The sequence below is a fragment of the Sabethes cyaneus genome, chromosome 3 (assembly GCF_943734655.1).
Source record: "Sabethes cyaneus chromosome 3, idSabCyanKW18_F2, whole genome shotgun sequence".
NCBI lineage: Eukaryota > Metazoa > Arthropoda > Insecta > Diptera > Culicidae > Sabethes > Sabethes cyaneus.
The window spans coordinates 165,655,347-165,793,230 of record NC_071355.1 but is presented as its reverse complement, the minus strand read 5'-3'; the positions used below and the strand labels follow the sequence as shown (position 1 = coordinate 165,793,230).

The following is a 137,884-nucleotide window of genomic DNA, read 5'->3' as shown; positions in this document are numbered from 1 at the left end:
AGAGCGGCTCTTTTCAGTGATTTGAGACAGTAACTTGGCTTACGGAAGACATACGTGCGCTTGCCGTATTTGAACTAAAGGTGTTACGAGCTGTTTTTGGCGGAGTACAAACGGATAGCAGAGAATGGCGTAGGCGTATTAATCACGAGTTGCAGGCACTACTTGGAGAGATTCTCACCTAACGCAAGTTGAGAGACTACGGTGGGTGGGCCACATCGCAAGGACGCCGAACGACTGTGCAGTGAAATCCATTCTCTTCAAGAACCCCACCGGCACCTGGAATAGAGGGGCCAAACGTGCTACCTATATGGCTCGATCAGGTTGAAGCCGACTTGCGTGTGTCGATACGTTCAACGAATTGGCGATGCGTAGTCAACCCGCCTCTCTGCTGATAGAAGTAAGTATAAAATTAAAATAAAATTTCTTCTACTTATCAGTCAGTCAAAACAGTCCGGAGAGCAGTGAATAAATTTTTCTCAGTATTTTTGCAAAGTACGGTATGCACTATACGCTTAGAATACGAATATGCTCTATTCTTCCGTTGTGCATTCCATTGTGAAGGAGCCCATCGTCTTCGTTAACAGCATAGGCTCGTGCTGTTTCAAGCAGTCGTCTCTATTCTACTCGATCTTGGGCCACTCATCGCCAATTTCCCAGTCGTTTCAGAAGTCGTAAACTATTTTCGACCTGCTTAAGCTGTCTGTCACGTGGCGCCCCTCTGTCCTTTACGACGAATACGGTCCACCGCAGCCTACCGATTTTTGCCAGATGTATGGGGAATCCCTCCAAGCAATGTCTGTAGCTCGTGATTCATACACTTCCGCTATTCTCCGCTTTTATACTCCGCCAAATTTCATCCGGAGCACCTTCCGCTCGAACATGGCAAGGTGTGTATGTCCTCTGTGAGCAGCGCCATGACTTCAAGTCCATAAAGAACTACCGGCCGAATTTTGTACAATGTCAGCACAGCTTCGTACGGCGGAGTATGCTTCTTGATTGTAGCGTTTTGCAAAGGGCAGAATAGGTCCGATTTCCTACCTGAATGTGCCACTCGATCCCCTTACTAGGGTTGTTGTCCGCGGTCACCAATGATCCCGAATATACGAACTCATCCATCCGCTTCTATTTCGTCACCGGTTACTATCCGTGGGAGGTACGCGTTTGTTTTTTTTTTGATTCTTCCTTTTATGTATTTGGTATTTTAGTCCAATTGGGAGGATTAATCCTCCTAGATTGCGTTTTCATTATGATGCAGATGGCCTCCGGCATCGCAGAGTTCCTGGCTAAAGTCGTAGTTACGTGTAAAGCCTAGGAGTTGGCTATCCTTGGTGAAAATCGTGCCTCTCGTTTCGATGCCTCCTCGTCGGATCACCCCCTCATGAGCGATTTTGAACAGGATGCAGAATAGGCCGTTACCTTGTCTCAATCCTTACCGTGTCTCGAAGGGACAAGAGTGTCCCCGAGATGCGCATGAAACACATCACTATTCTATCTGGTTATTCACGACAGTTTGTTCGAAAAACCGTGACCGTGCATTATCTGTATCGTTGCCGCTAGTCTGTAATTCGAACGGATGTTTTTTTTATTCGAGTTGTTTCGAACGAGTTGTTTTGCTGGCGAAATGCAGAAAATCAATCCGTCCGAATTACAGAATAGAGGCGCGTATGACGCAATCAATAAAGATGTGATGCATGGCAGTGTTGCGAAGCTCAAACTCGTGTGGCCTAATTTTCTCACACACGCGTACTCATTCTTTCTAACGAACAGGCCGGCCTCGGCATGAGCATCCCCTTCGGACTCTCGCTCTTATTTATTCATGTACTGCGACGAGTTTTTGCGAGTATTTAGCTAACAGCTACGGTTGTCGCCTTCGTTCATCATTGCAGCCCAAGCTGCTGATACCGATTACTCGCGAGGGATCGCACTCCCGCCCGTGAGTAGCATCGAGGGCGAAAATAAAGAAGAAAATAAAAAGTAATGCAAAATCTGTATCTGATTGCAGGCGAGCTATTTGACTCGCGAGTAAGCTATGCATGAAAACGATAAGAGTGTACGTTCGCGAGTGAGTAGCTGGCAGAATGTCTGTACACTGCAACGGTGGCTGTTTGTTTTACGCCTGCGTGAGCGGCGTATACGATGAACGCTATGCTTCTCATACTCTCTCGCGTTTGAGTAGGTGTGGTTGACTTCTCGCTCGATTTCCAACATTGCCACGTGCTCCTGGCAGTTTTGCAAAATCTGTTGACTGAAAAATATTTGGACCGTATGCGTATTGCGTGAGGCCCTATGAAGTCCGCCTCCCAGTCAGCATTTTCATATGTATAATTAGATTGCAAATAAGAGTTACGTACCGATATGTATCCAACAAAATCGTATTCGACGCGCAAAAGCCGCTTATCCGCATTTCGGAGGCGATATACGCACTGAGGAATAATCTTGAGCGATACACTTATATAGGTATTTCAATACGATAAGATCCGATAAAGTGCGACAAGCTTCATATAGCTATACGACTTTGTGCTGAAAATCGTATGTTTGCCAGCTACTAGCATTATAAACGATAGAATATCAACTGGTGCGTACTTTATTAGGTTTTATTTACGAATCCGAGTTTGTTAAGAGATATTTAGGGGAAGGGCGGTAAAGACGGACACCTTAAGGTAAAGACTCAATATCTACTCAAATATTACTGTATTGATCTCAATTTTCGTATAAACTGAACCTTTAAGTCTCTGTCTAATAAAGTTACAACGTGTGCTGGAAAATTTCTTCCAAAATTTATGCATTTTTTAATATTATAAACATCATGTATAAATCAGAGTTTCTGCGCATGGGCGGGAAAGACGGACACTTGATATGGGAAAGACGGACACTCGCAAAAAGGTGTCACCCGTCATTGAATTATCAGTATTAAGAAAAATTAACATATTTCATAATGTTCAGAAAAATTAACATATTTCATAATGTATTTAGGAAAGAATTGGTTTGGGAAACCCCCTTCCCGATCCCCCCTTTGAGCGAGAAAATAGAATAGTTTCCTTCAATATTTTAATTGGTGACGAATTAATCATTTCTAAAAGTTGGCTCATTCCAACTGTTATATGACTTGTGGTTACTTTTACATATATAATATGGAAGTATTTGCAATGTTAAATCGTTGTTGGGCATTGTTGTGAACCCATTTTGTTCAAAATCTGTGTGTCCGTCTTTCCCTACCGTTGGGTGTCCATCTTTCCCGACTTGGATACCATTTTTTCAAACTTCAATAACTTTTTACTGAATATTCAAAAATTCACTAGGTTTCCAATGGATATTCAGTGAAACACCAAACTAACGCAATGTCGTCGGTTTAGCATGAATATGTTGTTTTTTAACGATTTACCAGCTATTTTCTTCACGCACAAAATTACATCGGTTAGCGTATATACGAATTTTTTCTTTGTTTTGCTTATAAATTTGTCAGCTACGCTGCTAAAAATCGGCAATTTAGTTCAAAAGTGTTAATTCAATCTATAGAAACATTTCCCATCATTGATTTGCTTCAAAAAATTATTGTTTATGAAATATGACAAGTGTCCGTCTTTACCGCCCTTCCCCTACGATAATTTTCGTACATTGATATACGAGTTGGTGCTGGCTGGGCTGGTAGTTCTGGTTCTGGTAGTCACACAAGGTTTCGTGTGCTATCGGTGGCAGCCGAGGCCGACATAACAGGATCTGGGAGAGTAGTAGAAGGCTTTTATCAACGTGATGTCGCGATAGTTGCAGCAATCGAGCTGATCACCCTTTTTGTAGATATTCACCCCTATTCTGTATTTCGAACGAGTTTATGTTTCGTTCGAAACCGACATTTCGTTCGAAAAAACAGCGGCTCGAACGAAAGATCTTCATATTAAAAAACAACTCGAACGAAATATTTCAACTCGTTCGAAATACAGAATATGGGTGATTGTAGATTGACCATGTTTACATAGCGTTGTGAAAGAGTCCATTTAGTTTGAATTGCCCCAAAATGCAGTCCAAAAAGTATCTGGACAGTTAACTATTGTTGTTGCAGTTGAAAACTGTAATAATTGACGTGCGACATTCGGTTTTATTCTTGTTCTGTGTGTCGCAACTCGCAACTACGTCACACAAGATGGTGGTCCCGATCTTCGTCCAAGCTCGACAGTTTTCTATACAGATGGTTCAAAAATGGACAATCAAGTGGGAGCAGGTGTAACTGGCCCAGAAATTGACCTATCGATTCCTATGGACAGATGACCAATTGTATTCCAAGCTGAAATACAAGCAATTCTAGAATGTACGACTATGTGCTTGCGCACGAACTATAGACATTCAAATATATGCATCATGTCCGATAGCCAAGCAGCTCTAAACGCACTAAAGTCGGCGACATGCACATCAAAACTTGTCCGGGAATGTATTCAATCGCTCCAAAAATTGTCTTGTCGTAACCAAGTCAACCTGTACTAAGTCCCAGGTCACTGTGGGATAGATGGAAACGAAAGCGCTGTCTGCTTCTGCTTTAAAAATGGAGCTGAAAGCATGGGAATGTTCGAAAGTGGAATCAAATTGGAATAACACTTTCAATGCTAGGCTGTCGTAACGGTTTATCTCTCCAAACGTTTCAATGACTCGCAAAATCCTGGAGCTTTCGAAGAAAGTTCTAAGCATTTATACTGGTCTTATAACAGGACATTGTCCGAGTCGTTATCGTCTGAAGCTAATGGGAAAACTTCAAGATGATATATGCCGTTTCTGTGGCATAGAAAAAGAAGACTACCAGATATCAATACCCACCGTTTCAATTATCGATATCGACACTACTTCTTTTTTCGCGGTACAATATGAGTTTACATGCCTACCTGGGAATATTCTATCTAGAAGCGACCGGTTAAAAGTTACGCAGTCTGCGGATTCCGTGGTGCTATTCTTTTAAAGCTTTTGAGGAATCGTATACATCAATTCAAAATGAAATGTATTAAAAATGAAAAACCTATAACGGCTGTCACTGTGACGATATTCAGAAATACCTACTTGCCGATCAACCCGCAGATCAACAATGAATCACCCTAAAACATGTAGGCCATTATAATCATTCATTGCAAATCACCATTGTATTGTGTGGTAGATGATAGATTCTTTTGGCGTTTATATCTGGGTTGATTTCGGAAATCATACATTACTTCTACATTTCAGGTAAGTAAAAAAATTAAAATGAATAGCGGATATTAGTTACTTTCCCACTCTATTTCATAAAAGGCGCAAATCTACCTTGAACTAATGTTTACAAGCTTCGCTTAGATTAGATTAGTAATAACAATAGCTGACATAGTATTGCTTTTCAAAAAGCAAACATTTCTTTGTTTTCGATTTTTTAATTTATACCATACGTAACGGTCGGTTCTAAAAAAGACACGAACTATTCAATATTGGTTCATAGTTTACATCCGAATCTAACATGATACATGTGATGTATACCCAGGTCAATTAAACCTACCAATATATGAAAACTCTATTTCTAAATTTAAACATAAACTGTTTTCGAAAATTAATTTATTGTAATAAGGTAGCGGTAATACAGTCTTTAGCCTATATTTTTAGCAGTAATGTGTTTTTTACAGAACTTGACAATGAGTGCCTCAGAGTCCGAGCAAGAATCATCCGAAGCTGAATCTCCAGTCATTAAAACGAGGCCGGTTCCACGGCAGCAGTCTAGCGAGTCTGGAGAGGAAAGTGACGAAGATGCAGATCATGAGGACACTGCAGAAGAGGATGAAAACGACGAATCAGATGAGCAAGAGGAAATAGAAGAAAAGCAAAAGGACATGCAAGCAAAATCTGTTTCTTCAAAGACAAAAGGTGGTCCTGTAAATCCACCTAAGGCCTTTAAACCCGCAGCTACAGTAGTCGCTATGCAGCACCCAAAATACGATAAAATGGTAGAAGAAGCAGTTAAAGAGCTTGTTGAGAACCAGCGGACAGGGACGTCGATTTACAAGGTTATGAAATTCATCGAGAATAAATATTCTGTTCCTGAAGCTAAGGCAAAGTTATTTTGCAAAAAAGCAATTCAAAAAGGTCTAAAAAATGAAACGTACGTCAAAACTAGCGGTATTGGTTTGACTGGATCGATTGGTTTTTCAGCCTCTTTTAAGAAAAAAATAAAAAGTGAGCAGGCGAAATTGTTGAAACCTAAAAAACCTACAACATCGCAAGTAAAAGCAAAAGCTAAACCTCAGCCAAAAAGTGAAAAAGAAACCGTTACTAAGAAAAAAGCTCCCAGTCGGAAGGCAGAACCCAAGACAAAGGAGTCCGCTAAGCTCAAGAAAGACACTAAGAAGAACGCTGCAACGAAGGCAGGTTCCAAGAATGACAAGTCCAAAGCTAAGATCTCCAAAACGGGAAAGGTTAGACTCTCTATAAACTCAATGATTGTTCCGCAACCCAAACTGAAAGGCACAGTGAAATCTAAATCAGCCGGTGCTGGGCAGGGTAAAAAGAAAACTGAAACGGTTAAGTCCGCTGCTGGTCCATCGAAGAACAAGATAACAGCACCTAAAGCAAAGGTTCAACCAAGTAGAACGAAAGCAGCGAATAAAAAAGCCTAGTGATGTTAATAGCTTAGGTTGATTAGTTTAGTTTTGCCTGTTGATTCTTAGTTTTAATATAATTTTTTTCCTGTTTGACTCACAAATAAAGTGTTGTTTTTAATGTATTGATCCGATATTTTTGCGCTAAATGAAACAGAGCAACATTGAATTTAGGAACTTCACACAAGCGTAAAACTGGGTAAATACTCCATCATTTTCATCCAAAGTATTTTAACTTATTTCAAATAGGATGAAACATTCACTAACCTCTTTGTTTCAGTACTCACTAATTTTGAATACGAGCAGTGGAAGTGTATTAGAGATGGTCGGGTTTCATATTTTCCCAGCCCGAACCCGACCCGGGCCCGAAAATTTTTTTGCTTGCAAACCCGGACTCGACCCGAACCCGAATTTTTATTTTCTGTCAAACCCGAGCCCGACCCGAACCCGAAATTTTATTTTCGGTCAAACCCGAACCCGACCCGAACCCGGATTTATTTTTTTCGCTAAGCCCGAACCCGACCCGAACCCGATTTTTTTTTCGGCCAAACCAAAACCCGATCCGAACCCGAATTTTTATGTTATGTTAAATTGGATCCCGCCCTGAACTTGAATTTCATATTTATTTTCAAAAAACTCACACCTCGATTTAAATCTCGGCAGTTTTCTTTTCGTATTCTCTATAACGTTCGAGCTCTAAAAGCTCTAAAATTCATTTGAAATTAGGTTTTTTTCACCCTTCTATTTCTTTTGAAACCGAATTGAAAATTCTAAAAAACTAGAATCGTTTCTTTTACTTTCTATGAAACCTGTGAAAAACGAAAAGAAAAACTTACATGAAAAATTATTTTGAAATGCTTGGATCTTGCTTCATTATGTAATACCGGTATCTAATAGCCGAAAGCTAGTTGTCTAAACCACTAGCACCCTGGTTTAAAGGTAGCCAACATAAAAGGGGTTGATTTTAACACAAAACATACCGACTTCACTCTACGAATATTTTTCGCGAGAAGACCGGAAATCCCGCGATTATCAATAGATTAGCATTAATATTTTTCTCGATAAAAAAGAAATAGTAGAGCACCAAACTTTGCATTATGTTTTAAATATATTTTCTAATAAAAGTAGCTAAACAGAATTGTGTTATAACGCCGTGAAAATGAACCAAAAAAGCAATGGGTCAAATGATCCCTTCACGGCAGAGCTGCCATAAATACAGATATTTGTGCATGCATAAATTCAGGACCCTACCGTTTTCTCCGGAGTATTTTATTTTCTCGATCTAATCTTTTAAATAACATGAATAGTTTATGAATTACTTTAAAATTCAGGACCATTAGTAGAGCTAGAAATCACAGCAACTGAAATAATTGATGGGTCCCAAATTTATGCATGCACAAATATCTGTATTTGTGGTAGCTCTGCTGCACGGTATGTTGTGTGTTAAAGACAGCTAAACTTACAACTATTCCAAGGCACGAAACTTTTTGGAAATCGGAATAGAATTTATGATAGCAGACAATTCTAGTCTTCTGTCAGTCCACCCAACTTGTTTGGGCGCAGTTATGACATGATCCAACTAACGAATTCTGGAATATATAACTTTTGGCCTAAATTCGATCTAAATCTGAAAACACTAAACCGTCTAAAAAGTAACCAGTTCAGTGTAGCTGATATCTGAGTCATACTAAATATCATTAAAGTACTGCTTATTTTATTATGTTAAAATAATACTTTTACGAGAACTGAATGTGGAGATGGTTCGGCTTCTTATTACCCAAACCCGAAATCCGGACTTAATTTTTTCGCTAAGCCCGAACCCGACCCGAACCCGAATATTTTTTTTTGGCCAAGCCCGGACCCGACCCGAACCCGACACCTGGTAAAAGTATCAAGCCCGAACCCGACCCGAACCCGTCGGGTTCGGGTTTTTTCCGGGTTTCGGGTCTGAAAACCCGAGACCCGACCATCTCTAAAGTGTATGAACACAAATGATACATCTGTCCATCACCTCTGGACTTCACGCTTATTACTATCGCGCTCATACGTATATTTCAATTCACGGGTTTTTAAATTAGGAATATGTATATAAAACATATGCTGGAAACATATATACAGTGAACTCTCGGAAAAGTTAACTCTCTGAAAAGTTAATTGTTCAGAAAAGTTAAGCGAATATCACCTCTCATGCAACGCTCTAAAAATTTAATTTTTGCCTTAACTTTTCTGAGAGTTTGAATTTATTGGTTGTCCAAGCGTTCGTCCACACACACGTGTGTTTACCTTCTATCTTTATTTCTCATTTTTCGGTAGCCTTTCCACAGTTTCATACAGAGTAGTATCATAACTGGGATTAAATTAAACTCTTATACCGGACAGTTCCAACAATAGTTCAATACGGGCACATACTTACTTCAGGATTATTAATAACATACTGGAAAAGCGCAAACTCAGATTGAATTTTAAATGCAAAAGAAGGAACTAGAAATAAGCGCCAACATTATCAAAACGTAGTCAGACTACGAAAAAACAAAAGTAAACTAGTGAACCGACTATTTTAAACTTACCGAAAGGAACTAATTATTATTTCAAAAAGATCTTACTACATATTTTTTTTAATTAGAACTTCTAAATACATAAAAATGTGTATCCTATATCCTGGAATGCATCTTACGCCTTTGTAATTATCATTTTCAATGATTTTTAGGACTACTCAGAAAAGTTAATATTTCGGAAAAGTTAATCGACCCATTCCCCAATCGCTTAACTTTTCCGAGAGTCCACTGTACCTACATATAAGTACCTTATGCTAGATGATTTCTTAGTAGGTCGGAGGAAAACATTATCGATCGTTGACTTACATGTGGTACGTTTATTAGATTATCCATAATTTTATCATGAATCATTTCTGCTCGTAGCAGATTTGAAAGAAATAAAACAAAATCTTCTACAATACTTGCCACTTCAGTTGATAACGATTAGATCATCATCGTCATCGTTGGAAACTCGACGCTTTTTGTTGGCTGGACCTTCACTGTCATCAATCTTCCGCTTTTCAGAACCAGTTCCACTGGGACCCGCTACATTCAACTCGTCCAGCTGATCTGCTTTGTTCTCCGTTTCTTCTTCTATAATGCACATGTCGTCGTCATCGTCTTCGGTGCCGTTTACCGCCGGTGTAGTTTTCGAGTTACCATTCTGGCCAGAAGTCGAAGGTTTCGGTTCGTCGCTTTCATTTTCCTTCGGTTTCAGTGAATCCGGATCAGCAACTATATCAAAGCTGGCTTCCTCACGAGCAGGATCTTTGTGAATGACGGTAACGGTTAGTTCGTAATTCTGTACGAAGTCATCGACCTTTAGAATGCAACCGTCAACAATTTGTAATTCTTCAAGTTTCTTTTCGTTATTGCAATCTGTTTCACCTTCTTCCGACGAGATTACTATTGTTCCTTTTCCATCGATAATTACGTCTGGATTGATCATATTAAGTGCTTTGATGAGAATGTCGTCCCGAAGCTCTTTTACTGTGACGTTTTTGGTGTCAACCTTCAAGGTAACCTCTGGTTTTGCTGCACAAACGTAACATTTAGGATTGGGAGGATTGAGGTCCCTGTCTGGGACAAACAACTGGTTGCGAGCATTCGGTCGCAGTCGCATATAAACCGATTTACATTTATCAAATTGTTCCTGTAAAATACGAAAAGCGTGCATTACTACTACGCCAGCGGTAATAGCATTGGTGGTGGCAATTGCTGGAATAATATTTCCGGCCATCGATTTGATTTCAAAGCGGCTCTTGCGAGGTATATTGAATATTTGCGCACGAATATTGGCGCAAGCGGCAACGAAATCCATTGCGTGTTTATCATCCTTGTCCCATACTAGGTGATCTCCATCGGCTAGTTTTGAAAATTCTTGCTTCAGCGCAGCAATACTCTCGCCGAATACTTTAGCGGATTCAACTAAGCTGAGAACTTTTTGATCTCGCAAAACAGCATCGGTTGGAGCACTGATGCCACCGTCTTCTTCCAGAGCGTCCCATTTCGCTGGGTTTGGAGGTGTGCGACTTTTCCATAGGTTAGACATACTCAATAAATAATTTATATCATCGAAAAATAGCTTGTTGAAAATTTTTTCCGGATCATATCCAGTTTGTTGAGCCCAGGCGCGTGTGTTAACACGATTCACGTTTCCTTTTTCGTTTGCCTCCTCCGCTAATGCAGTTTCACCAGCTTCAGCACCTGCCTCCGGATCCGCTGTATCTGGAGAAACATCTTCATCCTCGTTGCTTTCGCCAAATAGTTGACTGTAGTAGAAATAAGAAATATATTTAGCTAATAGAAAAAATGCTCGAGTGCGACTATTTCAACTTACTTGAACAAATGCTTTGCCCAAACAATACAATGTATTGGCTCCGATGGTGTATTTCGTATAGTACAACCTGGAAAACTTTTTTGTGCTGCTTTCGGGGTACATTCGTAGCATTGTGTCAAGCCCCGCTTGATTAGCTCCACTTGCCCGTTGTAACCGGCGGTTCCTGATTCAATCAGTGGCACGTCGGCTGTTAGGCAGAGCCTATTAACGTGATTACGGGCAGCTCGGTTATCTAGAGCATTTAGTACTAACTTAAATTGTTGGAAGAAACTTACACCGTAATTAGTCCTACAATAAAGTGAAAATTCATCTTATTGCGCTTACGTAAATTGCAATAGTAACTTACGTAGTAATACTGTCATGGTAAGCCTTAATCTTGACATTCGGGTTGAAACTTAGCGCACTTTCACGCGCAACTTGTGCCTTGGATTTCCCAACGTGTTCTTTGTGAAACAGAAATTGACGGTTCAAGTTGCTTACATCGATTGTATCCAAATCAATCTAAAAGAAAACAAAGACCAATATTAGAGACCAAAACTGGCAGCAGGGCTTCCCAATTTTAAGGTTATGTCTAAGGACGCCGAAGCAAATAAACTTACGATTTCAATATCCTGAAATCCAGACAAGACCAAATTCTTCAGAATCTCACACCCAATGCCGCCAGCCCCAACAACCAGAATCTTGGAGTCGGCAATTTTCTTCTGTAAAATTGGTTCGAACACTCCTTCCAATTGAGCCGCCATGTTCCTGCAAGTCGGCTAGCACTACCAAATAACTGTTAACAAATATATGATTTAACAGGGATACTTGTTATAAAAGCTCCTACCTTTGTAGTTAAGCACAATAATTAAGCAACAAACTCTTCTTTTCCGACAAGTTCAATTCAACTGCGTGAAATTTTCACCTTAATTTGAAGAATTACTCAGCACGTACGAACAACGCTGCGTTGCAAAATAGGGCATCAGCAGCATCACACAACACAACAAAATTTCATTTATTCGTGGTGATGACGGTGTAGGTCAATCCATGTACACTATTATTTAGGTACGGCAAACGCGGCATGTTTGTGTTCGTAATATGCTGAAAAGTATAGCTGTGTTAGTGTCATCGTTGTACGGCACAATGTTTATGCTTTTTTATTCCCGTAGAAGAATAGGGCGAGATTGACGTCACCCTTGCTGTTTACATTATTTGCGCTGCTAACACAAACAAACGGTACGTTGTTCCACACCTCTACTACTTTACATCGTATAGGTCAATGAGGTGGTGGCAAGGTATGTATGATGGTCTCAGCGCAAGGGCATGGTGTGTTGCTATCTCTTTCTCGTGTAGGAGTGAAGAGAGCAACTTTAAAATGGTCCTCGGTAAAGGGGAATTCCCAGCAAATTTTTTGGTTCCTGTCAAAATTAACATTTTGGTACCTATGCGTGGGACATCGAAAATGTATGAATTTGACAGCCACTTCACCCCGTAGGCTGAGACTGTTTGCATCGATGTGAAGTAGTAGAGGTGTGGAACAACGCACCGTTTGTTTGTGCTAGCAGCGCAAATAATGTAAACAGCAAGGGTGACGTCAATCTCACCCTATTGAGCTTGCTGACGTTTATCGTACGCACACATGGACGCGTGATTTGTTGTTGCTGTTGTTAGATTTTACATTGATTTTACACGTTTGTTTTTGTTTTCCCCCAGTTATACCCCGGTAAAAAAACATACGTTTGAATTGAGATTGCTGACGTTTGCCGCACGCACACATCGACGCGCGATTTGTTGTTGCTATTGTTAGATTTTGCATTGATTTTACACGTTTGTTTTTGTTTTCCCCCAGTTATACCCCGGTAAAAAACATACGTTTGATTGATAAACGATAAGTTTTTGTAGCCTTTTGCACTGGGCTTAGCAAGCTCTAAGTTTTTCTAAAGCCCTGTATAGAGTTCCGAGCGAAGTGAAAATCCCATACAAAACGTTCAACTATTTCACTAGCGCAAAAACTGCATTTCGCTTCACTCGGAACTGTAAACAAATGTGATCCACCGAAATTAAAGATTGTGGATGACATCTTTTTCACTTGGGTACTTTTCTTTCGCGCGCGTCTACGTTCGTGAACAAAGCTGCAGCTAGCGAAAACTTGACGTTTCAAGCCAATGAGTGTGTACAGGTGTGGAAAAGGAAAATATTTATTAATATTGGCAAAAAAAACTTCATGACTCCAAAAACATACCACAACGAGCAATGTGGATTTTTTGTAGAATTAGACGTCACGCCAAACCGTTATTACTGATTTTTAGGTTTTAAAAACGTATTGATAATGTTTTGCGCTACACTTATTTACTGCAGCACCATTGCCCCACTTGTAAATACCGCATTGGCTTTAAATTTGTTTTCACTTCGCTCGAACTGTAAACCCTTCAATTCACTTCGCATGAACTGTAAACCGAAAGCTCATGAAATTATGAAGAGATCCACATGTCGTGTCCGTCGGTTATTTCCAACCGAGCCCTCCGGAATACGGAACAACGTCCGTCAAAGTCTACGTTCGTCCAAAAACTGACTTGTTTAGAGCATGCTATATCATGCCACAGTATGCGTAAGTCTCATATTGAACGATTCATTTCTCTCCTTGTCTCTCATCGTTCGCATGACGGTATTCTTCCTATGCAAGGGGTTTCAGTTACACTCAAGTAAATAATTCAGTTTCATTAGATTTGTTTTACGCTGATTCATCTAACTCGGCTCGTTCCCTACACCACAGTCTTTATTTTCCGCGAGCGAAAAGACACGCTTTTTCACTTGCTTCGATTTTCACTTCGCTTGGAACTGTATAGGGTGTTTGCTGAGTGCATATGTATTGGAGATCTGTTGGGCAGGCAAAAGTGACAGCTCCATATAAAACACTCGGGATGGGAAGAGCAAAATTTTTTAAATGATTTATTTTCTCCATTTAAAACAGAAATTACAAATTGCTTCATACATATGGCAAGGTAATATATCTGTTTTCTAAATAAAAAAAATATTCTACAAATAAGCTAAGACGCGGTAGCAATGATCAAAAATGTAACTATGACCTATGTTAGCGGGATAAAACTAAACAAATATCAATAACCAGCAGTTGCTTCCGGCTAAGAATTATTATGCTAAACCAATTTATGCTAAAACCAATTTTATATTCCGTTACTTTCAACTTGGCCTATGCTGCTTCAAAAAACAGTATATTTGGGACACCGATTTAACCCTCTCTGTCCCAGGGGTGTTTTGGTGGTTTACAGTTTTTGATCATGTAAAAAAAGCTATTAATTAACAATTCGTCAAACGCAACTATACACCTTGTAAAATAATGTTTTTACTACGTTACAAAATCAAAATATCCATATTTGAATGCCTCAAAAATTTTATCGGTCGATTTTAGTATCGGAAGTCATGGAGCACCTGTGCTACCATGGAACAGAGAGGGTTAACGCGAATGCACCTAAACCCTAGTTACCAAAAGTCAGCATATATTTCGGGGAACATTTGTCGGTTACTTTGACTGTTAGTTGCTTTAAAATGATGAATAATTTTAGAAAAAATGATAATTTTATCCAGCACGTTTTTGCTGCATCGAATAGGAAAATTTGCAATGTGTGCTCAACAGATGTCTTGCATGTGTGTGTAGCAAAAGCCCTATACTATGCTTAAGCAACAACAAATCGCGCGTCGATGTGTGCGTACGATAAACGTCAGCAAGCTCAATACGTTTGTTTTTGTTTTCCCCTAACAGGTAGAGTGACTATATACAGAGTGGCGACAATGTCAAAATTGGAATGATAATTATCTGTCAGTGTCATTCCAATCGAGCAGACGACCTATGCAGGACGCGTATGCAGGAAAGAGAAAGAAAAACCTTGGAAAAGCCGCATTGCATACATTTGGGATGACTTGTCGCCACTCTGTATATAGTCACTCTACTAACAGGGTATAACTGGGGGAAAACAAAAACAAACGTGTAAAATCAATGTAAAATTCAACAACAGCAACAGCAAATCGCGGGTCGATGTGTGCGTACGATAAACGTCAGCAAGCTCAATACCCGATAAAAAATCCCCCCTACTTTTCCCCCGATTTAGTAGGTTCGCGTCGGCTGTATCGCCCGATTTTGGACCCGACGAATCGGCCGATTGTTGCAACGACGCTTATGGGAGTTTAACAGGGCGATCTACCGATTCGTCGGTATGTTTAATCGATCGACAAAAACCGACTAAATTGGCTGTTTAGTCGGGTGACGAAATAAAGGTGTCTGATGGAACCAAACGAAATAGGTTGATTAATCGGGAGATAAAATTTGTCAATATACCGACGAAATAGGTGGATTAATTGGTGTATGTAGTTAACTTGCCTACCAAAGCCGATCAAATCGGTGGAGGAATCAGATGACGAAATACGTAAATCATACGAAATAGGTGGATTAATCGATGGAGAAAATTTTGTAACCTACGGAACCATACGAAATAGGTCGATTATTCGGGACATAAAATTTATCAATACAGACAAAATAGGTGGATCAATTTGAACATTATATTGAAGTCTATAGAACCAAACCTAATTCTAATAAAAATGCTCCTAATAATGCCCTGAAAGTGGCCTTCTTCAACAACTCCTGCCTCAGGAACAGAGATGCCCACTGTGCGGTATCGCTCGACCAGTTTAAAAGCGACTTTCGATTTCTGAGAATTGGCGACCAGCGGCCCAAGACCGAGTTGAACGAAGAAGACTGCTTGAAATAGCACGAGCGACGTCGGCGCGATGACAACCTATAACGATCAGAAGGTAATTAATTGGAATCGAAAAAAGCTGTTCATTGAAGAAATTTCTCTCTTCTGCGGAACATACACGAACACTTATATTGACTCCTATAGTTTAATTTCACTAACCTGCTCATCCTTCATGAAGCCAATCGATCAATTTCCTCCGCAGAACCAATCCGTTCCCATCGTGACAAAGGAGATGAACTTGTCGCAGGACCTTTTCGATTCCATGCCTCATTGACGGCGACGCAGATCCGGACGGAAGATATAAGGAAGATATAAACCGAGTCAAGAGCAGCTTGTTACTGGACCTAACCTCTATCTCCGTTGTGTGGCTCCACAATCCGATAGGAAAAAATAGTCGCACGATAATTTTCAGTGCGAAATTCCAACTAAAATAGCGATAATAAGTTACAAATTCAATGCAGCTGTCTTTTTATGTAAAGGATACTTACCTAGCTATTCAAATAAAGAACAAGTGAATTAGAAGTAAACTGGCCTTGTTCAAAAATCAATCAGACGTAGCTGTCAAAACATCATTCTGTACAGAGTAAACCGATCATCATCTGATTTAATTGTTACCCGACGGTAACAGATTAAATATACCAATGCGTCGGGTGACGGAGACAACCACCCATCGCGATCCGACGAAGTCGGTTGATTAATAGGTTGATTTCTTCGGCATCCTATTTCGTCGATAGATGCGTAAAACAGCATCTGTTAAAATTTTCTATTGGGTAGTGACGAAACGAACGTAACCGCAAATTACTTCAAAGGGGGCAAAAGGGGCAAAAGCGGCAAAGGCAAAAGTGATGTCATGTTAATGAGGTTTAAAAAGGCATGCAAGAAGAAGACATTTGGTGGTATTTGTAGCGAAAAATTGGAAAAATCAGAAAACGACGTCAAACTATAGAAACAAACCGCGTCGGACAATTTCGGTTGTTTTATTCGCATTTTGATAATGAAGTAATCCACACGATAAAATTTTGACATAAGCTTGGGCCTTCGCTGAAGCTGTTTGCAGTAAAGGAATAATATCAACAAAATTTTAATATCCAATTCTAAACTCCCGGGTCCTCTCCTCCAGTCTTTGCTCCCCTCTCATACCAACACTCTACATACGAGCCCCAACTATGTAATACCCACGCCGGCAGTAGATGTTGGCTACTGTCCAACACATTGAATAGGAAACATTGTCGATACCATCAACGGCCGATAGCAACCGAAATTCGTGAACCTAGGTGAAAGTGAATTGGACACACCTTCAGAAAATGAGCGAGGTCTGCAGAGAAGCACTCGACTGGAATCTCCAAGGACAGCGTAGAAGAGTCAGACCTAGACGCCTATAGCTACGCAGCTTAGCCGACGACATCAGGGCTGTAGGCGAGAACCTGTCCTGGCGATAGATAAAAGCAATGGCGGGTAACCGTCAGCCGTGGAGATCTCTGATTTCATACCTTTGTTCTACCGGCGGACATGGACACATAAGTAAGTAAAAGTGTTACACTCAACACTAGAAGAATAACTCGAGTGCTGGCGTGTGGTTCGTCTGTTTGAACTTGGAGAATTAAGAATCAATAATTTTATTGCGTATGTAATCTAATAGTTATTCAACATGTAGTGATCACTTTTTAAATAACTGCTTTAACCAAGCTTTCCTCCGCCTCGTGGCAGTTCCGATGTTTCCGTAAAAGTGCCTTTCTGGTAAAAGCTTTATCGCAATCAACACATTTGAATGGTTTCTGTCCCGTGTGCTGTATCATGTGTCTTTTTCGGTCGGTGGGATACATAAACGTTCTATCACAAAGTTCACAGGAATAAGGACGTTCTTGGGTGTGCGTTCGCAAATGTAAGCGTAAGTTGGCCTTCGCTTTGAATTTGCTCGAGCAAAATGAGCAAGCAAAAGGAGTATCTTCGCTGTGCAGTAGCGAGAAATGATGTTTAAGATAACTTTTCCTACTGAATCCTCTCCCACACAGATTACATACATGTTTGGTATGCTCAGGTACGACGGAATGTAGCTTAAGATGTGCTAAGAGGTTAGAACGTGAACCAAAACTTTTTGGACAATAAGTACACGTGAATGGTTTTACCTTTGAATGACTACGCTCATGATTGGTCAAGTTAACCGTATTACTGAAACGCTTTCCACATATAGCACATTGGTATTGCTTTATGTTGTAGATACCCTTTCTGTGTAACTTGAGACCTTTTTCAGAAATATAACGTTTATAGCAAATTAAACATTCAAAAGGACGTTCTTCATTGTATGTTCTCTGAGCTTCGTGGAATTCCTTAGAATGAATTACTAGCTCATCATTATTTTCAAACACTGCCTCACATCCGCAACACCTGACAGCTGTTAAATTATAGTTATCTTTTTTTGGATCGGGAGACTTTACCAAATGCTCCTTTTTGGTTGAATCCTGATCGCCATAGTTGACACGTTTTTTTGGCGCTGGCTCTGGCACATCTCCATAAACGATTTCAAAGCTGATTATCTGAGGTTCATCATGTGGCATTTCAACAACATCGATTGTACTGAAATAAACAGCAATATTCGTTAGATTTACAATTGTAATAGAGAGCATCAGTGGTAACTATAAATACCTAATTATAACACAATTCAATATATATGGAAATACACTTTGGTAAGACGAACCTGAATGTAATTACTTACTTCTCCTTCAGGTATTCTTTCAGTTTCTGATCGGACTCAATACATTGATGCTTAAGTTTTATTGCAGACCTTAGGTTCCAGCCGCATGTTTGACAAATATATTGCGGGAGTGCATCATCTTTCAACACCTGAAGAAAGTGTGCTGTAAACTTCTGTAAAGCATATAAATTTTTTCGAAGTTGTTTACCTCGAGTCCACATAATTCCTGAATCATATCAGCTAAATTATTACCATCTGCAAATATAGATTCTGCATTTCCCGTCACAATGTCTTCAAGGCAAATCCTGCAATTTTGCATTATCAGAACAAGTAAATTTAAATAGACAGAATAGTTTAAATTCACGAGATTATATGTATATTGTGCATCTGATTTGAGTCGCGATTTGTTTAAAAGAAAAACCGTTTGTTTGTTTTGGTCAAGGTTTTGCTATAATAATCTTGCACGCATCTTTATGTTGATCCTGAATTGAATATAATTTACTTAGTTTAAAAGGCTTTTGCTCAATGAGGTGATGGATTTACTACTATGTAAATACCCTATTACAAAGGTATACGGCAAACGCAGCAAGTAGAAGAATTGGGCGAGGTTGACCTCACTCTTGCTGTTTACATTACTTGCGCCGTTAACACAAACAAACGGTACGTTGCTCCACACCTACACTCTTAAATAATTCTACCTGTAAATTGGTCGGATTTAGTTAAAGTTAGGTTGAAACTACTCAAAATGCCCTTAAAGTGTACAAACTCAGATTTTGAGTAGTTTTTCAACCAAAAAATTGGTAGTAGGAACTTAAAATTGCGTTATTTGTCATAGAGAATAATTCAATTATCGGTAGCAAGTAGCCAAAATTGGTTGAAATTTTTACCCAAAGTTTGAGTTTGTACACTTTAAGGGCATTTTGAGTAGTTTCAACCTGGCTTTAACTAAATCCGACCTATTTACAGGTAGAATCATTTAAGAGTGTATACTATTTCACATCGGATTTACTAAGGTGATTTACTTAGGTTCGCTCTAGTTCCAATCGAACGGCTGTAAAAACGTTTGTGTTTTTCACTCAGGTTGAATTTAGTTTCGCTCTGGGTAGAACTTTTTAGACGACGGGTTCGCTCTGGGTATTCTTACAGCTTCAACCCCGCCATGAGCAATACACTGACAACCTGAAAACGTTTGTCTATTCTCCCATCAGGTTAAAAAACAAAAACGCTACAACAATTCTCGCGTAACTTTTCAAAAGGACCTAAGTAACAATGAGAGATTCTCTTCGTGCCTCTTCTCTTTCACCTCCCACGGTAATGCAAATGTACTTTAAAACACCAGCTTTGCATGAATCGGTTGCTAGCGTTATTATCTAGCTAAACGTGAGGAATTTTTTTGTTGGAATGCATTCATGTCATTGTAATAATCAGAAGAGAGGGACGCCAAAGAGAGTCTCTCAATGTTACTTAGGTTCTTTTGAAAAGTTACGCGAGAATTGATTGAGTTATTGCCCGTTTCTTTGGTAACAAAATGCGCTGCTCACTTTTTTGACAGCTTGAAATCGTCGCAGAAAGAATCTGCTTGTCTGTATGTAAGTTATAAGTATATATTATGTTTGTTTAGCACGTAAGCTATTGATTTACATGACAAAATAAACGATATTTACCCCCGCGACGATTCTGGCGACGGTTATAATTCATCGCGTACGAAAAGGTGGGAAATTGATAATACACAAAAATAATGTTGTATACACGCTTAAAAAATTTCTCTCGAATGAGTAAAATTATCTTAGAAATGAGTAAAATCCGACTCACTTTAACAAAAAGTGGAACAGCCCAAAAATTTGGCAATTTCTCAATTCTGAGTAGTTTGGGCCGACCTCATAACGGAGTTCTAATAACTCTAATTAATCATAATTTGTGTAAGAACTACTCAGTTTTTGGTGAAATGGCATTCATTTTTGAGTAAATATTGTTCATTTTTGAGTAAATATTGCTCATTAATGATACCCCACAGGAAAGCAACATCAAAATCAGCAGTGTTGTCACCCAAGTAACCGCTTAGCTCTGCATTAAACTTGAAAGCTGCTCTATATTTACAAGTTACATGTTACAAGTTATATTTGATAGTATAATTCAGCATTATCAATGCATAGCACAGCAGCTTTAAAATGGCATTCTCAATGCCGAATTAAAATTTACTTGAAGTACTATGAATCTTACGCAAAATCCTGCACCGCCGATAGAGTAAACATCAACACGAATCTATATATGGCATATGCATACGGATAATATGCAAGGAATATTTCTATACATGTATGCCATCACCACCCATCACATAAGAAGAAAATAAAAGGTAGGTAATTCTCGCAAAGTGCAACTTATGGAAGAAATGTGAAAAATAAATTCTTTCCCTCCATTCCACCTTGATAAACAAATCAAACATCCGAGTTAAGAATTTTGGTAATTTAAGTAGAGCTATTGGCAGCTGACTCGCAACTACCGTTTACAGATCAACTGGTAAAGGCGTTGCCCTACTCCTCCAAGCCACAGATTGGCTGGCGGTTCAATTTTAACCGAAAAAGAAAAATAACAAAAAAGCAATCTTGAAACGTCAACAAAGTACAAGGATAACAGAGAGGGAAGATAAAAAGGATGTACACACTCTAGGGGCGTCTCACTAGATATATATTAAATATATTCACTGCAAATGCTGCAATCACTGCAAATATCGCTTTGCATCCACGGTTGCCGCCAATAAAAAAAATTTTGCAGCAAAAAAATCTCGCTTGCATTTTTGCAATAAATGCAAATGATGTAAAAAGCTAATGCAAAATTGCGAAGTGAGACACCCCTTGGGTGGAAAAATCAATCCTCACTCGGTTTGTTTACGCTTGCGACATTCGCCCTTTTGTTAATTCTATCTTCAACAAATGTCGACCAACATTTGAAAGGGGCGGATAAGCCAACTGTCAAACAGACCGAGCGAGAGTTATTTTTTGCTGGAGCAGCATAGGAAAATGAACTCTCACTCGTTCTGTTTGACAGTTGGCTTATCCGCCCCTTTCATATGTTGGTCGACAAATCTAGATAGAATTAACAAAAGGGCGAATGTCGCAAATGTAAACAAAACGAGTGAGAGTTACTTTTTGCTGGACCAGCATTAGGAAAATCAACCCTCACTCGGTTTGTTTACGCTTGCGACATTCGCCCTTTTGTTAATTCTATCTTCAAATGCTCTCTTCGCTATAATTTTATAATTGGGTAAGTTTTATTCTGTTCAGAGTAAAAATAAAAGAGCGTGTAAAGGCTTTTAAACTCTTCCAATAAGTCAAACAAAACCGTCAAAACGGTCAAAACCACAAAACACTTTGAAACGTAAACAAACGGCGTTTAGTGAATAATATTGGGGTTGTTAGAATAGTTTTGTGATTTTTATTCTCATTTATTTTACAATGAGTACTAAACGTAAAAATATGGAAGACGAAATGTCCAGGTAAATGTGTTGCTGATGTTAATTTTCCCAGATAATCATTGTTCTTTTGTAGATTCGAGGCGGAGATTTCAAAAACAGCCGCCGCACTGCCGATCAGCGGCATTTCGTCAAATCCTTTTATTCCCTCCCAAGTGCGTACGGTAATTGGATCGCAAACCTACAGTCAAGTGCAACAAAAATTAGCAACCGCACCGACTCGAATTCCGCCGCCACCAATACCTCCGTTTTTGCCGACTTACACTACGCCGACCCCGCAGCATCACGCTCCGGAAAAGTCATATTCTACAGAACCAACTCCGGCTGTCGTTAGCAGTGCACCAAAGCTATATAATGCTCGACCGACAGTTGGAACGCTACCTAAAGTGGAAGTTTCCTCCGGTAGTGGAGGAGGAGGCTCTGTTATTGGCCCAAGCATTTCATCAGCACCGGTCCAATCGGTAAATTTAGTGTTTTCTGTTACAAAATTTTGAAACCATGTATGATGTTTTTTCTTTTTCAGTATGACATAGCAAACATACAGTTTGAAGTGACTACCAAAATTAAAAAACAAAAAACAGAAAAATCTGGTCCAAATCCCATAGCTGAAGAAGCTATCAAAGCTGCTAGGGCATCGTCAGCGTTGCAATCATTCGGTAATGCTGATCGGAGAGGAAAGAAAGATCGGAAGGTATAATTCATAGGATGTGAATATTTTTTTAAAATTAAATTTTATTGTATTTACCATTCACCAGACGGTTCGCGTCGCCGGTGGTCAAACGTGGGAGGATGCGTCGCTTGCCGATTGGCCGGATGACGATTTTAGAATTTTCTGCGGAGACCTGGGAAACGATGTGAACGACGAACTATTGACACGAACTTTCAACAAGTTTCCCTCATTTCAACGTGCCAAGGTAATCCGAGATAAGCGGACGAGCAAAAGTAAGGGCTATGGGTTCGTCAGCTTCAAGGATCCGCAGGACTTTATTCGGGCGATGAAAGAGATGGATGGTGAGTGTTTTTTTATATAGGTATATACTATTTGCGTGTACAATCTTACTCGAGAGCGCTTTGTCGTCCAGCCACTTGCACATGTGTTATCGTAACGAAAATTTCCATAATGCAAGAAATAATGTTTTTTCTCTTTTGGCCGTTGCTCTCCCCTTGCCAACTTTCACCTTTTGTGTCTCAGCCATTTGACATCAATTTCCGGAGATCGCTATAAAGTCAAACAGGCCTTTTTTCTTTATTTTGATCTCCTCCCTTAGCGGTGATCCCCATCGCCATTATGAGACAACCTTTTTATCTCGAGGCCACCTATACAATTGCTTTCCGTCTAAATGTAAGAGAAATGCAGCTCCTTATATTTAATTAACAAATCGCGGAATCCACTACAAGTCCCACAAGGAAGCAATATAAGACCGGTACTCTTTTTTATTAAAAACAAGATATCGAGAACCTATAACAGAATGAAACGCTCAGATCATTTGTAATGACATGGTGCTATTTTATTCGAATAAATTTTAGCTCACTCATGTACGGCAGTGAGCATGATTTGTGATTCTATGAGATACTCAAATTTAGCATCAGCTAAATACAAGTCTTTCACTCGCTTAGAAAACAACGGATGGCAATTCACCTACTTGTATATAACAAATATTCACATAGGAAGGTGACATTTCAAATATTTTGATACTCTAAATAAGGATAATTAAGTGTAAGGCGTTTCGAAGGATACAAAGGAACCATCCCGTCTGCACTATATTTTACTCACATTTATTAGAGAATAATAGAAACATTTTCACGCAGAGCATCAAGCAGCGTTCACAGTACGTATTACAACAAGAGAGACAACCACTAATGCATGGGGAGGAAACGTAATTACATAATATTACAGCTCGGTTGGTGGGTTACATATCTTGTATTAACCCATGGGACCCCATCCGTAGGACACGAATAGTTGGGGTACATTGTAGTGTCTTCGAGGTGAGCTCGGTTTTGAGGGCAGATAGACGCCACCGTCGGAATATTCATCGTCCTTGGTGACACTACCCCGGCCGTACTCGCTGTGTTGGGCATTAGCCACTGGTTCCGCATATCGTGTCCCGTACGGCAGTATCCGTGGTTGCTCCATTGAGGACGGTTCTTCCGTACCCGGTCGCAGCTTGCTTTCTTCGATATCCTGTTGTAGGCGATTCCTCTGCTGAAGCTGTTGCTGGTTTTGAGCGTACGCTTTTTGCGCTTTCGCGTAATGGTTAAGATAAAACATGGTGAAGGGCATCCCGGAAGCTCCCCAACCACGGGACATGAAAACATCTTTTTTTACTACCGGTAGCACGGTGTTGACCTTGAGCTGCTGTGACGGCGTTGGCTGCCCTTGTGACCAATTGATCAGCATGGCGAGGCAGAAATAAAAACAAGTCGAAAGCCGGTTCTGGAATGATAATGAACAAGAAAGAACGTTATGATGTTGCTACTGTTGGTTCGACGCATTGGTGGGGGGTATTGACGCAAATGTGCAATGGAATGAGGTTGGAAAGTGTTTTTGTTTGAAGGAATGTTATAAAACGGGCACTCATATTATCGCGACATTTGTCGAGGTCTGTCGAGTTCAGTTCAAGAGACAAACGAGAAAAAATAAAAAAAAAATTCGGGGTCAGTCCCGGTGTTTTGCATAGCAGTCACGCCACTCACGCCGAGGACCCGGGTTCAAATCCCAACCCCACAGAATTTCACGAATTCACGAATGACCTAAAAGTGTTAAAGTGACTATAATCTAAAAACAAAAACCCGATTTAATCCACTTAGTGGTGGAAGGAACCTTTGTTATACCATCTTATATGTCATTTGATATGGGCATTTCCAGTTTGTAGAACATTTGAAAGCAATGAAAAAATCGTGTGCAAAATTTTTGAGCAGAATTGATTTTAGAGTGGTTTCTTTAACGCTCAATTGAACAACCAAAAATTCAACGCAATCTGATCAACCTGGTATAGCCAGGTATACCTACTTAGTAATTCCATGATCAAAAATGATCCAATTTTCTTCAAAACTTTATATACTTGTTCTTTTTCTGAAAATTTTAAACCCGTGTTTTTTCATTTGGCGCTTAGGGTGCCGCCTCCTGACTTACTTACTTACTTACTTAGGTGGCTTGCCGTCCTAAGACAAAGCCTGTTGAACAAAATTTCTCCATGTAACTCGGTTGAGGCTACCGCTCTCCAATTCCTCGGACACCGAGTACTCTCCGCCAGATCTCGCTCCACCTGGTCTAACCATCTTGCTCGCTGCGCTCCTGGTCGTCTTGTTCCTACCGGATTTGAGGCGAACACCATCTTTGCAGGGCAGTTGTCCGGCATTCTTGCAACATGCCCTGCCCATCGCATCCGTCCAGCTTTAGCCACCTTCTGGATACTGGGTTCGCCATAGAGCTGTGCGAGTTCATGGTTCATCCTCCGCCTCCATACTCCGTTCTCCTGTACGCCGCCGAAGATCGTTCTTAGCACTCGTCGTTCGAAAACTCCGAGCACTCGCAGGTCCTCCTCGAGCATTGTCCATGTTTCATGCCCGTAGAGAACAACCGGTCTAATAAGCGTCTTGTACAGGGTGCACTTTGTACGGGGACTTAGTCTGCTCGACCGCAATTGCTTGTGGAGCCCATAGTAAGCACGACTTCCGCTGATAATACGCCTCCGAATCTCACGGCTGGTATCATTGTCCGCCGTTACCAGTGAGCCAAGGTAGACAAATTCATCGACTACCTCAAACTCATCGCCGTCGATCAATATACTACTGCCCAAGCGGTGTCGTTCGGCCTCGGTTCCGCTGGCTAGCATGTACTTTGTTTTAGACGTATTTACCTTTAACCCAATCTTTTCTGCTTCGCGCTTTAGTCTGGTATACTGTTCAGCCACCGCCACAGATGTTCTGCCGATAATATCCATGTCATCGGCAAAGCAGACGAATTGACTAGATTTGTTGAATATCGTGCCCCGCGTGTTGATATCCGCTCGGTTCATAACACCTTGCAGCGCTATGTTGAACAGCAGGCATGAAAGACTTAAACTCCTCCCTCCTCCGCCTCCTGACTTAGGGTGGTTCTAAAAATCTTCATTTGAAACATGAAACCTGTTTTTAAAAATTCATAAGTTTTTAATCACTCGACCGATTTTAACAATTTTCATGATAAATGGAATATATATTAATGAGCTTCTATATAAAAATTTGCATTCTAGGTTTATTGAGCTTTAATGAAAAGTATTGGATTGAAACTCAAATTTTTGCATTATTGCAAAAAAAATTGAATTTTGGTATTTTCTTGAGCCTAAAAAGGTCAACTTTTTATGTTTTTTCTAAAAACCTGAGATTTTCTCCATAAAATATCAAAAAATTAGAAACGTTCATGTTTCATGTTTTGGAGAAATAATTTTTTTAAAAATGGTTTCGCTTATGGTTGGAACCACCCTAACTCAATGGAGGGGTACCCTAAGGACCAAACAAAAATGGGAATCTAATATTTTGAGAAAAGGAACAAATATGCTAAATTTGAACAAAATCTGAGCACATTTTGTCATATAGAAATGCGAAGTTGGTACACCTGTACCCGGTTTTTCAAAATCGGGGTGTTAGACTTTGATGGTGCAAAACCCAAATTTTTTTTCTGACATGTTTTTTATATAGAAACAAGATTTATAAGATGGTTGAATTTACTCAATTTCGTCTAATTAACGAAGATCGAGAGCCTTTTCACATTATTTCGAGACTAATATACCGAAATCGAAACTTGAAAAATGAAAGGGGTACAGGTGTACCCGGCTGATCAATTGAGGGTTAAACAAATCATTAAATTTCGCAACCAGTAAGAGATAGATAGTTACTATATGCAGCAAAGTTGTTTATTTTAGTGTGTTCTACACTTTTTGTGAAGACGCTATTTTTTGGACGCGTTCAAAAAACAAAAATGTGTGTAACCCTATTAGGCGGATTCACGGTCACCCTAAAAGTGTAAGAAAATGTGCTATATTTTATTAATTAACCGCTCCAAAGAAAACCCGTTGAAAAATTACACATTTTTACTATATTAAGGCTCGTTCGCGACAAAATTTGGATACCTCTAAACACACAGCTTCGGAAATACATCAATGAGTGAAATATTTTGCAGAGTGCTAGACGTATGTCTGTTCTTTCTGAAAATATAACACTTGTTTATATTACAAGCGCTCAGCGTAAAATGGCGGCGAAAGAAGAGCAGGTGTGAAAAGCAATTGTGTGCGGTCGCAATGAAAATCCGAATATGTATCTCGTTAAGAAAACTTGCCAAAACCCTTGGATTTCCTCCAAGCACTGTTCACAGTGTTTTAAAATCGTTCGATACTCGCTTGACAACAGCTAGGAAGAAGGGAAGTGGAACAAAAACGGATCTGAGGAACCACCACAAGGATGCGAAGGTAAAACAAATATTACGGAGGAGACCAGATCTTTCTGTACGTACCATTGCTCGTAAAATAAAAATGCCGCCAACATTCGTGCACACTTCTAAGCAACGACAAGGCATGAAGTCTTTCAAGGTGAGGACTGGGCCAAACCGTAATGCTAAGCAAAATACGACGGCCAAAACACGTGCTCGTAAGCTTTATCGCGAATATTTTACGAAGTTTCCATGCGTTATAATGGACGATAAAACGCTTGTCCTAGAAGACTTTAAACAGCTTCCTGGTATGTCTTTTTACACTGCCTTGAAACGGAATGGCGTTGCAGAGCATTTTAGGACAAAGAAGAAAGCCAAGTTCCCCAAAAAATATTTAGTATGGCAGGCCATATGCAGCTGTGGTCGAGCAAGCAAAAGTTACATCACTACGGGAACGGTTAACACGGAAGTGTACCGTGAAGAATGCTTGCAGAAACGATTGTTACCGTTCCTACACAGCCATGATATACCCTCGCTGTTTAGGGCTGATTTGGTATCCTGTCACTACGCCAAAGATGTTTTGGAATGGTATGATGCTAATGGAATCCATATTGTACTGAAGGAGGCGAATCCACCTAACTGTCCAGCGTTACGCCCCATCGAGTGGTATTGGGCTTTGGTGAAAAGAGAGCTGTCCCAGCACAAACAACAAGCAACAACTACCGTGGACCCCCGTTCGTTTGACCATTTTCAATCTGAACACTTTTTAATTTGAACCCCGTTGGTTTGCACGACGTGCAAATTAAAAATGGTTCAAATGTCATTCTCAACATGACATCATTTGTTTATGCAGACAATGCACATAAACACGATTTGTTTATACTGACCTAGCGTGTTTAATCGGTTTTACATTTCGTTTTCCTAACGATTAAGATAGAAATCCGATCGGAAAATGCAATATTCGCACTTGCAACTGCCAACTAAAACAAACCACCAAAACAATAACAAAGAGTAGGGCGGCCAGTTCACACAGGTTTCAGCATATTTCGGGTTACCAGTTGTTCAAATTAAAAAGTAACCCCGTTAGTTTGCATGAGGAATCGTTCAAACGAACGGGGTCCACTGTATAGATAAATTTCGAAAATCTTGGACAAACGCAGCTAAATTGGTTGTCAACAAGTCTGCACTGACCCTCATGGCAAGGGTAAACTCCAAAGTTCGCCAATTTTTCATACAGACCAAATAAGTAATGTTAGTTTTTTTGATAATTATTAACGAAACACATATAAATGATATAAAATTGTCTCATGGATTAAACTTCTAGCAAATTTGTTTTATTGCAAAATTGAGGTGTCCAGATTTTGTCGCGAACAAGCCTTAGGAACTCATCAACCACTTCCAGTTCATCACCGTCAATGGTCACTGTCCGTGGGAGGCGAGCGTTGTTATTCTGGAGCCTCTTCCAGAAAAATTACGATTATTTCATTGAATTTTGCAATGCTTAAAAATGATGCCGACCGCATCGAGGGGTTAATAACGAACGCTCAAGAAACATTCGAACGATCGCGCAAGAAACATTCAAACGATTGGTTTGTGAACATTCTTTGCGACTCAGTGAATGCATTCAAAAATGATTCTTTTGCCAAGCGTTCGTAGTACAGTGAACACGCAGCACGAAAGATCCGTCGCGTGAACAAAACCACCAACGAACGCTGTCGCATATTTTCCTTTTGCTTTGCTTGTTCTTCTTCGTTTGTAGGAGTGCGCAATTTTGTACAGAGATGGACAGTGCGACTGAAACCTTACGGTGAGCAGCTTCGTCGATGATTTCAAAATGAATGCTGTTTGATATGATTTTTTTCTTGTTTGGCTATGTCAACACGATAGAAGAGTTTCAGGCGCATTTGATTTGCATATTTGTAGTAGTGTAAATAGAGCACCATATGCTGAAATTAAAAACAAAATGCTGCAAATTGCTAATGAGTGAAAATTGATTTATATTTTCATATCAGAGGGAAATTTTTGTGTTTCTTCGTGACAAAAAGAAGTAGAATTGTTCTGTGATACCGTATTCACAGCTGTTTAATTTCTAAAATAAGTAAACGTGATCATAATTGTACAATTTTGTCATTTGGTAACTAACTGGTAACTTTTTGAGATTTTTGTCACCATAAAACTATAAAGTAACTATTTTTAATTTTATGTAACTTAACTCGTTACAAGCATCCTAAATGTAACTGTTGTACAACCTTTTTTTTATTATTTTTACAATTAGTTACAAGTGCTACTTGGGGTGTTTTTTTTTGCAAACCATCATCAAGAGTGGCTACCCTTAAGCGATAGCTTGTATTTTTTCGGCCTAATTACGTGCTAGTGAAGAAACAGTGGCTTTGATGTCTATTGAATTAAAATTAGCAAATTACTTACATTTTTATGAAAATAGTTATAACACATTAAAGCCTATGAGTGCTATATTCGTTTCAGTATTGTTATATAGTGGTAAACTTTTTATTTGCGAAAGCGCAGCAAAAAAAGGGAATGTATGCCGAATTTAGTAGTGTGCTGGAAAAACCCTCCGGTACCCTAGAACCTATGGATCGAGTGAGTCCAAGTTAAATTGCTCATTTGCAATATTGATTACCCCCATCTTTTTATCCAACCTATTTCTGCGACCGCTTATTTTTATCTGGCGCAGATCGACGCACAAATTTGGCATGCATATCTCCCAATCCACTGATAGAGTTTTTTAATTTATTTATTTATTAGAAGAAGGAAAACCCCTGGGAGTGAAGCCACTTAGCCTTAGATTGAACGGTATTTAGTAGGACGGTTTTCACCATCATTAAGGTGAAATTAGTCGTCATCGATTCTGCAAATTTCAAAAGCAGTTTTTTCGTTGCCCGTTAACTGAGAATAATTCACATGCAAAGCATACATAGCAACATAGATATGCATTTCTGTTGATCAAGTCAACCACCAAATTGTGAGTTTTAGCCAACCTGTGTACTGTTTGCGTGTAGTTATTGCAGCGCTAAATTGTTTGATGTTCCTGGTATTCTGATTAAATGAACAAGCTTCAACACCACGGAACCAATCAGAATGGAAAAACCGATTCGTAGAAAGCTTGAATTTCTCTTTGAAACTCCTCCGTTGCGCTTTTGAATGCAATCAAGCAGGCAGCAAACGTTCAGCCCTAGGGATTGTGTTGCATCAATTTTTTCTCTTGTTTGTAGCAAGGTGGGCACCAGAAGGTATTTACTCCTTCGCCTGTTAGTTCGAGTCACTATACAAATAACGTTGTTGGTGAACCCTCATTAGGATATAGTGATGCTGTTAAATGATTTGGTGAAATAAATTGGAATGTGCATTAAACTGATGTTTTTTGCATATCTTCACTTTCTGGAAGCGGGTGCAACATGGTGTGAGCTATTGATTCGCATCAAAGTTTGTTGGTACAATGATTCTAGTTATTTTATTTCTGTGTGCAAAACCATATTCCTTGTGATAGATTCCAACTTTTAATACAATTTAGGAACCATAATTTAGGATTTTTCAATAAAATAGTGAAAATTATTGATTAATGTCAATACCAACGGCGGTCCAATTTTTTTGAACGATTGAGACACACACTTCACTAGTATTTTTATTCTTACATAATAAAAAAAGTATGTATCTGTTTATTCACTCTACGTAAATTCGCTATATTCATATAACATAAGCCAGTGCTTTCTTAATATTGACGAGCATAATAGAACATACGTTCCATCCTGGCCCTGGGAGCAAAAGGAAACACAGCCCAAAAAGTTGGTGAGACAGTCGATATATTTATGGCACATATTTGCGTTGCTGATGAAAAAACTACTCATGGGAAACCTTTTGTACTTTTAAACATTTAAAATTCAACTGGGTATTCCCAGTTGAAATGCACTTGCTTAAGATGCTGAACTTCCAAACTATTTCATTATCTTTTGGGATCGCTGTTAATCCATTTTTTGACTTGTTATATTATTCGAATGGAATGCAATAAACTTGGTGTTATATTTTGTTCAGACAACCAATTTAAAATGGTCAACCAAGTTGAAATGGTTTGCGATAAAGTTGAGCATTTTCTGTGCGTAAGCTGATTGCTTACTATACCAAGAATGACATACAAGGGTTATGAAACTTAGAAAAAATAACCGTCCGTGGAAACGACACTTTTCTTTTCCTCGTCGACAGCTTTGATTGTAGAAAAACTACTAGTACCTACCATATTAGTGCTCCTACTCATGTTCATGCCTGCATTGTCATGTTTCGTTCTGTTTTCATTGCAGGTCGTTACGTGGGCAGCCGTCCCATAAAGCTGCGTAAGAGTACCTGGAGAAATCGCAGCATTGAAACTGTGCGGAAAAAGGACAAAGAAAAACAGGCTCTGCTCAGTCTCTTCAATCAGAACTAGTCGTAGCTATCATCGGCTGGACAACAGGATTTGCAGAATCATAACAGACACATTGTATCAACTTTTTGGCTCACTAATGCTACTATGCAGCAGCTTGGGCGTTTTACACGTGTGTTTTTATTTTTGTGTGTTTTCTGATGTTCATATGAGTGAGCTATTCGTTTTTGTCCCTGAGCTCTTATTTCGCTTGTTTTGGAACGGATTATTTCAAAAGTTTATTTTAGTCACATATGGATAGAAAAAAAGCCTAATCGTTGAGATTATTGTGTTCTCATAAATCTATATCAAAGATGATGCTTAACTGAAACCCTTTGCTTTTCTAACTTTTCTCTTTAGTCTCAATATTTTATCATTTCTGTCATCTAAGGTAATGTATCTTCATTTATTATCATAATTTTTATTATCTGTTTTATTATTAGTAGACGAAAAAGAACTGTTCTGACTGCAATATAACTGTTGTGAGTGCTAAGCACCAAATCTGCTTTTCATTGGATTTCATTGGAATAGTTTTACAACTTTAAAGGTACTTGACCCCTCAATCGTTTTTGGTATCGAAAAGTTTACTAAAATGTCCGTAACATTTTTTCATCAAATTTGGGAAATTTCCCGAAAATCTTTCTATTTTCATAATTCTTATAGATCGCCCACATTTTTATTGTATAATAGCTTATCAAGTACTTGTTCCTCGAGTATAAGCTGTACAATAGTTGAATAGGCTATTCTTAAACAAAAATCTTTGTGGGGCCACAAGGTTATTTCGGTCTTCCTTGGGGAACCCTGACGCGTTTTTTTAGATATTTTTTTTAAATCTGTGAACGTGGATTTTTCAAACAAAACATCGACTGTGGTCATACCTGTTACCTTGCTACAGTTATGAGCCATGGTATGCGCTATCTGGATCCGGGAGGTCACTACGCATCTATGCATATCCCAGTAAGGATTTGTCGCACGACGCCGAACAGATGTCGTCCGCAACAAGCGAAACTTTTGTATGCGATGTTGCAACGTCGGACGAAAAATTCCTAATATTTTTTGAAACGGTAGTTCTTCAACAATTGATGAAGGGACGGTAGAAGAAAGTAATGAAATTTTAGAGTGGAGTAGAAAGAGCGGAAAGATGTGAGGAAGGGGAGGGGGCTGTAATCGAAAATACAGCTGGAGGCACCCAAATGGAGACTCTAGCTCTTAGACCTATCGCGTCCCAAGTGACGGTCGACCAAGTATCGACGCTGACTACCCACGATTGTCGAACACGGCGATGGCTCGCATTGAGTAGACACTACGTTGCAATATCCACCGGTTGACGACAGATGGCATTTCAGCGGAATAAGCCAGAAGGCTGAATCAACGAATTGCAGGAAGAAAGGGAAGAAGATATGAGTGGGCTGTGGAGGAACCATGGTGGCATTGAAACAACTGAGGCTGTGAACTATTTCGCGAAATTTTTAACTTTTTTGTTAAAATTTGACAGTTCGATGGCTATTTCTCCTCGAGTGGTTAAAATCAGTTCAGAATGCGAACCATTTCATAATTGACAGATTGATAGTTGGAAATTAAATAAAAAAAAACTTATCCTATTTAATTCTACTATGTATATTTTATTCTACTAAGACGCTCCAAAAACTTCAGATTGATAGTTGTTTTACTCAATGAGAGCATATATAAGGTGAGGATGAAGATATGTTTCTATAACAGCGAATTTTTTTATTCAGTCCAGGTTGGAATTGGATGAATTTTTGGTGTTCATTTGCTCCTATTTGATAGATAAAATTTATCTCATTTTATTTCGGGTTGAATAAACAAATTTGTTATATGTTTAACATCCATACATAGGTGAAAAAAATTCAAGGAAAAATCAGTGAAACACATCGAAGCTCTTTTCTCGCCTGTGGCATATCTCATTGGCTCTCAGAAGCGAACCATCGAACTGTCAAAACTAACCATGCTCTCGAGCAGGGTTATTTTCGGAAAACCATCAAACTGTCAAATTTTAACCAAAAAGTTAAAAATTTCTCGAAAAGGTTCACAGCCTGAGAGATGGTAGGTACGACGCGTTGAAGACAGCGTAACAGCTGGTTTGATGCCAAATGCCATAGAGTGACAGATGAGAAGAACCAGGCCAGGAGTTGCATGTTTACTGGGCTACACATCAGGACAGAGAAAGGTATAAAGAAACTAGTGCAGCGCAAAAAACACCGTATAAAAATGCGAGTACGAGATGTATGTGCTCGCCGGCGCAGAGGAGCGATTCGCCAGCAACGGCACACGGAGTTTCTACAAAACAGTGAGGTGCAGGTATTTTCCCATGCCTGTGAGGTGCAATGATAGTGCTGGCAAACTGCTTATTGATAAAACGGCAGTAGCGGCCAGGTGGAAGGAGCACCTGCAGACGTAGTTGATTGGAGAGGTACCCAAGTAACATTTTTGTTGTATAATAGCTTATAGAACTATTGTATAGCTATATCCCGTGGAACAAGTGCTTGAAAACCTATTATACAACAAAAATGTTACCTGGGCAAACATGGAGATCAGCAGGAACAGGGTAAGAGCGATGGCCAAGAAGGCAATTAGTGAGGCTGCTGGAAAGTACCCCAAGAATCATTTATGCGCTGATTAAACATTTTAGCAGCCATTATTATTCAGCCATAGCTGAATATGCATCGAATAAAATTTATGTAAACAATTCTACAATACTTATTCAGCCGAAATTGGAGAACTTATACAACCTGTTTCATTTGAGGCAGAAAAACACTTGTTAAGCAGTTATATCGCCCTTTATATAACCTCTGTGCGTCTTGTTTCCAGCTTTGCGCAAATTGGTTATTTAAAAACGCGCAAAAGCCTCTATTAAGCTATATTACAGCTTCAAAGTAGCTATTAGCAAGCCCGATGCTTAACTTAGTTGTTTAAGAGCTGAAAAAAGGTTTTTATTTCTAAAACTAAACCATAGTTCAGCCACAGATTGCATAAATTCAGCTAAAAAATGTTTGATCAGCTTGAAATTGTCACCTGGGTAGCTGCTTTCAGTCGTAGGCTATATTTTAAATTTCGAATAACTTGAATTCGTAAATAAAAATAAAATAAAAAGAGTCAATTTTCCTTCGTAATACAGAAGCTCCGGTTTGAAATCATCCCTGTATCATCCGTCGCCACTTAATAAGTCACGCCTATTATATTAACCCACTGTCCTTCAAACGTTAAACACTGTGTTGACAAAACACATGTGAAATGACGATTATCAGCGCAGTTCATCTGTAAGCAAGCTGGAGCTTTTGCTTCAAATAGCAAAAAATTACCGCCCACGCCATTTATGAACTATTTTGCATCACTTTTCCCGGATGCAGACTGGACATCTCGCATCTAATCAGCTGCTAGCTTGGCGGTGTAATCAGTTGGTCTCGCTTTTGTTCACGTCAGCCGATCCTGAAACGTATCAAATCACTGATTTCAATTTTTTCCGCGATGGCGCGGTTCACCCATCCTAGCGCTAAGGCAACGAATGAGCGATCTATTTTATTGCAACCGAAGCCGATTGATTGTCAAGCAAGGAAGGCGTGCGGCTAAATATAATGTGCCGGATGCACTATTATGCCACGTGAGAAACACGTGCGAATGTTTAAATTTCAACGTTCAACGCCCATTAAATTCTCTCGCCATCATCGATTGTTGCTGATAATGCATGATTGGTCGCTATTTGCTCAGACCAAACATAACTACCGTGTGGAAAGTTCGACTTGCATCAAAACCGAACGGAATGCTATAAGGGACTCTAGGACGGTAAAAGTTAGTTTACTGAAATTGAATGAACAATACAAATTTGAAGTTGTATCTGTATATCAACTGCCTTATGTCAAAAAACGTCGTCAAAATAAGAACTTTGGAGAAACTTTCCCTATGTATTTTGGGGAAGCCGAGTTTTTACCTTTGTTCCGATTGTACCCTTTAAAACAGGTTCCGCGTTTTATACTGTATTAAATTGATTAACCAGCCAATGGCAGGATATTATATACTAATTTTTATTAGCAAATAAACGAAAGGTTAGGGTTTTAAATACCATGTTGGTTTAAGTTTTTCAGGTTGGTTCAGGTTTTACATTAAAGGAATTCAAAATTTCATTGTAATCTAATGTAAATAATGTAACTTGCAGCGCTTTATTCGTGTGTTTTTTTTTCAATCCCTATTATAAACGCTTCATCAGCACTTACTCAATTGCTAACAAATTATCATTTGGCTCATGCTTCTGTTTGTAAACAACGGGAGCGTTCTCATTGTGGCACTGAAATCTACAATTAAAACTCACGACTGATTAACCCCCACCGAGGGTAGCAAATTATTTCGTCCATTTTGCCATGTAGCGTTCCCGTTATTATGGTAGAGAATTTAACGCTTTCCCCACCGGTTTACTGTCGAAATGGGTTCAATTGGCTTCTGGGCGGTGAATGTTTTCGAAACAATAAAGCTTGTTTTGTAAATACGGTTTTATTTATTCTCGTATCTGTAAACCGTGGAGGCCGAAGTCTATCAGGTATGACGTTTCAAATACAGTGAAGCATCGATACCGGTCGTGATTAGCGTGAAAATGTCGGTGATGTCATGTGGGAGGCGTTGTTGGCGGAATGGAAGGCCTTCCAGCGGAGGTAAATTGATAATAACCGTTTAATAATTTGAATGGTCGTTTTACATCAGCAAATGTTATTTGTTTTCTTTTTCATGTATTGTGATATATTTGATGTGTTTAATGTAAGTTACTATAATTTTAAGTCAATAAGATTTGTTTATTTAAAATTTCATAATAGTATGGTATTTTGTGAAGATGTGACATCAGGATTATCATCAGTCCCATGAAGGGGTTATTACTTCTAATTGTTGATTGGATTATGTTAAGTGAATACATTAGAGTGTGGGTATTTTATATGGTGTACTGCTCTACTCAAAATCGAATCGATATTCATACAGTAAACCTATTGACACGCAGGATAGCCCTTTCAGTGTGGCAAACCGTGTGGGATGGGAAGGGATTCTATAGCAGGAAACCAGAAACTCGAACGCACAGCGGAAACTTATAACGATGTTAGCCGGCGTGCGAAAAGTTGGCAGGAATATAAATTACTGTCCAAATTATCTTGAAAGCCAAACAGGTAATTGATATCCTGCAACCGCCCACTAACGGACAACAGAATTATCGTTGCCGCGGTTATTTTGCGGTAATGGTTCGTAGTGAACCGGTAAGCTACCAGCACCAGCGGGACAAGATTCCGAAGATTCGATCAAAACTTCAGTCACGTGCGTATTCAATATTTCGTCACAACCGATTGGAAAAGTTAGTAATGCTTAAATTGATTATTTTGGGTTGGAAGATGTGACTCGATTTTCATGTGTGCATTTTTTCTAAGATTTGTTGATTTAGCTTTTATCTACAATCTGCTATAGCATCCAGATTATTCATTCATTTGTTTATTTACTGATTGATACTCATTTCGCTACGTTGAACTTGGATATTTCCAGCAATAATGATTCTTAGGAAATTATTCTGCGAGGCAAGTGACATGGGAAATGATTTAATTTAGGTATAATTTAATTTGAAAATAATTTATAATTATTCCCATAAAATATTGCATTTTAAAATAAAGAGTCCTAGAAGAAAAATTAAATAAAATATAAAAAAATTACATAAATAATACAAAAACGACACAATAATCTATACCTATAAAGAAGGATTTCTGTCTGTCTGTCTGTCCGTATGTTCCTTATAGAATCGAAAACTACTGAATCAATCGGCATGAAAATATGCATGTAGAGGTTTTTTGGGGCCAGGAAAGGTTTTAGTGATGGTTAGAAACCCCTCCCCCCACTAAGAGGGGGGGCTCCCATACAAATGAAACACAAATTTCTGCATAACTCGACAACTAATCAAGCAAATAGAACAAAATTTGGCATGTGGGTGTTTTCGGTGACAAGAATTTATTCTATGGTAAATTGAGACCCCTCCCCTCTTTATAAGGGGAATTATAACTCCTCTCCTCTTTAAAAGAGGGGGCTTCTATACAAATTTCCTCATAACTCGAGAACTAATCAAGCAAATGGAACCAAATTTGGCATGTGAAGGTTTTCGAGGGCAAGAATATTTTCTATAGTAAATAAGGACCCCTCCCCACTTTAAGAGGGGGGGGCTCCTGTACCAAAGAAACACAATTTTCCTCATAACTCGAGAAGTAATTAAGCAAATGGAACCAAATTTGGCATATGGGTGTTTTTGAAGACAAAAATTTTTTCTATGATGAATTGGGACCCCTCCCCGTTTTAGGAGGGGGGATCCTATACATTTGAAATACAAATTTCCTCATAACTGAAGAACTAATCAAGCAAATGGAACCAAATTTGGCGCGTGGGTGTTTTTGGAGACAAAATTTTTTTCTATGATGAATTGGGACCCCTACCCACTTTAGGAGGGGGGGCTCCTATACAAATGAAATTCAAATTTCCTCATAACTCGAGAACTAATCAAGCAAATGGAACCAAATTTGACATGTAAGTGGTTTTGGACGCAAGATTTTTTTCTATGGTGAATTGCGACCCCTCTCTTCTTTAGAAAGCGAGTTATGGCTCATCTCCCCTTTAAGAGGGTGGGCTTCCATACAAATGAAATGCAAATTTCCTCTTATCTCGAGAACTAATTAATCAAATGGAACCAAATTTGGCATGTGGGAGTTTTAGAAGGCAGAAATTTTTTCTATGGTGAATTACGACCCCTTCCCCTTTTAAGAGGGGAGCTCCCATACAAATGAAATTCAAATTTCCTTATAACTTGAGAACTAATCAAGCAAATGGAACCAAATTTGGCATGTGGGAGATTTTGGAGTCTTGAATTTATTTTACGATAGTTAGACACCTCTCACCCCTGTGGTAGGGGGATATGGACTCTCATACAAATAAAACAGAAATTTTTGCGAAACTGAAAAACTAATCGAACTCGAGAAATTCGAGACTCTTCCATAAAACATTAGTCAATACAAGGGGTTAATTTGTGGCAATACGAAGTTTGTCGGGTCAGCTAGTCTATACCTATAAAGAAGGATTTCTGTCTGTCTGTCTGTCTGTCTGTCTGTCTGTCTGTCTGTCCGTATGTTCCTTATAGAATCGAAAACTACTGAACCAATCGGCATGAAAATATGCATGTAGAGGTATTTTGGGGCCAGGAAAGGTTTTAGTGATGGTTAGAAACCCCTCCCCCCACTAAGAGGGGGGGCTCCCATACAAATGAAACACAAATTTCTGCATAACTCGACAACTAATCAAGCAAATAGAACAAAATTTGGCATGTGGGCGTTTTCGATGACAAGAATTTATTCTATGGTAAATTGAGACCCCTCCCCTCTTTATAAGGGGAATTATAACTCCTCTTCTCTTTAAAAGGGGGGGCTTCCATACAAATTTCCTCATAACTCGAGAACTAATCAAGCAAATGGAACCAAATTTGGCATGTGAAAGTTTTCGAGGGCAAGAATATTTTCTATGGTGAATTAGGACCCCTCTCAACTTTAAGAGGGGGGGCTCCTATACAAACGAAATACAAATTTCCTCATAACTTGAGAACTAATCAAGCAAATGGAACAAAATTTGGCACGTGGGTGTTTTTGGAGACAAAATTTTTTACTATGATGAATTGGGACCCCTCTCCACTTTAGGAAGGGGGGCTCCTATACAAATGAAATGCAAATTTCCTCTTAACTCGAGAATTAATCAAGCAAATGGAACCAAATTTGGCATGTGAAAGTTTTCTAGGGCATGAATATTTTCTATGGTGAATTAGAACCCATCCCCACTTTAAGAGGGGGGGCTCCTATACAAACGAAATACAAATTTCCTCATAACTCGAGAACTAATCAAGCAAATGGAACCAAATTTGGCACGTGGGTGTTTTTGGAGACAAAAATTTTTTCTATGGTAAATTGAGACCCCTCCCCTCTTTATAAGGGGAATTATAACTCCTCTTCTCTTTAAAAGGGGGGGCTTCCATACAAATTTCCTCATAACTCGAGAACTAATCAAGCAAATGGAACCAAATTTGGCATGTGAAAGTTTTCGAGGGCAAAAATATTTTCTATGGTGAATTAGGACCCCTCCCAACTTTAAGAGGGGGTGCTTCTACACAAATGAAATACAAATTTCCTCATAATTCGAGAACTAATCAAGCAAATGGAATCATATTTGGCATGTGGGTGTTTTTGGAGGCAACCATTTTTTCTATGATGAATTAGGACCCCTTACCTTTTTAAGAGGGGGGCTCTCATACAAACGAAATACAAATTTCTTCATAACTCTAGAACTAATCAAGCAAATGGAACCAAATTTATCATGTGGGTGTTTTTGTAGGCAAGAATATTTTCTATGGTATATTTTCTATGGATTTCCCCACTTTAAGAGGGGGGGGCTCCTATACAAATGAAAAACAAATTTGCTCATAACTCGAGAACTAATCAAGCAAATGGAACCAAATTTGACATGTAAGTGGTTTTGGACGCAAGATTTTTTTCTACGGTGAATTGAGACCCCTCTTTTCTTTAGAAAGCGAGTTATGGCCCATCTCCCCTTTAAGAGGGGAGCTCCCATAAAAATGAAATTCAAATTTCCTTATAACTTGAGAACTAATTAAGCAAATGGAACCAAAATTGGCATGTGGGAGTTTTAGATGGCAGAATTTTTTTCTATGGTGAATTACGACCCCTTCCCCTTTTAAGAGGGGAGCTCCCATACAAATGAAATTCAAATTTCCTTATAACTTGAGAACTAATCAAGCAAATGGAGCCAAATTTGGCATGTGGGAGATTTTGAAGTCTTGAATTTATTTAACGATAGTTAGAAACCTCTCACCCCTGTGGTAGGGGGATATGGACTCTCATACAAATAAAACAGAAATTTTTGCGAAACTCAAAAGCTAATCGAACTCGAGAAATTTGAGACTTTTCCATAAAACATTAGTCAATACAAGACCACAAAAACTATCTATAGGTACACTAGATCATTCAGGACGAGACGATCGCGAGTGTTGCCGGTGACCCGCCGTCGGAACCGCTGGGGGGCTTGCAAAACTCGAGATTGTGGCAAAGATCATCCGAGATTCATGATTTATGTACAACACAGGTTAATTTGTGGCAATACGAAGTTTGTCGGGTCAGCTAGTTACACATAAATAACAAAAATGACACGCAAGTTGTATACAAATGAAGTGATATTGAACCAAAAGTTACATGGCACCAAGCGACAATGACACCAAGCAATACAAAAATGACAAAGAATGATTAAAAAATCATACAAAAATACCACAAATATGTTGAAGAGCGAACACAAAATTACTGCTACACTTTCAACTGATCATAACTTTTTTCTACTGGGTAGAAATAAACAAATTTGGGACAGGTTCTCGCTAAAGTGTATTGTTTACATGCTATGAATTTCATATAGCGTAGTCAACCCGACTTGATTAGACTAACAATTTCGAAAGAATAAACAAACGTTTTCGGATTCTTAGTGTATTGATTATAGCGGGGTTGTAACTGTGAAAAAACACAGAGCGAAACTAAGTTCCACCTGAGTGAAAAAAAAAACAAACGTTTTTTCAGTCGTTCGATAGAACTAGAACGAAGCTAGGATGGACCTAAACAAAAACAAAAACGGTAATAGTTTTGCATTTTGTTTCGGCCATGGAAAATCCGGTGTTATCTCATAATGCTTTGGGAAAAAGCTAAAGATCCGTAATTCAACATTAGCCCGTATGAATACAACAGTTTGCTTTGCTTTTTTCAGGTAAATCTTATGTAGGGAGTAAAGTAAACTGTTTTATTCATACGACTCAATCTTAAGAGTGTTGAAAATGTTTAAGAAGCGATTGACGTTGGACCACAAACCAAAAGCTGGAAGAAAAGTGGGAGCAGCTTCGAGGAAGCCGGAGAGAAAAGTTAAGGCGAATTTTGCCCGAAATCCCAATAATTTTTGTTGAAAGGTTAGACCACTGCGACCATTATTTTGATCTATTGTGGTATTGCGATGTTACAACGTGAGATGTTTATTGTTTATTGTTTATTGTTTATTTTCTATGGAGTAGGGAAAAGCCCTCGGGAGTGATACTCTATGTCATTGTATCTTCTCCCGTGGGCACAAAACCTCTCATCTTTTAACTGTACAACAGATAACATGACATCCTACAGTACAACATTGCTTATATACTATCCTATGCGCTAATTCACAAATAATACACCTAATTTATACACACTGATTAAATACTTATGAGGCAGATATAACAAGACGAAAATTCTTCTTTAACGTAGCACGAGAGACATTGAAATCGAATTCTTCATTACAAACGTTAAACACGCGACATACACTTACTAACGGTTCATTGTGGCCGTAGTTTGTGCGAGAGCCAGGGATGAACAGGAGATTATTACGACGTAAATTTCGAGGCCTCACATTGAAATTGAGACGGTTAAGCAAATCGGGGCAGTCAATATCCGAGCGAATTAGATCGGCAACAAAGGTAGCCTTAGCAACATCGCGACGAACGCTTAGCAGGTCAAGTCCAGCTAGCTGACATCTACTTTCATAAGAAGGTAAGTTATTAGGATCATTCCATGGAAGGAAGCGAAGGGCAAACCGCAAGAATTTGTGTTGAATTGCTTCAATTTTCTGAATGCCATTTTGGTAATATGGTGCCCAGATAATGTTGCCAAGAAGGCCGGTGTTTCACAAAGCTACGTCCAAAAAGTCAAGGCAAAAGCTGGATATAGGGTTCAAAACTTCCCAAACGCCAGCAAACTGTTGCCATAACCAGCGCTAGAACGCGTTGTACGGAGATGTTGTCCAGATACAGCTGCTGTCTGATAAAAACTGTACTCGAAAAAAATACAACAAAGACTTTTTATTGCATGGGGGAAAATTTATGAAATTTAGGGTAAAACTAGTTTACAGCGTAATGTTTACATGTGCAAAACTTCGTCACAATTTGTCAAGTGGTCATCAAAATGGATTCCAAGCTAAAAGTGCTTCGACAAAAAATTATGCGCGCGGTCGTGGAAAACCCAGATCAGTTCCACAGGTGGATCGCGAAACAGTTGGGAATCGACCATTCGACCATATCCCGGGTGTTAAAAACGTTCAAGGAGACTCAGACGACCTTGCGGCAAGCAAGGAAGGTGAGGGGTAACTTCAGGCACAATCCGAACCTTTCGATTCGGGACGCGGCAAGAATTTTTTCGTCTGGTTCGTCCAGCAGACAATGAAGCAGGCCGGACTTCATGTTTTCAAGGTAAGAAAGGTGCCTGACCAAACCGATACACAGAATACGCTGTTCAAATCCCGCGCAAGGAAGCTGTACTGCGAGTGGTTGGTGCAGCCGAAATGCATCGCATTGGACGACGAGACGTACATTAAAACGGATGCCAAGCAGATCCCCGGCCTGGAGTTTTTCGTCGGCAAGTACCGCCTGGATGTCCCGTAGCAGTTCCGGAAAAAGAAGGTCGACAAATCTATCAAAAAGTACTTGATGTGGCAGGCGAATTGTGGGTGCGGCAATATCAGCAAGCCGTACATAATGACCGGCATCACCAACGGTCAAATATATAAAGAAGAATGTCTCCTGCTTGCTGCTGTTCCACCTGTCCCAAAAAGGTGACACTCTGTTTTGGCCGGATCTGACATTGTGCCATTACACGAAACCGGTGACGGAGTGGTACGCAGTGATGCCAGGTTTTGCTAAATAAAAATCCGTAGTTTTACCATCTATGTCTTAATCACAGAGGAAAGCGTTATAATTTATAAAATTTAATCAAATTTTAAATCAAACTTAATTTAAATGGAAGTTTGACCGACATTTGTTCTTTACATAAAGTGTTTCTCAATTTTGTTAAAAAGTGACATGTTTTATCGCATAGGTATTCTTGATTGCATTTGAAACCAATTACCCAGTTAGCACCAACTCGTATATCAATGTACGAAAATTATCGTAAATATCTCCTAACAAATTCGAAATCGTAACTGAAGCTGGATAAAGAGGGACCAAGTTGATTTTCTATCGTATATAATGATAATAACTGACATTTTCAGCACAAAATCGTATAATAGTACGGAACGACTCGCGCTTAATTGGATTTTATCGTATATAAATACTTATATAGTCGTAACGCTCAAAATTATTCGTAATCACGTATATCGCCTCCAAAATAGTACGGATATGCCAATTTTGCGCATCAAATACGATTTATTAGCGTGTATACCTGAACGTAATACTGATTTTTATCTTTTTTATACATATGAAAATGCTAGCTGGGACATACTTTTTTGAATCGAATCAGTTCATGATACTTTTCAAACTTCCTCTATATTATTCAAGAACGCATAATCTTGACTTTCGTCATTTGCCTTTTGCCTTTATTTTCCGAATTCTTTCATTTTTCGTCGTTTGGTTATATTGTATTTTGTCTTTAATTTTTCGTTTCTTTGTTTTGCTAAGTGTATACTCCGTCGCCTTTTCCGCCGTTCCTGTCATCTTCTTGTTGTTGTTTGTTTGATTATAGTCACTTTAGCCCGGGCCATTCGTGATTTCTGTGGGTTGGTCGTTTTTCATTATTGTTAACTTCTGGTATTCTATCATCGTCTTTTCGTCTCTTTTTCGTGATTTGTTTGTCATTTTCTATTGGTTTTTGTGGCGTTTTTGGTTTGACGGCATCGTCATTAGTGTCTGTTTTGGCATAGCCTGTCACTGTTTTGCTGACTTTTAATTGTTTCTTCAATACCTTTAGCCAAAGGCTACATCTATTTATAGTCTTTTCGTCGTTTCGTATTGCTTTTTTGGCATTTTTGTCACAGTTTGCAACGTTTTTTGGCGTCTTTTATGCATTTTTGTCGTCTTTCGATATTTCACCTACTTGTCTTCACTTCTACGTCATATCTTGTGGCAGGCATTTCACTGCCTGTTCGTCGATTATTTCCTGTTGTTTCATTGTTCTTTCATCTTCTTTTCGTCAACTTGCATTATCTGTTCGTCATATAATCGTTGCTTTTTCGGAACCATTTCATCGTCTTTTTGTAATCTTTTTACTGCCTTGTATGTTTTATCGCCTGTTTTTAGATTGACAATTTTTAAATGTCTCTTTCCCATTTTTTGTCGTGTTTTTTGTTACAATTTTTTGTCGTTTTTTATCGTATTTTTGTCATCTTTTTATCATAGTTCCATTGATTTCTATTCACATTTTCGTTAACATTTTGCTGTTTTTCGCCTCTTCGTTGTCTATTTATTCTAGTTATTTTATCTTTTCATCGCTTTCTGAAGGATTAAATATTCAAGAGTTTTTATTTGTCGGCACCGAAAACATAGTCCAATACTTGCTCTTCAATCCTTGAGTTACATCGAAACGAATTCATTCCGCCGACTGTTTTGCTGTACAGGTCTAATCAAACTCCTTAAAGCTGGAACTGCTTTAAGCGTCTGAAGTCCACCATCTTCATTCCCATAAAAACGCTTAACATTTTTCTGGACCTTATCGCTAGTGTTGAATCGTTAAATAGTACAACTAAAAAAATTCGTAAGAATATTGTGCGCAATTTTGGAAATTATTTTGAAATTGTCACTCAGCTTCGGATGGAACTACCACCTATATCAGCAAAACAACCATTCATAGTAAAGGGGCTATTTTGACAAAGGGAATGGGACAAAATTAAACTTAATGATTGGTCACATTTACCAGCTACTATATGAAGGGTAAAACAAGAGAAGCGTAATCTATGAGACCCAAGTTAGACAAAACAATGTGGCATTATTGAAACAAAAATCATTAATAAACGGTACAAAAATGTAACAAAGCTGGCAGCAAAACCATGCAAAATGACAGAAAAGTGATTAAAAAAGACAGGAGAACTATACAAGAATTACACAAAACGAAGTGACAAAAATAATAAGCAAAGTAAGTTGTTTTTTTTTCGATAAACCGCGCAGCCGGCTGTTAGAGTACAAGACAATTGCCGGGCTATTGCTGGGATCATTGACTCTAACATCCTCTCCCAGTGGAGATTCAGGCATATGACGACTGACTGGACCAGCATCGTACCTCAAAACCATCCGGGAGGTTCCACAAAAATAATACAAAAATCCAATAAAATAGCACAAAAGAGATACAAAAACAAAACGAAAGTCAGTAAAAATGACACAAAGTGACATAAAAATTACACAAAAATGATAAAAATACAAAAAGATATCCAAATGGAACAAAAGCAACATGAAAATGACACCACTAAGTTATACACAAAATACAAAAAATGATAAAATAACTAGGTCAACATTACACAAAACTGACAAAATGTGAATGATTTGCGTACGATATAAACATTACTACAACTGGTGTAAAAATAACGTATAAATTTCAAGTACAAAAATTATGCAAAAAAATGCATAAAACCTCAAAAATCACAAAAGTACCACAAATGATAAAATGATAAAAAGATTAAAAAATATTACTAAAACAGAATCAAAAAGGCCCAAAAATAATAGAAAAACGACACAAATGAGTGCAAATAATACAAAAATTTCTTGAAGACAGAAAACCATATCTTTAAATTGACACACATCTGCACTGCTACTTAACGACGATTCACAAACTGTTTTATGGATTTGTTTGGCTCATTTCAATGCAGTTTCTGATTAATTAAAATTAGTACAGTAGTACAATCCTTTAAACTTCGCAAGCCATTTTCAGCTATCGTTTTATTTTCTGATTATTCAATCACTCAATAGATTTCTTCGAAAACACTGCAGTGTTTCCCCATCGAAAAAAATACCCCGAAAAATGATAATCGTTCAATTTTAAATAATAACCCATTCGCTGTTGGACGTTGCAATAATATTGGTCGGCCGAAAAAGCATCAGGATTTATTTTGATATAATTGAACGCGGATTACGATTCTGTTGACGACAGTTTTTCGACATATTTTAATTTTCTAAAACCGGATAGCTTCCAACAGGGGCAGAGTATTTATACAAGCATCTGCTGTATGCAGCCAAATGCCGTTAGGGATAAACGGATAGCAAAACAATGTTAATGTATATTCATTGGTATTTTTTTGCTGTTTTAGATTTAACTAACAGATTCGTTTGATATCAGCCTATGTATAGATGCTCACAAGGCTGTGGGAAAACCAATTCAGTTATTTAGAAATTCAAACTTTTGAGTTCAGAAAAATCTGTCGATTTCAGGCGAGGGTACGTTCGCCGTTTCATTTGCTAGTCAATTGAGTCAGTAACCAGGAAAATCCAACAATTACACTGTCCACTGCAATTCAAATTACCTTATCCATAGTCAAAGATTGTTGTTGCGTATCCGAATCAGGTAGCTGCTCTCGTATTGTATCGCGTTGTATAAATAAAGAGGAATAAATAAATTAACTACTAAACTATTATTCACAGCCTATTTTCGCTTTTTGTTTCATATCGTAGTATAAATAGGAAACTTTCAACTGCAAGCTTTTCTCGAGGCAAAAGCTGAGCTAGCAACTGTTTCCTCTCTGCACTTAGGCACACATTTTCGTTTGCTTGAGTCTTCGTTCAGAATTGCTGCCGCTTTGATCGGGAAAATTTAAATTACACATTAGATAGCACCGGGCCTTGGTGAGGTCCTGCTGGAAATTATGCGACACGGCACAAACTGTACACACTAGAAAACACAGAAACTGCTCGATTGGTATAACCGTTCGGTACGAGATTCGGGAATCGAATGTTGGCCGCCTCCGAATGAGCGCGCCTTTTATCAACAAGTGCGACGGGATGAACTTCGAGCTAGAACGCGGTTGCTGATCGGCTGCTGTTTGCTAAAGTGGCGGAAAAGCTTTTCCACTGCTGGTTGACTGACTGTTGAAATAAGTCAACCTACAGAATCTAGCATCTGGGGGAATTGGTATGTGGGTTTATTTTACTTAGGGAACACGTACACCCTACATCCTCGTACAGCGATGAGTAGGGTAACCAACCTATTTTGGACCCCCTCAGCAGCTGTACATAATTTGGACACTTACAGCAAAATCAAATGGAAGTATCCAAATTATGTACAGCTGCTGAGGGGGTCCAAAATAGGTTGGTTACCCTAAATTATTGGTTTCCATTATTTTCAAAATCAGTTAGTTATTATGGGCACTATTCTGTTATTTTTCCTCAGTTCTTTAAATGCGAAGCCAAAAGCAGGTTCAATTTTGTTCGATTTTACGTCAGTTTTGCTGCAAACAGCAACATATAGGGCTGTGGAATGATACTGTGAAACATGCAATAAATGCTCGTCGCGCCAATGAATCATGTGATGTTTTGAAATCATTATTGTCCTTCGATTTAGAATTCATACGTGAACCGTTTTTTTGTTTGTTATTTTCCAATGGCATTTGATTTAATTTTTTTTTCGTTTCTAACATATTAGTCAGGGTGAATAACTGTTCTTGTGCTACTCTTTCTGAAACGTTTACATAGTAAAAGTGTCGTAGTTTCGTGGGAGCAGTTTTATTTTTTCTTTCAAGAGATAATTTAATTGAATGTCGCAAAGAGTTGCAGTTTTCTGCAATCAGCTTGTTAGAATACAAAATTACTGTTTTTACAATATATAAACGATTGATTTTAATTAGGCTAATTCACCATGTTGATTAAGGCAACACAAACTTAAAATTTCAAGAAACCAGCAGTTTAAAAATATAATGATTTTAGAATGGCTTGTCGGATCGGAATATAACTTTCGGTAAAATTCTAGACAATAGCTAAGTAACTTAAGGGAACATCAACGACTAAAAATTTGGAATAGAGTACTGTTTTGTCATACCAGATTTCGATTCTACAGAGTTTCCGCTTATTTTTAAACTAGTTTTGTAATTATCTGACCACAGGAAGTGAATGAAAATAATCATACACATAAGTATGCAATTTGCTCTCGACTTCAAAAAGTTCAGCAGGAAAGTCGTGCTGTCTAACTGCTTTACCGTTTTTCAGTTCCCTAGCTGCTTTCTTTACCTCTTCCAAAGTGAGTGGAACAACAGCCTGTCTATCGTTCTCAATACTGAGAACATAATTTCGTATTTTTTTAGAAAAAATATTCCTAAAACTATTTTTGTAGTTGATAAAAAAATTCAAACCCTTTAAAAACATTCGTAGCCTTTTTTCTACCAGAAAGGTGGTTGTTACGTATGATTCGTATTTGGTACGAGATAATATTCATAGCACATTTTGCACCAGAACACATTTGATGCACGGCTACGGTCTGGCATCCATAGGATACGGGAAGATTGCATAGAAAAGAAAATATTACGTATGCTTTAAAAAATGGACTTTTTTTGGATGGTAATACAAAAAATTAGATCACTAATTGAGTTTGATGGCTGGTAAACGGCTGAATAATGCGTACCGTCGGTGCCTTGTGCACGTGTAGGCATAAAATAGACCCTACAGTGGTTCATAGCCTCTTATTCAGCAACTCCTATTCCTACCTCGTCGTGGTACCAGCCGGGATACGAGCAACTTTGGTGGAGATCGGGTAACCAACCCCGGTGGAAGCCAAGGTCGTATGCTGACAGGAAAGGAAGGCTCTTTCGAGCTTTGTTGGCCCTCCGGCGAAACAGGGGTTGGTGTAGCAGGTTTTGCAAGCCGTCACCACAAAAAATACTAAAGCATGGAACGAAGAACAAATAAGTTCTTACTGGAACAATCGGAATAGACCCACGCGACGAAAAAGGACTATGGATTAGAAACTCGGAACGTGGAACTGCCGATCTCTTAACTTCCAAGGGAGCACTCGAGTGCTCTCCGACGTATTAAAGAGCTGCAAGTTCGACGTCGTAGCGCTGCAGGAGGTGTGCTGGAAGAGCTCAACGGTTCGTACGTTCAGAGATGGACATACCATCTACCAGAGCTGCGGCAACCCACACGAGCTGGGTACAGCTTTCATAGTGACGGGCGAGAAGCGGAAATGGGTGATTTGGTGGTGGTCAATCAATTTTCGAATGTGCAGGTTGAGAATCAAGGGCCGATTCTTCAATATAAGCATCATCAACGTGCACAGTCCTCATCTCAGAAGTACCGATGACGACGAGGATGAATTCTACGCGCAGTTGGAGAGTGAATACGACCGCTGCCCAGAACATGATATCAAGATCGTCATCGGGAATTTCAATGTTCAGGTCGGCCAGGAGGAGGAATACAAACCAGTGATTGGAAGGTTTAGTGCACACCAGCGGACCAATGAAATTGGCCTAAGACTTATCGACTTTGCCGCCTCCAAGAACATGGTCGTACGTAGCACCTTTCTCCAGCACAGAATCCTTCACAAGTACACCTGGAGGTCACCAAATCGGACAGAAACACAGATCGGCCACGTTTGGATCGACAGTCGGCAATTCTCAGACATTATCGACGTCAGATCCTATCGAAGCGCTAACGTTGATGCGGACCACTACCTAGTGATGGTTTAGATGCGCCCAAGACTCTCCGTTGTGAACAACATTCGGTACCGACGCCAGCCTCGGTTAGATTTCGCGTGGCTGAAGCATCCAGACGTCGCCGCAAACTACGCGCATTCACTCGAAGCTGCGCTGCCGGAAGAGGACGAGCTGGACGAAGCCCCTCTCGAGGACTGTTGGAACACTTTCAAAACAAGCATGAGCAGTGTAGCGGAGAGCTCCATCGGGAATCGGGATTAGCGGAACGATTGGTTTGACGATGAATGTAGGAGAGTAATGGATGAGGAGAACGCTGCGCGGGAGGCCAAGATGCGCAGTGCCACATGTCAGAACATGGAAAGACACAAACAGAAGAGGATACAGCGAAACCAAATCTTTCGGGAGAAAAAGCGCTACCTGGAAGAGTAGGAATATGCAGAGTTGGAGCGGCTGCATCGTTCTCAGGAAACGCGAAAGTTCTACCAGAAACCGAACGGATCCCGCAAAGGCTTTGTGCCGCGATCCGAAATGTGTCGGGATAAGACTGGCAGTATTCTGACGAACGATCGTGACGTGACCGATAGGTGGAAGCAGCACTTCGACGAACACCTGGCGGAGAACCATGGCGGCGGGGTAAGCGATTTCGACGGTGCTACAAACGGGGAAGAAGTGCCAGCCCCAACGATAGGCGAAGTTAAGGAGACCATCATGCAGCTAAAGAACAACAAGTCCGCTGGAAAAGATGGCATCGGAGCGGAGCTTATTAAAATGGGACCAGAAAAGCTGGCCGTTTGTGTACACCGACTAATTGTTAGAATTTGGGATACGGGACACCTACCGGAAGAGCGGAAAGATGGGGTTATATGCCAGCTCTATAAAAAGGGCGACAAGTTGGACTGTGAGAACTATCGAGCGATCACCGTTCTCAACGCCGCCTATAAAGTGCTGTCCTAAAACATTTTCCGCCGACTATAACCAATTGCGAATAGATTTGTAGGAACTTATCAAGCCGGCTTCGTCGAAGGTCGGTCTACAACGGATCAAATATTTACACTGCGGCAAATCCTCCAAAAGAGCCGTGAATACAGAGTTCCCACGCATCATTTATTCGTTGACTTTAAAGCCGCATATGATACCATCGACCGGAAAGAGCTATGGAAAATCATGGATGAGAACAGCTTCCCCAGGAAGCTCATCAAACTGATTAAATCTACGATGGATGGTACACAGTGCTGTATTCGGATTTCGGGTGGATTATCAAGTCCATTCGAATCACACAGGGGGCTTCGTCAAGGTGATGGTCTTTCATGCCTGCTATTCAACATAGCGCTACAAGGTGTTATGAACCGAATCAATTCGTCTGCTTTGCCGATGACATGGATATTATCGGCAGAACATCTGTGGCGGTGGCTGAACAGTACACCAGACTAAAGCCCGAAGCAAAAAAGATTAGGTTAAAGGTAAATACGTCTAAAACAAAGTACATGCTGGCCAGCGGAACCGAGGCCGAACGACACCGCTTGGGCAGTAGTATATTGATCGACGGCGATGAGTTTGAGGTAGCCGATGAATTTGTCTACCTTGGCTCACTGGTAACGGCGGACAATGATACTAGTCGTGAGATTCGGAGGCGTATTATCAGCGGACATCGTGCTTACTATGGGCTTCACATGCAATTGCGGTCGAGTAGACTAAGTCCCCATACAAAGTGCACCCTGTACAAGACGCTTATTAGACCGGTTGTTCTCTACGGGCATGAAACATGGACAATGCTCGAGGAGGACCTGCGAGTGCTTGGAGTTTTCGAACGACGAGTGCTAAGAACGATCTTCGGCGGCGATGGTTAGACCAGGTGGAGCGCGATCTGGCGGAGAGTACTCGGTGTCCGAGGAATTGGAGAGCGGTAGCCCTCAATCGAGTTACATGAAGAAAATTTGTTCAACAGGCTTTGTCTTAGGACGGCCAGTCACCTAAGTAAGTAAGTAAGTAAGTAATTGAGTTTGATAAATTTCCCATGGAAATCAATTATATTAGCTTACTTGCAATAAAATTCTTCAGCTCTATCAGTCGAACTCTAACCGTGATGGCGAAAACAGTGAGGCTACTCTGTTCAGAAGAGTGCGTGATTAAAGAACGGACATCGTGCGATACTTTATGGACGCCGGATACGCCCGTTCCGGCATCTACAACATCTTGGTACTATTGGATAACAATCAGAGCATCCAAAGAAAGCCCGGTTCCGAACGGCCCACGACCCTGAGCGACAAGAAGCTTCAAAGGATGCTGAAAAGGAAGACCAAGGGAAAAGTGGCTACATCGCTGCGTGCGCTTGACTGGGGGTCGCTGCAACCGGCCAAACAGTGAAAAAGTACTTGGAGAACATGGAATTACATGTCAGGAAGCAGCAGTCCCGTCCACTGGTTTCGAAGCAGCAGGAAATAACGCAGCGGCAGCGGCTGAATAAGATGGTCTAGACGATTTGCCAGCGAATCGCAACGTGGCGGTGGTGATGGACGACGGGACCTTTCTCACCCTGGATGGCAATGACTGACAGGGAACTTCGTATTTTACTTCCCCGAGCTCCGAGGTGAAGTTCATTTCACACACCAAGTTCCACAAGAAGGTGCTGCTGTGGCTGGGAATCAGCGAGTAAAGGATGTCGAAGCCGGTCTTCTTTCGCTCCGGACTGGCCGTGAACGGGGAAATTCATAGTACGAAATATTGGTAATTGCATCGCTCATCAAGAAATACTATAACGACGAAAACGCGGTGTTCTGGTCGTATCTGGCGGCGGCCCACTACTCGAAACGATCGTTGGAGGAGATGGAGCGGCTGGAGATCGATGGAGGAGATGGAATATCGAAGTCGGTGAACCCGCCCCGTCCTCCAGCTGCGTTCGGGAATTTTTCGAGAATTTTTGGGTAAACCTGAAGTGTAAGATCTACTCCAACAATTTTGTCACGAAAACTTACACTTTGACACATGTCACATGTCGTGAGTTATTCGTCATAAACGCGTGAGTTTTTCGTCATAAAAGTTCGAAAAACGAGCCTCCAAAAAAATAATCCTTTATATAGACTCATTTCGCTAGTAATTTCTAACACTTTCATGCGGAGGTTTGAATCAAAATCGGTTGAACTTGAGGCGAGTTGATTTGGGAATGTTTTATGTATGAGACGAACAGATGTTTTTCGCGCTAAAAAAGACGTTCTCCTCTAACGATCTCTTTATGTTTGCTCCGTTCGTCGTGTTTCAGTTCATATTTTAAGACTGAGTTTTCCGTTCTTTGGTGGCATTTGATGTCCTTCTGTGCTATTCATTTCTAGAATGCAAAATTATCTTCCGGCTGACTGCCACCATCCGCACAGGAGTAGGTACGTACGCTCGCCTGCACTCTACGAGGATGGTAAATATTTTCGTTCACGTTAAAAGTTTATCCAATTTCAACGAAATGTTTAGATCGCTTCGCGCGTTTCGGTTAGTCGCGTAATGCGTTCCTAAGCTAACATTGAATTTTTAAAGATAACTGCGTTGGTGCCTATTCGTTGAATGATTGTTGATCAGCTTTTGCCGAACACTTTCGCTACAGGGGAGAATTGAATTTACGGCGAGGAGGCGAGGAAATATGTAGGTGGCATCTTACCGTTGCTTCATAAAGCATCATACACCATGGGTAGGATATTTTTGTCAGCTATATTGGCATGATTGACACGTCTTGAGTTTGTTATTTTATATAACAGATATGTCTATTACTGGCAATCCTAAAAGGAAAATGAGATTTGTAACTGCTCTTCATATGTATTTAGTAATCTCTAGTTTATTATACAAATGTCAAAATTATTAACAGGATATTAGGTATATTGCTCTCAAAGGACGACAGTCTTTTACAAAACCCGCCTATCCGTAGTGTCTACACCCTACGCTACACCCTTGCTCGACCGACATCCTTTGTGAATGGCACCCTATTTATATAATTGCTCTACACCCACTTTCTTATGTTACGTTCTTTAACGGATTTGAATGAATTATTCTTTACGAGAGCATGGTACCATACTATGTGTATGAATTCAATGTGACAGTTGATAGGGACTAATTCCCTTTACGCGACCTATATCTCGGCGAATGATACCCCACGCAAGTCTAGGCTTCCTACACCTGGTTTTTTGTACCGTCTATTATTCGAACGTTTGAAGGTAAAATATAGGAGGTGCGTTCCAAAGTAAATAGAACATTTTCTCGAAAACACATTCTAGTGAAGCCAACTGATGCTGATGGCTATCTTAGTTAAGCTATAGTAGACATTTTCGTGTAAACCAGACGGAAAGTGGGTTAATATTTTGCAATAACAATGACAGTGAGCTTTCGGTATCGGAACAAAAATGGATAGCTGACAGTATTAAGTTATATTCAAAACATGGTTGAATATTTATAGAAACGATTCATGATGATATGTCATAGTTGAGAGAAGGATCTCTAAGGCTATATTCCGTTTTCGAAACAAGACCTTTTGCTTATATGCGACAGACTTCGCAGCTAATTATAAGTGCATCTACAGTAAGTAAAATTTTCTGTTGCGATTAGAAAAATTTGGTAGAAGGTGTCAGAAAAGTTATATGACAAATTCGATGTTATACTCGCTGACATTAATCATCATTTCGCGGAATGCTTTTTGAGACTATTGAGGCGAACTGAAAACGATTTCAAAATCATCCTACGAAAAGTGTTTTTAAGATTGTGAGAACCATAGGAATGCTTTCAAAAAAGATTACTTCGAAGGGATAAAACAAATGTCAATCAATCGTTTACCGTTCTCGTTTTATTGATAAATTGTAGATTCTTTTTGATCAGGAAGTAAATGCCAGTGCCACTCCTGTAAATGGCAGTGAAAGTAATGCAAATTCGTTTTGTATTCGCGGTAATCATCATGCCGTTTTGGTTTGCTCAGTTCGTTGGAAGCAACTGGATTGTCACTACACGTGCATCGAATTGGTATTTCAATAATGTTTAGTCAATTGTTCACCGGAAATAAACTTTCCGTTAAAAAGCTAAATACCTACGATTGAAGCAGGAATTACTTTAGTTTACATAAGTCGCAAAAAGAAAGCAATGCCTAATTGCCATAATTCGATTTCAGAGATGGACCTTTTGCTTTTATTTGACAAACTTCGCTTTTCCGCAGACGAACACGACAATTGTGGGTCTAAAATTAAGCGAACTTATTGACTCTACAGTAGCTCCCAGTCGTGGTGCGAACAAGCGATTTTTAGTTTGTTAGACCAGCGTCATATCTGGAGATCAGCTGAAGGGCTATCACAGATATAAAAGTATTTGTCTGATTCTGGGAATAACAATTATCAACGAAATTATGATTTCTTCGATGATGAGAATTTCGTCTACTGCATTTCTGTTATAGTTTATATGTGTGCATTCATACCTACACCTAGGAATTGTTCGGGGTTGAATATCTTCTGGGGGTAGCTTGGAGTATAAAACAGACAATCACATTACAGTGTCAAAAATTGGTAGTATTATACGCGAGGAAAATCACTGTCTGTCTAAGGTAACACACTGTCCTCTTCATATAAAGCAATCGAATATGCCAAACAATTGCGCGAAAACTAGTATTCCCACACATGTTCGGATTTATCATCTATCTTTCAATCCTTTTTTTCCTTTTTGTTTTCACTGCAGGACTGCAGAGGTATACACAGTCTGGTAGCCGTTCCATCAAGCCTCTAGAAGAAATCCCGGAAAATTCGTAGCACTAAAACCGTGCGAAAAAAGGATAAAGCAAAGCGGTCTCTTCTCAGTCAGTCTACTCAATCAGAACTAGATTGAGCTATCGGCAACAAGATTTGCGATATCATAATAGACAGAGTTGTACACTTTTGACATAAGATTATGGCTAACGGAAATGTAGGGTGATATTCCAACAAGTTCAGAAATGAGTGCTTCCGAAAATTACGCTCTGATAACTCAGCGATTTCTTTATCTTTTAAATATTTTTGCACCAATTGATCGTACAACTCCAGTAGAGCAATTCCAAACGAAGTGGTTCTTTAAAACCACTAAAATTTGAAGTACTCTTACTCGTTTACTATAACTCTTTGATTTGGATTAAACCTACCTTTACATACATGTTTGCTAGGAGGAAACTCGCATTTTTCATAGGTATTGGCATCATTTTGATTCAAGATTATTTTTTGAAAAGAGCGTACCTTGTTTTCATGATCCAAAAATCGTATCTCGAACACTACCGATTGCTTCGAAATTATTTCTAAGGTTGAGCTGTAGGAAATTGATTTCTAAACAGGCAAAAATATTTTTTATAACAGTAATCTTTTCAATAGGCGTAGGAAACTGTACAAGAAAGTAATAAGGTGTTTATAGTATCCAACAGAGTGGGACAAGGTGTGAAGGGAAAGGAGTGCAAAGTTAGGGTTAACCGATGAGAGTCGATAAAAGCAACGCTCACTAAGTTCGAAATTTGCAGCTTTTTACCAAGCTGGGGGATCTGGCGATTGAACCTAAATATAACGGGAGCCAATTATAATTGGATTCGAACCCAACTTTGTCTATCCAGTTTTTAACGAGTCAAAATGCCTGACGGCATAATTCGTGTTTGTAGGGGGAGTCGCCTACGGCCGGAAAGCCGCTATGGCCGGACACTAGGGTTACACAAAAACAACGCATTTTAAAAATATTCGGAAAGCATGTAACAGTAGTAAACTGCAAGATTTCATGATGTCTCAATTATGACATCTTTGTTTCAAAAGGTAAACAAATGAGAACTGTCGAACGGTTCAACCAATAAAACAAAGAGAATCGAGTAAATTTCATAAAAGTGCAGTTGAAAATATGTTTTATAAATAAAAGATGTCATATTTCTGAACGTTGGCTTGATAAAGTTGTTTTCTGAAACAGTTTAAATTTGATATAAAAATACAAGATTTTGATGAAAAACTTAATTTTTTAAAACTGTGCCGTGTCCTTTATGGCCGGACACCAACTTGTCCTCTATGACCGGACAGTAAAGTAATCAGCGAAATTTGTTTACTTCGTCTAGAATTGCTATATCTTTGCTTCCTATGTGAAATAAAATAAGTTAACCAATGCAAAAGGTAGAAAAAATTGGAGCAAAATATCAGTTTGATGTCTACCTATCAACCTGCCTTGTAAATGGAGTTGCCGCGTACATTTTCACGTGCATTCTGCATTACCAGCACACTCAACCAAAACATTATGTGAATAGAACTTTTTTCAACTTTTGTACAGCAAACCTGCAAGGATTGGACTCACAAGATTTGTGCCGGAGTTTTAAATTGTTCTAGGATCCTAGGATATTTCTCTTCTATTGATGCTGGTTTTAATAGATCATTTTTTCAAGTTCGAGCATAGAGGACAGCTTTCGAATTGAGCTAATTTTAATCTTGCAGCGCAAATCTTGTTACCTTGTATTTTTTGCTTATAATATTGTTTTTCTCTACATTAAAGCGAAAATAGATGTAATAAACCCGGTATGTTTTGAGTTTTATCTTAAAAACCTTAGGTGTCCGTGCATAGACGACTTCCCCTAGTTGGCGCCACCCTCACATTCTATAATATTTTTGCGACTGGCCTCTTTGACGATAGTTCAGCTGTCATCTCGTCGACGCTGTGACAGTTCAGCAGAAGTGAACAAACTAATATTGCTGATTGGAAGGAAAATTGTACCATCCAAAGTGCTCAATCGCTCATAAAAGTGCTATTTTATAGTTTTTCAACCAAAAAATTGCTAGCAGGATCTCAAAAGTGCGTCACAGAGAATATTTTCTGCTGGACTAGCATAGAGAAAGAAACCCTAACTCGGTTTGTTTACATTTTGCAGATTGGCCCTTTTGAAAAGCTGGTGCCGAATTATCGATAGTAAGTAGCCAAAATTGGTTGAATTTATTAAGGTACACGGGGCAAGCTGAAATGCGGGGTAAGTTAAAACGGAAGCGACAATGTTCAGCGGAAATGATGAATTGCAGCCAAATTTTTAGCCTAAACCTCGTGTTTTTAGTCTTGACCTTGAAATATATTAAGGTAGGAGTCACAACGACAACTTATTAAGCGTAGCTACCAATAACCCCCCCCCCCCGTCACCTTTCCATTCTTTCCCACCCATTTTCAAAAAACTTTTCATTACTTTCCCCTACCGGTTTCCCCTATTGGTTTAAACCTACCCCGTAACATAGTGACAGTTATTAACAGTTTCCCATAACACCCGCCAGTGTCAAAAATGTCGCGACGATCGTTTTTACGTACCGGCCAAAATTGACGCACCTTCGATTTCCAAAGGAAATGTTAATTTTTGTTACGTTAAATGTGAACGCAAAAAGCTGTCTGGGCAACGATTTGAAAAGTGCGTATTGATTATTTCAGCATTTTTTCATGTTTTTGGTAAAATTGTTTGAATTCTTGGTGGGTTGTTTGATTTGTTTACAAGATAAAAAGCGGTATTTATTACAAGATTGTCACTCTTGTGTACGAGTTGTCTGCTCTAAAGTATTTAAATATTGTTTCATTGAAAGTTATCCGCTGCGCAATTCAAAATGAAATGCTCTTTCATGATTGCTGGATCGATTTTGTCTTTAACAGAACAAGTTAAGCAAAATTCAAGAGTAAATCCAAGCAATAGAGTTCGTTGCAGTTGTACAAAAAACACTCTGTTACATGACAGAACCAAATAGAGCATGTTATTATGACAGATGAACCAGTTATGCTGCTATTGTCATTACCACAGAAACGTTTTGATACTTGACATAATGTTGTCAGTTCGTAAAATACTCTATTGAAATAATAAACTAATTCAGATCTTATATGCACAAGGGATTTTTTGCCAAAACAAATGATAATAAACTCTTTCTTCGATATTTACGCCGCTTTCAAACATCTGTCGTGAACCACGAACCAGCAGTTTTAGGTACGTTTGATTAGTATGGGAGCTGTCACATTGTTACCGGGTTGGTTTAAACAAAAAAAAAATTAATATATGTGTGACCGCATTTCAAGGGGAATACTAAAAACACGAGGTTGGTATATAAATATTTTTTTTTTTTGAAAAAATAGATTTTTTTATTGTTAGGATACTCAACCCGTCATTTTTATGGTAGAATCTCTCAAAACCACGAATGTTACGGTGGGCTACAATAAGTTTGATGGTTTGGTTATCTTTTCTGACGATAAATTTTATTGTTTTTATTGTATTTTGTATTGTACTGTTACCATAATTTTTATCTTCGTACTATCGTTATTTTTTTCCGGGACTCCATTAAGACGGTGTTTAAAAATGGCATCCCAGGAGATGATTATTTTTTGAATTTCAAGCGCCGGCACGGTTTGTCTCCGACGAAGCCACAATCGGTTGAAGTTGCCAGGAAATGAGCTGCTGATCCATTTTTGATCTCACACTAGTTTGATTTGCTCCGAAATGTTACCCGCAACATTCCTTCCGAGAGATTCTATAAAATTTCACTAGTTTTTATTGCATCGTTTGTATCAGAGTTAAATAAAATTATGAAAAATAGTCTCTAAACATTTAGTCTAGGTTGCGACACACAGAACAAGAATAATACCGAATGTCGCACCTCGCTTTATACGGTTTTCAACTGCAACAGCAATACCTACTATTCCAAAATGGCCATCTCGGATTCTCCCGACCGTAGCGTTGGCGACTCGGGAAAGTGGTTTTCGGAATAAAAATTGGCCGGATAAAGCGTAGCTCCTGCAGACGACAGGATGAACTCAGGGAATCAGCAACCAGCGAATCTTTCCTAGACGGCGTCACAAACGGAACAGATTTTCAACCACCCCTTTAAACAGCAGTAGACTTTTGCACAGCAATTGATGAAGCAGCAACAAGATTTCAGGCAGCAGCAGCAAAAGTGTTTCACTCAGCCTCAGGCTTTGCAGTCCAGTCTCTTCAGATAAACTCGAAATCGTTCTGGATTCACTGGCGAACAAAATTAAAGAGTTTCGCCATGAACCAGTGGGCAACGTCATGTTTAAATTCGCCTGTACTGTTTCCATCAACGACGTGCTACGTCAATTGCAGTTCTACGTGCTGTAAAAATCTCTTCATCTATTCGGGTTAGATATGATCGATGCTTTTGGATTGTGGTCTGTGCCTATCATTGCCTACTGCAATTGTTTCACCAATTCTTCTATCCCTGTAGATAGCCTCAAGTCGGCGTTTCCAGCCGTCTTCCAAAGCGAAGTTGGGTTGTGCACGAAAAGTAATATCAAGCTAGAGCTCAAGCAGGACACAGAATTTCATGTACAATGCAGTGGACGACGAGTTGGACAGGTTAAATCGATTTTTCGAACAGGGCGGTTTCGATCGTAATCGTCCGACAGGCCAACGGCTACATCCGAATCTATGGGGACTATTCTACCGGTCTCAATGATGCCCTGTAACCACACTTGTATCCGCTTCCGTTGCCGGAAGAGATTTTCGTAAACCTAGGCAACTGCACCGTTTTCAGCCAGCCATCGACCTGTCTGACACTTTCCTTCAATTGGAAATCGACTTGGAAGAATTGGTTTTACAATCTGGCCTGAGAAGTGCACGTTCGTTTAAGCGCAAATAAATTAATTGGGCTACCTGTTCGACGGTCTATCAGCCATAAATTTCCCAATGGTAAATTGAAGGTCGTGCAACATATATCAAGGCTTAGCGATCATATTCGCCGTGACAAAGTTCCACCGAATGCTGTTTGGTCGGCCATCTGAAGACCGACTATGCGCCTCTTTTGCGTATTTTCTGCTCGAAGAAGGACATTCCAGTCTACACGTCTAACCGATTGCTGCGCTGGGCACTAACGCTGCTTCCGTATGATTTTACCGTCGAGAACGTAACTACAGCGAATTTGGGCAACGCAGACGTGCTCTCTCTATGCATCAGCCAGCACGTGAGACCGGACCAAGATTACGTTTCGTCTCGGTTGCCCTCGAATACGATATCATCTTGGTAACCTCTGATACAATTAACAACCTTTCTTTGAGTTTCAGGATCGTACAAAAAACTACTCATTCCGATCCCGTCACCAGGAAAGTGTCTGGCGAGCGTCTGGTTGTTTCTTCGATGTACAATCGGTGTTTCCTGGAGCAGGTTCACCATGGTCACCCTGGAATCTAACGGATGAAAGTGATTGCCAGGTCCTACGTCTACTAGCGTTCCTTGGACAGCGAAATTGTCGACTACGTTAAGTCATGCCAGCATTCTGCTACCGCTGCAAAGTTTCCACCGAAGTGTGCTCCGGTACCGTAGCCATATGCTAGCGCGCCATAAGAAGGCGTTCACATAGATTATGCTGGACCCATCTCCGGAGAATACTATCTCGTCGTCGTAGATTCGTAGTCAAAGTGGTCCTAAAGCTTCGAAACTCGTAGTGCGACAAGCGAAGCAACAATCGCAATCCTGAAGAATGTGTTCGCTCGGTTTGGCAACCCTCCAACGTTGGTCAGTGACAATGGGCCACAGTTTATGCCAAAGAAATTTGAAGCCTTTTATATGCGGAGATTCATCGAACACCTAATCATTGCGCCGTTGCATCCCCAATCTAACGGGCAAGTGGAAAGAAAGATTGCTGGAAGGGGGGCTCCAAGGTTACCCGCAGGTTAGCCGCAAGGTTACCGAATCTGCTTTGACAAGCGAGTGGTCATGGGTTCGAATCTTAGTAGAATCAAGCCATTCGATGTCGTGACTTTAGCATGGGTTTATTCTCAGGCCTCTCCATTTACCCTTCCTTCGTGCTGAATTCTATATTTACCCTCTGAAGCCTCTTGACAGTGCAAATGTCCCTCCAATAGTTAAGTGTACTGGTCAGAGGTACGAATGAGTCCTCGCCAGGGACGGCTATAATATGGGACAGTACTGGCAGCGAGGAATAAGTGAGTAAAGTAGATCAAGCTGTGAAGGAAGGGTAAACCCCAATACACGCAAGCACGCATAAAAAATTCAATAAGCATATCGCTCACTCAATAGCGATTATAGCAAAAAGAAATGCAGTGCAGGTCATACAGCAAACACCCGGGCGATATTACAATAGATCAACTATACTGGTCGCAGTAATGAGTCCACACATGGAAAAAAAAGATTGCTGGACACATCCAGGAAATATCCAGGAGCTAAGAGGTATAATACGCGAAGCATCCAACACCTTTCTGAGCACCTACCGAAGCACTCCTAATCTTTTTGCTTTAGACGGTAAGTCGCCGGCGGAAATCACGCTCGGTCGTCGAATCCGAATGTGTCTGGAATTACTTCGTCCGCCATCTGACTGCTCGAAACACAACCAACCGTTGAGGTTTATCGAACGAACTAGGCTACTAATGTGATGTCCTGGCTCCAGGTGTTTGCAAAACTATTCGTTAACAACAACTGGCACTGGGCACCTGGTGTCGAACTGGAAAATTTGTGCAGTAATGTACATCGTCTGGGTTGACAACTGGAAGCTAGTGCGGTTCCATATCAACTAGCTCAAGGATCGTGCTGCAGTTGATCACCACGCCAAGGCGTGGCCTTTACCACCCATTAGGTAAATTCCATCAATGTCCGTCGCCAGCATCGTTCCTGGTAGGCCCACTTGGAGGCAGTCCACCATTTTTAACGTCCTTGATACCCGCTTCGGGTAGAAAGGCAGAAAGTTACAACCTGTTTTGTAAGTCCAATATTTTTCAAATATCTTTCGAAATTCATTATTTGAAGCAAACAACACAAAGAAAAACACATCCCTGACTGTGCCAAGTTGTAGTATGCTGTGTTTAATTTCATGTACCATGACGCATCGTTTGGGTCGTGAAAAAATCCTGCGGGAATTCGAACTGTCCGAAGGAGAACTCGAGGAACGTGGTAAATTTGATGTTCAAGTAGGATTGCCAATATTTAGTGTTTTGTCTATTCCATGCTTATAATTTGACACCAAATTTGCAGAAGTACAATGGCGCTAGAAATCGACAACTACAGGCCCATGGCGAAGGTAGAGCGAAATTGGTTAATGGTTCTCGATATGAGGGACACTTTCGAAAGGGATTACCGCACGGCAAGGGGCGTCTGTTTATCAGAGACGGCTATCATTATGATGGTGGTTGGCGTAAAGCTCTCAGGCATGGAATGGGACGAATGCATTATCCGGACTGTTCTTGGTACCAGGGAGAGTTTCGTAAAGATTTGCGTCACGGTTGTGGCAATTACTATTATCCGAACGGGGCTCAATACCAAGGGAACTGGTTCAAGGACCAACGGCACGGAGTCGGATGTTACACGTTCAGTGATGGTAATATTATGCTGCGAGGTACCTGGATCGAAGGTGTTGCTCGAGGTCCCGCAGAGGTGGTTATGGAGGATTGTCGTTTCCATGGATACTGGGAAGGAGATTTTCCTAGAGGGCCAGGATATTTCAGTTTCGCGGCAAAGATTATGGTCAAGGGTAAGTTTTATATCGACGAGAGAGAAGGAGGCGAAACAAGAACACTTATATGGAAACCAGAAGCGTTTGAAAATTACGACTACTCAAAGTTACCTTTAGAGCCTATCCCATTTCCAGTGGAACAATCAGACATTTCGGAAACTAGCTCCTCTGACGAGGACGAATGTCTTTCTCTCGAATCTAGCATTGTATTGAGCGAATAATTTATCACCAGTAAAATTATTATCAACTTTAATTAAAATGTGTTTCGTTTGTTTCTGTGAGGTTTATCTACCTATACCTCTAAAAATGGATTTCTGTCTGTCTGTCTGTCGGTATGTTCCTTATAGAATCGAAAACTGCTAAACCGATCGGCGTGAAAATTTGCATGTTGGGGTTTTTGGGGAGAAAGGTTCTTATGATAGTTAGAGACCCCTCCCCCCTAAGAGGGGGGCTCCCAATGAAACACAAATTTCTGCATAACTAGAGAACTAATCAAGAATTGGAACCAAATTGGGCATGTGTGTGTTTTTGGAGGTAAGAATTTTTTCTATGGTGAATTGAGACCCCTCACCTCTTTAGGAAGGGAATTATGACCCCTCTCCCCTTTGGGAGGAAGGGCTTCCTTACAAGTGAAATACAAATTTCCTCTTATCTCGAGAACTAATCAAGCAAATGGAACCAAATTTGGCATGTAGGGGTTTTAGGAGGCAAGAATTTTTTTTTATGAATTATGTCCGCTCTCAGTTTAGGAGAGGGGGGGGGGGGCTCCCATAAACATGAAATACAAATTTCCTCATAACTTAAGAACTAATCAAGCAAATGGAACCAAATTTGGCATGTGGGGTTTTTAGGGGGCAGAAATTTTTTCTATGGTGAATTATGACCCCTCCCCCCTTTAAGAGGAGGGGCTCCCATACAAATGGAATACAAATTTCCTCATAACTGGAGAACTAATCAAGCAAATGGAATCAAATTTAGCATGTGGGGTTTTTAGGGGGCAGAACTTTTTTCTATGGTGAATTCTGATCCCTCCCCCCTTTAAGAGGGGGGGGGGCTCCCATACAAATAAAATATAAATTTCCTCATAACTCGAGAACTAATCAAGCAAATGGAACCAAATTTGGCATGTGGTGATTTTCGGAGGCAATAATTTTTTCTATGATGAATTAGGACCCGTTCCCTCTTTAGGAGGTGGGGCTCCCATACAAATGAAATACAAATTTCCTCATAACTGGAGAACTAATCAAGCAAATGGAATCAAATTTGCATGTGGGGTTTTTAGGGAGCAGAAATTTTTTCTATGGTGAAAAAAGAAAAAAGAAAAGGAAAACAGGAAAGCCGAACCAATAAAAGTATAACTGAAAAACAAAATAAGCAAAACGGGAGATTAAAAAGGAAAATTGTAGAAAGCAATCGAACCTAGACGTGACAGAAAAGGAAAAAAACGGAGTATTTAAATAAGAAAAAACGAATCAGACGAATACGAAAAACTAGAAGGAAAGGAGATAAAAAGTATTAGAAAAAGCCGAGAACTGGAAACGAAAATAAGAAAAAGGAGAGAGAAAAGAAGGAAAAAGGGAAACAATATAAGAAAAATAGTATAAAAACCCAGAGTGAAAATAATAAAAAATGGGACAGGTAATGAAGAAATATAGAACAATAACACCAAAAATGCCGGACAGAAAAAAAGAAAAATGAGAGAAAAAGAGGAAAAACGGAACAAAACAGATAAAGAGCAAAAACCAAGAAAATGATACAGAAAAGAAGAAAAAAGGGAACAAAAAGTCTGAAAACGGGACTGGAAAAGGAACAGAAAGCCCAATTTCTAGTACAATTTGAATCTAAGTCTAATCTCAAGTTCAAATGCTGTTCAGTTCTTATTTTAAGTTCAATTTCGAGCATAATTTCAAGTTCAATTTTATGTCCAATTTGAACTTTAATTTCAAATCCCATTTAATCCATCTCCAAGTAACAATGTAAGTTTTATTGCGCTTTTTATGACCTGTTTTGGTCATGAAAGCCATCATAAGAGTGCAATAAAACCTACATTGTTTATTGGGATTTCTAGTAAGATCTCAAGTCGAATTTCAAATAAAACTTCAAGTCCAATTTCCAATATTCGGTGTATCTCTAATCATATGTGCTAAAACAAACTGATATACTGACATTTTGCGGCAATTTAATAGTCATTTATTGCCACTAAACGCACACAGATGCTTATGCTAGTATTCGGTAGATGTCGTTGCCTTACATTTTCTTTATTATCGAGCAAGAAAATGCCATCGTTGCATGCATTTGTCTGAAACCGAGGTATTTCGATGCTGAACATTAATGTTACGTTATAAAAAGATAATTCCAGTCTAACTGATTTTGAAATTAGTGCTATATCAAACAGACCTACATCAACTGCATGTGCAATTTAAATGGTGGATATTCAACGCTCCTGATACGATTCACTTCCCACGTGTGCATCTGGTTATAGCAGCATACTGCTGGGAGAAGATCCCCTCAAATCTCACCGATCCAGTGGAGAGAAAATCCACACATACTTTAAATCTTACGCCGGGTTTCCGCCGAATACCGCCGGAGAGCAATCCTGGTCGACTACAGAGGGATGCAACACACTCCTAGAGAATCTAGAGCGCGACTCAGTGACATGCGAACTATGTTAGTACAGCTTCGATCTCTAAACAGAGCGGTGTGCGGAAGACGAGCGAGAGATTCACACCGGCAACACGTTCGTGCGCGACACTCCTATAGTGGAGATAGCATAGAGCATAGTCTGCTCGAAGGTGGTGCTGTTTCGCCGATTCGCGTTTTGTGTCGCGATAACGATTACATTGCGGGTGCATCATCTGGAACTGGAACTGGCACCCGGACTGATATCGTAGAAAAAATAAATTTCTCGGTTGTCCAGACGTGTTAATTCATCAGGAAGCGTAGTCTCGAGAGCAGTTGTGTGCAATTATTTTCCCCGGTTGTAGGCAGCATAAAAATACATACTTATGTGCTTGGGTGAATCACGGATGTGGGAAAATAAGTGCTTATCCTTGTAAAATCGTGCTGCAGGTTAATGAGTCTAGGATATATCTAGTGGGTGGCGGGTAGGCGGCCGGCAGAGTCTGTATGTCACATACTATAAAGTGTTGCCGTAGTAGTTGCTGCGATCGGTAAGTGGTGCCTAGTGAGTTCGGATTCGAACAGAATGGATTTATTGCTGGAATTTGTTGGCAATATGGTAAGTTTAATTAAGGATAAATTACGCGAAAACATTCACCTTTTTTATTGGTTGGGGAGCGTGAAATAATTAAATCAAGTCTTTGCTACTAAAAACGTAAGATATTCCACGGTATATGGGGTGTGATAGGTTATTCCGATTTTTACCAGTAGTATAAAACAGATAAACAAATTTAAAAGAATTAACTGAGAAACAAAAAAATAGATGGTGCCGATTTTTAAACAATTATTTAAATTTGATAAGCGAATGCCGACTGAAGAGCGTATAAAAAGGCTCAAGAATTCCTTCAGAATCATTTGTCCTTCGAATTGTTGTTTCAATTAAAACTCTAATGGAACCATCCGGCATCACTTCCTCTTTTACTAGGTTGCACGTGCCGACCTTTCACCAGCGTAGGATATATGCATATGTGCTATACCGACCACGATTCAATAGACCATCAGACCGATGCGGTAGAAAAACAGAAAACAGGTTAATATATTAACGGGGGTTTATGCTTCTTCTGGAAGGTCTTACTTTTAACCGCGCAGCACCGCAGCCCAATTCGCGAGAATGGCCCGGTTCTGACGGTACGAGTGCAAACGAGAAGCTGAAGTGAGCAATTTCTGGAGAGCAAAAGTGAGAGTGTACCGACTTTCAATTTTTGTTGTTTTTCCGTGCACTGCAAAGTTTTATCCTCCGGTACTGGTGAGGATGAAATCGTATTCTGGGTCGGTTGGACCGGCTTTGGTACTAGTAATTATGTAGTGGATAAGTATATCATTATGCTACCATTTTGTATCATATTTCAGTGCCCTGGTTAGCAAAATATATTCTAAGACGCAGAAAATAATTCAATTTTGTCTGTAAAGTAATTTGGAATAACATATTTTGTTACACTAAAGCACATTTTTGATTAGTACGCGTGCACCACCAGCTAGCACCAACTCGTATAACAATGGACGACAATTATCATAAATATCTCTTAACAAATTCGAAATCGTCACTAAAGGTTGAAAAATTGAGCCTAAGTTGATTTTCTATCGTATATAATCTGGAAATTAAATGAAAAAAAAGAAAGATTCGAAAACAGCTACTGAGGATAGTGAGGAAGCCTGCAAGTCGTAGGTGAGGTACGTATCTGTCAAGAATGAAATATACATAGTAGAATTAAATTGAATAAGTTTTCTTTTTATTTAATTTCCAGGTTTCATATTCTACTAACACGCTCCAAAAACTTCAATCGTATATAATGATAATAACTGACATACATACGATTTTCAGCACAGAATTGTATACCATTATGTACGAAGCGGGTCGCACCTAATCGGATATTATCGTATATAAATACTTACGCAGTCGTACCGTATCGTATCGTATAATTATTCCTAATCACGGATATCGCCTTCAAAATAGTACGGATATGCCAATTTCGCGCATCAAATTCGATTTATTTGCACGTATATCTAAACGTAATGCTGATTTTTATCTTTTATATAGGGTATTTTCAGCAGGTTTCTAAATTTAGCCTATTTGCCTTTTATTTCGCCAATAAAAATACTTTACCGACGTACAATTTTAATATGTTCTAACTATTTTCTCAAGATTGTAAGTAATCTACCATTTTTTGTTTAAAGAACGTCAAAACCACCTGTTCTTCCACTAGAACTAGGCCATAGGCCGAAAAAATAGATGCCATCGCTTAATGGGCTGAAAATACCCTCCCGTGCCCTACATAAAAACGCTAGCTGGAAATGTTTTCAAATTCTCGTTGATGGCAGAAGAGAACTTCCCTGAATTCATCGAAATGAAAATTATCTAGTGTAAAAATCGGAAAATCGTCAAAGTAACGGTTTTAAACCTCGACCATTGATCCATAATATGACTTCGTACTCAAAACTAATCAAAACTAGCTGAGTAAGGATAGTATAGATTCGGATAGCAAAGTACACGAGTGTTTATTAACGGAAATTGAGTAGATTAGTATTTTTGAGGAACATTTTAAAATTAGTAACATTTTTTGTTTGCTCTCAATAATCACGTTTTGATTATACTATTTTCTAATCATGTTATTTTAAATATTGATAATGTCATAACCGATTTTGGAAAAAGGTTTCGTTATAAGCGCGGGAATCAATATAAAATAGTACATAATAATCATCTCTTTCGACTTGGTATAAAAATTTAATTTTCACAGTATTCGCGATGCTTTTCTGGAAGATTTTGCTAACCAATTATGGTACTAAGCTACTATTGCTTTTATAAACAGCAAATTCTATTTATGTGCTTTAAAACTGTGCTGTAGCGAGCGAGAATAATACGCTAGAACAGCACCTTGCTCCTACAAACCGTTCGTAAAAAGTATAAATCTACAAACTCATCGAATATTTAAGTCTGAAAAGATCCCAAGGGACTAAAATTGTAACAACAAAAGATGGATTTGGCGCTAATAAGGAGTACACAAATGGAAAATTTGGTATTGCATAGTAAATAACCATGAGCCCCCACTTTTCATTAGAATTGGAAATTGATGGAGGCGCCTTGTTTGTCACGGTTGAAGCGAAAACTTTAAATTCGTACGCTCAAGTTACTTTTTACGCGAAGCATTCCGCGTAAATCAAAACCGTGTAAATTCTTAAATTCACTTAAATTCTTAAAAAACGCGTAAATTTCGAAAAATTCGCGTGAAAATAGTGGTGTGAACAAACTGCGTAAAAAGCAACACTATTGAAGTTTGAAAAATACCAGGTATTCAAGTCGTAAAAGATGGACACAAAGATTTAGAATGCAGTGTGCCTATCACTTCGAGTTAATGTTGTGGATATGTACGTACATATTATGTATGAAAATGTTTTCGGAAGTAGATTGTAGATATGTACGTACATATTATGTATGAAAATGTTTTCGAAAGTCGTATGACACATGTAGGATAGACGCTCCATTAGTCGCGTCTAAGCACAATGTAATTTCTTTTTTCTTTTTTATTCAGGTACATGCTTCGATTAATGCTTGTGGGATATAAATTTATCAAATACAAGGTATTTGTCACAAGGCAAGATTGCATTCATTGTACGAGAAGTTTTATAAAGCAAAAGTTAATTTTTCGATTCAATCATATTGTACCAATAGTTGCACTAATGTTCCCTTAATTAAGTTTGGTGTTACTTTAATTGTGTTATTCCGTATACATTACTAGGTTGCTAGGTGAAAAAAAAAACATTATAGCGCAACTATAGAAATGAGCGCCTATAGTTGGGTGCTCCAACTGCGCCTATAGTTGTGTTAAATTTTAGAAAATCGGCATTTTAGCAAATAATGCTTTTATTTTGAATGGTGTAGACTAACTACCAATACCCCTAAGAACTTGTCTTATATAATGAACGTAATTGTTTTATTTAAAATGCTACGCTGATGAAAATATGCATTAATAATGAATAGTAGCGCAACTATTGGTACTACCACAACTATTGGATCAACTACCCTATTTTGTTTTAGATATATTTACATATAACCCAATCTTTTCTGTTTCGCGCTTTAGTCTGGTCTACTGTTCAGCCACCGCCACAGATGTTCGGCCGATAATGTCCATGTCATCGGCAAAGCAGAGGAATTGAATAGATTTGTTGAAGATCGTACCTCGCGTGTTGATATGTGCTCAGTTCATAACACCTTGTAGCGCTATGTTGAACAGCAGCCATGAGAGACCGTCATCTTGATGAAGCTCCCGGTGTGATTAGAATGAACTTGACAATCCACCCGAAATCCGAACACAGCACTGTTTACCATCCATCGGAGAGTGAATCAGTTTGATGAGCTTCCTGGGGAAGCTGTTCTCGCCAATGATTATCCTAGCCCTTTTCGGTCGATGGTATCATATGCGGCTTTGAAGTCAACGAACAAATGGTGCGCGGGAACTCTGTATTTACGGTTCTTTTGGAGGATCTGCTGCAGTGTAAATATTTGATCCGTTGTAGACCGATGTTCGACGATGCTGGTTTGAAATAGTAAATTCCCACGAATCTGTTCGCAATTGAATTGGTGATAGATGGTCGCATTTTGATAAGCTCCGCTCCGAAGCAATCTTCTTAGCTGATTTATTGTTCTTTAGCTGCATGATGGCCTCCTTATCTTTGCCTATAATTGGGGCAGGCAACCTCTTCTCCGTCTGTTGCACCGTCAAAACCGCTTTCCCTGCCACCATGGTTCTCCGCCTGGGCGCCATTCAAGCGTTCATCGAAGTGCTGCTTCCACCTAGAAGCAAAGAGCACTCATACAAAAATAATATCATCGTATAGAAGTGTGTGTTGCGTACACGGGAATAATAGAATTGGGGGGATAAAATAAAACTAGGTATTAGACTACCTTATATAACGGACAGCAGCAGTTTAGTAAGTAAAACTTTCGGGTACCAACCGAAAGAGCGAAGGTGCGAGCTTCGCCTGCCACAACACAGCCCAATATGTTTTTGGACACTTCCTTTCTTTCCAAAAAAACTCCTTTGTAGGAAAGTTTTGCATCGATAATTAACAAACCTATGATGGAGAGAAATTTTTTGTAATTTTTCTATTTATATATTATTCTGGCAGACATGTGTTATGCCGCATATTATTGAAGCTTGCAGGTTGGGAACGAGATACCTTCTTCTGTATTCCGAAGAACTGGTTTTTAAGATCGAAAGAGGATGGTCCTGTTTATTTACCCAATAAAATCAAAATAGAAAACAACTCGATCGAAATAATTTTGATCAAAATTAAGGTCCATAAGAGGGGTCTCCGTAGTCGCAAGGTAATAGAGTCTACTTTGACAAGCGAATGTATCCATACATCTTGTTGTGCCGCTTCATGAGGTGCTGGCTTCGTGAGCGGGCGGTGCAGAAAGACGCTACCAGGCGGTACGCTGGTGAATGAAAAAATGAAACACTTTTACTACCGGTAACCCTACCAATCCTGAAAGGATTGCGATGGTTTTTATGTCAATCATTTTATATTAGGAGTGTCACTTATATGGTACCTACTTGTTTTAAGGTTGTCTTTCAATTAAAAAATAAAAATTATTGACAACTTTGAAAGCACGTTAGAAAGTCAAATTTTCTCATAAATCTTTTTTCCATTGCTGTGCTTCACATGTCCGCATGACAATTTTCTACGCCATCTATTACCGTGATAACTATTATTTCCATAGCAAAAAAGTTAAAAATATCCGTTTCCTTATATTGCGACATTTGCCCCTATTTAGACTACCCCGATTTACACAATTATCACAGTCGAATCTCGCACACGATTTTGCTCAAAAAAAAAATGAAGTGAAAACGAAGGGGAAGAAGGAAAAAGAAGTCAAACTCATAAATTGATTAAACTAAAAGCCCCTCTAGTGTCAGATTAACAGTGCAAAATGCGGTATGTTGCATTAAATGATTATCACAGTAGTCTAAATAGTCATAAAAGCGGCAATACGCAGTAGAAGCAAAATACCGTGCGTCTTCATTGCATTGTTATCGCATCGCCTTTCCTTAAAAATATCTCAAACAAAAATCAGAGGGGTTGTCCCGAGCAGGAGCGAAGACCAAAATAATATAAAAACAATATCAAACTGTGTTATAATGGTATATTTTGTTATTAAATAGATATGGAGATACATTGATAACACATTTTGTTATTGAGTAGATATTTAAAACAGTGGTTGTAAAATGAGTTTAATAACTGGTTTTGTTATCATAGCTTTTTTTGGCCTTAAAAGAACATTCGACATATTTCATACAATTTTTTTTATTGATTAAAGAGATTTTAGATTATAAATCTTCTATAAAATGATTTTTTAATATCTCATATACTACTACATTTGTTACTTAATACCTTAACAATACTAAAATATGTTATTCTAAACTCTGAATACAGTCATGTTATTGCTTTGTTATTCAAACAACACAAGCAGTTATTCTTTTGGCCTTAAAGGAATAAAATTTTGTTATTATTTTTTGTTATTTTACCAACTATGTCAGCTAAAATAAGACCAAATTTTGATATGAGTTATTCGGTTTCCAATAACACATTTTGATATTATTTTGCTCTTCGCTCCTGCTCGGGGTGACAAGACACGACCGCATATCTATGACGCAGGACTACGTAAAAGTCTCTTTATAGTGATAGTAGCATGTATCCATGCATGTAATCTTTCGACTGTTTATGTATACATACTATATGCAGCATAAATACATGCTACATGCGTTGTATGAAACATTTACCAAAGTAGCAACATTGTATACGTCCAATCCTCAATATATTTCAGAGTTATTTCTAAGTGTATTTGGAAGCAATTTAACAAAATCAAGAACATACACTATTGCTTTCCTGCTACATTACAGTAATTAAAGATTGTTGTTATTACCAATCGTTTCACCACGTTGAAGGAATTTTACCAATTCAATCCCATTTTATCAACAGCACATCTTTTCACTACACTTCCTATGATACGTCAAACATGCGCTTCCACACAGAATTAAATTATAACCGAACACTACAGCTGGAGCGCACTTTTCCAACACAGATATTAAATTCGCGTAGATTTAATCGTCTCGCCGTAAAGAATTTGCAATCTGTTGAGTTGAGACCATGGACTTTATTCGTTTTTTTTGGCACACTTTCTTAACACAGACATCAAATTGGACCAGGTTTAATCGCGTTCGACAGAAATTTGTTGGCACGCGGAGAGCTTTGTCACTCTTTCTGGCATACTTCCCAATCAAGAACATCAAAGTGGTCTAGGTTTAATCGCGGTGTTATGAAATCTTATTGAGATGAGGGAACTTTGTCACTTGTTTTGGCTTACTTCCCAAGCACAGATATCAAATTGGTATAGGTTTAGATCATCGTCAAGAATCTTCCAACCAATCACGAAGCGAGGATTTCCAGTTGGACGATACTTCATTATTTTCAATTTTTCAATAGTACGTACTTTGATATCAATAGATTTCATTATTTCCGATCGATTGGCGTAAAAATATTTAAAATCGATCTAGAAACCGCTAAGCTATAAGCGTTCAAAATTTTTCATGTTTCGTGACGCTCGCGTTTTTCGATTTTTTGGAATGACACCCTATTCCAAACCTTGCCGTAAAACATAGTCCTACGTCAAAAACAAGAATTGTAATGTTTGACCTCATTTCAAAGTCAAGACAAATAACACGTGGTATAAAACACAAGAATTATACTGTACACTGAAGTCGCTTTTTACGCGACTATTTTTACGCGAATTTCGGAACTTACGCGGTTTTTAATGTGAATTTCGGAATTTTTACGCGGTTTTTACGCGATTTTCGGAATTTACGCGGTTTTTTACGTGAATTTCGGAATTTACGCGGTTTTTTACGCGATTTTCGGAACTTACGCGGTTTATACGCGTAAAAAGCGACTTGAGTGTATTTTTATGCGTTATTTTGTGTTGCAATTGAAATTAGAAATTTTTTGTTTGATTTGTGCATATTCGGAATTTTTCTTAGCTCATGGTGTGGAAATTTTCACTTTCCCGGGGACATTTGAACCTTTTATGGGCTATAAATTGTATTTTAACTCTTTTGTTAAGGTCTCTCAAAAATTAAACAAAATTGCTCATTTTGACACCTGAGAAGCTGAAATGTTATAACGTTTAACATCACGAAGGTACAAAATTTTGTTTGAATTTGAATATCAAAATTAGTACGTGGATACTCCGTCGTTCGCATGAGGATTAAAAGCGAATAGATAAATTAACGTCTTCTAAAAGGGTGCAAAAAATTGTTGTGAAATTAAATTAGTTTTTCTATGATACCGGCTAAGGCGACAGGCTGCCACAGATTGCACACAGATATCGACAGGGCCAGTGCGCGGTCAATCGATTTGAAAGTGAGCTGATTGCTGTCGCACTGCAATGTTCTATCCGGTTAAGCCTACTGGCACAAGCAGGTATGCGCTGCTGTAGTTCTAACAAACCGATTAGGTCGGCTTCATAAGACCGCGCTTGGTGAGGAAATCGGGTCCACCTCGCACTGCAACCGCTGCCAGGCCGCTAACGAGCGAGAATTGCTCTTAAAGGATGGCGACATCTCAGAGAAACTGGTCGCCGCTAGTCTGCCTGCGCCGACGTAAAGAAATTAGCGCACTACGGTAGTAGTTGGGCGGCTTTAGCGGCGGAGGTGACGGCAATTACCGGCGACAAGTTCGCAAACTTGTCCTCCGTGGTTGTCGGTGCCGTGAGCATGCGGTCAGATTTGTTCTAATGAAGTTAGTGCTAAAGGTGGCACCTTTCACCTTAAAACATGATACTCCTATGGAAACTCAACTCGATTGACGTTCGAATTTTTTCTCTAGTGACCTGAGTCGATTAAACCCTCATTAAGTATAAGCTTTTTTCTTATAACATAGTAACTGTATTCGAGTGTTTATTGAAACATGCTAATTTGGTTGTGCTTAATTAATGCTAATCATTGCTTGAATCTTTGTGTTTTGTTGATGGAAGTGATAAAAACTAGAAATTTGACGCGTCGTTTACGCGACCCAATTGTCTATCTCGTGCGAAGGTTTCTTGATGTACCCGGAAACTTAGAATGTATTATGCATGACCAAATATCGTTTGACAATCATCTGATTTATAATATAACACAAAAACGAATGCCGGAGCTGCACTTTCAAAAATCATCTTGCTATTGTCAACAATAACTTTCTTTCATCACCCACTAAGTTCAGTTTTGCATAAGTTCGTACCTTATTTAATAAAAGCCATTTATATCCAAAATACTGTTGGTGGCTACATAGGAACATATTTCAATGCAAGACCCAACAGAAGATTAACACTCTGCTACGAGTTTATGCTAGGGTACGGGGCTAGTTTCTGCGGTCTACTTCTATTTTGGGCCCACCCTCTGTTCTCTATATGCTATGCGAAACATTACTTTTGTTTCTTGCCAATACACTCTACTTTGCTTATAACTTGTATATTCGTTTTGTAGTGAGAATTCCTCAGATTCGTAAAACAAAAGAGCAAAAAGTGTCTAATTATTGGAAATTTGCCGAAAATATCATCCCATGCCCTATAGGTGTTTTGAATCCATAAACCACCCAAATAAGTGCTAATCAGTAGAAGTAAATAAAACGGATTCGGCCTATATTTCTTTCACATGCTAATGTGTATGCTAACACTGCTGAGAATCTAAAGAACGTATCACCGATTTGCAATGACTTGCAACGTAGAATCATTGGAACGGAAAACTCCGTACTATGCTCGTCATTTGGCCGGAAAGTTCGAGATTCGATACCCATAACAAGCAGGGCATCGAGACTAGGTCCGGCTGCATCGGAACGAACGTGCACACTTTTGTGTAATATTGCATAAAACAAGTTTGGCCAGTTCAGCTCGGAGCGGATCAAGGCTCTTAGCCATGTGCGAAGTTGTGACTACCGAAGCAGGCCAACGCTCCTCGATGTAAAGTAGGTAGGTATCATAGAATCGATGTTAGAACCAGACGATCTCTGCGTCTGCTTATTGGGCGCTCGGCTGCTGGCCAACAGCCGGAGACTAATGCGGACACACCGGTATGGTTGGTTGCCACTGAATCTGATATTTAGGTTTCGACACACGAGTCTCAGTTTTGCTTTCTGGCAGTTTTGTTAAACCGTTGCCGGTTGGGTAAAGTATGTATCTCCCTATATGCGGTTGCAGCATTTTCGACACTCTATTTATGAGTTTGCTGAAGCAACCAAATCGGTTTCTTGCCTGTGCTTTCGATTTATGCACTTGGTTGCGGAAGGAATCACATGTATGGATTATGACTTGTAGATGAGCTACCCTGGGCTGGTGAAATAGAGGGAGATTCAAGCGAAACATACAAAATATCTGTCTCTACCATATAAAGCAAATCCAACGATGCTGGAACTATGCTTATTTGTTTGGGTACAGGTAAACAGAGCAAGGTGATCTCCGGCTCGAAAACTGCCTTGCCAGCAACTTTTGCATTTCAGAGTGACGGCCAACGGTGGAAAGAATGCTTTTTACTCAAAAAATATATGGGCATAATCGATTTTTAAAGTTATAAGTCGTTCTTTGCAAGTTTTCTAATGCATCCTGTTTACCCTGGATACGTTTCGAGTCGAGCTACAACCGTCGAAATTACGTGGCTTCCAAACAAAAAACAAAACAGAACCGGTCAGCATTGAAGAAACATCTGTTGTAAACAGTTGTAAAATTTCTCAAGTGTAAGTGCGTTTTAGCCGGAAAAAAATATAAAATTCGATACTCTCCATGCTTATCACAGATTTTTGTCAGTCTACTATATGGAAATATAGAAGATTTTTTCCGTCCCACTAAATCTTTGTTTTGAGTTTTTGAGTTAATTTGGGGTGTAATATTAAAACATATGCTAGGAAAAAAGTTCCAGTTTTCACTCTTTGCGACCACTGTGCAAAGCTGTGCTTCTATATGGTATGCGGTTTGAGTTTAACTCGTTTATTTTTATGGTATTAATCCGTTGTTGTATTTTCTAGGTATATGCCGTATTCTGCATTGTAGTTTTTGCTTTATCTTTATTGAGTAAGCGATAAGCTTATGAGCGTGTAGGGCGCTATATCTATCTATCTATCTTCTATTCTATCGAGATATATATATATATATATATATATATATATATATATATATATATATATATATATATATATATATATATATATATATATATAAGTGAGCGTGAGTATGTTTGTATGTATGTATCCACCATAACTCCAGAACGTCTTGATCGATCTCCACCAAACTTGGCACACATATTGTTTGATATAAGGAAATCAGCACTGGGGGGTTGATAACAGGGGAAGGGGGGTTTGGAACAAGGGGGGAGGCCATAACTCCGAAACACCTGGACGATTCTTCATCGAACTTAGCACACATGTTCCTTTACATAAAAGAATCAGAGCTCAGGAGGTTGACAAAAGGGGGGGGGGGGGTTCATAACAGGGGGGAGTCCATCTCCGAAATTCCTGGACAATTCTTCAAACTTGGCACACATGCTCCTTGACATTAGGGAATCAGTACTGGGAAGTTGACAAAAGGGGGAATCCCTAGGGGGAGAGTGTAAAACGTCTTTAATAAAACGAAAAAAGGGGAGAGAGAGATCTAAATAAGTAAAAGGGGCATTTGAACCGATTGCAGTTCTGCAACTGACTTTGAGAAAAGAGGGGGTTCCCTTTGTTTTGTTTCCATTGTAGCGATTTTCATTGAGCAAACCGATGCATAATTAGCTACGTGACTCAAGGGGGAACTGACTGGGAAGGAACCGACATGTAGAGGGACGAGAAACGTGAGAGTAAATGTATGTTCCGGAACTTCTGTAACTGTTCTTCATCAAATGTCGTTTGTCAAACACCTGTTTTGTGGCATAAAACAATCAGCACCTAGGGGTTGACAAAAGAGACAGACGGTCTCTTACAAGGGGAGAGAAAAGTTCAACTCAGGGTTCCGAAAAGCATAGTCCAATACTTGCTCTTCAGTCCTTGAGTTACATCGAAGCGAATTCATTCCGCAGAGTGTTTTGGTGTACAGGTCTAATCGAACTCCTTAAAGCTTGAACTGCTATAGGAGTCTGAAGTCCGTTCTAATTTTTCCTTCATGATCAGCAAGCCATATTCATTCCAATAACTAACGCTCAACAATTTCCTCAATCTCGTTAATCAATCCTGGTGTTAAATCGTTGTAGTAACTCATCCGCTAGCTTTATCAAAATATAGCGCGTGGTTTTAGAAATTATTTTAAAATTGTTATCTTCGATTTTAAGGCCGAATGTTAGAAAAATTTGTTATTAAGTAGATATACCTATAAAAAAGGATTTCTGTCTGTTCCTTTTAGAATCGAAAACTACTGAACCGATCGGCGTGAACATTTGCATGTAGGAGTTTTTGGGGCTACGGAAGGTTCTCTCGATGGCAAAAGACCCCTCCCCCCTAAGAGGGGGGGGGGGCTCCCATAGGATTCTATGCCTATAAAAATGGATTTCTATCTGCTCTGTGTTCCTTATAGAATCGAAAACTATTGAACCGATCGGACTGAAAATTTACATGTAGGGATTTTTGGTGCCAGGCAAGGTTCTTATGATGGTTAGAGATCCCTCCCCCCACTAAGAGGGGGGGCTCCCATACAAATCTATGCATATAAAAATGGATTTCTGTCTGTCTGCCCGAATGTTCCTTATAGAATCGAAAACTACTGAACCGTTCGGCGTGAAAATTTGCATATAAGGGTTTTTGGGGCCAGGGAAGGTTCTTATGATGGTTAGAGAACCCTCTTCCAAATTTCCTTATAACTCGAGAACTAATCAAGTAAATGGAACCAAATTTAGCATGTGGGTGTTTTTGAAGGCAATTTTTTTTTTATAGTGAATTGAGACCTCTCTGCTCTTTAGAAGGGGAATAATGACCCCTCTCCTTTTTAAGAGGGGGGGGGGCTTCCATACTAAGGAAATACAAATTTCCTCATAACTCGAGAAGTAATCAAGCAAATGGAACCAAATTTGGCATGTGGGGGGTTTTGTAGGCAGGAATTTTTTAATGATGGTTTGAGACCCCTCACCCCTGTGGTAGGTGGTCGAGAAATTTTAGAATCTTTCATAAAACATGAATCAATAACAAGACCACCAAAAACTATCAATAGTAACATTAGATGATTCAGGGATCAGGGCGAGGCCGCGAGTGTTGCCTGCGACCTGCCGTCGGAAGCGCCGGCTACTGCGGGGCGGGGCAGCCCCCCGTAAAGATCACCTCTATCTAGGTTTATTTATTTTCCTAGATCTACTGACCTCTATTACTTTCCTTCAGTTGGGTCACCCTTGCGAAATGGTACTTTCTACGAAAAGATTTTCCGTGAAATGGTACATCCCACGTAAGGTTTTTTTCGCGAAATGGTGAAACTCTATATTCCGCGTTATAGTCAACCGAGAATTGGTGTTCCGCAAAATGGTATTCGGCGAAATGGTTTGTAATGATGGCGAATATATAAATGCAATCCGCTTTATTTTATCAGGATAAGCAATGGGGGGAGTTGTTTTCTACTTTATTGTGAGCAAAATTTGTATATTATTTGTATATACTCCCCAGAAACTTGCAAAACTCGAGACAAAGGTCATCCGCGATTCACGATTTATGTACAACACAGTTTAATTTGTGGCAAAACGTAGTTTGTCGGGTCAGCTAGTATTACAGGTATGCCTCCATAGTACGTACCCTCGATATTACGTACCCTCCATAATACGTACAATTTGCCTCGATAGTACGTACATTTTCCAGCAATGATTTTTTTTTATTTTCTATATAAAGCAGAAACTTTTTTATGAATATTTATGAGTCAATACAAGTAAATACGTATTCAATAATTCTAAATATTTGAATAATATCAGTTATTTCTGTTATGTAGAAACCATTATTTTAAAATTAAAAACAGTTTCTAAATAGTAAATTAATTAAATATACGTTCTAAATAACAGTTATTTTTTAGCATTCTGATTTTGCAGATTTTTGCTCAGGGAATTAACCTTTTCTGTGATGCACAATCTTTCCAACTGCGATGGGGGGAACAGTAGGTAATGTTATATTTGTTTGTTTGCAGATACTGGTGTTCGTCAAATACGTGTAATACGATTACTACCCATAAAAGCGTAACTGTCCCATATGGACAAAAGTGAAGTGTGGAAAAATGAGACTGCAAGCAACTGACTAATTTATAAATATATATGTTATATATATGCGTCATTATATAAGAATTATTTTACTTTCTTTGGAGGAAAAATCACGTTGCGCTAGTAATTAAACTATCCATATTAAATTTGTTGTAAAGTTAAACACAAATGAATATTTTTTTCAAAATTTCGAAGATTGGTCAGTTAAGTTTTTATTTACAAGCGCAAGTAGCAAAAATAAAAGCACGTCTGTTCCATAAAGCATAGCCTTGGGCAACATCTTTCTAAGATTTAACCCTTCTTTATCGACAGACTTCGCAGCCGGCTGTTAAAGTACAGGACAGTTACGGGGTTAGTGCAACAATCCTACTGACTCTATCTAGCAGCACCGCCTAGCCGAGATTCGAACATTTTAGCTTATATTGACAACTATGTACCAAACCTTTACCTAGATTTATTCGATTAAAATATGTAAATTTTCAATTTAGAGAGAATTTTGCAAAAAACTAAATGTTTTTGCATTCCTTTTGCTTTCCTTTTTACTATTTTTTAACATTTAATGTATTTTTTCTAAAAGAATTTTAAAATAAATAATTGCACAAAGAACCAATTGAATGGTGCTTGGGAGTAGCATGACATACTCGTTGTGCAATTTCTACTGATTCAATACTTTGAAAATTGACCAATAATGACGCCGGCCACGACCAAAAGGCTGTACTACATGGGAAAAGGAAGGAATATTAGTCCGATACTTGTTGTTGCTAGAGACCGCGGGTACCATTGCATCTCCACAAGTATCACGGGATAGGATTTATGTTAGTAGAGGAAGGTACAGATCAGGGTTCATTTTGGTAGATGATATGATCCAACGAAACAACGCGTCAGCGATTACATTTTATCTCTACTTTTCGCGATCACCATTGCAAATAAATAGTCGTTTAGAAAGCGTGTGCGACGTAGTTGGGCCTGAGTTCGTTTCGACGGTATGAATATTATGCCTTGGACATTTATTTCCGTAAGCAAAACATAAACTAGTCCCGCGCGAATCCACTGTGTGGGCGAATAATATTGCATCCCTCTTGTTAGATGAGGATGAGGTTTCTCGCAAAATTAAGATAACGACATCGAGGTGGTCATCAAAATCACGCGTTCTAATTCGTTTACAAACCGTTACATACAAAAATTTGCAGCTCTGCGATCTCGGCCCTTCACTTGAGTCAAATATTATTGTAAATTACAATGCAAACTACTATTCCAAAGTCCAAGCTACTGGCTCGAATTTAAAACTGGGTAATTGTCACCGCTACGAAAAAATTTTGTTGTCAAAGTTTTGCAATGAACGAGACACGAAAGCAAGCGATGCTGATCCCTCGCAATAAAATATTCCGAACTAGAATACCTCAAACACTATTAACGAAAACTGAGAATAAAAATTTGCTTCAATAATCATTAGAATTAAATTAGGAACATTGACCATTGCGAAACCATTCCAAATTCTTAGCAATTTTAATGAAAACGTAGATAATCACACATTGCTAACTGGTCACAATACCTGACAGCAAAAACCAGGAACAGTGAAACCAATTAACCATTTATTGAAGCAATTGGTTCCTAAGTTGATAAGCATTACCGCTTACCAACCCAAATATGTAGAGATACAGCGCCCTATACGCTCCCAAAATAATTATTTATTTTATAATATACTAGCTAACCCGACAAACTTCGTATTGCCACAAATTAACCTGTGTTGTACATAAATCATGAATCTCGGATGATCTTTGTCACAATCTCGAGTTTTGCAAGCCCCTCAGCGGGCGGCGCTTCCGACGGCGGGTCACCGGCAACACTCGCGACTGTCTCGTCCTGAATGATCTAGTGTTACTATAGATAGTTTTTGTGGTCTTGTATTGACTAATGTTTTATGGAAGAGTCTCGAATTTCTCGAGTTCGATTAGTTTTTGAGTTTCGCAAAAAATTCTGTTTTATTTGTATGAGAGTCCATATCCCCCTACACCAGGGGTGAGAGGTCTCTAACTATCGTAAAATAAATTCAAAACTCCAAAATCTCCCACATGCCAAATTTGGTTCCATTTGCTTGATTAGTTCTCAAGTTATAAGGAAATTTGAATTTCATTTGTATGGGAGCTCCCCTCTTAAAAGGGGAAGGGGCCGTAATTCACCATAGAAAAAATTTCTGCCATCTAAAATTCCCACATGCTAAATTTGGTTCCATTTGATTGATTAGTTCTCGAGATAAGAGGAAATTTGCATTTCATTTGTATGGAAGCCCACCCTCTTAAAGGGGAGATGGGCCATAACTCGCTTTCTAAAGAAGAGAGGGGTCTCAAGTCACCATAGAAAAAAATCTTGCGTCCAAAACCACTTACATGTCAAATTTTGTTCCATTTGCTTGATTAGTTCTAGAGTTACGAGGAAATTTGTATTTCGTTTGTATGAGAGCCACCCCTCTTAAAAAGGTAAGGGGTCCTAATTCATCATAGAAAAAATGGTTGCCTCCAAAAACACCCACATGCCAAATATGGTTCCATTTGCTTGATTAGTTCTCGAATTATGAGGAAATTTGAATTTCATTTGTGTTGAAGCACCCCCTCTTAAAGTTGGGAGGGGTCTTAATTCACCATAGAAAATATTTTTGCCTCCAGTAACCTCCACATGCCAAATTTGGTTCTATTTGCTTGATTAGTTCTCGAGTTATGAGGAAATTTGAATTTCATTTGTATAGGAGCCCCCCCTCCTAAAGTGGGTAGGGGTCCCAATTCATCATAGAAAAAATTTTTGTCTCCAAAAACACCCACGTGCCAAATTTGGTTCCATTTGCTTGATTAGTTCTCGAGTTATGAGGAAATTTGTATTTCGTTTGTATAGGAGCCCCCCTCTTAAAGTTGGGAGGGGTCGTAATTCACCATAGAAAATATTCTTGCCCTCGAAAACTTTCACATGCCAAATTTGGTTTCATTTGCTTGATTATTTCTCGAGTTATGAGGAAATTTACATTTCATTTGTATAGGAGCCCCCCTTCCTAAAGTGAGAAGGGGTCCCAATTCATCATAGAAAAAAATGTTGTCTCCGAAAGCACCCACGTGCCAAATTTTGTTCCATTTGCTTGATTAGTTCTCGAGTTATGAGGAAATTCGTATTTCGTTTGTATAGGAGCCCCCCCCCCTCTTAAAGTGGGGAGGGGTCCTTATTCACCATAGAAAATATTCTTGCCCTCGAAAACTTCCACATGCCAAATATCGTTCTATTTGCTTAATTAGTTCTTCAGTTATGAGGAAATTTGTATTTCATGTGTATAGGATCCCCCCCTCCTAAAACGGGGAGGGGTCCTAATTCATCATAGAAAAAAATTTTGTCTCCAAAAACACCCACATGCCAAATTTGGTTCCATTTGCTTAATTACTTCTCGAGTTAAGAGGAAAATTGTGTTTCTTTGGCACAGCCCCCCCCCCCTCTTAAAGAGGGGTGGGGTCCTAATTTACTATAGAAAATATTCTTGCCATCGAAAACCTTCACATGCCAAATTTGGTTCCATTTGCTTGATTAGTTCTCGAGTTATGAAGAAATTTGTATGGAAGCCCCATAAAGAGGAGAGGAGTTATAATTCCCCTTATAAAGAGGGGAGGGGTCTCAATTTACCATAGAATAAATTCTTGTCACCGAAAACACCCACATGCCAAATTTTGTTCTATTTGCTTGATTAGTTGTCGAGTTATGCAGAAATTTGTGTTTCATTTGTATGGGAGCCCCCCCCCTCTTAGTGGGGGGAGGGGTTTCTAACCATCACTAAAACCTTTCCTGGCCCCAAAAAACCTCTACATGCATATTTTCATGCCGATTGGTTCAGTAGTTTTCGATTCTATAAGGAACATACGGACAGACAGACAGACAGACAGAAATCCTTCGTTATAGGTATAGATTAAAATTTGGAAATTTTAGGCAATAGGGTAGTTGATCCAGTAGTTGTGGTAGTACCAATAGTTGCGCTACTATTCATTATTAATGCATATTTTCGTCACCGTAGCATTTTAGATAAAACAATTACATTCATTATATAGAACAGGTTTTTAGAAGTATTGGTAGTTAGACTACACCATTTAATATTAAAGCATTTTTTGCTAAAATGCCAATTTTCCAAAATCTTACGCGCAGTTGGAGCGCACAACTATAGGCGCTCATCTATAGTTTTGCTACGATGTTTTTTCACTTAGCAACCTAGCAATGTATATGGAATAACACAATTAAAGGAACATCAAACTTAATTAAGGAAACATTAGCGCAACTGTTGGTACAATATAATTGAATCGGAAAATTCATTTTTTCTTTATAAAGCTTCTCGTACATCGAACGCAATTGTCTTGCCTTGTGACAAATACCTTGTATTTGATAAATTCATATCCCACAAGCATTAATTGAAGCATATACCTCAATAAACAAGCAAAATGAAGGTATATTGTGCTTAGTGGCGCAACTAATGGATCATCTACCCTATTTAACATAATAAAAACAATAGTTGACATTGTGATTCGATATAACGTACGTTTCGATAGTACGTACGCTAAACGATACGCGGGTGTACGTACTATCGAGGTATACCTGTATAATATATTATAACAACTGTTGTTATAAATTAGCCTCCGTAAGCGGTTAAAATATCAAAAATTTACTATACTGCCTCTAATTAATACCTGATTCATAACAAACCCTGTAATGATTTTATCTTAATTGAAACACATTGTGTTAAAGGTTAATCGTCAACATTTCAAGATATTCCAAAAATAACACAGCAAATAAAGATATATTAGCAAGTATTAGTAACTGTGAAGTGACGTATTTAATATACTTTTGAAATGATGATGGTAATTAAAATAATTTTTGCAAGTAACATAATTTTTTATTAAAGCGAAATGTGTCATTTTTAGTGGTGCAACCTGAATAGCTCATCCATAACTCAATGTGCTACTTGTATCTGAATCTGTTACAAGCTTGAAATTGCATCCTAATTAGTTTTTTTTCGATTTGTAACACAACGTGTAAAAAATATAGCAAAATGTGTTATAAAACAGATATAATCTTGTTATGGCCTCCTGATCGGGTTATGTGTATGATCATTTTTCTTCCACTTCCTGTGGTCGGATCTTTGCAAACTAATATCAAAATAAGCGAATAGATAGATTAAGTGTTTTTTTTCGAAATTTTCATGTCGTTCATGTCCCCAACTTGAGAGTCCCTAAAAACGACAATGCCATCCCGGCTTCCGATCTTGAGGAGATCAGGCGAGAAATCGGGCAGCTGAGCCTTGAGGCTTGTTTCTCTTGCATCGAGTAAATTGCCGGACCGATAACAGATTATGAAGTAACTGGATGACACGAGCGGGAGGGGCTAAGCGGCGAGTTTTAAATAAGGAAAATTTCATTTAGAACATAAACGAATAAAGAACGTACCATTTTTATCCTTATAGCTCCGAACAGAGCAGGAATTGAATTACCTGATGATTATTCGATTTCTAGTTTGCGGGCATCATCGTTTTTACACGTCAAAATATATTCACGTTTGCTTGGTTATGCAGTACAGAATGAACGCGTTGACATTGACATCGTGGCATATTAATGTAATTCGTGCGCCGCGGAGTACGCTGTGCATACTGTGCATAAGTTGTAAACAATTTTCAATAAATATTCACTTACGAATCAGTCACCGCGCAAGTGTTTTGCACTTTATTTATAAGGAATGAAAAGTGGCGTAGGTGTATGTAACAAGGGTTACTTGTCTGTGTCCATACAGCAAGCAACATTTTTTTCTTCATTCATTACCGTATTTTCCAAGGAGGCATGCACAGTACGCTTTCATTACTCATGCGTTATCGCTCTAATCGGCGCACTCTCATTGTTAGTTAATTACGGCAGTTATACAACGCAAGAATATCACGAGGTTTGATTAATGTGTAGCACCTTAACGATGATGGTATGTGAACTTTACCGGCATTGGAGTTGAGTTGAATTTATTATAAACCAACCGATTACAAATATAAATGAAACTTACTTTATTTATTTTTTTCCAGCATGGTCATAAGGGTGTTGACGTTGCTGTACACAGAGTTTGCAATAATATTTTACTTTCAAAAACTATTTACAAACAACATTGGATCCTGTATTTATTTATCCAGTATTCATGATACCAGTTGCATCCAAAGTAAATCCAAATGTAAATTTTTAAGGTGCAAGCAACTGGTATTTAAATTTATATAGGTGTATTACGAGAAAAACAAATACGAATTTGTTTCTGACCGTTTCAAGATGCGTAGTGAATTTTGCTGAATCAGTAGTTTGGTTTATGACGAGAAGTGTGTTTATTTTTATTTTGAACTAGCTGACCCGACAAACTTCGTATTGCCGCAAATTAACCTGTGTTGTACATAAATCATGAATCTCGGATGATCTTTGTCACTTCTCGAGTTTTGCAAGCCCCCCAGTGGGCGGCGCTTCCCGGCGGGTCACCGGCAACACTCGCGACCGGCTCGTCCTGAATGATCTAGTGTTACTATAGATAGTTTTTGTGGTCTTGTTATTGATTAATGTTTTATGGAAGAGTCTCGAATTTCTCGAGTTGGATTAGTTTTTGAGTTTCGCAAAAATTTCTGTTTTATTTGTATGAGAGTCCATATCCCCCTACCACAGGGGTGAGAGGTCTCTAACTATCATAAAATAAATTCAAGACTCAAAAATCTCCTACATGCTAAATTTGGTTCCATTTGCTTGATTAGTACTCAAATTATAAGGAAATTTGTATTTCATTTGTATGGGAGCCCACCCTCTTAAAAGGGAAAGGGGTCGTAATACACCACAGAAAAAAAATTCTGCCATCTAAAACTCTCACATGCCAAATTTGGTTCCATTTGCTTGATTAGTTCTAAAGTTATGAGCAAATTTGTATTTCGTTTGAATGGGAGCCCCCCCCCCTCCTAAAAAGGTAAGAAGTCCTAATTCATCATGGGAAAAATGGTTGCCTCCAAAAACACCAACATGCCAAATATGGTTCCATTTGCTTGATTAGTTCTCGAATTATGAGGAAATTTGTATTTCATTTGTGTAGAAGCCCCCCCTCTTGAAGTGTGGAAGGATCCTAATTCACCGTAGAAAATATTTTTGCCTCCAAAAACCTCCACATGCCGAATTTGGTTCTATTTGCTTGATTAGTTCTCGAGTTATGGGGAAATTTGTATTTTATTTGTATTGGAGAGTGGGAAGAGGTCCTAATTCATCACAGAAAAAAATCTTGCCTCCAAAAACACCTACACGCCAAATTTGGTTCCATTTGCTGGATTAGTTCTCGAGTTATGAGGAAATTTGTATTTCGTTTGTATAGGACCCCCCCCTCCTAAAGTGGGGAGGGGTCCCAATTCATCATTGAAAAAAAATTGTCTCCAAAAACACACACATGCCAAATTTGGTTCAATTCGCTTGATTAGTTCTCGAGTTATGAGGAAATTTGTATTTCATTTGTACAGGAGCCCCTCCTCTTAAAGTGGGGAGGGGTCCTAATTCACCATAGAAAATTTTCTTGCTCTCGAAAACCTTCACATGCCAAATTTGGTTGCATTTGCTTGATTAGTTCTCGAGTTATGAGGAAATTTGTATGGAAGTCCCCCCTCTTAAAGGGGAGAGGAGTTATAATTCCTCTTATAAAGAGGGGAGGGGTCTCAATTCACCATAGAATAAATTCTTGTCACCAAAAAAAACACCCACATGCCAAATGTTGTTCTATTTGCTTGATTAGTTCTCGAGTTAGGAGGAAATTTGTATTTCATTTGTACAGGAGCCCCCCCTCTTAGAGTGGGGAGGGGTCCTAATTCACCGTAGAAAATTTTCTTGCCCTCGAAAACCTTCACATGCCAAAGTTGGTTCCATTTGCTTGATTAGTTCTCGAGTTATGAGGAAATTTGTATGGAAGCCCCCCCTCTTAAAGGGGAGAGGAGTTACAATTCCCCTTATAAAGAGGGAGGGGTCTCAATTTACCATAGAATAAATTCTTGTCACCGAAAACACCCACATGCCAAATTTGGTTCTATTTGCTTGATTAGTTCTCGAGTTATGAGGAAATTTGTATTTCATTTGTATAGGAGCCCCCCCTCCTAAAGTGGGGAGAGGTTCTTATTCATCCTAGAAAACATTCTTGCCTCCAAAAACACCTACATGCCAAATTTGGTTCCATTTGCTGGATTAGCTCTCGAGTTATAAGGAAATTTGTATTTCGTTTGTAAAGGAGCCCCCCCCCTCTTAAAGTGGGGAGGGGTCCCAATTCAACATAGAAAAAAATTTTGTCTTCAAAAACACACACATGCCAAATTTGGTTCCATTTGCTTGATTAGTTCTCGAGTTATGAGTAAATTGGTATTTCATTTGTACAGGAGCCCCCCCTCTTAAAGTGAGGAGGGGTCCTAATTCAACATAGAAAATTTTCTTGCCCTCGAAAACCTTCACATGTCAAATTTGGTTCCATTTGCTTGATTAGTTCTCGAGTTATGAGGAAATTTGTATGGAAACCCCCCCCCCCCCCTCTTAAAGGGGAGAGGAGTTATAATTCCCCTTATAAAGAGGGGAGGGGTCTCAAATTACCCTAGAATAAATTCTTGTCACCGAAAACACCCACATGCCAAATGTTGTTCTATTTGCTTGATTAGTTCTCGAGTTTTACAGAAATTTGTGTTTCATTTGTATGGGAGCCCCCCCTCTTAGTGGGGGGAGGGGTCTCTAACCATCACTAAAACCTTTCCTGGCCCCAAAAACCTCTACATGCAAATTTTCACGCCGATTGGTTCAGTAGTTTTTGATTCTATAAGGAACACAGGACAGACAGACAGACAGACAGACAGACAGACAGACAGACAGACAGACAGACAGACAGACAGACAGAAATCCTTCTTTATAGGTATAGATTGTATCAATTTCTACCATTCTTAATTTCGGAGAGGTGATATTTTTTGTCACTTCTATTATAATCAAGTGTGAGGTTTAACATGCCTCTATTGAATGTTCATTCAGTATTCGGCACATGTTTTTCCAATTTGATGTTTTACAAAAGTAAGTCTAGTACTGTTTAGAACGCTCTGGTGCAGAAATGGTTGAATAAATTCGTCAGCTGATAGTAGCATTATGTACTATCTCTATCGAAACGAACGTTCTGTTCTGTGTGCGCGGTACAGAGGCGAAGCTTTTGCGTACGTTGAACTACGGTACGTTCACCCTACGGCTGGCGATAGATTATGTTCCCTTATTATTATGGTTCAATACAAATGCACTTCGTTCAGGTTATAGTTTAGTTACCCTTTTTTCAAAATGCAAATTACTAACATATTCCCAACATATAACAAAAATACGAAAAGAATGGTATTAGCTAATTCTTTCTGCTTCGTTCAGCTTTGGTATCTGACAGCTTAGCAATTCAAGATCATTAGTAAATGATAACAAAAGTAACAACAGTGATGTTTTCAGCTATGTTTTAAGGATGCGCAAAGCATTTAGTTACAGTAACTGTTGTTGGTTTGGTTCCACTTATATTTTCCGATTTATTTGACATAAAATACTTGAAAGGATAAACAAAAGTCTAACGATGATGGATTCACGAAGTTGTAACAGTTTTGTCAGTTTGGAGTTGCTGTTCTAAAACCATTATTTGTCATTGTTTCGTGCTTGGCCAGTTCCTTCGATTGCAAGCATTCAAGTGTGGCCGGTTTGGTCTGGTCTCGACGTCTACGGCCTTTGCTAAGTTCTTATTCAAACATTATTTTCGCTTGCTCGGACATTTGTTCTACATGCTCAGTCAATTGTAGCGTATCGCATTTTAATCGCTTGAGAATATTCGCATTTTCATGTGCTCGGTATCCGTAACTTTCCCAAATTATTTTTTTGCTTGGCTGTTCGATTTATATTGTAATATGAAGAGTGTTTTAAAAAAATAGATACATATAGTTTTAAACTGAAATATAATATAGATAATGATATTAATCGCCATGAGTTAGGCTCCGTTTGACAAAAAAGTTATTTATGACAGTGTTAATAGAATTTCAAATATGATTCTTTTAATAAAACGGAAATAATTCTCATTTACGCACAGAAAATACATTGCCACTTTTATTTGAATGGTTTTCAAGGGTATTCTCGGCAGGCTCAGAAGAAGCCTAATCGGGAAGTTCAATTTCCAACCACTTTTTGCAGCAATGCAGTCGTATATCAGTACGCAATTGCCGGCCGAACCGCGAGTCCGTTGCGCAAAATTATGTATTTTTCGAACGTTTCTGCGGCACCAACGGTGTGGCATGTTGCACCGTCTTATTGAAACTACAGTTCCTCCACATTGAAGGAACTCATTGGCGGCATAAAAAGGTGATGGTCAGGTGCCACGTGAACCATAAAAAAATGAGACTCGGTTGCCTCGAGTTTTTCGAACTGAAAGTTTCATAAAAATCTGCATAACCTGTAGGTGGTGTTCAGCTTGCTGTCTATCCTTGATGGAATGGCACATGCAACGAGCCCCACATTGGGCGCGGTTTAGGCTATTGTGAATCCCCCCTCTTTTGTTAAGCGGTCGATGGCGTTAGCAGAGCTATGAGGTTAGGCCGGGTCTGTAAAGAAACAAAGGATCCCAGATAATACAAAATCGTAATAGAAAGTTCACATTAAATCGTTTTTATGTCAATTTCACATTGGAATTGTATAATGATTAGAGTATGTGAAATCGAAGTGAACAATAAGTTGTTTTGCAGTCGTGCGTTTCTTCATATACAATTCATGACTGTGAATTATAAAGCAGGATAGACAATTGCAATATTTGATTATATCTTAATCATATATTCAGGAGTATTTAGTTGCGTGGTATAAAAACTGCGCAAAATAGAATTACAAATAGTTGTCAAAATTTTCGCACGTATATCGCCTCCACTTTGGTACATATATCTTCTTATATGGCGTGAAACATAACTTTTTCGTTCAGATATGATTTCGTATACCTCAGTTGCAATCGAGATATACAAACCAAATGGTTTACTGGGATGCATCGATGAAGCTACGTTCACCCAATAACGCATCCCTAATAGGTGTATCCGGCCACCTTTCACATTTTCCGCAAAGGCAGAGGCTCGGATCGCAGAACGGGTCAGACTCACCTTCTCCACCAATCCCGTTAGCTCAGGACACCTCGCAATGGACACTGCTCCGGTTCTTGGGTAACGCGGCTCTTTGGTGGTTATCTGTGGCCTTTCACCCACGGGTTCTTCTGGGTGGCTCGAATAACGGATACGGTCAACAATGACCAGTCTACAGAAAGACTTATTTTCGTACTTTAGGGTACGTCTTGACTCGCTCACAGTCTACTTAAGAATTAAAGATCGCGGCGATGGCGTCCTCTGGGTTTACTTAGCATGGCGGGTAATTTCGTAGATCGTCAACTGACGTATGTGTTTATGTTTTGGGCAGGGATAGCACATACACTTTGACTTAATGTATCATGCTGAAAAATCGCACAGCTGGCTCCATCATAGGAATGTTCTGTCAAACATCCTTGACGACCGACTGTGAACGACTGTCGAACTGCATTTCAATCTGATTAGTCGACCCAAAAAGGCCGATTCAGATTAACTGTCAGTAACCGTCAACAACAACGGAACGGAAAGAAATTATGACGTGTAATCTGTATCAGCCTTAAAGTTTACTCTAAATATGGCAGGTGGTGCTTTAGTGTCCATCTAGCGGTAAGCATGAACAAAAGCTACCTAAAATGATCCATTCACATTCATTTGACAGTACAGTCTCAGTAAAGCAGAATCTGAAAATGTTGCTGCAGTGCTAGTAGCTCATTAGTAGCCAAGTGAGCTTCACACTTTGACAAAGTTGTATGTGGAATATTTGTAGAACTAGTTATCATCTTCAATTTTGCTGAATAAAGTCTTGCTGTATCTGTTGTAGTTATGATGCTACAATGCTAGTATGTCACCACTAACTAAATGAGCATTCATTTAGTCACTAATAAGGAACTAGCATTGTAACATCGTAAATACAAAAGATATAGTAAGACTTTGTTCAGCAAAATTGTAGATAATAATTGGTTCTACAAATGTCCCATATATAACTTTGTCAAATTTTGCTCGACTGAGACGGTACTGTCAAATGAATCAATACCCAAGCAACAATGTAGGTTTTATTGTACTCTTATGGAGGTCTTCATGACTAATTTTGGTCTTAAATGCCATCATGAGAGAGTAATAAAACCCAAAATGTTACTTGGGCATTGAGTCAAAGTGAACGAACAAGCCCGGCTAAAAAAACGATTGTTGTTATTTGTTACTTGTGACAATCCACAAGCAGCCAAGTTATCAACAACTACCACTTCTGCAGGCGATCGAACGTTGCGAGGTAAGAGCGATATATCCTCCTCAGTTCCCAATCAATCAACTAGTTCCCCGAGCAGGAGCGAAGAGCAAAATAATATCAAAATATGTTATGGAATGCGAATAACTCATATCAAAATTTGGTCTTGTTTTGGCTGACATAGTTGGTAAAATAACAAAAAATAATATCTTATTTTGCTCCTTTAAGGCCAAAAGAATAACTACTTGTGTTATTTGAATACCAAAGCAATAACATAACTATATTCAGAGTTTGGAATAACATATTTTAGTATTAATTGAATAACAAATGCAATTGCACATGAGATATTAAAAAATCATTATTTAAAATGTTTATAATCTTAAATCTCTTTAATCAATAAAATAAAGTGTTATGAAACAAATCGAATGTCATTTTCAGGTCATAATATGATATGATAACAAAATCAGTTATTAAATTCATCTTACAACCACTGTTTTAAATATCTATTCAATAACAAAATGTGTTATCAATGTATCTCCATATCTATACAATAACATACACATTATAACACAGTTTGATATTGTTTTTATATTATTTTGCTCTTCGCTCCTGCTCGGGTCACTTATCGGAAAAAAGCGGAATCTCGTTTTTCTCTGAAAAAGTTGACATTGTTGGGAATCGAAGTTGGACTCGTTTGTCATATTTCCGTTAGAACAGCCGACGACTCCGCAAACAACAGTAGGTCATAATTGCACAAGTATATTTTCTCTTACCTACGATCTTCGCAGCCCGATCTCGTGCATCAAACCGTTCTGATGCAAAATGTGCTACGAATGTATTCCCGTACCAAATGCGAATCATTCGTAAAAACAACATGTGCGGTAGAAAATAAAGTTATAAATATGTTAAAATAGTGAAAATATTTTTGACGTAGGACTACGTCTTTGTTTACTATCTGGGACTGGGTAGCACTTTGTGAAAACGAAAATAGAAGTGTAACGTTGGAATGAAAGATTTCAAATGCTAATAACTACTAAACTACTAAACGAAACTGAACAATTTATATGTCGTTAGAAAGATAAAATGATCAGCAATTTTATGGACGGCGTAAGAGGGGGTCTCCTATACAAATGAAACACAAATTTCCTCAAAGCTCGAGAATTAACCAAGCAAATGGAAACAAATGTGGCATGTGGGGGTTTTATAACGTAGAATTTTTTCGATGGTGTACTGAGACCCCTTCCCCTTCTAAAAGGGGCGGCTTCCATGCAATTGAAATACTAATTTCTTAATAAATCTAGAGCTAATCAAGCAAATGAAACCAAATTTGGCATGTGAGAGTTTCAGAAGGCAAGAATTTTTTCTATAGTGAATTGAGACCCCTCCTCTCTTAAAGAGGGGGGGCCCTCATACAAATAATATTCAAATTTCTTCATAACTCTAGAACTAATCAAGCAAATGGAACCAAATTTGGCATGTAGGGGTTTTAGAAGGCAGGATTTTTTTCGATGGTGTACTGAGACCCCTCCCCTCTTTAGGAGAGGGGGCTCCCATACAAATAATATACAAATTTCCTCATAACTCGAGAACTAATCAATCAAAAGGAACCAAATTTGGCATGTGGGGTTTTTTGGAGGCATGAATTTATTTCATGATGGTTTGAGAATGAGACCCCTCACCCCTGTGGTAGGAGGATAAGGGTTCTCACACAAATAAAACAGAAATTTGCGTATGTGCCATATTCTCTGCTATGTAACAACCAAGTGGTAAGCTGTGAAAGTAAACTAGTAAAACCTTCTCGGAGCAAAAGAATCGACGCCGTTAACCTACGTGCCTGTTGCCATTCATGTCAAAAGAGAAGGACATTCGAAAGGCACGTCATAATTACGATGAACGTGCTTTGGCTTTAATATTACTTTGTAACCAATGGCTCTTTTAAAGGTCACAAGCAAGTAAAAGTAAGATTATTGAAACATGTCAAGCTACGCATAATCATGGTAATGGGCTGGTCATTTATTACTATCTCAACCTTTGATGCACACAAGTGATTTTTTAAGGAAATCTTCTATGTCTCAATGATTGCAGGCATAGTACTTATGAAGCCCTGTCCACGTATTTTCAAAGCCACCATTGCATTCAATGAAGAATTGAATCTGAATATTTCGCTCTCTTTTAAACATTCACTCAAACAATGCACTCACAGATTCTTCTAAACATACATATGCCCGAAATGCAGTTTACATTAGTTTTTGATTTAATGATCAGATTTAGTCCTACGTCACCCATTCGTACAACCCTTATGGTTTTATACCTTGTAGTTTTATCAGGTACGAATATATATTTTTTCTAAAAAAACGAAATTAGGTTTTCAGCTTAGAGCTAGGATTGGCGGAAGCTAGTTAGAGACAGGCTTCATTTGCTGTTTTTCGCTCAATATATTGCAATTGTAGAGTTGATTATTATCTAAACTATTGTTGAAGAAAGTATAAATTTATCATTTGTATTTTTGACGCAATGGAGCTGTTACCGCGTTAGCAGCGAAACGAGCTCAACGACATTGTAGCTCTATAGTGCCAGAAATACAAAGGATATCTCTACAATAACCATATAGGGTAATTACTCATTAGTGCTCCCTTTAGAATTTGAGGTGTCTTCTTCCATGAATTATTTTGAACCGATAACGCTAAACACCCGACAGATGACACACAATACGAAAAACTTTCGATTAAGCCTAAAAGAATATTTTTATGTTACAAATCTCTATATTTTACACATTTTTTAAAACAGATTGGAATGTCCGTTATCTTCTCATGCACGCTTGTGGTTTACAAGAGGATAATGATCGAGTCCATTATAGGAATTATATTGTATTTTGTATGGAGAGGGTTCACCAATGGCGACACATTTTGCATTGTTAACCGTATAATGGACCCTCACTTGTTGAAAATTTTAAGGCATTAATAATTAAATACAGCTAAAATTTTGTAAACTGATATGTGTTGTATGCTTAGTACTTTCTGTTTCATGCCATATATCCTCGCAAATAAGAAGTACAAACACCGAAACTGTACCCGAGGTCCATTATAGGTAAATGGTCCACTATAGGTTAACCACTACACCACTGTCTCGAATTCTGTTTCCCTGAGGCGTAAGAGTCGAAAGAGCATATATTGAGCAAAAACAGCAAATGAAATCAGGTTATAGATTGCACGTGAACAAGAGGCTTTATTATGAACCTCGAGCCAGTACCATTATTTTTACCTACCCTGGCAAGCGGCTCCATTGTTGGTAAGATATAAAATTCAGTATGAAGGAACGGTGTGAAGAGAACCTAAGAATAAACCTATATTAAACTCGTATAACATAGCTTGATCCTTCTTAAATTTGAACTCACGAACACTCACTGGTTAAAAGTAGATTGGGTAACCATGCAGCAACAGAGCCCACTTTATTTTACATTTAGTTTATTCTATTTTTTTTGCAAATGCTTTCCTTTCATTCACTCTAGTCGTTATTTTCTAAAGCCTTATAAATGTACATCATTTCTTTTTTATACATTTGATTTCTGCATATCCATATCATATGTGCAAAGGTTAGTTTACGATTTATTTTTTTTAATGAAATTCTTTTAATACTCTTACTATCAATGTTTGTCTCCCGTTATAGTAATAGTTAGTTGCTGTAAATCTTCAACATAATCTTGAAACTAATTTTTCAACTAGCTTTCAACTTAATCTTAGTTAAAATTTCCTCGTGCTGGCTTCAAAGTTTTCGGTTTTTAATATCAGATTCTTCTGTTTATACAAAATAACAATTCTCTTACGTTGATATCGTTCGCTGTTAATTTTACGCTTCGCGTAAAAATTTCACGAATATTTCACGAGCTTAATGGTTCAAAAAACGACTGTTTTATTTGTCGCATTCTGCATTTACTGCGCTAGTGTTTTGCTTGAATCGAACATTGCTGCAGCTACTTTCGTGGTCGTTGTTCAAGCGAAGGTTATACGGAAGTAGTAAGATGAACATCCGCCCGCATGTAGTGTCGTATTTGGAAACATGTCTATAGAATCAACGGCCAGCAGACGTCAGACGTCATTTTATCTATAAAACTTAAGTTCACCATGTTGATTTCTCCATTAATAGTCCATAAAACCGTGTCTAGCGGTCAGGTGCAGCGTCATTCGGTTTTTTACCTTCCTTAAAATCAGTCGCTTTAGCGTACTTGAAACAGTGCACAACAGAAAATATCACGCGTTTTGCTGCCACAGCGCTAATGTTTTCCTGTGCAAAGTCAACGTGCAGCACGTTTGCCATATGTTTAGCCACCAGCACCGCTTTTCAGTCGCATTGTCCACCAACACACATTTGTGTGCAGATATGTAAAACAATGCAATGCTGCGTGCCTTGCCGGCTGACAATCATCATCCAGTATACGAGTTTTGTTTACTCATCACATTTAATCGTAATAAGCGGTCTCTATTTTTCAACAAAATGGACAGCAGCTTCGGGGGCAGATTCCGTGCTTTTCAATGTCGCAGCCTGATCTTGGAGGAATCTTTTTGCTACCAGTGTTGTGCTACACCTTTACGTTGCGGAGGATTAGGTTGCAGACTTTAGGGTTCTAATAGGAAAATCTGTGTTGTGAAATTCACTACCTACTGGATTTGTTAAATATTTATTAATTAAAACGAAAACGCATGTAAAAATCATGCAATTTCGTTGTTTTGGTTAATTAAACAATCCTGTTTTTAGATGTTTGACTAAAGTTAAATAGTAGCAGTTTAGCCATAATCAAATGTTATTTTTGAACGTTTTAGTAGAATCTCAAATATGAGTAAATATTTTGCTCGTATTGTTTAGTTATGTTATAAAGGCTTAAATTTCGATATTTTAGTAAACAGAAAATAATATTATCCTCTAATCCAATTTTTTCTCGGTCATACCCTCGAAGCATTGAACAGGCCCTGCAATGGATGACTTTCCTCTCATGTTCGATGTAAACGAATCGCACCTCATCCGTTAATCAATGTATTTGTTAGATTGTTCCGATGGCTGTTTCATGCTGCAGCGCAGAAAAGAAGGGCAGCGGCAGGAAATATGCCTTTCAAACCACCCATCGACCCTGATTGGAGGCGCCGGAGACGTGCCTTGAAGAACACCTGATCATGCTCCGCTTGCCGTGCCGTGCACAATTCGATCATCTCTCCGACTCGCTCGCAGTTCAGGAACCAGTTCTTTACCTCCGCCGATCTCTGATATCACGTCACGGCTCTCCCGAAACAACGTCGCAAAGCGAAATTCTTGCGTTCTCCATTGAGCAAGCTATTAAAACGTCTCTCTGACCCAAAAGTTTCAGTTGCATAGTGCTTCACTATCGTATCGTCGGTGTTTGGCTGACTGCCACTACATAGCTTGTTTGAACGGTGGGTGGGATTTATCAAAAATGTTGCACAATTCTGGCTGTTAAACTTTAAGTTTTATCAGCCAATTCGTATAAGAGGCACGAGGCAATATTATTTACTTACAGCATTTGAATGTTTCGTCCGAAAACTAGGAAATATTTAAAAGAAATAAAAAGCCTGCTAGTTGATATTAGTGACAGGAACGCTGAACTGTTGATGATGCACCTGAACAGCTTCGAAAATCAAGAGCTTTGCCATAAAAACCTTCGATTAGGCATTCTTTCGGTCGAAAGCTTCATCGTATCAACGTGTTAGACGCAACCATTCATTGAGAAAAATCCCCACACAGGCAATCAACTATGCATAAGAGCGATGACACGAAAAGGTTGTGCTTCTGTATAAGGGCTGCGGGGAACTTGAGATAACATGTGGCTAAGTACGACCATTCGGACGATGTTGCAGCTACATCGAATATCTTAAATATTAATGTAAATACAAGCAAGGCACAGATCTACTGAATGATGTCCTGGCTATTAGAAAGTAAACTCTTGGATGGAGTCTTCATGATGTCGCCACAAACTTGAATAACCTAACAAGTTTATATGGTCGGTGTTAAGTCAGACCGAACCAAGTGACAAAACTCTGATTTCGAGAAAATTCTTGATCGTTTGCTGTCATTAACTTGTTTTTTTTTTAATTTTGCAAGTTGGTCCGATCTGATTTAAGACTGACCATATGAAAAATGTGGTAATTACAAGGTTGAGACATTCTGTATCGGAGCATTAAACATTTAATAATAATCGATACGATTCGCAACAACGAAGCAGCTCTCATCTGGGAAGTTTCACTGACGATAGGGAGAAACTCTGTACGCAGCACAGTGGGACGGATTCAAAAAAAGAAAAGCGGACATCAGCTTTTGCGTAAGGAACTACTAAGTTTTCTGCATTTGCGTCTTCACAAAAGTTTCGTGAATTTCGAAGCACTTTTTTGTTATACCAATGAATAGGACCACTGCCTGAAACAGTACATCAAAATTGCCAAATTGCCATCGGGAATTTCAACACTCAGGTCGGTCGGCAGGAGGAATACAAACCGGTGATTGAAGGCTTTAGTGCACATCAGCTAACCAGCGAATTGGGTCTTAGACTTGTCAACTTTGCTGCCTACAAGAACATGTCCGTAAGCAGTACATTTTCCCAGTATAAACTCCTACACAAAAACACTTGGAGCCCCCCCCCCCTCTCAGCTTTCCGCTCTTTCATCTTCACTCTAAAATTTTCATTACTTTCTTCTACCGCCCCTACGTCAATTGTAAAAGAACTACAGTTTCAAAAAACGTTAGTTCCATATGCCTGACCTCATTTCAAGGTCAAGTCAAAGTGGTCTAGTAGATTATTTCCAATTAGATTTTTAAATTGATACAACAATTAATACTTTTATTTCAATTCTGCATTTCAGTTGGTAACAAAGCTATTTTCTTGTCTCCATAACAACCATAACTATTGAGCAGTTTCGCGTAGAGATAAATGACAAAATTTAAATCTTTCTGATTTCGATGAAATGTTACCTCCCAAGTAACAATTCTAAGCTTTATTACGTTCCTCTAGTGGTTTTCATGACTAATTTCATAAAACCGCTTATGAAACTATGAGCTTCTTGAAGACTGCTACAAAAGTGCCTTCCGCCCAACTGGCCCATTCTTCAGAAGGTTTTCATAACCTCTTTATGAATCAACTTGTAAGACATCGTTCACAAAAGACGTCCGGTATTTTTCGGCCACCTTCGTCGTCCTTTTTCGTCCACATCACCTTAATCTTCTCCCCCACCCCCATTAAGGCGGACGTCCAGTGCCAAATATTAAAAAAATAGGCGTTTAATCGTACACTAGCTGACCCGACAAACTTCGTATTGCCACAAATTAAACTATGTTGTACATAAATCGTGAATCTTGGATAACCTTTGTCACAATCTCGAGTTTTACAAGTTTCTTAAGAGCTCAACCTTAGATGATTCATTTTGGCAGTTACGTAACTATGAAAGCATGGGTAGTTTAATATACACATTTGGAGTTTTTCCTCACAGTGAAGTAGAAAACAATCCCTCCGTTGCTTAACCAGATAAAATACACCGGATAGCACTTAATTATTCGCCGTGATTGTATAACATTTCGCCGATTCCCATTTCGCGAAAAACCTTACGCGGAATGTACCATTTCACAGAAAACCTTTTCGTGGAAAGTACCATTTCGATCCTTGGACTGATCCTCTCCTTACTCGCTGTCGCTCGTTCGGACTCAACTGACGGAAAGTAATAGAGGTCAGTAGACCTAGGAAAACAAATAAACCTAGACAGAGATGATTTCCGACGGCGGGTCACCGGCAATACTCGCAGCCTGCGGCCGTCTCGCCCTGAGTCATCTAGTGTTACTATAGATAGTTTTGGTGGTCCTGTTATTGACTGTTCTATTTTATGGAAGAGTAATGAATTTCTCGAGCTTGATTAGTTTTTGAGTTACGCAAAAAATTCTGTTTTATTTGTATGAGAGTCCTTATCCCCCTACCACAGGAGTGAGGGGTCTCAAACCATCATAAAATAAATTCACGTCCCAAAAATCCCCCAAATGCCAAAATTGGTTCCATTTTCTGATTAGTTCTCGAGTTATGAGGAAATTTGTGTTTCATTTGTATGGGAGTCCCCCTCTTAAAGTGAAGAGGGGTCATAATTCGCCATAGAAAAAAATCCGGCCTCCTAAAACCCGCTCATGCCAAATTTGGTTTCATTTGCTTGATTAGTTCTTGAGTTATAAGGAAATTTGTATTTCATTTGTATGGGAGCCCCCCTCCTAAAGGGGGGAGGTGTTCTAATTCACCATAGAAAAAATTCTTGCATCCAAAAACTCCCTCATGCCAAATTTGGTGCCAGTTGCTTGGTTACTTCTCGAGTTGTGCACAAATTTGCGTTTCATTTGTACGGGAGCCCCCCTCTTAGTGGAGAGAGGGGTCTCTAACCATCAGAAGAACCTTCCTCGGCCCCAAAAATACCTACATGTAAATTTTCACAACGATCGGTTCTGTAGTTTTCGATTCTATAAGGAACATACGGACAGACAGACAGAAATTCAGTTTTATAGGTAGGTATAGATTGAACATTTATTTATCAGTTCTTACCCTATTGACATCTTCATATCAAGCTGCAGCTGAATGATAGCTGGATTTGCCGGATTTTCAATTGCTTTTGATTCTTTTGATTGGACGTCCGAAATCACGTATACCGTCCCTCCCCCGTAGTCCAATAGCGTCCGTTTTATGATAAAACTTTTATCAAACCCCTCCCCCCACCCCCTGTTCGCCAGTCGTCTTTTGTGAATGACGATTAAGCTTAAGTAGTCTTACCACACTCTGTAGAAAATCAGCAATAAAACCGCTTTCACTTTTCGCTATCTTACAGCTACTGCAATAATTTAATAAAGCTCTCCGCTAAAAAGCTGTGAAGCATACAGCTTGCTCTGTTTTACTATCATCCTGATCGATTTGGTTTATACTGACCATAATAAAATATCTCATAGGTAATTAATTAATTTTCAGTAGTCTCCGTTGGTTTGCAGCATATGCGTATTAAATTTTATCAAATTCTTATCAACGCACCATCAACATTTTGCTATTTTCGAAAACAAAACAAGTTAGTCAGTTAGTTCATCTCAATTTCTAGCAAAATAATTTTAGTTTCTGCCTGTGTTTGCGGGCTAAAACAAATTACTAGAATATGGCGATAGCAGCAGCAACAAATCTGATTGGTCGGGGTGTTACTGTTTTAATAGCTCTGTGAAACTAACAGATTTATTGCGGTTTGACAAGCAACCGTAATAAGATCGATTTTGATTGGGGCGTCATATTGTACTGCTATGGTAAGTTTATAAAAGACGTGGTGCAGCCAACATGCTTTATCGTGGTAATATAAGCAACCACAATAAATTTGCTTTATTAGTTAGTAGTTTTATTAAGGTTTTATAGCTAGCTATAAGTGTGTTTTGATTCATATCCTCTTGGTATTGCGTAATACCATAATAAAACCAGAGGTAATGATTAACCTTCATAAAGTTCAAATAAAACCAAGTGGCTTTAGAATTGTCTCTTGGGCTACGAGTTTGATAGGAGGGAACATGGGCCCAATGGTTCATTATTATCATGGTTATAATCGAAAAAATTGATTATTTTATATAATTTCGTCAATCGATAGTCGACTAGAAAGGTAAGTTTACTGAAAAACTATGCTTTCAATTATATATGGTTGACGTTCGAAAGTTCCTATAACGTTTTTGTCCTTTATGATTATACGTAAAGGCGGAAAGGTTTGCAATAGCATATTCTGATTTTCTTGAACCAAGGTATTTGAAAAGCAATCCCATTCAACAAAGTTGTGCATTTTATTTACGAACAGTTGACTGTTGCGGTATGAATTTGGTCAACTAATTTTTGTTTAATTTTTTACGCGCCAGCATCACACCGTGCATTCCGTTCTACCCGCGCGAGGACTGGCCGTAGTAGAGTGCGGCCGTCTTGCAAGCGGATCGACTTCGCGACCCGACTGATATAGATGCTATTGACTCAAGCAGCTGGAGAAGCACAAACCCGCGATTATAGACACCCATCCGTGAGAGAGGCGGATGATTGTTCTCTTGCCTGTCGCGGATCGAGCAGAGCAGTAGGGCATGCTCTGCTCTGGGCAGCCTTTTTTCTACAACCGGCCCGCCATGCACCGGTCGCCGTGTCCGCGCTGGTTAGTTCTGCTTTCCGTTCGAAGCTGTTACGAGCAAATATTGCAAGTGGTTCCTCGCAGACGTTTCCCGTACATTCAGCTTCCCGTGTCTTGCAACTTCGAATAACAGTTTCGTGACTTGACTTCTTCGGTCGGTTTGTTTGTCTTTAGGTGTGTGTTGGTGTAAACACAGTTATTGTTGATACGATTTCGTCAAGCGGATCGTTCCGGCATCGGATGCGACTTGTTCTGTTCTGGTCGGTTAAACCGTGGAATGTATGTGCTGCTTTCGCGAGTACTTCTGAAACGTGGTGTTGAAGTTCTTCAATAACTGGTACATATTGCGGTCACTGTCGTCGCTGTGGTCTTTGTGCTGTGACTTCCGGTTGTCATCAAGTGCAGCGCGGTGCATTCCTGTGGCAACAAATTGAAGAGGATATTCTTTCAGCATAAAATTGCCTCACTGTAATCAACACTCCGAAGGGCCTGAATTCAAGTGAAGACCTTTGCGGTGTCGAGTTTCAGCATAATCGTTGCAAAGTTCGAAAACGCGTTCTCCTTGCGCGGTAACGTGATTGGATTGGTGGCATTGAGGTGCGATGAGAATGTGAAGTGCAAAAGTTTATTTTTGCAATTGCCGGGGCTGACGCGACGAGTGTTTGTGTCTAGAGAGCATGATTGAACTGGATTAATATTCTTCTCTGGCTGAGTCTACACATCGCATGGTATCCATATATCCAGTATCCAGTGTGCAGAGGCAAAGTTAGTGGCGTTAGTGCGCGTATCGTTACAGTCAGTGTGGACAACGCAATTGCTAATTAACGCCACCGTTGATTTTATCGGTTGAAAGAATATTTCCTAAATGAGATTTAATAGAGTTGCCTTCTGCTTCGAAATAGCCTAGAACAACTCATTTGCTGCATCAGCTTAAGTGTCATGCTGTGAGTATAATTTAAATCACTGCACTCACAGTGCACTGTAAATAAAAATATTTTTGACTCGTCATCAATCATCCATACCTAGCTTGTTTCGTGATATCAACTGTTGTGCGATATTGAGTTAGAGTTGTTGATCCAATAGTTATGGTAGCACCTATAGATGCGCTAATATTCAATATTTCATGCATTATATGCATCTTTTCGTCACCGTAGCATTTTAAATAAAACAATTACGTATAAGTTCTTGGGAATGTTGATAGTAGGACTACACCATTTAAAATTAAAGCATTATTTGCTAAAAATCATTTAAAATCAAACACTACTATATAAACGCAGCTGGAAGACATTTCAACTGTTGCGCCACTCCGTTTTTTCAACTGGCAACGTCGTAAACGAAATAACACAACTAAAGGAATGCCAAAATCAACTCAAGGAACATTAGCGCAACTATTGGTACAATCTAATAGTAGCGGAAAATCAATTTTTTTCAGAAAGTTCCTCCAACAACGAATGTAATTTTCTTACCTTGTTACAAATACCTTCTGTTTCATAAATCAATATCCCACACACATTGATTGAAGCATTTACCCCAATGCAATGCACAATAATAAAATTACGTTGTGCTTTGCTGCGCGACTAATGGAGTACAAATTACCCTACCCTACCCTACAAATTTTCACAGATATTGAAAAATATGTGATTTACCTGATATGTGATGATCTAGTTGACAAAGAACAATCTTTTCAGTCGGTTATTTATTAACTATTCTGACGTATGTGTATTTCACTTCCAACATGCAGGATTCAACGGTGTTTGTTTAAAGTAACTGCAAGTTTGAGTTGGAGGTGAAATATGGATCTTTCAGCATAATTAATAAATTAGGAATAAATGTTTTTTATCCTTTTCTACCTCGGAATAATAAAAAAAAATAAACGCAAATGGGGTCAAGTGAAAACTTGGTAACTGTTAGACAAATTTCGTTTTCAATTCATTGTTTCCTTTTCGCATATGCACCGTATTTGATTTATTACAAATGAGTACGTTAGAACAATTAAGTTTGTCAAACAGTTGTTGAAAAAATAAATCTCGTGTCAGCGTTACATTTCGGAAAATATAGATATAATCATTCAAATTCGATTGTCACAAAACTTTAGATTTTGATGTACTAGAATCTCTTTTTCCGTCCATTCATTTTATGTGATTTCGTTTTACGTCACCTTTTTTGCGTCCGAAATTTGAATTAATGACCTCTCCTTTTACGTCCAGAATTCGAACTAACGTCCTGTCGTCTTACGTCCGAAATTTGAATGACCGTCCTCTCGTTTAACGTCTAAAATTTGAATTAACATCGTTGTCAAAAATCATTAGGTGGTTTTATGAAATTCGAAATAACATCTTTTCTTTTTACGTCCAAAATTCAAATTACCGTCCACTTTTTTCGCGTCTAAAATTTGAATTAACGTCCTCTTGTGTTACGTCCAAAATTTGAATTACTGTCCTCTTTTTTACGACCGATTTCATTTACGTCCCACCAATAGTGCACGTAAAGCTAGATTGAGTGTAGTTCCATTATATATCTTCGGTGCCAACTAACCCGTCACCAGACGAAGTTTTGTTGTTTTTTTTGTATGCTCAGGCTGTGTTTCTTTCACAAAGCTGAAAACCTGTTAAACTCTTCTGTGTCTAGCAGTGTCTACCAACAAAACAAAAAAAGTTTGTTTCAATACTTTGTTTGATTGCGGAGAAAATGGTACTTGCAATTTTAATAGGAGCGGGGTCTTAGGTGCTAAACTTCCTAGGTGTATGATTTTTTCGTTCACTTTCCGTGGTCGGTTTATTACAAAATTATTATCAAAGTAAGCAGAAAAATGTAGAGTAAAAAAATGTAGATTTATTTTCAATAGTTGTCCACGGGCATGTCTTCTTAAGCAAACTTCACTGTAATTCAAATGTCTCTGCAAAACATTTTGGGCTTACATTCGGATATCGATACTGTAGATGAAGTGAAACTCGTATGATTGGATTACAATTTCAAGCTTGATTGATCCACAAATGTAGATCACCGAATTAAGAAAGCGTGCATGGCTTCTTAATTTGGTGATCAACATTCACACTTGGTAGCTCAGCTCAGGGGAGGTCAAACTTAAATAAATTGACTTAATGTAGACTGAGACCGTTAGCAGAGTCCTTCGTCGAGAGCCAAACTGGTTTTCGTAAGAGTCGCTCCACGATGGATAATATGTTTACCCTGCGTTAGTTACTCGACCAGTTCCAGTAGTACAACTTACATACTAATTATCTGTTTGTAGACTTTAAGGCGGCGTACGATTCAGTCAAACGAAATGTGCTGTGGCAGATAATGTTAGAACATTGTTTTCCGATGAAACTAGTTATGCTGATCCGTGTGGCGCTAGACGGGTCAAAATCATGCGTCAGAATAGCAGGTGAGACCTCAGCCGCTTTCGTGATGATGGATGAACCGAAGCAAGAGGACTCTTTAACTTACTATCCAACATTGCCTTTTGGAAGGTGAAAAATGAGAGGAAAACGTGGAAAAGAACGGAACTATAATCACGAAAACTCGCATGCTTCTTGGATGATATCGATATTATCGGAATCAACCGTAGAACAGTGGAAGAGACCTTTAGGTCCTTTTAACGAGAGGCAGCGCGATCGGGACTTACTAATAACATCGCCAAAACGAAGTACATGGTTGCTGGCAGAGAACGTGAGAGTCCAAATAGTGTTATGAAGTAGTGGCGGAATTCATATAACTTGATACGCTCATGATATGTGATAATAGTGTAAACCGCGAAATGAAACGACGAATTGCAACCGCGAATCGGGCTTTTTTCGAACTACAAAGACTGCTGAAGTTCAGTAGTTTGCAAATTAGCACAAAATTGGCGCTCTACAGAGCACTAATCCTCCCAGTGGCCCTTTACGGACATGAATTATGGACGCTAAAGGAAGCTAATCGACGAGTGTTTGGGGTTTTTGATCGTAAAATTCCGCGCTCAATACTTAGTGGTAAAAAGGAAAATGAGGTGTGGGACAGACGCATGGACCGCGAGCTGTATCAAGTATACAAAAATACTGATATAGTGAAGGTAATACAATGTGGCAGGCTGTGGCTAGAACGCTCGTCGAAAGAGTAGTTGAAACTAAAGAACTAGAAAGAGGCTATAGACTTCGGGGCAGACCCAGTATTCGATGGATGTGCGCTGTTGAGGACGATGCTCGTTCAGCGAATATTCGAGGGGATTAGTGAACGGCAGTCCAAGACTACTGTCGGTACTGTAATAATGTAGTACTGATAGCAAGAAATAACTACTTAGGCTAATGGGAAGGTCGTAATGGCATGCACCGAAATCTAATATGTGCAGGGACGAGAACGGGAATCTGATCACAAACGAGCGCGAGTTAGTCGTCAGGTGGAAGCAATTCTGCAATTAGCATCTCAATGGTAATTCAATTGAAGGAGGCGAAACGGAAATTAATCTGAGAGTACCTGCAAATGATGTCAGTGTTTCGGCTATTGATCTCAAAGAGATTCCGCGCGAAATCGGACAGCTGAAGACTAGCCGCTGGAAAGGACCTACTCCCGGCAGAACTCTACAAGCATAGTTCATTGGATAATTGCCAGAATTTGAGAGAAGGAGAAAATACTGCGGTTTGTCCCATCTACAAAAAAAGCGAAGGTGCCCACGCACCATATTTTCGTGAATTTCAGGGCAGTGTACGACTCAGTCGACCGCGAAAAGCTATTGCTGATAATGCACTAGAACGGTTTTTCGGATAAACTGATGCGACCGATCAAACTCTAATCACTATGCAATTCCAATCTAAAATTGACATGTATATAACTTAATGTGAACTGGCTATTACGATCATGTGTTATCTGGGATCTGTCAGTCCGCTTATCGTTTGTAGTACACCAAAAATAGTCCGCAACATATTTCGTTTAAATACAGCAACTGTGTAAGTGTAGGTGTCTCATCTAAGCAAAGTTACAGACTTAACTTCGTAGAGCACTAGTGTTGTGATTAGCGTTTCGTACATCATCAGCTTTGTGCGGTGATGAAGCATTTTATGAAGGGAAAAGTAGGCCCCACTTCCAGCTTGATGCGTCGCCTTATTCATATCGTTGTTGACGGTGACCAGAGATCCCAAAGTCATGAACTCATCAACCACTTTCAGTTCATCGTCGTCAATAGTTACTGTCCAAGGGAGCCTCTTCCTACTATATATTTGGTTTTTGACATATTGATTTGTATCCGTAATCCTCCTAGTATCCGTTTCAATTCTGGCGTAGATTGTGTTCGCCATCCCAAAGTTTCCAGTAATAATGTCAAGGTCGACTACGAGGACTACGAGCTACTTTTGTCGAAGTACGTTCGTCTTGTTTGGATGACGGCTCACCAAATCACCCCTTCAATAGCGATCTATCTATCATAGTTTTTCGCGCTCGACTGTATCGTGTGCTGCCCTGAAATCCATGAAAAAATTTCGTACTTGTTATTGGAGATAGACGACGTAACAATCTCTGGGAGAACATCTTGTAGGCGGTTTTGATCAGCGCATTGCCTCGTTAATTAGTAATCGAGTCGATTGCTCTTATTGTAAATGGGATAAACCACATTTTCTATCAACTCCTCCGGTAGATTTTCCTTATCCTGAATCCTTGAAATTATCATTTGCGTAGAGTTCTGCCGGGAGTCGGTCCTCCAGCTGACCTTTTCGCCGGATCTTTTTTAGCTCCGGAGCCGCGACACTGCTATCGTTTGTAGACTCTCCTAGGTAAACTCCCGTTTCATCTCCTTCTGTTCTATCACCATTGAGATGGTAATCGAAGAACTGTTTCCACCTGTTTACCACTTCGCGCTTGTTTGTGATCAGATTTCTCCAGATCAGGCTTGAGTCTTTTACGAGGTTGGTTCACCTTCTCATAGAATTTTTTCTGCGCGTCTCATTAGCCCTGAATAACTGTTTTAGCTCTTTACGATCTCTGTTCTCCTTCTGACGCTTTATTCTCCTCAGGATCGTGGTGAACTCATTTCGCGCTCGTCGATACTTGACTAAAATCTTCCTCGTGGCAATACTGAGATTGTTTTTCCAAGCACTTTTTTCATCTCTATTGCTTGCTGGTATTCAATGTCAAACTAGTCATTTTGTGCATTCGAGGTATCTTTGCCTAGCACTGCGGCTGCAGACTTATTGACAGTTGAGGGTATTCTGCCCCATCCGTCTTCAAAGATCGACGCCAGGGACGTTAAATGTATTGGTTGGTGACAAAAATTTGAAGACATGTACCATTTTTTCTTGCTACCAGTCTTGCGACATGTACACACTGTACACAACATGTACATGTACGACATATGCGACTGGAACACAAGCACCGAAAAGAAATGCAAGAACAACGAAAACATCTTCTGTTCTACGTGTCGTACACTTTTCGGTATGGTGGAGAAAATGTCACCAGTTTTGGAGACACTTTTTTGCATTCTCTTTTCCTGTTGCCCACGTTTTGAATAAGAAGGTTCCCCATACACCTTATTCTCTATCACTTCTCCATACTATTCCAACTATAACTGTAAACAAAAAGCGGCAAATGCATGTCATTTCTACACGACATTTTGATGACTGGTCAGCTCAAGTACAAAAATGTTTGCTTATTATCATGCACGTATTCGGGCTAGTCTCGACACTTACAAGAGATTGGCACTGTCGATACAGAAACAGTACAGAACGATGGCCTTGTAAGAGTGTGACATTGCATGCATGCATTGCATGCTGGTAAATGTATAGAAAAAGTGTAACCGTTTCGGTCCCTGGTCGAAGCACCTAGCTTCACAGAGGAAGTCTGATAGTCGGATTGTCGGCTCGCTGAATGTTTAACCGAGGATGGCGACTTTATCACGAGATATATACCTTTGATAGTTTTAAGCGATCATATAATGCTACTAATGATCCGAGTCGATATCCGCACACCGTAGGGAGCATATATTGATGATGTTCGAGAAAACCGGCCATCGATGAGAATACGGTTGATTTAGCTCAATGTTCGTTGATCAGATGATCTCCAGGTGGCTTTGTAGATATCTCTGCCGGTAAGGAAAGCGCTTCTGAACAGCAGGCCTCGGAAAGCTGCAAAGTTGATGCGCCGCTGGCCATTACGGTTCGTGTGGGTGTGCAGGCTATGAGCCCGAGCACCGGTCCATATTTCGCTTCCTTGCCAATGCGGGCGTTCATATCTCCGATGGCGATCTTGAAGTCCCGTGGCGTATAGCTATCGTATATTGGCTCCAGTTGCTCATAGAACATAGAGTGACTATATACAGAGTGGTGACATGTTATCCCAAATGTATGCAATGCGGTTTTTCCAAGGTTTTTCTTTCTCTTTCCTGCATACGCGTTGGATAGGTCGTCAGCTCGATTGGAATGACACTGACAGATAATTATCATTCCAATTTTGACATTGTCGCAACTCTGTATATAGTCACTCTAATAGAACACTTTCTGATCGTCATTGGGTCTACCTTCGTATAGATAGTGCGCGCATATGATAGTGTAGTTGAAGAAACGGCCTTGTATCTTTAACAAACACGTCCTCTCGTTGGTCGCATTCTAGTCCATCGCGCATTCTGCCATCACTACAAACCCCATTCCCTGTTCATTGATTGCTCCATCGTTCTGGTAAAGTTGGACCTTGCCGCCATAGATTTTTTACAGTTGCTCGCCTTTGCTACAGAACTCCTGCAGTGCTCCGATGACTAACTTTCGGGGTTCTAGCTGTTCCAGTAGCACCTTGTCGCTGTCCACGAAATTCAGTAATCTGCAGTTTTAGGCACTAAGCATCCATTCCATGGCCTTATTTCATCAACAACGTATTTCAACAATCCGAGCAGAACCACAGAAAAGTGACTCCAATAGCATGGTAACGTTCGACCTCACATTGTTGTATCCGCTAAAAACTACTTGTAAACACTTAAAAGGGAAGTCACTCTCACCTGCCATATTTCCCAGATATTTCGCTGTCCGACTATCACCTGTCCCGACATGGTCGGGCTGATCAGCAATTCCGCTCGTATGAAGACATCAAAAAATGTCTTGATCCGTGGGCAGCCTCAAAGGACGAAAACTTTCAGAACGTTGGGAAGAAGTTGTAGCGAAAAAATGTTATTTTGAATTTCTTTCCCAAATAGATCATACCTTTGAAAATGGTTTAAAAGCAAAAGGATTATTTTTGAGACCACTATAACTTACAAGGGGAAACTTCAAACGCCAAATAAGAAAATAATTGTGATCAGTCACCAGTTTAGAAGAGAGTTATATCTATTCGGATAGCTACTATTTGCCAATATCAGGATTTGCTTCGCAGTTAGGAATAAATAGGGTTTATTTCTAATTCCCGTCGTAGTAAGGAAAGCCATTCTAATTTTCATCATTTCTAAGGTGGTTTTAATTAATACTCCAAAAGCTCTGTTGCTGATTTGACTCAAACACACTTACCTTCCGATCCGTGCCCTTTGAATTCACTAAAAAGCGATTAATAAAGCATTTCATTGAAATTACGCAACTGAATTTATATCTTAAATTCGTCGTACCGTTTTAAAATCCGTTCATTAAAATTTTTCTTCGTCCGAACTAAAAATCATAATAATGTTTATGAAGCTAGCGTGCATGTATTTGTGTAGGACAGCATGACAAATGTAATTCTGCAAAATTTTTGTAGGTTACGCAAGTTTTCACGGCTGCAGAATAACAACAATGCGTTGTGTGAGTTATTTTCATTTTATGAATGACGGAACTTGAAACGATTAGTCGACATTTTATTCTTCATCGCTTACTTTGATTGATCGCGTATGAGAAACAACAAACTAAAATATTAGGGAATAACTAATTTTGCATTGTGTGTCATAAAAATCGCTGATATTTTTTATAATTTGTATTGGATAGGACGGGAATAGGCAATTACGACGAAGCAGCAACATTCCCTATTATATGATTGTTGAATCGCACCATTGTGGCTTTATTAAAATGGCTAAAAATGCATGGCGCACATTGGTTAATTGTCAATAGATTTAATAACAAATTCAATTATATCTATTAAATTAGTCAATATGGCTATGTCAATTAAACAAACCGCATAATCAACTATGTCGTGCGACAAAAGAAAGAAAAAGTTTCCTGATTTTGCATCTGAATAACAATGCAATCACAAAGTTATCAGCTTAATCATTCTATAGGTAGATACTGTTACGCAAGAGATCGTTGTTGGTTGTATGAACTTGACTTCAAGTTACTGCCCTGTACTAGAGACATGTAAAACGGTCACCTGCCCTCTACCTATTCGATGCAAATGGACAATGGACTCAGTAGTGTATTAATTGATTATCATTTCATATTCATATTCAAATCGTTTGTGTTGCCAATAGTTTACTAACCAGTATTCTGACCGACCGATTGCTTCATCTGTTTCTTTTTTCCTTTTTAATTGCAGCGTACACCTTTATGCAGTCAATAGTTGATTGGATAGCTAACTGACTAGCAGAACCAATTTTGTCAGGCCCGGTTTGCCACATTTTTCCTCTAGTTTTCTGGTGCTTCCCCAAGTTCCATTAATCTGATCCGGCAACAGTGTTCCCAGATGTTCATTCTCGATAAAAAAAAATCCGACGAAAACCTTAGTGTTAACGTAACTTCGTGAGAAAAAAACAACGCGCGTTTTGTGTGGTGCTGATGTTTTGAAAAACGTTTCTTATGGCTGCTTAGCGTTTGATTGTTTTACGCAAATTCGCGGAAAGTGTGCTCTGTTCGAAACGAAGTCTGTTCGCTAAACGAGTTGAAAACCTGAGAAGAATGGATGTGTGAATATCATGAAAATTAATTATTATTGAAATTACGCTAACACACATTGTTCAGTGCTGGCTGCGGGAAACTCGCTTTTGCATATCTACACTTCAAGTTGCTGTAATTTCTTCGGTTTTCGAGAGCATCGAGAGTCTGCTGGGTTTGTGGGCCTATGCGGATAAATAATTACCGATCAAGCCGGTGCATACAGAGCTAAGGTATAGCGTGGAAAATATCGCACAGATAAATTGCACCAATTGCTTTGAAAGTGGAAAAGTTGCTTTATGTAGTTCATCCAATTTTCCGTCTCATAGAGTAGGAGAGTGAAGAAAAATTTGTGAATGTTCAACCTGTTTACCAGATAAAGCAATCGAGAGAAAAAAAAGGGAAACGTTCCGCTGCTGACGGCCGATAGTTGCTGAGCTCTTCTCTTCGTAGTGAATACTGTGTGTGGCTTTGTGTGAACTTTTAAGCTCAGTTTCGACAAAAACGCAAAAGGGCCTCAAAACACATTACCGGACACGGTGAAGGTACGATAAAGTGAAGCACAACGACTGGAGAAAAAGGAACATCATTATCTATTATTTAACTGAACTGCGAGAGCGATAAATGTTTGATTGGTACTAAAAATTGTTATTCGCTTAAGGTAAGTTGTCTCTATATTCAGCTAGTTTGGAATCTTTGATACTTTATACTATCCTTAAATATTAATTCCAAAAGGCTACACGATGATTCATGCATATCTTCGTTTAAACAGATTGTTCAAAATAATTATAAATTTGATTAAACTTTGTAAAAAATCATTCAAACCTGTCTCAGGTGTTGTGTTGCAACCTAAAGCCATAGGACTATCAATATGGTGCAGGATATTTAAACAGAGTAAAATATGTTCCCATTTGATAAGACCTCCGGGTTGGATCCGTAGCATTAGCCTGCGTGGTATTGTCCTGTACTTTCTAACAGTTGACTGCGTAGTCTGTCGAATAAAACAAAAAAAGAAGGTCAAGTTCCGAATGCGGAATGTAACACCTAGGGTTTGCTTTTCTTTTTCACACAATTTGTTCCATACTCGTACCTACAGTAAAAAAAATGTACGTACAATAAGAAAGTAACCGTAATCGGCGAAAAATGGCCGACCCAAGTAGCGATTTCGGTTTTATTACATACTTATAACGATTTTTGCGACCACCGGTCATAAAAATCGCAGTAATAGTGCAATAAACGTTGATTGTTATTTGAGTAAATATCAAATATCATTGAACTTAGTTCAACGAACTGAGCGAGGCTTGTACGTAGTTTTGTATCTAACGGTAAAAGGAACGTCCTGGTCTCAGCAATACCTGAATAAAAGCTTACTTGATATTAAAATAAGTGCAATCACGATTTTACTGGAGAAGCGTCAAGCTACTCGAAGAAAAAGTTTGAGATAAAGGCAAATCATTTTTGTTACAGTTTGATTGCTAAGCTCATGAACTCAGCTTTTGCGAGGAATGATGAATTTTAGAATAATAAAAAAACAATAAAGAGTTTATTTAGCAAAGTAGAAAAACTTTTGACGTTTTCACGTAAATTGGGCGGCTGTTTTTGGACGTAGGTTGGTCAATACGACAGCTCAGTAGGGTTTATAAGGTTTATTCGCGACAAAATTTGGACACCCCTAAACACACACAGCTTCGGAAATACATTAACAATGAGTGAAATATTTTGCAGAGTGGTAGACATATGTCTGTTTTTTTTTCTGAAAATATAACACTTGTTTATATTACAAGCGCTCAGCGTAAAATGGCGTCGAAAGAAAAGCAGGTGCGAAAAGCAATTGTGTGCGGTCGCAGTGAAAATCCGGAAGTTAAGAAAACTTGCCAAAAAGCTTGGACTTCCTCCAAACACTGTTCACAGTGTTTTAAAATCGGTCGATACTCGCTTGACAACAGCTAGGAAGAAGGGAAGTGGAACAAAAACGGATTTGAGGAACCACCACAAGGATGCGAAGGTAAAACAAATATTACGGAGGAGACCAGATCTTTCTGTACGTACCATTGCTCGTAAAATAAAAATGTCGCGAACATTCGTGCACACTTCTAAGCAACGACAAGGCATAAAGTCTTTCAAGGCGAGGACTGTACCAAACCGTAATGATAAGCAAAATACGACGGCCAAAACACGCGCTCGTAAGCTTTATCGCGAATATTTTACGAAGTTTCCATGCGTTATAATGGACGATGAAACGTGTGTCCTAGAAGATTTTAAACAGCTTGATGGTATGTCTTTTCACACTGCCATGAAACGGAATGGCGTTGCGGAGCATTTTAGGATAAAGAAGAAAGCCAAGTTCCCCAAAAAATATTTAGTATGGCAGGCCATATGCAGCTGTGGTCGAGCAAGCAAAAGTTACATCACTACGGCAACGGTTAACAAGGAAATACCGCGTGAAGAATGCCTGCAGAAACGATTGTTACCGTTCCTACACAGCCATGATGTACCCTCGCTGTTTTGGTCTGATTTGGCATCCTGTCATTACACCAAAGATGTTTTGGAATGGTTTGAAGCTAATGGAGTCCATATTGTACCGAAGCAGGCGAACCCACCTAACTGTCCAGAGTTACGCCCCATCGAGCGGTATTGGGCTTTGGTGAAGAGAGAGCTGTCCCAGCACAAACAACAAGCAACAACTATAGATAAATTTCGAAAATCTTGGACAAAGGCAGCTAAATTAGTTGCCAACAAGTCTGCATTGACCCTCATGGCGAGGGTAAACTCCAAAGTTCGCCAATTTTTCATCCAGACCAAATAAGTACTGTTAATTTGTTTGATAAATATTAACGATACACACATAAATGAGATAAATTTGTTTCATGGAATAAACTTTTAGTAAATTTGTTTTATTGCAAAATTGAGGTGTCCAGCTTTTGCCGCGAACAAGCCTAAGAGAAGCTTAGTATTAAACTGAAAAAAGTTTTAAATATGTCACCTTTAAATCATAGTTTTCAGGGTTTAATACATGCTACAAACCAGACAGACGAAAACAGACACTGATGAAGCCTGCAAGTCGTAGGCGAAATACGTATCTGTCGAGTATAAATATACATAGTAGAATTTAATTGGAAAGTTTTTTTTAATTTAATTTCAGGTTTCGTATCCTACTAAGGAGCTCCAAAAACTTCAGTCATATGCTGCAAAGCTAGCGCTCTAAAAGTGTGGTTTCTGTACTTTTAGGCTGCCTTCATACTAAGTTTTTTAAATACTCCACCTCCATTTATATCTCCATTTGATTCGGTCCTTGGTAGCTGATCTCCACTTCCGCGAGCACCCGATGCTCGCCAGATCTTGCTCCACCTGGTGGCAACCGCTACTGTGCCCCTCCTCTTCTTGTTTCTTACGAATTCCACGCGAAAATCATTTTTGCAGGAGACTTGTCCGGCATTCTAGCAACATGCCCTGCTAAACATACTCGTTCAGTTTTAGCTACGTTCTGAATATTGGATTCACCGCAGGGACGGTTCATTCTTCGTCTCCACACACTATTTTCTTGCACGCCGCCAAAAATGGTTCTTAGCACCCGCCATTCCAAAACTCCGAGTGCTCGCAGGTCCTCTTCTAGTAGTTTCCACGTTTCATGCTTGCAGAGGTCAACCAGTTCGATTAGCGTTTGGTACAACGTGCATGATTGTTCGACCGCAAGTATTTGTGCAGTCCATAGCAGGCACGACTTGCGCTGATAACACGCCTTTTTAATCTCACGGCTGATATTGTTGCCCTCTCCAAGGTATACGAACTCGTCGACTACCTCAAGCTCATTCCCGTCGATTACCTCAGTACTGCCTAAGCGGACCCTGTCGAACTCGGTCCCGCCCGCCAGCATATACTTCGTTTTAGACGTATTTATCTTCAACCCAATCTACCCTGCTTTGCATTTTATTCTGGTGAAATGATCGTTCTTTGCCTCAAATATTCTTCCGACTTCTGGCAGATAAATTTACTGGATTTATTTAAAATCGTGCCCCGCATGTGGATCGCCGCTCGTCTTATAATCTTCAAGCATAATGTTGAATAGCAGGCAGGAGGACCACCTCAAAGTCCTCGTTTATCGAAGTCATCAGCGAAATTCAAATGGGTCCAACAATCTTCTCGAGATTCTCACACAGCACCGGATCCCATCAATTGTGGCCATGATATGTCTAGTACGCTTCAGGGAAAGCCGTTTTAGTTCAGAATTTTCCATCGCTCTTGTCGGTGTACACTATCATATGCGGCTTTGAAATCAATGAACAGGTAACGCGTGGGGATTCTAAATTTGTGGCACTTCTGGAGGATCTGTCGCAGGGTGAAGGTTTGGTTCGTTGTAGACCGATCCTCTATGTAGCCGGCCTGAAAACTTCCCACGAATTTGTTAGCTATTTGCATTGATTTGTTTGAAGGAAGATGTCTTGGGAAGGCACCTTGTAGCTGGCATTCAGGATAGTGATCGTTCGGTAGTTCTCACAATCTACCTTATCGCTTTTCTCGTAGATACGGCAAATAACTCTGTCTTGCCACTCCTCCGGTAGTCGTTCCGTATTCCAAATCTTGACAATCAATTGAGACAAATGGTTGGCCAACTTGTCCGGGTCCAATTTAATATGTTTTTATTCAATACCATCCTGCTGCTTTGTTGTTCTTTAGCCGCTGGATGGCTTCTTTAGTTTCCCTTATCGATGGGGGTCCGCGTTATCGATGGCGGCACATCTGCGTTGCTTGCTGCGCAATGAAGTCACTTCCTCCACTATTAGATCATCCGCTTGCACGCTATTCAGGTGTTCATCGTACATTTCGATCCCCGAACGCTCGTCTGATAAAATACCTACGTCTTTATCTCTGTACATTTCGGCCCGCAGTTCAAAGCTCTTGCGTGATGCTATGAGTCTTTCATAGAACTTCCATGTATCGCAGAAGCGGTACAGCACAACTGTTTGAGTTCCTCGCACTCCTTCTCCACCTGTTGGCACTTCTTCTGCTGGAAGAGTTGGGTTTGCTGTCTCCACTTCTGTTTGTAACGCTTCAGATTCTGCCGGGTGACTCAACGCAGCATTATAATTCGCGTTGCGTTCATCTTATCCAATATCTGCTGGCATTCCTCGTCAAACCATTCCTAACGTTGATTCTGCACCACACGGCTTAGGACGTTCTCCGCTGCGCTGTTGATGGCGGTTTTCACGGCACTCCAACAGTCTTCAAAAGGGGCTTCATCCAATTCACCCTCTTTCGGCAGCGCAGCTTCCAGAGCTATCGCGTAATTTTAACGTGGCGGGCGCCGATATCGTATGTTGTTCATAACAGATACTGAGATACCTAGTTTTTGACGTATCTTAACCATCACTTGGTAGTGTTAGTGCCCGATAGGCTTCGACGTCGATAGTATCTGAAAAGTGCCGAGCATCTACCACAGAACGTGGTCGACTTGTGATTTCCAGATGTACCGATGGTGAAGGTTATGCTGGAAAAGGGTACTACATATGGTCATATTCTTGGAGACGACGAAGTCGACGTGTATTAGGCGTTTCGTTTTCGTTCGTTTGCGGGTGTGCGCTAAACCGACCAATCACCACCATTCCTTGCTCCGATTCTACATTCTAATCGAGCCCGTGCCGGTCAGAAACATCCTGATCGACGTGTGTTATAGCATACGTTGTATTCTGATCGAAGCGAAATTTCTGATCGGATTCGAGTCCGATCGGTCTGTAGAATAGAGGCGATAGATTCATTAAATTTTATACTTTCATGCTGTTTGTTCTAGTCAGTAATTTGTTGTTACATGTCGTAAATGCAGATTGCTGGAATGAATATTGTTCTTATATCTTGATTTCGTACTAAGGTTAAGGGACGGAACAATGCTGGCCGTTGCAATACTTTTAGTTTTGGTCCAAAAAACAATTGTAATTCATAATGTAATTTAATGTACGTTTCGGATGACTATGTTGCTATGCATCAAGACTGTTGCAGTGGCCTTTTAACCCAATGCCCTTCTGGCATACAAAAAAAAAAATGCATTAAGAAGCTATTTTCAGGTCTTTAAAATATCCAACTCAAAATGCATCTCCAAATAAACTTCATCATAAATGAGTTCAAGTTCTCCGGCAAAGCTACGAACTTTGATATTATCTATGATTTATTTATCTATGACGAAAATGTAAAAATAAATTCAGTTGATAGTCAGCGGATTTTGTGTAAAATATTCAGATTTATACTTAGCATATTACATATGTTGCCACTACCTTTCGGTAACGATACAAAGCAAAGCTAGGTGTTCCATTCCATTTTCGAATCTTGACCTTCTGTTTTCAATTGGACAGAACTTGCACTCATCTCTTAGAGCACATGACAATTACCGGGGTTACCGTGCAACGAGATTCCAACAGTTTGTCCCTGTTGAGATTCGAACATACAACGACTGGCTTGCTACACCAGTGTCGTACCTCGAAGCCAACTGGGAGTCCACAATGACATTGCAATTTAATATGCAAATGTGGGGTCCGGTGGGCTTTCGTGCCCATTTTTTAAAATGGGACAGCCCAACTGGTTTTTTAAAACAAGGTGCTTAACTTCAATAACAACAATAGCGAAGAAGGAACGCGAAATCTAAAAAAAGGTCTATTATGTCAGATTTTCATTTTTAATTCCTGCTTTTCGAGTAAGCAAAGTAACAGTCGTGCTCTTCAATCCTTCGAACCATATCCAAACGGGCGGAGATTTGATTGTTTTATGTGTTTGTATTTTCTCTGAGATTATTCGATTAAGCTATTTTGTGCTGCCCGTCTCGGGCCGGTCAGAATTAAGTATCTTCCGTACAGCCAGCCATATGCAAACGTAAACTAGTTTGCTCCGTTTGTTTATTTATTTGCTTTCCTGCTCTCCAATAATGGTAGGCGAATTCAATGCAGACTAATAAACATGACCAGGTGACCCAACTGGTATGCGCTATGTTTGCGTCACGTGAACTCTAACGGGCCCTGTATCCATTCGGAGCACGCTGCGGGTAGACATTGATAATGGTGGATGGAAAGATTTCAAGTACTATTGGATTGGTATTGTATACTGAGTATTTCTTGCTGAAACGAGGCCACTACTGACACGAGGTCTTCAAATATTGGAACTTTTGCGCTTAATTGGTTGAAAATGGTTAAAAAATAAGAATTACACTTTTGCTACCTCGAAATAGTAGACCCTCCGTTCACCAAGGGGCCTAACAGTTTCAAAAAAGTTGAATTTTGAACAAACCTTGAGATCTATATCATGTGATATTTCATAAATTTGCCATGAAACAACTAACAAATGGCCCGGTTCTGTAAAGAAAGAAACAGGATTTTCAAATAGAATAAAAAAAATTTTGACGGCTATCTTGGAGTTGGTCGCCATATTGGATTTTATGCTATAAGGAACATTCATCAAATTAATCACTCAAGGCTTACAACTCTCATATAATGGAATATTTTGCTACAGAAAATTAATTGTTTTATTTAGTTAATGCCGGAAGTTAACCTTGGAGCGCCCATGGAAGATAGTAATGTCCTAGCACCTGATCTCCAAGAGGTCAAACGAGAAATCGGGCTGCTGAAGTTCAATAAAGTCGCTGGGAAGGATCGCCTACCGGCAGAGCTTTATAAACATGGCGGAGAAACGCTAGCAAAGGCTTTACACTGGGTTATTTCGAGGATTTGGGAGGAGGAAAAGCTACCGGAGGAATGGATGGAAGGAGTGGTTTGTCCCATCTACAAAAAGGGTGATCGGCTAGACTGCTGCAACTATCGCGGTATTACGCTGGTAAACACCGCCTACAAGGTACTGCCCCAGATCCTGTTACGCCGGTTGTCACCGATAGCACAAGGTTTCGTAGGAAATTATCAGGCGGGTTTCATGGGGGCAAGGTGAGTTAAAATAGGTGATCTAGTTTTCACAGTTTGTAGAACAGAAGTGCGCGGAACGATTGGTTACCAACCATCGACGTTGTTTATACATTCCGCTTTGAAAATTTCGGTGATCGTCAAGGGTAACCCAGCCGGAGTAAAAAACATATTTGAACATCAGAAAACCTCTCTTGACTAAGCTTGCATGGGGGCTCGCGCAACTACGGACCAAATTTTTACTATCCGACAGATCTTGCGGAAATCTCGGGAGTACAACGTGTCCACGCATCACATCTTTATTGATTTCAAAGCAGCATACGATACAGTCGATCGAGGCAAGCTATGGCAGATAATGCACGAACACAGTTTTCCGGACAAACTGACGCAACTAATCAGAGCTACATTGGATCGAGTGATGTGTTTCGTACGCATCTCTGGGACACTCTCGAGTCCCTTCGAGACGCGGCGCGGGTTGAGACAAGGTGACGGTTTATCCTGCATGCTGTTCAACATTGCACTTGAGGGGGTGATGCGATGAGCGGGCATCGTAACGAGAGGCACGATCTTCACCAAGGATTGCCAACTTCTAGGCTTTGCAGATGACTTCGATATCATAGCCAGGAACTTTGCGACGGCGGAGGCAATCTACGTCAGACTGAAAGCGGAGCCTAGGAGAATTGGGTTAAAAATAAATGCATCGAAGACCAAATACATGAAAGGAAGAGGCCCAAAGGAAACAAACGCGCGTCTATCACGGACGGTAACCGTTGATGGCGACGAACTGGAAGTGGTAGAGGAGATCGTGTATTTGGGATCGCTGGTGACCGCGGACAACAACACTAGTAAGAAGCTCCAGCGGCGCATACAAGCGCCCAGCAAACATTTTCGTACATATATCAAAGTAAGAAATATGATATATGTACCGATATATATCTAGAAAAATCGCATTAGATGCATGAAACCAGCATATGCGTACTGTTTTGGAGCCGATATACGTACTGCAAATTATATGAAAGCAATTCACATTCATAAGTATTTGTATACGATGAAATCCGACTCAACATGATTAGTTCCATAATGCTATACAATTCTGTGACGAAAATCGTATGGGAATCAGTAACTATCATTTTGTACGACTAAATGTAAACTAGGGTGCGCTTTATTAAGCTTTGTGTACGATTTCGAGTTTGTTTAGCGATATTTAAGATGATTTTCACACATTATTATACGATTTGTGGTTTGCTGGGCGGGAAATCGGGCCTACTTTGCCCTTCGTAAAACGCTACGATCAGGAAGCATACGCCGCCTCACGGAGCTAACAATGTACAAAACCCTTATTAGACCGGTAGTTCTTTATGGACTTGAAGCCGTAACGCTGCTCACGGAGGACATACGCGCCCTTGCCGTGTTCGAGCGGAAAGTGCTGCGGACGATATTTGGCGGAGTACAAACTGAAAGCGGAGAGTAGCGAAGGCGTATGAATCACGAGTTACAGGCACTGCTTAGGGAGACTCCCATCGTACATCTAGCGAAAGTTCGATGGGCCGGACACCGAATTGACAAGAAAGGAGACGTCATTTACGTCATTGACGAAGGTCTTTTCAAAGCGAACTTTTTGTTTACGTTTTGTGAGATATGACCGTAGCCATTTCAAAAGTGCTTCTTCTATTCCGTATTTTTTTCAATTGAAAGAGCAGTACACTGCCCACAAATGGAAGACAGTCACATCTGCAAAAACGTGCAACTACGAAAAACGCTGTTGAATCCTCGACAATTTTTCTTTAATATTGAATCGATTTTGGAAACATATCGTCCAAATCGTCAAAAAATCACTCGAATGTACATAACAGAATACTTTTACAAGCAATTTGTTCACAAGTGACCTAAAATTTGTACCAAAACTTAGAAAAACTGCCGAAGTTACTGATATGCGTTTATTTGTGCGTGAATAAGCAAGAATAAACGCATAACAGTCACAGCATGCCTTGATCCTTGCGTTGTCGGTGACTCAAGTATTTTCAAGACCACGTGTCGTTGTTGTTTTGATAATTCACGTGCTCGTTCAATTCAATTGTTCAAAATGTCCTTTTTGACTCAAATCTCTTCCTGGCCTTTTCTCCTTTTTATTGTAATTTGCTATCTTGAGTTTATAGTGAGGTTGCATGATGGGGTTTGTTTGACTCAGAAGCTGGTCGCTTTCCTGTTTGTCCGGAACACTCCTAGAACATGTCCGAGTATAAAGAAATGTGATCCTGGACACTATATGTGACAACAAATGAACTATTTCAAACTAGTTTTGCAATTTCGAGTACCGACTTAGAGATGTCACATGTTGTATTTTAGTTAAATTCAGAAACTGATCCCCGTAAAGGTATCTGGAACATTCACGGACATGTTTAGATCTGGCCAATGACGTCTTGAACATTTTATACGACTACCAATAGTCTAGATTTGTCCGTGTATTTATAGGTGTCACATGATGGGTTTGTTGTGATTTAAGGTGCTTCTATGTTCAAATCCCATGTATTCCGGAACTTGTTCCCACTGTAACTTCGGAATCGTACATCCGATCCAAATTCTCCTCAATAGTGTTCTTTTAGGCCATAAAATCTTCCGTTTGGTAGTTGCTGCAGTTGAATCGGTCCAGGCATTTCCAAAAAACAGGTGCTTATTGATATAGTTTTACTACTGTGACTGTTATGCGTTTATTTGTAATATGGGACTGACATAGTTTGATATTTTTTTCAACATCTTGCGAACAAACATAACTTTTTTGTTTGAAATATTGAAAAAACAGTTAATTTAAAGATGATTCCTAGGTTTATCTCAAAAGTGGTGAAAAGTCAGATGGGACTGTTATGCATTTATGGGCAGTACAGGTATGTCAATTTTGTCAAACGCTTGCCGGGGGTCGAACCGTCAAGTAGTGTGAAGTAACTGTATATGATAAACAACCGGTTGCGGTTCTTGATGGCTTGATGATTCCTCAATCTAGTGCGCGGTTGTACTTTAGGTTAGGGGCGGCTCACGACGGCCGACTTGCATGTATCGAAATGCTCAACGAATTGATGACAGTGGAGTTGAGTTCTTGATACAGCACGAGCTACCCCGGCTTATTTCAGCTAGAAGTAAGAAGAAGAAATAAGCCTTTCTGATTCCAGGTTGCTGTTTCTTCCTGTAGTGTTCACTAATACACCATCACTGCGACCTGAATTTTAATCTATTTTGGTATCATTTATTTTTCTGTGTTCCCTACAGCATTATTGTTTGCAAAATCACTATCGATTGGGCAAACTGCTTATTATTCGTACGCAAGTGTCGATGTTTTTCATCCATCGCTCTTTACCTTGATCAACAATGTTTATCTCTTCATCGCTGAGTCTGGCTTATGCGCTGGTTATGCGCGTAATTCGCGCTCTTGGAACGAAGATGACTGTGAATTGCACTGGGAGAATCACCCATTGTCCGCAGCGTGAGAATCAACCGCCTGCTGTAGATCAGTGAAAATGGAGCTTGACAACTAGCTGACAGGAATGAGACGAAGATGTGCGCAATGGACAAGATGCACGCCCAAGCAGGAATGGTCTGATTACTAAGTGAACGGCAAAAGATACGGCAAAACTTTATTCAGCAAAATTGTAGATAATAACTAGTTCTACTAATGTCTCATACACTAAAGTCTTTTATTACACGGTTTTTTTTCGATTACTCAACAACAGTGCACCTTAGGGCCATTTACAAACTACGTGACAAATGTCGGGCCGGTCTCAAATGTATTGAGAAATAAATTAATGGTCCCTAAGTTGCCACGTTGTTAATAATCGAAAAAACAAACCGTGTAAAAAAAGTACTTGAGTGTATATAACTTTGTCAAATTTTGCTCGGCTGAGACGGTACTGTCAAATGAATCAAAACTGAGTCAAAGTGATCGCAGAGGGGTGGTGTGGCTGTCAAACTATAGGGGAATGTCGTCGTGGTTGGGCCATCTTTTGGTCCACAAATCGCATTTCAAAAGAAACTTTGGAAATTTAACAAAGGTTTTATTAATAGTTCGTATTTAGACCTTTGTTAAATTTCCAAAGTTTCTTTTGAAAAGAGATTTGTGGACCAAAATGGCCCAACCACGACGACATTCCCCTATACATTGTCCATGTCCCACTCATTGGTTTTGATAATTTTGGTTCTGGTACCTACTTAAAGGTTTATTCATTTTAAAACAACTGAAACTAATGAGACGGCATTTAAACACAGACTTTTAGTTATAATTTAACTATTATTAGCTGTTATTTTCGATATGCTAACTGGTTTGAAAATTGTCACCATCCATGGATGTTCAGTCAGCAAAATTTTGACAATTTCATACCCCTAAGTGATCGGACCATCCCTGGCTCTAAGTGAAACCTTTGTTGACTACGTAAACTAAAAAGTAAAAAGATTGCGAGTAGCAGCCACGGAGTAAGTAACGAAAAGGACAAATTTACTCAGAACTATGTGTGCAGTACAGGCCACTATAATCCCTAACGATGTAAATAATTAAGAATAGTGCCCGAAAAAGTCATTGTCCAATAATAAAACCTGTCATGTGACGATGAAGCAATGAAGTTTGAAAGAATTTAAGGTGCAAACAGGCATCATTGTTTTCTGGGACTTTTGAAGCAGTTTTTATGCTCAAAACAAAAGATATGTTCACGACAATTTATCAATATGTTCTAACAGATTTAAAGAACACTGATAAAATTTGATATTAAGCATGAAAACTGCTTTTAAAATCCCGGAAATCAATGACGCATGTTTGAACCTTAACTGAAGTGAAACTTCAATCAACGTCAGTGAAGCGGGCGTGAATTTATCATGATGATTATCAAATGTTTTATTTACGAAATGTAGGTACAACATACACTTGTGTACAAAAAAATTGCTTGAATACTGTATTTTCGACTAGTTGGTTGCGTATACCTAATGCCTGCTCATACGCTTATTTTTCGGAGATGACTCGACCGAGTTACAGAATATAAGAAGGTTCTGTAGCATGATTTTTTGATGCAATGACTATTTTAGAAGTGAGCAAAAAATTATGAATAGTGCAATTCAATTTCCTGAGACGAATCTAACAATTTAGATGGTTTAGCCACAAATGAAAGGTGTCAATGCTACAAAGTGTTTTGTGTGTGTGAAAAGAATGGAGTAATGCGATGGCGCCTGTTTCTCAAAGATGACTCAGCTGATTTGCATGCAACTAGTCTGGAACAAGTTATCGCTTACTTGGTCAGTCACTATTCAATGTGTTTATGTATTTGTTTCATTAATATCATATTTAAAAACTAAATACGAGACCACCAGATGGTATGTAAAAGGCATGTTTTATAATAAAATGCAAAAACATTGTACCTAACTTGATTTCTGCGATTGTTTTTTTTTTACAATTTTAATGAGATATTATTTGTACAAAAACTTCCTTTGGTCATTAGATGTATTAAAACATATTTCAATAAAGTTGTTAACATTTATGTACTTTTTATATTGACTTCGAAACTCAAATATTCAAAGAATCTTATAAAGTTAGGTGAAATTACCACCGTGACTCATTGGCAGAACGATATCCATAGTAAATTGCATTGCCGTAACGTTTTTCTAGTGCGTCGTAATCGTAACTCAGCTACTCTGCTTTGTTCTGCAGTGCCCTGATGGTAATGAATCTAGCGGTTCTACTGCTTCTGTCAACTGTCGCCGATTGCCACATTTGGCCATTGGCATTAATTGCGTTCGGGGCCACCGTCGTCGGGCCACTACACTGGTAGAAATCGCAAATCGACGATATAAAAGACGTGCCATGTGCCCCTGAGGGCGATCGCAAATCGTTTCATTGAATGTTTTGCTTAAAGGAGGCAATATGGCTAGCACATACATGTGTAGCGCCAAAAGGGATGCAGACGATAACGATCATTGTCTGAATCATTCCAGCGTAGGTTTTTTTTCGCTGATGTTTTGAATGGTTTGCCGCAAAGTCGCACTGCTGCGGCTACACTTGTCACTGACATTGGTTTCAGTAAATTGAAGTAATTATAGCTCGGTAACAACGGCCGGCGGTTGCGGCCCTCTGTCTCGTTACTCACTGCGTTGGCCACAGTTATAAAAAACGACATGAACATGTATGCAGCATAAATATGCACGTGTTGCTTTACGTGTGTTTATTTCTTTTCAGTTTTTACGTTTCAATAAACGGTAGGTGCGTTAATTACCTACGGTTGCTAATCTTAGAGACATGTGGGCTGGGAAAGAAAACGTTAGATCCGTTAATGGCTCGTTGCCGAAATGCCTCTTGGCTTGTTGACTACTATACAGCACCGCGCCGGTATCGATTACCGGAACGTTGATGTGTTAAGTTGACCTTCAATACCATTGGTTGTGCCTAGACGTTTGTACCGATTATCGCTGTGGAAATAACAATTGCTTTTTGTACAGTAGTTTCTCTGTAGTCATGTGTGTTTTTACTAGTATTAATAGGATCGTGAACGTATTATTTCATTTATATTTTATTTATTATTTTATTTCCAGTGGGTAAATGTTATGCAGCTATACTTAACAGATTATTTTTAATAGTGGCGAATTTTTTTGTCTAAAATTCAAGAAATTTATTAGCGATATATTTGGATTTGGAATTTTGAGACAGATCAAACATTTTATTGTTTGATAAAATGATTGATTTTGGGTTACCCCTTTGTGAAGTCCCTATTTGGTATAAGTTCAAGGACAACGATAGATCATAAAATTTAAAAATAAAATCTTTCTGGACGTGAGGCTTATAAACGCGTAATACACAAAAAGTAATCTATTTAAATATTTATACATCAATCGCATACCTCTCATAATCATCTACGTCCTTCGGCAAATCACGCGGGCGGTTAATAAAGCCCGTAGAATAATCCACAGTAGACACACATAATAAACGACGAAACGTTTAGCGCATATACATGTCCACGTTCCAGCATTGACATTGACCATGTGAGCGACAAATAAAACGACAAACGGCTGCAAACACGAAATAAATAAATGCAGTCCGCGATATCGGGGGGTTTCGGTAGTTCCCCAGGTTTGTTTCTCCGCATTGAAACCAATTTGCCTCGATTCACGAGTCGTTATGCAAATTTCCATATTATTACACCTTTGCATCGGATCAGCCAAGGTCGCACCGGGCTGACCGGCTGCTGGTTGTCGCAGTGCCCGATAGACTACAGCCGAATCGATCTCGATTCCGATCATTGATTTGGCTTTTCGTTACGAATAATAACCAGACAAAACATATACTTTTTTTCTGCTTTGACACCCTGGGGATGGATTTCTATAACAGTTCTCAAGCTTACTGGTTCGAGATAATTATCTTTAAACATTCAAACTAACCTCTCTCGTGGGAAAAAGAACGCTAGATGAACAAAAGGTGTGGGTACCTACCCTATCGCTTGTGTCGGTCTAATTGAGAGAATTATGCTGTAATCGGGCCGGGGCAGTGGTTCAAACCGAACCAGTTTTGTATCTCAAACAGAGTTTTAATTCTATATTTAATCGAAGATTTAATTTTTGCTCCAACGTACATAATATTAGGACCACATATTTGGCTATTAAATTAATTTCTGTATATTAAATATGTTTCCGTGTGTCAGTTAACTACTTGTTAATCTTGTCTCAAGATCGGTTGGTTCCAGAATAATGAACTTTAAAGTTCATGCAAAAAATTGTACATAATTTATTATTTGTATTTATTTTGTTTCACTAAATTTGTTATAACTAAAAATTAATTGATACCATTGCAGTCACAAGGGATGCACACACAAGGGTCTTGGCCAGCCGATTCCTCGAGAGCCTCAGCTGTCCAATTTCGCTGACGACTGCTCCTTCTTCAGCTACCGGTTTCTACAGTAGGTGTAGGAAGAGGCACAATTTGTGTCTAAAAATAACCCAACCCAAGTCGCTACATTAATAAGGGGGGTTGTGCAGACTCCTTTTGTCCAGCGCCTCTGTGGTTTATAGGTACACGGGTACCAGTGAGCCAAATGCCCTGGCGGGTGTTGTGGGTGCGAATCCGGTTATAATCTCAGATTACAGCTTGGTTCGATCCATGCACCTTCCAGCATTGGATAAAATGTAGGAGTCACAACGACAACTTGTCAGGCGTAGCTACCTATTACCCCCCCCCCCCCCCCCCCGTCCTTTCCACTCTTTCCCCTCCAATCCCAAAAAATCCTTCTTCATTACTTTCCCTTACCGTCCCTTCATCAATTGTAGAACCATCGTTTCAAAAAAATATTAATATTTGCCTGACCGCATTTCAAGCTCATGACTAAAATTACGAGGTTTGGTAAAAAAAAATACCGCTTTATTACCTCTCAATACTTCTCTATTAGACGGACTTGGGGGTAATATGGTGAACTCTGTGAAAACAACCGGTCTTATAAGCGTCTTGTACAGGGTGCACTTTGTACGAGGACTTAGTCAGCTCGATCGCAATTGCTTGTGAAGCCCATAGTAAGCACGACTTCCGCTGATAATACGCCTCCGAATCTCATGGCTGGTATCATTGTCCGCTGTTACTAGTGAGCCAAGATAGACAAATTCGTCGACTACCTCAAACTCATCGCCGTCGATCAATATACTACTGCCCAAGCGGCGTCGTTTGACCTCGGTTCCGCTGGCCAGCATGTACTTTGTATTAGACGTATTTACCTTTAAGGTGAAATTAGTCGTCATCGATTCTGCCAATTCCAAAAGCAGTTTTTTTTTGTTTAAAACAAACATTCTGTCCATGAAAATATCTTCACTGTGTTCAGATTGGCAAGAAGAATGCAGTATTTACAATTTCATGAACAAAATCCCGCTTTTGGGCCCAAAAACTGCTTCCGAAATTGGGCTTACCGACGAAAAGTTAATGACTGCTAGTTTCCCGTTAACCCAATCTTTTCTGATTCGCGCTTTAGTCTGATGTACTATTCAGCCACCGCCACAGATGTTCTGCCGATAATATCCATGTCATCGGCAAAACTGACGAATTGACTAGATTTGTTGAATATCGTGCCCCGCGTGTTGATATCTGCTCGGTTCATAACACCTTGTAGCGCTATGTTGAACAGCAGGCATGAAAGACCATCACCTTGACAAAGCTCTCTGTGTGATTCGAATGAACTTGAAAATCCACCCGAAATCCGAACACAGCACTGTGTACCATCCATCGTAGATTTAATCAGTTTGATGAGCTTCCTGGGGAAGCTGTTCTCGTCCATGATTTTCCATAGCTCTTTCCGGTCGATGGTAGCATATGCGGTTTTGAAGTCAACGAATAAATGATGCGTGGAAACTCTGTATTCACGGCCCTTTTGAAGGATTTGCCGCAGTGTAAATATTCGATCCGTTGTAGACCGACCTTCGACGAAGCCGGCTTGATGAGTTCTCACAAATCTATTCGCAATTGGTGATAGACGGCGGAAAATGATTTGGGACAGCACTTTATAGGCGGCATTGAGAACGGTGATCGCTCGATAGTTTTCACAGTCCAACTTGTCGTCCTTTTTATAGATCGGGCAGATAACCCCATCTTTCCACTCCTCTGGTAGCTGTTCCGTATCCCAAATTCTAACAATTAGTTGGTACAGACAAACGGCCAGTTTTTCTGGTCCCATTTTAATAAGCTCCGCTCCGATGCCATCTTTTCCAGCTGACTTGTTGTTCTTTAGCTGCATGATGGCCTCCTTAACTTCGCCTATCGTTGGGGCTGGCACCTCTTCCCCGTTTGTTGCACCGTCGAAATCGCTTTCCCCGCCGCCATGGCTCTCCGCCTGGGCGCCATTCAGGTGTTCATCGAAGTGCTGCTTCCACCTATCGGTCACCTCACGATCGTCCGTCAGAATACTACCAGTCTTATCCCGACACATTTCGGCTCGCGGCACAAAGCCTTTGCGGGATCCGTTCAGTTTCTGGTAGACGTAGGACTTTCGCGTTTCCTGAGAATGATGCAGCCGCTCCAATTCTGCATATTCCTGTTCTTCCAGGTAGCGCTTTTCCTCCCGAAAGATTTGGTTTCGCTGCATCTTCTTCTGTTTATGTCTTTCCACGTTCTGACGTGTGGCACTGCGCATCTTGGCCGCCCGCGCAGCGTTCTCCTCATCCATCACCTTCCTACATTCATCGTCAAACCAATCGTTCCGCTGTTTCCGGGCCAAATGCCCGATGAAGCTCTCCGCTACACTACTGATTGCCTGTTTTGATAGTGTTCCAACAGTTCTCGAGAGGGGCTTCATCCAGCTCGTCCTCTTCCGGCAGCGCAGCTTCGAGTGAACGCGCGTAGTTTGCGGCGACGTCTGGCTGCTTCAGCCGCGCGAGATCTAACCGAGACTGGCGTCGGTACCGAATGTTGTTCACAACGGAGAGTCTTGGGCGGATCTTAACCATCACTAGGTAGTGGTCCGAGTCAACGTTAGCGCTTCGATAGGATCTGACGTCGATAATGTCTGAGAAGTGCCGACTGTCGATCAAAACGTGGTCGATCTGTGATTCTGTCTGATTTGGTGACCTCCAGGGGTACTTGTGATGGATTCTGTCCTGAAAAAAGGTACTATGTACGGCAGGGATGGTTCGATCACTTTGACTCAATTTTGATTCATTTGACAATACCGTCTCAGCCGAGCAAAATTTGACAAATTGATGTATGGGACATTTGTAGATAATAACTAGATCTACAATTTTGCTAAACAAAGTGTTGCTGTAACTTTTGTAGTTACGGCGCTACAATGCTAGTACCTCTTTAGTAACTAAATGAACGTTCATTTAGTTACTAATGAGGTACTAGCATTGTAGCACCGTAACTATAAAAGATACAGCAACACTTTATTCAGCAAAATTGTAGATTTAGTTATTATCTACAAATGTCCCATGCTTCAATTTGTCAAATTTTGCACGGTTAGGACGCTACTGTCAAATGAATCAAAATTGAGTCAAAGTGATCGAACCATCCCTGATGTACGGCCATATTCTTGGCCGCAAAGTCGATAAGTCTTAGGCCCGCTGGTGTGCACTAAATCTTCCAATCACCGGTTTGTATTCCTCCTCCTGGCCGACCTGAGCATTGAAATCCCCGATGACGACCTTGATATCATGTTTTGGGCAGCGGTCGTATTCACTCTCCAACTGCGCGTAGAATTCATCCTTGTCGTCATCGGTACTTCTGAGGTGAGGGCTGTGCACGTTGATGATGCTTATGTTGAAGAATCGGCCCTTGATTCTCAACCTGCACATTCGAAGATTGATTGGCCACCACCCAATCACCCGTTCCCGCATCTCGCCCATCACTATGAAAGCTGTACCCAGTTCGTGTGTGTTGCCGCAGCTCTGGTAGATGGTATGTCCATCTCTGATCGTACGTACCGTTGAGCTCTTCAAGCACACCTCCTGCAGCGCGTCGAACTTGCGGCTCTTCAATACGTCGGAGTGCTCCTTTGGAAGTTGAGAGATCGGCAGTTCCACGTTCCGAGTTTCCAATCCATAGTTCTTTTTCGTCGCGTGAGTCTATTCCGATTGTTCCAGTAAGAATTTATTTGTTCTTCGTTCCGTGCTTATGTATTTTTCGTGGTGACGGCTTGCAAAGCCTACGACTCCAACCCCCTGTTTCGCCGGAGCGCCAACGAAGCTCGAAAGAGCCCTCCTTTCCTGTCAGCATTCGACCTTGGGTTCTACCGGGGTTGGTTACCCGATCTCCACCAAAGTTGCTCGTAAGATGGTCCTTAGCACCCGCCGTTCGAAAACTTCGAGTGGTCGTAAGTCCTCTTCTAGCAGTGTCCACGTTTCGTGCCCGTAGATGACAATCGGTCTAATTAGCATTTTGTACAGTGTGCACTTTGTGGAAGTGTTCGTGGAGTCCGTAGTAGGCCCTAGTAGTATCTACGGCTTGTGGTTCATACGCCTACGCCGCTATCCGCAGCGTATTTATTATTCGTTATTTATGCCGTATTTGAACGACAATTACACGTATGTCTTCCATTAGCGCAGTTTCAGTCTCAAGTCTGTAGAGGACTACCGGTCTGATAAGCGTTTTGTACACCGTCAGCTTTGTGCGACGCCGTACGCTTCTTGATCGAAACATCTTGCGGAGCGAAAAGTGGGCCCACTTCCAGCTTGAATGCGTCGTTTATATTCCTTTCTCGTATTATTATTGGTGGTGACCAGAAATCGCCAATATATGACTTCATCAACCAGTTTATCGCCGTCAATGGTCACTGTTCGTAGGAGGCGAATGTTGTTTTCTCTGAAGTCTCTTTATACCATATATTTAGTTTTTGACGCATTGATTTGTAACCCAACCTCTTTAGCCTTCGTGATGTAGATTGCCGTTGCGATTCCATGTTTTTTTTGGCAACGATGTCGAGGTCGTCTGCAAAGGTTAGGAGTTGGCTACTATTGTCGAAGGTCGATCCTCTCGTTTCGATGCCCACTCGTCGGATCCCACCTTCAGTAGCGATGTTAATTAATATACAGGAGAGCCAATATCTTTGCCGCAACCCTTTGCGCGGTACAAGGAGACTCGAGGGTGCCTTCGAAACACGCTCTCTCCAGCATCAGCCGCGTTCAGTTTGTCCGGAAAACCGTTCTCGTGTATTATCTGCCATACCTGTTCGCACTCGACTGTACCGTATGCTGCCTTGAAATCCATGAAAATATGACGCGTTGTACTCCTAACATTTCTGGATGATTTGTCGGAGTGAAAATTTGATCGGTAGTAGCAAGGGTCCCCATAAAGCCCACCTGATAGTGCTCGACGGGCTATCTTGCTATTGGGGATAGACAACGAAACAAACTCTGGGAGAACACCTTGTAGGCGGCGTTGATTAGTGTAATGCCGTGGTAATTACAGCATGCGTGCCGATCGCCTTTTCCGTTTAGCCACTCCTCCTGAAGTTTCTCCTACGCCCAAATCCTTGATATTAGCCATATTAAAATTTTAGAGGTAGGTACATGACATGCTCTGGGATTGCAAATTTATATATTTTTGGATAAAACTAACTGCAAATTCCTTTATCTGAACAATCTTAAGCGAAATTAAAGCAAAACTTGGCATTGTATGGTACATTCAAAATGTATCGAGATGATGATTCTAAGCATCCTGCCTATATTGCAAGCAGAAGATCGGGGTACCAGGGGCGGACTGGCCCACCGGGCAACCGGGCACGTGCCCGCTGGGCCCCAGTAAAAATTTCTTTGCTACACAAAATGAGATTTTCCAAAATTTTATTTCAGTTAAACTCTTTCTACGACTCACGAATGTTCAATTGCTGGGACCCCATGATTTATGAAATCAACCGATTTGATGATTGAAAATTCAGCTTCAAATGGCACTGTTGGGGCCCCGAGCTTTAAACCAAAATTTCTATTTCAATTAAACTTTTGCTACGACTCATGAATGTTTAATCGCTTGGGCCTCATGATTCATGAAATTATTTAAGTTGAGCTGTTTGGGTAATCATCCTCGATAGCGCACATCAATCAGTGCGATGTATACTCCGAAGTCTACGGCCTCTTTTAGATTCTCTGCTTAAAATAATTTTGGCTACTCTTTCGTCGGGCATTCTAGACACCTGACCAGCCCAGCGCAGACTGCCACACTGTACTATCTTCATTATAACAGCATATTTGCATTCTTAATATAGCTCGTGGTTCATGCGTCTGCGCTACACTCCATTTTGGATTTTGCCAAATTTTACGCTAAAACCCTAAGCATTCGTCGATCAGCTTTTTTTAGCGTCCATGATTCATGCCCGTGAAGGACCACCGAGAGGATTAGTGTTCTCTAGACCGTCAGTTTTATGCGAATTTGCAAGCTACGGGACTTCAGCTACAAAATGTAATGCCTGCGTAAAGGCCAATTCGCAGCTGCAATTAGTCGTTTTATTTTGCGACTTACATCGTTGTCACATGTCACGAGCATATATTCAGTTCCTCTTCGACACCAACACCATTTGGATTTCCACGCCATGTACTTCGTTTTGGCGATCTTAATGGTAAGTTCCAATTTCTCAATAAATGACCTAAAGGCTTCTTTCGCTGCTCTACTTTTGATTTCGGTGATATCGACGTCATCCGCAAAATCAAAAAGCACGTGAGGTCTCATCTGCTATTCTGACTCATAATTTTTACTCATCCAGCGTCACACGAATCAACGTAACTAGTTATGTGGGAAAACCATGTCCTAGCGTTAACTGTCACAGCTCATTTCGTTTGACTTAATCGTATGCCGCCTTGAAAACCTTTAAATATGATGAGTCATGAGCAAGTTGTACTCCCGAAACTCGTCAGTTACTAGACGCAGGGTAAATATCTGATCCATCGTGAAGCGACCCTCATGAAAACCAGCTCGCCGACGAAGAACTCAGCTAACGAAGTCAGTCTAAAACACAGGATAGGGAGAGCACCTTATAGGCAAAATTGAGCAACGTAATGCCTCGATAGTTTTTACTCGCAAGTCGATGTCCGTTTTTAATATTATGGGAAATGAGGCCAATCAACCACTCCTCCGATATTTATTTTCCTCCCATATTCTGCTCCTGACAATGAGGTGGCGAATTGTTTCATACAGCTGCTCGCTCCCCGCTCTTAGAAGTTTAGCCAGGATACCATCCTTTACAGCAACCTTACCGTTTTTCAGCTCACGGATTGCTCTTTTGACCCTCTCCTGTGTTGGTGGCTCCACAGTTTAGCCGTCGCTCAAAATTCTTATCCTGTACCTGCTGATCTTCGCGTTTACTTCTCTATTCAACAGCGTTTGGAAATACTCTTCCACCTGGCTGCTACCGTCGTTTTGTCAGTAAGCAGGTTGCCAGCACTATCATTGTACACCACAGGCATGGCAACATTCTTGAATCTGACCGTTTTGTAGAAACTCCGTGTTTCGTTGATGACGAACCTCTCCTCTGGACTGGCGAGCACGTGCTCTTCGTCCTGGCGTTTTTAGACGGTGGGTTCTTTTTTTCCGCAGCTCTACCAGGACGAACCAAAAAGATTCGCGCAGAGTCTCGGGCATTCCTCATATTGGAATCGTGTGAAGAAATTCTACAGAGGATTCGCATAGAATACCTTGCTTATAAAAGCAGGATTCTTATAGGAGAATCCAAGAGTTTATTCCCAGGGATAGCTATAACTCGGCACGGGAATCGCCTGCACTATGAACTGTTCTGTTCTGACGTGTAGACGCAGTAAGCTACTCATATATATTGAACTATTGACATCCTATCATTTATTACGCAAATCAAATCAAATATTCACGCTGCGGCAGATCCTCCAAAAAGTCCATGAATAGAGAATTCAACGCACAATTATTTCATTGATTTCAAAGTTGCGTTTGATACCATCGACCGTAAAATCATAGCCATTCTAACCTCGCAGGGGACTTTATCAACGTGATGGTCCCTCATGTGGGCTGTTCAACATGCCGTTATAGGATATTATGAAAGGATTGCTCCACACAGGCACAATCTTCAGCAAATCTAGTTAGTTCGTCTGCTTTGCCAATGAAATGGATATTGTTGATAGAACAGCATCTGTGGTGGTGACTGAAGAAACTAAAACTCAAAGTAGCGAAGATTGGGTTGAAGAAAAATGCGTCCAAACTAAAGTACCGTGAACCGCTAATATGACGCACACGCTAAAAGCTGGTAACTCAGTCCTAATAACGACTGAGTTTGTTTTGTTTCGAGCATCGAGTCGCCATGCTGCCCGTTCTCCCGATAATCGACACTCGACAGTGCCTGTGTCGAGTCGAGTTGCACGACATGTCTTACAAAATAGAACCCATATTCATTCCATTTACTGTCCTTGTAACGCTGATGTCTTTTGAGTAGATGTCGTTTTTTGTGTTAATTTACTATCATAAGAATATTGCAAACTGGGGCCCCTAATCTCAAAGGCCCGATGGGCCCTTTGGCTCCCAGTCCGCCCCTGCGGGGTACTGTATAATTCTCGCGTAACTTTTCAAAGGCTCCAGTCTAACAATGAGAGATTTTCTTTAATTTCCCTCTCTTCCGACTATCACGGCGACATAAATGCATTTCAACGCGAGATTTCTCAAGGATTATCTAGCTAATGATGTTAGCAACTGATGCATGCAATGGAAACGGGTCTTTCCACGCGAAGTGTCTGAGTAATTGACCGACAACGTACAATTATTACAACTAATAGTTAACTGTCCGAATACTTTTTTGACTGTATTTTTGAGCAATTCAAACTCTTTGGACTCCTCTTCACAACGGAAAAATTCCCTTAATTATTACCGTGCATCTAAATATGCTTTAGGCATTGTTTAAAAAAATAAACGTTACCATTTTTTGCCAAAATACTGAACAATATTATTGAATGAAAAATTCATTCGATGCTTTCCGAATACTTTTTTGAATGACTAATAAAGATTTTCAGCCGAATGGGAAGAAGTTGTTCCGGTTCGATTCACGAATATATTAGAAAGGTGTTGTTGGTTATTCATGTGTTATATTTTGTTTACACTAATACATCATCATAAAATGACGTCCAGAATGAGCATGCTGTAGGTATAGATTTCCTAAACATACTAATCTTTAAAACATTAGGTACTTTTTCCATTAACTACGATGGAGTTTACAATATCTTCCTAATAACTAATATAACTATTACTCTAATATCTAGTTTATTTCGTTATTTCGTCATGGATAACAGTTAATTCTTCTCTGATAACCGATACTGGTTTGCGGTGGACGTCAGTGAGCCAATTTCAATGAATTTATTCGTCATCCCATTCTTCCATCCATCCATCCCTCAATTCAAAAGTTTTGGTCCCATTCGGAAATTAAATTAACACCTCTCACATTCTCCAGCGGTCAACCGAGGCCGCGATTGGAAGACAACCGATTCCTCTGTCGAAGACTACTGACTCACTGACCGAAAGTGTTGGTTGGACAATAAAAAAGTGAGAAAGCCCCTTCATTCCTGCATCCCATTGTACACTGTAAATCCAATCTCCAGTCTGGACATCTACAACACTAAATGGGAACGCAGTGATTGCAAATTGAGTGGCTGAGCTGCCGTATGTAAGGTAGATGAAGACATTGTAGGCTTGCCCTTCGACTAGTGGACCGAGAGAAATAGTATTTTGTGTACAATGT

General features: G+C 39.6%; 6 protein-coding genes across 7 annotated transcripts; 3 read left to right on the top strand and 3 right to left on the bottom strand.

Annotated features, from left to right (window-relative positions):
- Positions 1–5,636: 5,636 nt before the first annotated feature.
- Positions 5,637–6,614, top strand: LOC128740371 (uncharacterized). The gene has a single exon (XM_053835910.1). It carries the CDS (start codon positions 5,637–5,639, stop codon positions 6,612–6,614), a length of 978 nt encoding a protein of 325 aa, XP_053691885.1.
- A 2,838-nt stretch (positions 6,615–9,452) lies between these two features.
- LOC128742115 (SUMO-activating enzyme subunit 2) lies at positions 9,453–11,923 on the bottom strand. Of its 2 annotated transcripts, none has more exons than XM_053838334.1 (5): positions 11,797–11,923; positions 11,570–11,745; positions 11,317–11,471; positions 10,971–11,258; positions 9,453–10,902 (listed from the first exon to the last, which is right to left on the bottom strand). In XM_053838334.1, the coding sequence occupies exons 2-5, from the start codon at positions 11,711–11,713 to the stop codon at positions 9,561–9,563; spliced, it is 1,929 nt and encodes a 642-aa protein (XP_053694309.1). In that variant the 5' UTR covers positions 11,714–11,745; positions 11,797–11,923; the 3' UTR covers positions 9,453–9,560. The 2 variants fall into 2 exon arrangements, with proteins under 2 accessions (XP_053694309.1, XP_053694308.1); XM_053838333.1 differs by having other exon boundaries at positions 11,570–11,734.
- A 5,491-nt stretch (positions 11,924–17,414) lies between these two features.
- On the bottom strand, positions 17,415–18,742 carry LOC128743551 (RB-associated KRAB zinc finger protein-like). Its single transcript, XM_053840150.1, has 4 exons — positions 18,619–18,742; positions 18,432–18,559; positions 17,845–18,292; positions 17,415–17,783 (listed from the first exon to the last, which is right to left on the bottom strand). The coding sequence occupies exons 1-4, from the start codon at positions 18,727–18,729 to the stop codon at positions 17,511–17,513; spliced, it is 960 nt and encodes a 319-aa protein (XP_053696125.1). The 5' UTR covers positions 18,730–18,742; the 3' UTR covers positions 17,415–17,510.
- Positions 18,743–21,790: 3,048 nt separating this feature from the next.
- Positions 21,791–32,059, top strand: LOC128744113 (RNA-binding protein 42). The gene is made up of 5 exons (XM_053840899.1): positions 21,791–21,903; positions 21,956–22,340; positions 22,403–22,570; positions 22,635–22,890; positions 31,600–32,059. The coding sequence occupies exons 1-5, from the start codon at positions 21,863–21,865 to the stop codon at positions 31,722–31,724; spliced, it is 975 nt and encodes a 324-aa protein (XP_053696874.1). The 5' UTR covers positions 21,791–21,862; the 3' UTR covers positions 31,725–32,059.
- On the bottom strand, positions 23,708–47,466 carry LOC128744114 (uncharacterized). The gene is made up of 2 exons (XM_053840900.1): positions 47,058–47,466; positions 23,708–24,313 (listed from the first exon to the last, which is right to left on the bottom strand). The coding sequence occupies exons 1-2, from the start codon at positions 47,064–47,066 to the stop codon at positions 23,804–23,806; spliced, it is 519 nt and encodes a 172-aa protein (XP_053696875.1). The 5' UTR covers positions 47,067–47,466; the 3' UTR covers positions 23,708–23,803.
- Positions 47,467–62,978: 15,512 nt separating this feature from the next.
- On the top strand, positions 62,979–63,831 carry LOC128740370 (radial spoke head 1 homolog). Its single transcript, XM_053835909.1, has 2 exons — positions 62,979–63,068; positions 63,133–63,831. Exons 1-2 carry the CDS (start codon positions 62,979–62,981, stop codon positions 63,829–63,831), a joined length of 789 nt encoding a protein of 262 aa, XP_053691884.1.
- The last annotated feature ends 74,053 nt before the right edge of the window (positions 63,832–137,884 follow it).

Excerpts from the sequence above, each read along its gene's own strand:
- LOC128740371 (XM_053835910.1), top strand. The coding sequence starts at position 5,637 with ATGAGTGCCTCAGAGTCCGAGCAAGAATCATCCGAAGCTGAATCTCCA.
- LOC128742115 (XM_053838334.1), bottom strand. The coding sequence starts at position 11,713 with ATGGCGGCTCAATTGGAAGGAGTGTTCGAACCAATTTTACAGAAGAAA. Across the intron at positions 11,472-11,569 it reads GATTTCAGGATATTGAAATC|ATTGATTTGGATACAATCGA; the intron begins GTAAGTTTATTT and ends GTTTTCTTTTAG. Across the intron at positions 10,903-10,970 it reads TGGGCAAAGCATTTGTTCAA|TCAACTATTTGGCGAAAGCA; the intron begins GTAAGTTGAAAT and ends TTTCTACTACAG.
- LOC128743551 (XM_053840150.1), bottom strand. The coding sequence starts at position 18,729 with ATGCAAAATTGCAGGATTTGCCTTGAAGACATTGTGACGGGAAATGCA. Across the intron at positions 18,293-18,431 it reads AAAGAATACCTGAAGGAGAA|TACAATCGATGTTGTTGAAA; the intron begins GTAAGTAATTAC and ends TGTTTATTTCAG. Across the intron at positions 17,784-17,844 it reads ATGAGCGTAGTCATTCAAAG|CACATCTTAAGCTACATTCC; the intron begins GTAAAACCATTC and ends CTAACCTCTTAG.
- LOC128744113 (XM_053840899.1), top strand. The coding sequence starts at position 21,863 with ATGAGTACTAAACGTAAAAATATGGAAGACGAAATGTCCAG. Across the intron at positions 21,904-21,955 it reads ATGGAAGACGAAATGTCCAG|ATTCGAGGCGGAGATTTCAA; the intron begins GTAAATGTGTTG and ends GTTCTTTTGTAG. Across the intron at positions 22,891-31,599 it reads GGCGATGAAAGAGATGGATG|GTCGTTACGTGGGCAGCCGT; the intron begins GTGAGTGTTTTT and ends TTTTCATTGCAG.
- LOC128740370 (XM_053835909.1), top strand. The coding sequence starts at position 62,979 with ATGACGCATCGTTTGGGTCGTGAAAAAATCCTGCGGGAATTCGAACTG. Across the intron at positions 63,069-63,132 it reads GTGGTAAATTTGATGTTCAA|AAGTACAATGGCGCTAGAAA; the intron begins GTAGGATTGCCA and ends CCAAATTTGCAG.